Source organism: Microchirus variegatus (assembly GCF_963457635.1).
Source record: "Microchirus variegatus genome assembly, chromosome: 5".
NCBI lineage: Eukaryota > Metazoa > Chordata > Actinopteri > Pleuronectiformes > Soleidae > Microchirus > Microchirus variegatus.
Genome location: NC_139806.1, coordinates 11,564,535 through 11,683,936, shown reverse-complemented (window position 1 = coordinate 11,683,936; position 119,402 = coordinate 11,564,535). Strand labels below are relative to the sequence as shown.

At 40.8% G+C, this 119,402-nt stretch overlaps 9 protein-coding genes across 11 annotated transcripts; 2 read left to right on the top strand and 7 right to left on the bottom strand.

The window, feature by feature from the left end:
- Window positions 1-3,617: 3,617 nt before the first annotated feature.
- LOC310926791 (alpha-2-HS-glycoprotein-like) lies at window positions 3,618-5,408 on the bottom strand (the record flags this gene model as incomplete). The annotated part of the gene is made up of 7 exons (XM_083888978.1): window positions 3,618-4,037; window positions 4,143-4,217; window positions 4,335-4,430; window positions 4,523-4,677; window positions 4,766-4,847; window positions 4,930-5,040; window positions 5,208-5,408. The coding sequence occupies 7 exons, from the start codon at window positions 5,406-5,408 to the stop codon at window positions 3,618-3,620; spliced, it is 1,140 nt and encodes a 379-aa protein (XP_083745104.1).
- Window positions 5,409-8,444: 3,036 nt separating this feature from the next.
- LOC310927739 (protein crumbs homolog 1-like) lies at window positions 8,445-18,233 on the bottom strand (the record flags this gene model as incomplete). The annotated part of the gene is made up of 8 exons (XM_083890119.1): window positions 8,445-8,697; window positions 9,567-9,686; window positions 9,765-9,806; window positions 9,894-10,815; window positions 12,209-12,374; window positions 12,455-13,005; window positions 16,964-17,914; window positions 18,185-18,233. 8 exons carry the CDS (start codon window positions 18,231-18,233, stop codon window positions 8,445-8,447), a joined length of 3,054 nt encoding a protein of 1,017 aa, XP_083746245.1.
- Window positions 18,234-19,390: 1,157 nt separating this feature from the next.
- Window positions 19,391-27,634, top strand: zbtb41 (zinc finger and BTB domain containing 41; the record flags this gene model as incomplete). The annotated part of the gene is made up of 11 exons (XM_083888791.1): window positions 19,391-19,477; window positions 20,684-21,919; window positions 22,144-22,354; window positions 23,629-23,698; window positions 23,839-23,986; window positions 24,463-24,592; window positions 24,831-24,926; window positions 25,051-25,157; window positions 25,250-25,355; window positions 25,441-25,529; window positions 27,000-27,634. The coding sequence occupies exons 2-11, from the start codon at window positions 20,716-20,718 to the stop codon at window positions 27,632-27,634; spliced, it is 2,796 nt and encodes a 931-aa protein (XP_083744917.1). The 5' UTR covers window positions 19,391-19,477; window positions 20,684-20,715.
- A 26,809-nt stretch (window positions 27,635-54,443) lies between these two features.
- Window positions 54,444-72,701, bottom strand: cdc73 (cell division cycle 73, Paf1/RNA polymerase II complex component, homolog). Of its 3 annotated transcripts, none has more exons than XM_083890025.1 (17): window positions 72,566-72,701; window positions 71,310-71,415; window positions 67,527-67,596; window positions 67,260-67,322; window positions 67,017-67,069; window positions 66,572-66,660; window positions 66,183-66,396; window positions 65,541-65,639; window positions 64,925-65,003; window positions 63,604-63,668; window positions 58,436-58,493; window positions 58,053-58,088; window positions 57,837-57,924; window positions 56,995-57,156; window positions 55,763-55,863; window positions 55,374-55,515; window positions 54,444-55,268 (listed from the first exon to the last, which is right to left on the bottom strand). In XM_083890025.1, the coding sequence occupies exons 1-17, from the start codon at window positions 72,694-72,696 to the stop codon at window positions 55,232-55,234; spliced, it is 1,593 nt and encodes a 530-aa protein (XP_083746151.1). In that variant the 5' UTR covers window positions 72,697-72,701; the 3' UTR covers window positions 54,444-55,231. The 3 variants fall into 3 exon arrangements, 2 of the variants coding, with proteins under 2 accessions (XP_083746151.1, XP_083746152.1); XM_083890026.1 differs by having other exon boundaries at window positions 65,544-65,639; XR_014592828.1 differs by lacking the exons at window positions 54,444-55,268; window positions 55,374-55,515 and adding an exon at window positions 58,231-58,262.
- On the top strand, window positions 61,439-62,701 carry LOC310926661 (beta-1,3-galactosyltransferase 2; the record flags this gene model as incomplete). Its single annotated transcript, XM_083888845.1, has 1 exon — window positions 61,439-62,701. The coding sequence occupies one exon, from the start codon at window positions 61,439-61,441 to the stop codon at window positions 62,699-62,701; it is 1,263 nt and encodes a 420-aa protein (XP_083744971.1).
- A 1,774-nt stretch (window positions 72,702-74,475) lies between the features above and the next one.
- Window positions 74,476-82,382, bottom strand: ro60 (Ro60, Y RNA binding protein; the record flags this gene model as incomplete). The annotated part of the gene is made up of 8 exons (XM_083889024.1): window positions 74,476-75,130; window positions 79,591-79,737; window positions 80,051-80,167; window positions 80,540-80,656; window positions 80,765-80,902; window positions 80,995-81,141; window positions 81,395-81,615; window positions 81,794-82,382. 8 exons carry the CDS (start codon window positions 82,380-82,382, stop codon window positions 74,978-74,980), a joined length of 1,629 nt encoding a protein of 542 aa, XP_083745150.1. The 3' UTR covers window positions 74,476-74,977.
- Window positions 82,383-88,866: 6,484 nt separating this feature from the next.
- Window positions 88,867-89,844, bottom strand: rgs13a (regulator of G protein signaling 13a; the record flags this gene model as incomplete). Its single annotated transcript, XM_083889090.1, has 5 exons — window positions 89,734-89,844; window positions 89,554-89,613; window positions 89,399-89,460; window positions 89,145-89,311; window positions 88,867-89,052 (listed from the first exon to the last, which is right to left on the bottom strand). The coding sequence occupies exons 1-5, from the start codon at window positions 89,814-89,816 to the stop codon at window positions 88,867-88,869; spliced, it is 558 nt and encodes a 185-aa protein (XP_083745216.1). The 5' UTR covers window positions 89,817-89,844.
- Window positions 89,845-95,288: 5,444 nt separating this feature from the next.
- rgs1 (regulator of G protein signaling 1) lies at window positions 95,289-96,029 on the bottom strand (the record flags this gene model as incomplete). Its single annotated transcript, XM_083888977.1, has 3 exons — window positions 95,289-95,465; window positions 95,630-95,796; window positions 95,888-96,029. The coding sequence occupies 3 exons, from the start codon at window positions 96,027-96,029 to the stop codon at window positions 95,289-95,291; spliced, it is 486 nt and encodes a 161-aa protein (XP_083745103.1).
- A 6,746-nt stretch (window positions 96,030-102,775) lies between these two features.
- rgs18 (regulator of G protein signaling 18) lies at window positions 102,776-106,983 on the bottom strand. Its single transcript, XM_083889891.1, has 5 exons — window positions 106,823-106,983; window positions 106,207-106,311; window positions 105,939-106,000; window positions 105,254-105,420; window positions 102,776-103,656 (listed from the first exon to the last, which is right to left on the bottom strand). Exons 1-5 carry the CDS (start codon window positions 106,942-106,944, stop codon window positions 103,402-103,404), a joined length of 711 nt encoding a protein of 236 aa, XP_083746017.1. The 5' UTR covers window positions 106,945-106,983; the 3' UTR covers window positions 102,776-103,401.
- Between the last annotated feature and the right edge of the window lie 12,419 nt (window positions 106,984-119,402).

Below are 119,402 nucleotides of genomic sequence, written 5' to 3'. Positions count from 1 at the left end.
TACTACCAGTTACCGTTATACCCCTCACCAGAGCCTGAAAATGGACCAGCTCAGAAGCCAGTGGATAAACCCTCATATCCACAATCATCCGAAACTCCCACTGAAAAGCCAGCTCCAAGTGAACAACCTCACGTCAAACCTCCAAATGGCCGGTTTTATCCTCCTCACATTTACTACCCACTGCTGCCCCAACTCCCTCAGCCTGTAACACTGCCTCCTGCTTCATTCACTCAGCCACCAAAACAGATCACCACTGCTCAACCAAAAAATTATGACATAGTCTCACAAAGCCCACAATCAGGCTACCCATATATGCCACCAATGCTCTGCCCTCAAGTTTGTCCATCAGAGTTTTCAAACTGTTGTCCACAAATTGCATTTCACCAACACCTGCATCATTATGTTCCATCCGGATTTAGCAATTATTTGACTGCTCTCCCCCCTCAAGAGCCAAGTGAGGCAGCAACATCCACACAACCTCCCACTTCACCTCAGTCCCTTATTAAGAATGAAAAGAACCCATATCTCTTGCCACTAGATGGCACTCATGCTGCACCAAGAGATGTTCCCAGGGAGCCTTCAAATACTAAACCAATTTACCCCTATTTTATACCCAAGAAGCACTATTCATATGAACCACAAACTGCAAATCAGCACAATATTCCTCAGCCATCAAGTGATGGCCCAGGAAACCCAGTGATGCAATATGAGCCATATTACATCCAGCGAACAGGACAGCAAATGAGCCAACCGTTACCTGTGGACCTGAAGCCTCCCTCTTGGCATGATTTCATGTCTGTTGCCCAGTATCAACAACAGCCTTTAGCAAATGATCAAAGTGAACCCTCAGCTAAGAAACCGCAGCGTTCTAATGAGAGATCAATTGAGCAGACTGGCACAGTTCACAGTCTCGTTGATCGCCCTCTTGTCCCTTACTCTATGCTGCAAGATGATCAAGCACTCACTAATTCCTCCCAGTCTTCTGAAAGTGGCTCAAAGAAACCCAGTCATGAAAGGACCATCCAAACCAGACCTGAGTCACGGGGTTATGTACTTCTACAACGCGGCCCTCCAGGTAGGGAGTCCGACCTTCTGGATAGTGACTTTCATCACCACAATTTAAACCCCCCTCAGGAAAAACTGCAGCGCCCAGGATGGCTTGAAAAAATGTCCAATCCTTTACCTGTGGAATATATGCCACGACCTGTTGATGAATCTGCTATAGATCTGTCCTCAGAGCGGCCTTTGAGTGCAGCACATTTCAAGCCTGAATTCATTAAATCCTTGAAAGACATGTGGAAGCCCATTACTCAAGGTGCCAACCAAAAGAATCAAGCATATGGTCAAGAAAGGCCTTTCATTGATAGAGCTCTGCAGGTGAGGTGTCTTAAATGCTGCATATTCCTTTTTTTTAACATAACCTCATCTTTTTGACTCATGTGTTTGTTGTCTTGCAGGATTAAACTGAGAGTGGAGTTTGAAATAGGAATCGGTATAGGTATAGATATTTGAAATAAACACATTTAAATGGTACCTGAGCTTGTTTTGTTTTTGTTGTTATTTTCCATAAGCAAGTTTATATACATATGGGATAATTATCTTTCTTGTAAATTGCTACGTTATTCAATATCTTTTGGCACTGATGGTTAAAAAAGGTTTTTCTCTTGATTTTGAAGGTTGATTGTTTACTTGCTTACTATAACCCATACATCCACTTTTCAGACCCAAAAGGTGCATTGAACTTACTTTACCCATGAACTGGTGCTAACTGAACATTGACCAATTCATTCACATACATAAATACACACGTTCTAATTAATCGTCTGTAACCTTGAGTGCAGTCCGTCTAAAATGTAAATTTCAAGAAATATGATTTCAGTCTCGTAATCTCATTTATAGCTGTCAAATCTATAATCTCGCATAATGTCTTTTACTTTTTAAAGCTCCTAATCTCTGAGCTAAAACACTGCCTGGTGTCCTTTTCAAAAACGAATCATAGGCTTTCTCTTTTCATGGACCCAGCCACATATGTCTGGTGTGATGTGGTGGAAGACCAAGAGCTGTGAAGTCAGAGGAGTTTAGAGCAACAAAAACTGATCAGATCACAAACAAATGGGACGGTAACACTTTCTTTTACAGTCCCCTAATTACCTGGTATTTAGCTGGTAAATTCATGGTAACACCAAAGTGTTACTAGGTAATTACCAATGGTAATAAGAAAGTAAATACAGTGAAACTGTTGCCAAAATACTGGGCATTTACCTGGTAACTATATAGTTAATTATAGCGTGTTATTACTGCTGTTAATAAGAAGGTATGTACAGCTAAACTATGGCAAAACTATGGTAAATGTAAGTGTATTATTGGGTTATAAACTGGTAATAAGCAGGTACCTACAGTTCCCTAATTACTAGATATTTACCCAAGGGGTAATCTAACAAACCTAACCCTAAAAATGTGTGTAATTACATGGAAACAAGCTTGGCTTTCTTTTACAGTACAGTTTTACTTTACTTACCGAGTACATTACCGTGCATTACCCAGTATTTTGGCAACGGTTTCACTGTATTTACTGATCTTATTACTCTTGGTAATTACCTAGCAACACTTTAGTGTTACCATGAATTTACCAGCTAAATACCAGGTAATTAGGGGACTGTAAAAGAAAGCGTTACCAATGGGACATTAATGACCATTAGTTCCAGGTAGCTGGGTCAACCTTGTGCAAACAAGGAATTCTAGATCACATTTGGATTTTTAGCAGGGTCCATGGACTGGAGAGCAGTGATAGATGGTTTATAGGTCAGTGTTCTGAGTGGACTGGATAAACAAATGTCTGCTAAAACTGCAATCACACTTTTTCAACTTTCAACTGTAACTTCTTAATATGGCTATAAATCCTAAATCCCATGACTTTTATACATTTGGATTGGATTATTACTTGGATTATTGGTGTAAATTGTTTGGTAATGTGTAAGAAACTAAATAATCTCTTCCTTTTCACTTTTGAGAAATGTTCGAAAGATTTAATTTATTTTGACAGCAAGAGAGGCATAAGTGTAGGGCTGAACAATTAATCGAGTTTCGTCGAAATCGCAATACAGCGAGTGTAATATTTTTCTTAAAGGTCTTTATTCAAAATCGTTCAGCCGTACATGAGTGTTACTAATTCTATCAATTTGACTAGTTGTACCTTTTCTGTAACCTGTCAAAATGGCTTCTGTGCAAAGGGCCCATTGCACTTATTTAGATATGTCAGTTGGTTCACTGGTGTAAGTCAACATGATCAGCAAACACTGTTTTGCAATCACCAAACCTGTGTGATCATGAATGATCCAATGCATTCTGAGCCCGTTTATTCATTGAAAGTTCTAAAGGTCATTGTGTCCTTGGCAGAGGCCTCTTGTCTTTCACTGACTGTCCGATTCAATTTAAAGAGTACAATGACGAAAAAGCAGTGGACTTGAAAGATTTATTAAGCATGAAATGCACAACTCTCTTCCTCCACTTTCTCTCGAATTAGTCATACATCCTGTTTGTGTCATTAAAACATGTTCCTGGATCAATTCAACTTAAAGTAGCATCAAGGAAGCAAATATAGAGTCTGTGGGGCCCGTTCAGTCGAAGTATCTGATCATTCCCGGGCACCTGGGCCTGAAGAGAGCAGGGCCAGTTTGACTTATTATAAAGTGAGTTAATGTGATGTTTGGAGTCGCGGGTGCATCTCTCTTAAACCTGCGGTCCTCTTTACTGCCGGAAGAGTCTGAGGCAGAGTCGGCGGCAACATCGGCAGCAACGTCATCCTCATCACCACCACCAACAGCTAGGGCAAAATCAGCAGCCACTGCGGGGGCAACGGGTACAACTTCTGCTGACTCTGCTGACTCTGCGGACAGATGACCGCTTAGATGAGGGTTGTGGAGCGAGGTGAGTTTGTGGTGTCTTAGACCGTGCTTGCGTGACATGCTGCTCGTGTGTACGTGGACAGACGGTGGTGGGACCGCAGCCACCGTGCTGTTGGCATCCACAACAGGCACCTGGAAGATAGATATGCATCAATGGGCACAATGTCAGATGGTTTAAGTTCAGGACTCATTTTTTGGCCATTGAAAAAAGTATGTGGAGACGCAGGATATTATTACCATGGGAATGTGGAACATCTTGCATTGCAAAGTGTGAGAACCTTTGAAACCTCTAGCAGTACAAATGCCACGTTCCTGGTAGAAAGAAGGGGGAAAACATGATTTACCCTGAACTGTGAATGGATATGAAATATTTAATTACTCCACTGTATTTTTTTGTGGAAATCTTAACTGATCTTTGTGTGTACTCACAGCCGAGGGGTCACTCGTGGCCACGCAGACGTCGCCAGTGCAGTTGGCCTCAATGACCACATACTCTGCTAAATACTGGTGTCCTCCAGACACAACCTGAAACAAAGGCATTGTGGAGAATTGAAATACTGTCTAATCGTTAACAAACAGTACATCGGAACAGGTTAACACATTATGCAGACGCCAACCTGTGACGACATCCTTCCAACCTCCAGAATAGCATAAGATACATTCCCAGTATTGTTATTAAAGGTCGCCAGAGAGGTCTGCACGAAGTCCAGCGCTGCTGTGTCATTGAGTGGGAGGAGGGTGAAACAGCCCACGCACAAGTCCTCGGTCGATTCTGTGTGCAGAGAAAGACACGTGCAGGAGTGAGCGTGTAGAATGTCACTGGCATGCTCTGTATGTGTGTACAGATCAGATCGTTATACCCTCCGTTTTACACTTGAATGCGGTGACAGTGAGCACTCCGGCGACTTTCTTCAGCACCACATCGCAGTCTCCTTCCACTGCCTGGTGAAAGAAAGAATAAGTCAGTCTCAGTTGGGCGAACGTGTACGTGTATGACAGTGTATAGTGTATGCATTAGTCTCACCGTCAGCAGTTTGGGTCTGACTGTGCAGTTTGCGACAGGTGTGGGGTCCAACACGTGACAGTCCGTCTCCAGCAGGTCAACTTCCAGAACATAGACGTCGTCTCCATTGAGCTACGGATGGAGAAAACAAAAAAAAACACTGACAAGTGTGACATTTCGATTCCTTACTTTTCCTGATCAAACTCATCAACTGTGTAGGAATACTGAGATTTATGTGCAACGATACCTTTCATGACAGTATTTCTCTGTTGGGACACATCTGAAAGAAGAAGACTTACCCCAGGGAAGATCTTGATATCCTCGATCCTGTTCAGCTCGTACTTGTAGCCGTGAGTGTGCTGGCCGTTGAGGTAATCCCTGGCCAACAGAGCGGCCTCCTCTGCCTCGGGTGAGTCGCACACGGGATGCACGACGTTGACCTGAGCCCGTGCCACCGCCAGCAGCAGTACCAGAACCGCAGTGATGCTCAGGGTCTTCATGTCTGCGATAGATGCGGAGTCTCGGAAAAGTGGCGCTTTTAAAGGGCAAAGAGGGGAAGAAAAAACCTGCAGCTCGTGGTGTATATATCCTGTACTTTAAACAGGAAAACAGAGCCAAGTTAAACAAAGTGATCAACCCTCCCGACTCATGTGGGTTGTACTCTGTTTTCGGACCGCTGCCAAAACAAATTTAAGTACGATAAAGTCTAGCATGGGACATTAAATCAGAGATAATTCACTGTTTTACTTCACAGAAGGACACAAACATCTGATCTCTTCTCTGACACACCTTTGAATGAAATATCATACTAAAAACATGTGTCACGTCCAAGCACCCTTACATTGTGTAAGCAGCTGTTTGTTGTGTCCTCTGAGGTCAATCAGAGCCACACAGCAGGGCCTCACTGTCTGCGGGGGGATTCAGTGAGACTTGCTCAATGACAAGTCCGCAGAGAGGATGTTTGCCATGGTGGGGGGTGATTGGGGTCAGAGTTAAGGGACAAGGATGCACATTGCTTTCCTCTTAATATTTGCTCCCTGTTGCACCATCTGGACGAGACTTTCCAGGTCAGGATGAGGACACAACCAGAGATCTTCTGGATCTGGTGTTAGTAGTAAAGCACTGACATGAGACCTCCATGTTTGTTTTGTTTTTATCTCTTTTTTTAAGTTTACATACATATACAAACGTTGCTTTACAAAACCTATAGAGAAACCAATCCAATCCATCCAGTCCATTGTTATTTGTAAAGCACTTGTGGACCAAAGTGCTGGACAAAACAATAAATAAAAGACGGAATAAAGTAAAGACATACAAGCTCACACACACAAAAGCGATACAATACATCTAAAACAACTAATATGCATTAAAAAATAAGACATAAAACATGGATAACAGCCATTAAAACAGATGAAATAAAATTAAAATAATGTAAAAAATGGTCATCAAAACTCTTGCCACCTCTTAAATCCACATTTGGATCCTGTTTAGTTTAGTTTTGTTACTTTTATGTCATTCTTCATAATTTTTTACTATTTTTGTTGTTGTCGTCTCATTTCTATGAAGTTCCTACTATCATTGAGCATTTGTGTTAGTATTTGCATTGTAGGAAATCATTCTGATTGGTTGGCGGTGCCATGGGGATATTCCTAATCCCATGAAAACTGAAATCCCAGGTGATTTATAGTCACAAAATGTGTCTCGAGGGAGATCATATGACAACACAGCAGGAAAAAGCTGCAGCAGACTTTCTCCTGCTTTTGTGAACTTGTCTGACCCAAACAGTTTTCCTCATACCTGATAGTATACTGTGAACTGCTGTGTCATAACGGTGATGCAACACAAAGCCTGGTTGAGATTCAGAAACATTCAGATTTATGTGCAGCAGTTTAACAACACGTGCATTCTTTGTTGCAGCCGGTGTCTGGATTGTGCGTGAATCTGTGCAACACCAGACGGAAGCGGAGTCAACAAAAAGGAGGAAAAAATCAAACTTAAAATTGTCTTCGAGTCGAGTCAGTGGACCACAGGAGACAAGTGCATTAAAAAAAAGAAGACGACAGCATTATATCCACAGTCAGTGCTGCAGCATATGGGACGTGATCTTCCCAAGATGCATCAAACACAGCCACCACTCGTGAGGAGGAAGAGGTCAAAGTGTCTCATCTGTCCCGCTGAGCCAAGAGACGCTCGGTTTTGTTTTGTAAATGACAGCTGTGGATGTGGAGAGAGAAGTCGTGTTTTGGGCATTAAAAGAAAGAAATACATTTATCTCCTGGTGTCTGTAGGTTCAGGAATAATGAATGACTTGGTTTGTTCCAAGTAGAGTTGGTGATGATTCTTATCGCCCTGTTTTTGCCAAATGAAAATCTGTCTGTGCTCTGATTGTTTCCAGCTCTTTGCTGAAACCTCATCGCCTCAAAAAAGGAAAAGAAAAGAAAAGAGAGAGACACCTACAGACAGTTTAGTGACACTGCAGAGACTTTAAAGTGCTGTCACGCTGCCAAAGCTCTGCTGAGGTGCCCATCAGGACATTGCACTGTTGTCAACTCCAGGTCAGGACACGGCTTCGAACACATACACAGATGAGAGATTATTTTTTTATTATTTTTTTGCATTTTATTTAGTTTGCATTTTTGATTTGCACTCTGAGACATAGTTTACCTGTTGGTATTAGATGACTTGAATAGAAACCTCTGTTTGTTTCAATTCTCAGGAGAAAATGCACATTTTTGTTCAGAAGCAAAATATGTACAAGAGGTTTTAAATAAAAGCAGACATAGACTTTAATTATGTGTCTTTTTTAAAATTCTGCATATCACGTCTTGTATGAGTAACACGCAGAATATACTGTATTAATTTATTTTATTCTAGGTCACATACATGTACCACCATTCTCAACTATAGGTAATCTGTTCGTCATCCTTGAACAATTAAATAAAATAGACACTAATTAAAATCTATTTCTCCCGAAAGAAATATTTTGCAAAAATAAATAATAATAAAAATGAAGGCACAAGGAAGAAAAACAAACAGACTCCCAGAGCTCCGCTTTGTCCGTAAAACACGCGAGAGTGCAGACGAGGGCAACGGCATCCGAAAACCGGAAGTTCGCAAAAAAGTATTCTTGGTTCCACAGTGCAGCACAGAGTTCTACACAAACTTCCAGCCTCATAAGATTAATCTGTCCAGTGGATACATGTTATATATGACGGCAATGTGCCTGCTAGAGCCTGCAAATGATCACTTTTCCAAATGCTAACTGCTGTTAGCTCCCAGTAGCCTCTGTGACTGATGTCATTTCCTGTGTCTTAAGTTTGGTTTTACTTTTTTTTAAGGTGGACCTAAAGAGACACTACTAAACAGAGCATTCTGTACAGGGCTGTTTTGGCAGGGTGATTGAACTGCTGTGGTGCTTCTTCCTTAAGGTATTTTGACAAAAGCATGTCACAGACATGTTCATTAGGACACCAAGGAATTAGGTTAACTTGGAGAAAAAGGGTATAATATGTCCCCTTTAATAGACAAGGCGGGGCCTAATCATTAATGTAGAATCCCCAATCAACTTCCGGCTCGTCGTCCAAGCGAATGATGAGGTAGGACACCAGCTGGAAGAGGTTCTGCCACAGGCCTAAGAAGAGGTACAGGTAGAAGTCGCTGACGTCTATTTGGCAATGATCCCCCGAATAGTTCATGTCGCACACGCATTCAAAGCTGTTCACGTAGTTGACACAGAAGCCGCCGTTCATACACGGCTCTGAGGCACATTCGTCAACATCCTTCTCACACCTGGGAAGGACAAGAACACAAATGTCAATCACATGTGCAAAAACAGATTTTAGATATTCAATAAGAAGTGTGCAATATCTTAAGCATGTTAGCCACTTTATCTCACTGTTAGACAGTCTTTTCCACCTGGAAATGAAAGTTTGTGTTGCTGCACCAAAGTCAAAAGGTTCATAGGTTATGATGATATTATTTGACTGGTACAGCCCACTTGAGATTAAATTAAAATGAGTTTGACAGCCAGGGCCGGCCCAAGCCTCCATGGGCAAAATTTGATTTTGGGGCCCACTGTTACTGCCAATAATAATGATTATTTAGTATTCACACACCTACTAAACTAAAGGTATTCTACTTGTTTTACTCTGTCATGAATATGAATACACTTGTAAAACTAAATCTGAGAACTTTTTGTTGCATGAACACCAGATTTGCAAACTTACAGAAAAATCTTTAAATTTATATTTGGCAAAATCATCAAATCCCCCTACTGGCGACAGAGAATCAATAAATAAAATATTAAGATATTAAGGTCTGAAAATCTAAAAATGTGAACAATCTTTGGGAGGGATTCAAAAATACACTTTTATATGTAAACAAACACAGCATTAATTAAAATAAACAAACAAATACTTCAATAATAATGTTAATCAACAGAGGCACCCGGAGCAAGGTAATAAAAATGGTTTGTAAATAAAATATAAAGTTAAATAATCACATCTGACAACTATGTAAAAATGGTGAAAAAGCTTGGGGAGAAAAATTCTAAATAAACTACAGCAATCCAAACTTTTATTTTTTTTTAGTTAATTGTTCTTGGGGGCCCTCTAGTGGTCACGGGGCCCTAAGCAGTGAGTGAGTATAAGCTGTCCTACCACTGTCCTGTGAAGCCTGGCAGGCAGTGGCAGGTGTTGAATTGTGAGCAGCTCCCTCCGTTATAGCAGCTGTATTTCCATCTTGTACCCATACATGTAGACACAGGCAGCTGAGGAAGTCTTTAACAGACAGAAGAACAAAGAACGTTATTATGTACTTGTTTTATTTATTTATTTTTTTAATGCACCGGCACTTACGGATTTGTCTCAATGTACCACGGGATCTCAGGGACTTTGACGCTGAAAGAAACCAAACCGTCAGAGCTTGTTAGTTACAACGGTGAGTGTGATGTCAGAGACGTGTACACGAAGTGTTAATGAACTCACTTGCAGTATTGGCCTGTCATGTTTGGAAGGCAGAGGCATGAGTAGGTCTGGACGCCTTTGAGGCAAGTAGCACCGCTGCTGCAGTTGCTGTTCTCACACGTGTCAACTTCGACCTCGCACTGTTCACCGCCGTAGCCCGGCTCACACACACACCTGAATCCGCCCGCGACACTGGTGCAGTTGCCGAAGATGCAGGGACTTGAGACGCAGGCGTCCGTCGGATGTCGACACATCGGCCCCGTCCACTCGGAGGGACACGTGCAGCGATGCAGGTCAAAGAGATCCTCACACACGCCCTGGTTGTCACAGGGGTTGGGCGCGCACACACTGGATCCCGAGCAGCTGTGCTGCAGGGCGTCGTTGCCATCATTCATCCTCACAAACTGCTCCTCCTGAGGTCTGGGGAGGTTCAACCTTCTGTCCAAGTGGAAAGGAAGAAGAAGGCCTCCGATCGCCACAGAACCCAGACAACCAGACAGGTTCATCGCAGTGTGCAGGCTGTGTCCTCCTACAAAAATGTCCGCTCCCTCCCTGAGGAAATCCAGGTTTCCTGTAGCTGTTCTGGACACGCTTTGCTCCCTCTGCCTCCCGTCCACATCCATGATCCACCTGGAGGCTGGTAGTGTCTTGCTCTCCATGCTGAGCTCCACCGTGTGCCACACTCCATCACTGATGGCACCTTGGCTCTGAACTGTCACCTTGGAGGAGTCCTTTCCCTCCCCAGCCCTGATCTCCGTGACCAAATGAGAGTTGTGGAGGAACACGGTGAGGTAGGCCGAGCCCTGCTGTCCGTGCAGTAGCGTGGCAGTGGACTGTCTCGTGCGGACGCTCAGGGACAGGCCGGTGAGGTTGCGGCTAATCTTCCCGTTGCTCCGGTAGTGCAGGACACCGCTTTGCTCCCGAAATGTCACATTAGACAAACCTGAGGTCAGAGAGATAGACTGAACATTATGAAGTGCAACGGTATTTGAGCATGTGGGTTTTAATTACTATCTATGGGGAACATTAAATGTGGTTTCAGATTATAACAGAAGCACTGTAAAGCAGTTATTAACCCGTTAAGCCCTGACCATGCATGTTCATAATGTGAATAAGCATGTTCTTGGTGTATAAGGACATCTATGGACCTCAGCAAACGTATAACCAGTGATAGAAATATTGTGTCTGTGACTATGCCCGAGTACATTTGAGTAAACCAAAGTGACATTTCTATCCTAGCCCCGTGCCAACAATGATTCCATGCACTCAGATGCCATTCTGCCCCTTCAGCAACTCCTTGAATACAAATATACAAAATGTGATGATAATTCAGAGGCTTATAAACATAGATTTTTGCACTTATGCACCTTCGGACTTGATTTGTGAGTACTTAACTTTGAGCAACAGTTAAAAAAATAACACCTTTCTTTTGTTTTACTATGTTTTTAAGCAGATGAATACCATAGTAGCCCCGCTCCACTATCCTTTGTGAACATGCGACATCTGTGGGATCATTATCGTCCACAGACATGTGGCATTCGGACTTAATCTGAGCAGAGATTACCTCGTCTTAGGGGAATCCCACAGGATCCCTGCCTCAACTCTTTTCCCCTGCTGTAATCGGCCACCCTGTAATTAAACAGCACCTGCACCAGTGAGTGCTGTGAGAGGACGCCCCCTACTGTGGATGCAAAGTAAGATCAGAAACACTGATGGTGAATCTTCTTTTCACACAAAAAGAAGAAGTAGTGCCACAGCCTGGTGGCAACTGGTAGTGAAATCACAGAATCTGAACTCCTGTTTTGAGGCTTTGAGATTGGAACAACGGAAACAATTAATCGATGAAACGATAATTAATCGTTTACGAAATTAATCGTCAACTATTTTGATCATTGATTTATCGGTTTGAAGCTTTTTTTTTCATGATTACAACAAGATTTCTGATTGTTTTAGCTTTCAGCTTAAATGTGAATATTGTCTTCGTTTCTTTGCTCCACGTAACAAAGAAATCATTAAAACTGAATCATTTTTGTTTGTGGACAAAACAAGACATCATAATTTCCAGGTTTGACAAACACTGATCGCTTTCTGACATTTTATAGCCCAAACGATTCATCGAGAAAATAATCGACAGATTAGTTGCAGATCTACCACACATCACCATCATGTTCTATTCAGACCATTGATTCCTCCCATAGACATCCATTCAAATTGTCTCTGCAGCAAAGCCTGGTGGCGATTCACTATAATGTTATTTCTAAATTGGATTTATTCAGCATACTGTAAGACTATGCTCATTTTTCTTGTATATGGTTTATTGATCCAAGGATACTTACACTCAAAGCCCTGAAAGCGGGGCTGACAAACGGCACTGGAGGGGCAGGGAGACAGCTCGCACCATTTCACTTTCTCACAGCGCTGCCCTGCAGTGTTGGGGGGGCAATTACAGATGAAATCGTCCCACATGGAGTAACACACTCCCCCATTCAGACAGGGATTGACCTGGTAAAGGATATCAAAACAGTACACGTGAATCCACTGTAAGTTCTACACGTGTGCAGGTAAATGTCTGACTAACTCACAGCGCAGGCGTTGTCGCTGCTGCATCCTTTTGCGACACCGATGAGTTTCCCCAGGTCGTGAGATTCCACTGCAGTTTCTATGGGATAGAACTGCAGCCGTTTGCTGTTAATCCTCAGGTCCTGCACACATCCCTTAAAGTGGCCACCAAACGTAGCCGAGGCCCTTGAATCTGGCAGCCCACCAATGAAAACCAGATCCCCAGAGTGGGCTTGGGTGTGCCTGATGGACATGGAGCCCTGGTCTTGGGCCGACAGGAACAAGTTGGCTGTTTTTCCTTCTATCTTCACAGTCAATAAATGGAAGTGTCCGTCGCTGATAGGCGCCTGAGCAACAAGGCTCTCAAAGTTATTGACCTGGACGTTGACCCTGCCCTCCTCTAACCACAAGCGGAGGTACTGGCTGGTGCTGTTGGCCAGGATGAGGAGAAGGCCACTGGACTGTCTGGTGCGAACGAACACGGATATGATGATGGTATGGCCTGGGTCCTCATTCAAGGAGAAGACAGCGTAACTCTCCAGGTCTTTGTTTCCAAACCTTGCAGTGATATACTCTGTGTGGGTACAGGTGTTGGAGAGAGAAAGTCAAACAAAAAAATATATGCTTTTCACTTTCCTCACATCCAATAACTATGATGTTACAATCAGCATCTTTTTTTTTTGCTTTGTATAAAATGTACATAGGGAACAGCGAGCCTGGGTCTGTCCAGAGATAAATGGAATGTACCCGACACCATCTCTTAAGATAACTGAAATGAGTTTATGGGTTTATTGCCAGGTAAAGCTTACTCAATACACTCTTAGAAATAAGGGTTCCAAAAGGGTTCTTCTACAAGGGCTGATTGGAACCATTTGCTTCCGAAAAACCCTTTCCCGAAGAAAGGGTTCAAGGGTTCTTGGTAACACTAATGGTTCCAGGAAGAACCCTTTTGATCCAGAGAACCCTTTAAAACCCCTTTCCTGAATAAGCCATAAATGGTTCTACTTAGCACTGTTATTTCTAAGAGTGTACAAGGAATGTGTTATGGGAGTTGGTGCAAAACAAGAGCTAAAATACATCAAATAAATAATATTAGAGTAAAATAAAAATAAAATAGAAGAAATAAGAAAATAAAGAGTACAATTATTTGCAATGGAGGGACATTAATATAAATATGTATATTAATATCCCTATTATAAGCAAAACTCGGTGCATTTTAAAGGATGTGCAAGATGTCAGAGCAATAGATAAGACACTGTAATGTATGCACTTTTACTTTTTGCACCATTTCCTCTCTATAGGAGTGGCAACAACCAGGTCTGTGGTGAGTGCTTACCAATAGATCAACATCATGCTTGTAAGTTATATTTGACACAGTGGCCCAGCATAACCAAGTAAATACAGATATTCCCGTGTTGCAAAAAATGGATTGCTGCTGACAGAAAATGATTGAATTTCTTATTTAATGGTTAGATTTTTTACAAATGTATGGGCACCATCCATTGCCATTTACATGCAAAATGTTAAGGAAATGGCCAGAGCAACCAACAACAGTCAAAGTCAGTGTTTCACTTGCTAAAACTTGAAAATGCAACTCCTCTGCCTCATGACTAAACTATTATTTGTCACAGTGAAGGCCTTCCAGCTCCACTCCTGACACCCAGATTTTTTTTTTTTAATCCTTGGCCCAGGTGTTCCTGTGAGTACCTCCTAATTGCATGATTGAGTGGCTGAGCACGGTGCTATTTCTACTGGCTCAGTAAGCTCCTTTAAAGTTCACAAACTAACTCCATTATCTCGAAACCAGTCAGATTCCTGCAGTGAGGCCACTGAGGATGAACTTGGCGGTGACTCGTCCTTGTGCTCAGGGTTCTGTCTCGCTATAACTCTGTCGACGGAAGAGTCACATGTCAAGGAAGAACACGCTTAAATCCAGTGACGGACGAGCGCTATCTATTTCTAACTATCTGTTTCACAGCATTTTTGTGTTTCGAGGTTCGTGTGGTTTAGCGTTTTTTCTTCAGGGAACATGGGATGAAAAAGAAATCTATAGTATATATAAAAAGTCTAGTGAAGAACACTTAGGAGGGTTTAATGGCAGATGTTTAATAAAGTACTAGTGTGCTTATATAAATGTATAACCTCTTAAAAATAAATTAGTTTGGCTTTCTAGATTAACCCTTTAAGGCAGGGGTGTCAAACTCAAATACAGAGTGGGCCAAAATTTAAAACTGAACAAAGCCGCGGGCCAAGGTTGAACAAATTAACCTTTTAATAGGGACCCAAACAAGTTTTGCATTGAATATTGAACAAGCAAGGGTTATATAACTTTATAGTGACATGCAAAATCGAGTTTCAAATACTAATAATAATAATTAAAAAATATCAATGGCATATCAAATAAAATTTAAATAAAAATTGAATGCACCCTAAATACAGGATAAGCGGTAGATATTGGATGGATAAAAATGTAATGCCTCTTTTCTATTTGCAGCCTTCTGAGGTAAATATCAAAATAAACTTTTTCCACAGGCTAATAATAAATTTGAAAATAAAATAACAATAATGAATGAATCAAACATTCAAGCCTTGAAGTAGCAAGAGAAAGTGCATGAATAAAACGTTAATTATTAGATTAAGATTAAGAACCCTTTAAGTCCCGCAAGGGGAAATTTAATTCTGCAGTGAGTTAGTGAACACACACAGCACACAGTGAGGTGGAGAACATGCTAACCCAGCGCAGTGAGTTGCCATGCCAGTGAGCGGCGCTCGGGGAGCAGTGAGGGGGTTAGGTGCCTTGCTCAACAGCACTTCAGCTGCTGTTGAGCAAGTCCTTTATTCGTCCCACAGTGGGGAAATTTACAGAAGGTATGCGTTGGCCGGGAATCGAACCCAGATCAACTGCTTGGAAGGCAGCTATGCTAACCATTATACCACCAACACATTGCTCAGTTTGCTACACTGATTTGCTTTAACACTGAATATGGAACAAGCAACGCTTATATAACTTAATAGTGCAAAATCAACTTTCAAAAAACGAAAAAACATCAAAGGCATATTAAATAAAATTTAAATAAAAAATTGAATGCCTCTTTTCTATTTGCAGCCTTCTGAGGTAAATATCAACATTAACTTTTTCCACAAGCTAATACATTTGAAAATAAAATAACAATGAATACAAAACAACAGCAGAGCATTATGGGATTTGTAGTATTAGCGGTGAATGCGGTGTTACAACAGCGGTGCCGCTGTATAATACCGGCGGGCCAGCTCTAATGTTAATTTGATATTGCCTCAAGGGCCAAATGAAATTACACGGCGGGCCAAATTTGGCCCGCGGGCCAGAGTTTGACACCCATGCTTTAAGGTACTACTCAACCATTTGGTCGACCACACTTTAAGTCACTATGTCTCATTGAAAAATGCATCAAGCTGAACTCACTAACACTAAATTGATGTGACTTGTTCTGAATGTTGTACTTTATGAATTATGCAAACCAGGTTTATTATGAACAGACGTCTCAACCGTTTGGTAGAGGCCTGTATCTGAAATACTGTGGGGCCTAATTTTAATAAATAAATAAATATTGACTGTCGTTATTGACATCATAAGTAAACATAAATAAATAATTTTTCCTTTGCTTTTTTTCTTGGTGTGTACCTTAAAGGGTTAAGAAAAGACTTTGATTTACTTGCTTTGCACAGGCTGCCGTCTTGTGCCGTAAAAGGACAAACCAGACAGAAGTGGAACTTCACATTTTTTAAACTTACTACACACACACACACACACACACGCACACGCACACGCACACGCACACACACACGCACACACACACGCACACACACACACACAAAAGAACAACATCCTGTTCAACACAAACTGTACTTCTCGAATATTTCAACAATTTTTCTTCAATATTTTCTCTTATTTGGTGTATATTTATTGTTAATTATTTTTACTGGTTGGTTTTTGCCTCATACTTTCACTACATTCCCCTTTCTATTTAAAGGCGCCATATGTAAGAATGTGGCCAGAAACAGTTACATTAAAATTAAAAATACCAACATCTTTTAGGTTTTCTGACGTAACTGGCAACCCGTGGTTGCGCGGCAGCTGAGACTCTACTGACTGCAATGATTGGTAGACGGCGGTAGGTGGCGCCACATGCCAAAACATGATTTCAAAACAAACATGATTTGCAGTCTGCAAAAGATTTTTTTTAACGCAAATATTTTGGCTGTAATGTTGTTGTTGGTGCGTTCAGTTTGTTATATGAACATTATTCCTGAGTCTCTGTATATTATATTAGGAGGATTTTATGGCCAGCTGCTTTAGATTTATTACATAATGCACCTTTAAACATTTTAACTGTGTGTGTGGTGTTTGCAGAGTCTGGATGTGTGCAACGCTGCAAATGGATTTGCCCATTTGGCATCGATAAAGTCGTCTGAATCACCAGCAGATGCCACTGTTTCTGACACACTGGACCCTTTAAATTTGCATTCTGTGCGTGTGCGAGAGTGGGACTTACCCTCTGCACAGTCGTGCCCCTCATACGGTCTGTGGCACTCACACGTGTAGCTCCTCCAGCCCTGGCTGACACAACGTCCACGGTTCTGACAGGGGCTGCTTTCACACTTGTCTTTGTCACTGCATCCTAGGGTAATGTTTGTCTGAGTGACTGAATTTTCTGGTAACACCAGATGTGAATCGACAAACACATCTCTGAAGCAGCCAAGAAAAGCAGATGGGTTCACTGCTTCGTCCACTGCTCGGTCCAAAGCCCTCGCCGCTCCTATGAGGAGACTTTGACCAACTACTCCTGGCTCGGTGAGCGCAGAGGTTCTGTCCAGCAGCTGGACTCCATCGCTGGAGTCTGTGGGACAGTCTCCTTCAGTGCAGAGCAGCCTGATGTGACTGACCACGCTGCTCAGTGATGCTTCTACTGTGTGCCACTTCTGGTCTGACAAGTACTCTGGGAGTTCTTGAACCAGTGTGCTTGTGGCTTGACCTTTCAGGCGACGGAGGCGGAGATGCCCATCCTTCAGCTCGATGCTGAGGAGCAGGTCATCCACTCGCCGCTGCATGAGCGTACCATCTGCTCCCTCTGTCTTGAAGCTGAATTTGACCCGAAGAGGAGCGTCTGGGTGTAGAAGCTGTGTCTCTAAGTAAATGTAGCCTTTGGACTCAAATGAAAAGACCGTGGGGGTTTCGCATTTTGGCCTTGTGAAGCCAGCAAGGCAGACGCATGCGTAAGTGTGCCGACCGTTTACAAGTAACGGAGAACAAACTCCTCCGTTCTCACACTGGTCGTCATCACAGCCTGAAAGTGCAACTGTGCAATTCTCACCCCCATACAGGCGTCCATTTTGTCTCTGCTGGGAGCAAAGGCATCTGAATCCCCCACTGTGGCTCTCACACATGCCACCATTTTGGCACGGCTGCAGTTCACATCCACTGATGTCCTCGCTCGACAAAGTGCCTGTCAAGACAATAACCATTCACTATGAGTTTGTACACATAACATTCCACTTGGTCTGAGATATTTGACCCTGCTATGTGTTATTAAAATGAGTAACAAACTATTTAGAGATATCTAGACTCTCTAGTATATCATAGTCCACTCCCACTATTTCCACATATAATGAGTATTACTATTATGTGAAAAGACAATACAAGGAAATTCAAGACTCTACACAGATATTTCTGGCCTAGAAATATGATAATCCTTCATCATGTGTCCAAATATTACCTGCATAAAGCAGCAATAACATCCACACATGAACGCTGTACTGCAGCATTGTTCACAAAGGTCGTCCAAATGTCTAGATGTTTGGCAGTATCTTCATTTCAGGTCAGTGACAGGTGTCGAGCACATAATATTACGTCTGCTGCGGCTCCATCTTCAGCTCTGCTCCTCCACACATGTGCCTGCTTACTGAAACGCATGGAGTGCTGCTTTCCCAGACAGAAGGGATTAAGCTAATGTACTTACAATGCCTTACAATTCACATGTTGGTGAAGGGAGAGGCGTTCATCCAGGAGCCTCATTTTGGCATTTTAAATTTTCCCTGACCGAAATGTGATAAACTTTAAAATTTTACAAATGAGGCTCAACCAATGAAAATGGGTGAACTACAATTTAGTTCTTTTTTTTTGCAATCTTAAATGTTTTGTTTTCATGTCCAACACATTAATGTGCATATCCCGTTGGATATGGAGATGTGTATATGTGCAAGCACACATGTACTACATGGTGTTACGGTTAGAGTCAGTGAAGACATGATTAAAGAATTACAATGTCATTTATACAAGCAGCAGCGGACATTGTCGATAAAAAAAAAATTATGCCAATACTGACTTTTAATTATAGTAAAATAATAATAATGGTGATGATATGATAATAATAATAACAGTAGCCTTGAAACTGGATCTGGATCCTGCAACCAGATATATATGCAACCATATATACACATATAAATGTATATATGTGTGTACATATACATATATGTACATATATATATGTGCGTATATATATATATATATATATGTGTGTGCGTTTATATACACACATATATATGTATATATAATATATATACACATATTATTATACACATACTATGTGTGTATATATATATACATATATATACATACATATATACACACACACATATATATACATACATATATACACATATATATACACACACACACATACATAAACATATATACACACACACACACGTGTGTATATTAACCTATACATATGAAAAAAAACATAGTAATTGTAAGTGAGTTGTAACTATCAGATACATGTAGTGAAATTAAAGCATACAGTTATTTTGTTAAGTAATCTAAGCTGAACAGGTGGTTAGTAGCTAATCACAGAATGCTACTTACTTAGAGACTACATTACCCATGATCCCCTTGCGCCGAGCCCTCTCTCGTAGAGCCCTTTCGTAAACCGTGTGGAACTGCGCGTAAACGCGTCCTCTTCGCTCGATTCGTGTGTCAGCTTTAATGATTTTGCACAGACTGAAGACATGTGAGTACCGCCGCTCGTTATTCTCCCCCGTGTGTTGTTGTTTTTCTTCCTATTTTTCCTCCAAGCACAGCGCGAGAGAGCGGACAAAAGCGAAAACAACCAATGGGCGAACACTTTGTTGCCGGGTCCGACATTTTCGTGCAATGGCGACTTTCACATCGTGAGCAGGAAACCACTATTCGTTTGTTTGTTTTCCACTTTACGTTTGTTGGCCCGAGTCTATGGTGTTTATTTAGACCTGGTCCACGTCTCTCAGGTAAAATGTGTCCCTGGGGTTTCGTGTACAAGTGAATTCAAGTGTAGCAGCGAGGGTCGTTTGTCCGCGCTCTCCTCAAAGGGGGGTCTGCTCGTCACAGTCTTGTATTCACTTTATGTCAGCGGGGTCCTTCAGGTGGAGATGCAAACGTGTTCATGTTGTTCTGCGTTGTTCACTGAGCGCGGCTTCTCCGTGTGCGTTGATAATTAGCGGTAATTACGCATCTTTAACGTCAGTCGCTAATATCCTGCGTCTTTTCAAGCGTGCACAAGTTAGCAGGAGGTTTGACGCAGGCGCAGCTTGTGAACAGGCAAGGCAGGCAACTGGGCCCCCCAGTTGGGGCCCCCACTCGGAGCCTGGGGGCTGTTTTTACTGAAATGTGCAGTGACCAGGCGCATTCCCATCCCCCTTAAAAAACAATGGGCGATTTGCAATGACATCTCACTAGGAAACATCCCTAAAGGGGCCCCACCTCACGTTAACCTGTGTGAAGTTATCGTTCTGCAAGTTGGAAAATGAAGAGGATTATTTACAGTGTAATGTATTTTTTTTAACTAAGTTTATGTCGTTTTTAAAAGCTATTTACAGCCATTTCCATGTTATTTCATTCATTTCGAAAAATATATATATATATATATATTTTGAGCTCATACATTGTTCATTGGTGTCAGATTATTTATAACATAATGGTGATGAACACTGGTTGGAAGGGCCCCCTGGGAATTTTTGCTTAGGGCCCCTACAGACATTTTCTCAATCAACAAATAGACATTTTCCCATTCTGATTGCTGTAGTAGTTGCCAATGGTAGGCAGCTACTCACTACAGGTGAAGTTTTGTTGATATCAGCCATTAATGTGAAACAGTATGGATGCGGTCCGCCAGGCTTATAATACACTGGGGGAAACCCTGAATTGTATTGTAATAACTCGTAATAACTGTGTTTTGCAGGAGTGATTCACGGTAGCCCGTCAAACGCACAGATGAGGAGAAAACCCAGCGCCCGTAGGCCGGTCAGAGGTGGTGATGAATGTGCCACAGAGCTGGACACTGTGCTGGGCTTAAACAGACCGCCACCCCGCTATGAAACTGTTCCTGACTCACAAATCCGGCACCTGACTATGTCTGAGCACAGTCACAGCCTCCTCAAGTTTTTAAATGAAGATCGGAGCAGGCAGAAGTTCTGCGATGTGTCTGTGTCTGTGGGTGGGAGGATCTTCAAAGCCCACAAGGTGGTTTTGGCCCATGGGAGCAGCTACTTCCATGCTGAGCTGTCCAAGAACCCTACTACAACGCACGTGACTCTGGACCATGTCGAGGATTCTGTTTTTCAGCACCTGCTGGGCATTTTGTATGCCTCTGAGAGCGATGTCAGGGAGACGGACCTCCCAGCTCTTACTGAAGCGGCCCGATTCCTGGACATGATGGATGTTCTAAAACTGCTGTGTGAGGAAGAGGAGGTCCATCCTGTAAGTGTGATACAGGATCAGGATGAGATGAGAAAGTCTCCTGAGGTAGAAATGATTTCCAGTGACTCACCAGCAGGTGACACAGACATCCAGAGCCCATTTGAGCCAAGCAGCCCATGCAGTCAACAGTTCAGCTTCGACAAGTTAGTGCAGAACCACTTTACTGAGCCTAACAGAGATTTACCGCTAGTAATGCTAACTGAGGAAGACAAGACGGCAGGTCAGAGGAGCGTTGTCACACGGAGATCAGCTCGAAGGCGGAGTACACCCACAAAGTACAAGAGAGAAGATGTAGAGTACTTCGTCAACAGACTAGTGGAAAAGCAAATTAATTTATCACTGAGCGTGCAACCTGAAGCCAGAGCGGAAGAAGCAGGAGAGGTGGCTGTAGAAAACCAAACGTCCAAAGGGGACACGAATGAAACAGCCAAACCAGCTCACATGGAGCGCATCGTGGAGGATGATGAAGGAGTGGACATGAATGAGAACGTGGTTGCTCAGAAGAGTGCTGCTGAAGTTTGCGCAGCAGACAAGAGTGAAAGCAAACAGAGTTCAGACGAGTGTCAGGCTGCTCAAAAGGAGGTGGCGCCTGGACGAGCAGCAGGTGGAGTCTCCCAGAGTCCAGCTTATCCTGAGGGTCTGGCTCCTGTCATCGTTCAAATCTCCAACAAGAAGACCCTTAAGTGTCCCAAATGTGGCAAGACCTTTGACCGTGCAGGTGAGAAGCATAGAGTAAGGTCTAGTGTGTTTAATAATGTTGTCGTAGCAGTTTTATAAAGAGTGTGTTACTCTTATTCATGAGCTCACCAGGCTGAGATTCTGAACCCAGGCACTGTATCTAGTTCTTATGTGGTTCGTATTATAAAACCCACTAGTCGCAGTGCAGTCATGTTGTTTTGAAAGTGTATTACTATACACTAATGTTTGCCTCCTTTTGTTTAGGGAAGTATGTGACTCACACCAGAGTGCACACCGGAGAGAAACCGTTCAAGTGTGATATCTGTCTGCAGCTCTACTCCACCAAGTCCAACCTGACCGTGCACAAGAAGAAGCAGCACGCCAGCGACACTCCCTTCCAGCTGAAGGAGCACAAATGTCCCTTCTGCAGCAAACTCCACGCCAGCAAAAAAACCCTGGCTAAACACGTTAGGAGGTAAGACACTGGCTTAGCAAAGCACCTCGTCGACTGTCGGTCCAACTTACCATTCATCGCAGCTTACCTTAAAAAATGATCACAATATATTTGCTTATGTTATCCAATTTCGATTTGGTCACAATTTATTTTTAGTTTTAGAGCATCTGTACTGAAAACTGAGTAAACTAGAGATTAGCTCAACATTTTACTAACACGCAAAGCAATGTAGAAACCTATGAACACACACACATCCACTTAATTCACATCCTTCATCCTCCTTAGAGGCAGTTAAATGTAAACATTGTAATATATTAATAGTATAGTAACATATGAAGCAAAATAACATGCCAACTAAATTCAGAACTGTGGGTCCAGCACCCCGTGTGATCGAGTAAATATGCCCAAAACTGATCACCGTAATCCACCTGGATTTCATCACGATCTCTAATACAAACACTTGCTAACACTTCAGATTAGGAACACATATTCACCATGAACAAGGTGCTTACTAACATGCATACAAGTAGCATACTAGCCCTTTATTAGTAAATATAAACAACATGTTAACACCTTATGAAGAAAAATCTTAATTCATTTCGTAATAGAGGTAGAATAAGGTTATGTAGAATAAGGTGTTAATACGTGCTTAATGATTACTAATAAAGGGCTAGTATGCGACTTATATATGTTAGTAAGCACCTAGTTAATGGTGAATATGTGTTCCCTAATCTAAAGTGTTACTAAACACTTTAGATCTCACAAGGCTTAACCGGCATTATGTGAACTTTTGAATATGGTGGTCTGTTTTGCTGCTTTCTGAGCTTGTAAACAAACAACGGATAATGCAACCGTGTTGATTGTTAACAGGTGAAACATAATGGACTGCATTCTATTCATTCAACATTCTAAGTGAAGTGTGCTAGTTAAGCCTTGTTCAGGCTGTTGGGGAGAAGTATTGGAGAAATTAAAACTTTGACCAGATGATGGCACTAGATCGTAAATTAAGTGAACACCAACAGCTGCTATAATCCCCCCAGTGTGTGTTATTCATACAAAGAAGTGGAAATCAAAGAGAAAAAGACCAGGGATTAGCAGCTTTATCCAACATTACTAAAGCTGATGTGGCTGAAAACAACTAGTATTAAATTATTATTATATGTATGTAAACATGGTTATCAGGAGCAGACAACTGTATCATAATGCTCATGCTGACAGTATTGAGGTTTTTTAGAGCACTACTTATGACCACTATGACCACATAAGCTGTATGATCTCCGTCTCTGTTCTGCCAGGTTTCACCCAGACAACATCCAAGAGTTTCTTTCCAAGACGAAGAGGAAGAGTGAAGGCTGGAAATGTGCTGTAAGTTCATAACATATATACGTGATTGCACAAGTATACCGAGGACGTTTATGGTAGGACTCAACTGCCCAATGGATGAATAATTGAAATGCATTGTATGTAAAGAGATATTTTAACAGCCGCTAATCCTTCTTAAACAGATTTGTCTGAAGACCTTCACCCGCAGGCCTCACCTGCAGGAGCACATGATCCTACACACTCAAGACCGGCCTTTTAAATGCCTTTTCTGCGACGAGTACTTCAAGTCGAGGTTTAGCAGGCTGAAGCACCATGAAAAGATCCACTTAGGTGAGAAGTGCACAATGAAAATTCCTATGCTTATGTTTTCTTATGCAAAAGGGAATGCTAACAGTAACATTTTTAAGATAGACACAATTCTAAAGCTGGGGACATTGACATTGGGCAGAGTCTGCACCAGTTGGCACAGAAACTTTAGCGTGTGAGGGAAACAGACTTGACCTCATGTCGCAGTCAATCTGGACACAATCGGGCAGTGTACTGACTCAACAAGTTGCCAACAGCAAATAAAAGAGGAGATGGGACACAGGAAATGGACAAAGAAAACAAAGACGACAGGAAGTAGCAGGAATATCTAAACAACGTTGTTAAATGTGTGATCCCCCAGTCTGACAGTTATGTCGCGTGTCACGGACACACGCACAGCCGGTCCCCCAACACTTACGTGAGCCAACAAACGTGTCACTGTAAATGCAATCGATGCATTTTGACGACAATTTTTTCATTTGTTTTGAATCATTTCTCAGGTCCTTTTCCCTGCGAGATCTGCGGCCGACAGTTTAACGACACAGGAAACAGGAAGCGACACATGGAGTGCACTCACGGAGGCAAAAGGAAGTGGACTTGCTTTGTGTGTGGGAAATCTGTTAGAGAAAGGTACGTCTCATTTCTCTGAGACATAATCTGTACTTTTAAAGGCGTAACCCCTTTTTTTTATGTGTTCTCAGTTGCTTTAGTACATTTCTTAAATCAGGGTCACAATTCTCAGAACTACTTGTTAAACCTCCTTATTAGTCACTTATAAATGTCTGCTCTTTCCTCCATTATCAGTTGTTTATGTCATGTTGATAAACATGTACTATACAGAATGTAAAATAATGATTTCTACCTGCAGGACGACCTTGAGGGAGCACATGAGGATCCACAGTGGGGAGAAGCCTCACCTCTGCAGTATCTGTGGTCAAAGTTTCCGTCATAGCAGCTCCTACAGGTCGGTGACGTGAGGCTGAGAGAAGAAGTTGGATGTGGTTAACTTGTGAATGATTCAAGCTCTTGAGGTTTAAATGGTTGATAATTGAAGTTACCTGTACTGAAATAAAGTGTCCCATGAACAGGCTTCACCTGAGAGTCCACCATGACGACAAGCGCTACGAGTGCGACGAATGTGGGAAAGCCTTCATACGCCACGATCACCTCACCAAACATAAGAAAATACACTCTGGTACGGTTGAAAACTGCTTTGTTTCACTCACACACTCGTTGCAGTCAGTACAGAGGAACATGCCGTTAATCCTTCTCACATATTTGTTGCAGGGGAGAAAGCACACCAGTGTGAAGAGTGTGGCAAGTGCTTCAGGCGCCACGATCATCTGACTGTCCACTACAAAAGTGTTCACCTGGGAATAAAAGTTTGGCAGAAGTACGTTATCAAACGTCACGTATTTGTTCATGTAATAGCGGTATACGATTGTTTCGGTCTCTGTTAATGAGGACTCTTTTCACAGGTATAAAACTGCCGTGCATCAGTGTGAGGTGTGCAAGAAAGAATTTAAAGGAAAGTCCAGTCTCGAGATGCACTTCAGGACCCACTCTGGTAAGAAAACGAAGACGTCAGTTACTGAACATGCATGAAGAGTTTCCTTAATCCCCATGTTTCAATCTTTGTGTTTGCATGACACGTGTACGATTGTTCATGATTTTCAAGTACAAAAAACACATAACAGACATCATTTTTACTAGTAGAAAAGGAGAACCAGTAATGCTTTCCGTAGAACCAACAGTGTGATTAAGTTTACGTTTAAAGGTGCCATACGTAAGAATGTGGCCAAAAAATGGTTACTTTATTCCAAATTCAAAATACAGAGGTCTTTTAGGTTTCGTTTTCTGACGTAACTGGCAACCCGTGGTTGCTCGGCAGCTGAGACTCTACTGGCTGCAATGATTGGTAGATGGCGGTAGGTGGCGCCACATGCCAAAACATGATTTCAAAACATAAAAATCATTTGCAGTCTGCAAAATATTTTTTTTTAATGCAAATATTTTGTCTGTACTGTTGTTGTTGGTGAGTTCAGTTTGTTATATGAACATTATTCCTGAGTCTCTGTGACATATTAGGAGGATTTTATGGCCAGTTGCTTTAGATTTATTACATAAACATACGCTCAACACTTCCGGTTGAGCGTACGCTGGCGCGGTTGGCTGCCGCTGCTCTCCGGCCCCCCCTTCCTGATCTTAACTGTTATCTGAACTTTTATCGTCCTGACTCAGACAAAAATGTTGGTTTTATAGTGTACACTGGTTCTTCTGCAAACGACTTGCTGTTAGCACCGAGTGTGTTTATCTTTATGGACGTCTTTTACCTGTTCGTGGCGCTCTTACTCCTCCCGACCGTTATCTCCTGGTGCCTCTCACTCGCTCATCATGCGGATCTACCTGCCTGAGGCTTGTTCTCCTCTGGACTATTATGTCCATCTTATTAAATCCTTCTTCAGCCCTACTCCAATACACAGCTGCTGAGCTCCTCCAGGAACTCCCTCCCCCCCGGCATCAGGAACATCGTTTCATTTGCCATCTTCAAATCCCACCTGAAAACCCACCTTTTTAAACAGGCCTACTCCCTCTGACTCTTTAACTCTCTACCCGTTGCTCTTACCTTTTGTTATTTTTATTTTGTTGTTGTACGGCGACCTTGAGTGTCTTGAAAGGCGCCTTAAATATAATGCATTATTATTATTATTATTGTAATGCACGTTTAACGATATATTATTAAACATAACTTACCGTTACTTTATCTGTAATCACTGGAGTGCAAAATCTCTCAGATAACACGTGTAGCAGGCAGCACAAAGCTGGTATCTCTACTCTTGGCTCCCACCTAGTGGGTGATCTGTCCCTGAAATGCGTCTCTCATTTACAGCCATTGACAGAACAGATAAAACATACGGGTTTCATTTATTTCACTTTTGTCCTTTGAGAATATGCGTTGCTGTCCTGGGTTGGACTTAATCAAAGCATCTTTGATAACTTTGACACTGATGTGTCTCCACTTGTGTTTGTGTGACAGGTGAGAAGCCCCACCGATGTCCCGAATGCCACCAAACATTTCGGATCAAGAAGACCTTGACCAAGCACATGGTGATTCACTCGGACGCTCGTCCTTTTAACTGCCCCCACTGCAGTGCCACCTTCAAAAGGAAGGACAAACTGAAGTACCACGTTGACCACGTGCACAGCAACCGCTTCGCTGAGCAGCCCATCGGCACTGTCAGTGAGGACAAAATGGTCTCCATCCCTTTTCCAGAAACCTCAAAGGCGTACCGAGCTGAACCCAAGTCAACTCTCCAAAGCTCGCCTTCTCCTCGGAATGTCTGCGTGCCGGTCACTTCAGTTCCTGCCCGGATGGCAGGAGGCACACAAGGAGATCTGAGCACTCAAGGGGGCTCGTCTCTCTCCTCCCAAGCTCACAGTGTTGCGAGCATGCAGGCACAAGGGCAGCAGCAGAACTCTGGCTACCAGGCGTCCACAGAGCTGGCGTACTTAGAGAAGTACAGCCTCACTCCCCAGCCCTCCAACATCGCCCACTCTGTGAGGTCCAATCAGATGCTGAACCCCAGAGAGCAGTCCTACCTGGGCACGTTACTGGGACTGAACTCGGGTTCCTCTGTACAGAACATGACCAACCCTGATCACGCACACTGACACTCCCCCAGTCCAAAACATGGTCTTAGCGGTACAGTTTTAACAGTCTGGAAAAAGCTAATTAGTTAATTAGAATCAGAAGAAGAAGAAGAGAGGCTACACTATTCACCACTAAAAAAAAAGAAGAAAGACTGTGTTGTGATTGGCCAGCCATCGTGGAGCCTTCCCAACTGTCTTGTGATTGGCCAATACCCGGAAGTGACATAATCAGCACAGAATCGCAGCTCCCCTCTCTGGAACGGTGGATGCACTGCTACTCATTATCAAAACATTGTTTTAACAATGTTTAAAAATAGTTTCGTCACGACTCCCCGCCACAGTCCCTTTTATGACTTTGACCCAGAGTCAGAAGACACTGTCGCTCGTGAAACACCTCCACAACGGACGTTATTCTTCTTCTGCGGTTCAATGTACGCAACTGGATGTTCCCGGACTAGTGTCCGGAGCAGGAGGATGAGCCTGAGATTACAATAAAACACAGCATTCTCAGCAATGGCTAAACTGTTTGTTTCGAAACTTCAGGGCTTCATAAACAAGGTAATGACGCAGATACACACTAAAAACAGCGTTAATTGGAACTTCCGGTCTCGGCCCGCTTTAAATAATGCATTATTGTGTTGGTCTCTTTCATAAAAACCCATTAATATACATTGAAATTCGCGTTTGTGACGTGACAAAATGTGGATGTATACATTGTGATTGGTGGTACTGTCTCTCCAACCTGATGATGCAGCATGAACACAGACGAGATGTGTTTTTTTTTCTTCTTAAGCAGAGCATTAGTGAGCACAAGCGTTTAACGTTGATGTACTAGTTAAAACATTAACTCTTATCTTTAAAAAAATAAAATAAAACCCCAGCTGTTTTTAAATGGTGGTGGATTTGAATGATCTGAACATAATGTTTGACAGACGGACAGCCTGACCAGTGAAGTGAGTGAACTATCACATGATCACAACCCTGAACAGGTGGACCCAGGTAAATAATGGATGATTGGTTATTTCTGTTGAATGATTCATACATGAAAATTTCAAAAGATCAGTGGTGCAGCGTTTATTCAGGCCAATCCAGCAGTCGTTTTTGTGTGGCTTCAAACTCACACACCATTTACTACCATGTTATGTAGAGATCAACACATGGTTATCATGTATTGCCTGTACACATTTACAAAAGGCAGAACGTCATAATCACAACTTTAAAGTTTCCAGTCTGGCGTCTGTTTTCAGTCAGTGGTGAAAAGACGAGACAAGGCGGCGTCTTCCTTTTCAGCATCAGCAGGAAAGCTGTACAAGAGAGTTCACAGAAAGTAAACAATGAAAATAAAATCATACAAACTGCTGGAAATGGTATTAATGTGTAATTGCTTCATGATGGAGGAACCCTTACTTTATTGAGCCAGCTGCAACCTGAAAAATATCACATGTTAGTGCAGGGTTAGAAGTTAGAGGTGGAAAAATAATATTATATTATAATATTTTTAACATTTCTGTGTTAAGTGCACTGAAATAGGCAGTCGGGGGTGAAAAAGTGAAAGGATAATAAAGCACAATTTGATGATGTAATTAAAAAATGCCAATAACTGTTTATGGTATATATCGTTTCCCTGATGCTTCAATTCACATGTTGTGGCTTCCACACATTGAAAAGACAAAACAGTGCAAAATTAATGAAAGAGCCCAAAGGGATACTTACATTTGCCTTTTGTAACTCGTCCATTATTGCATTGGACCTCAGAGAAATGATCTGATATCCAGTAACTCTTTTGCTCACATTTGAAAATCACATTCTCACCATCCTTTATGAAATGAACTCCCACAGATTGTAAATCGGAGTATTGCTCAGTGTCCACGGAGCAGTAAGTGGCTGCACACAGGAAACAACAACAGAGGTTTATTCACTTTGTTCTGTACGGAAGAGTATTAGGGCCACACAGATTAAAGTCAGAATTCTGAGATAAAAGTCAGATGAATATAATGTAAATGTTGTGCTTACATCTGCAGGTGGGCGCTTCTGACCATGTGCCGTCGGAGAAACACATCACTTCCTCTGAACCCACTTCTGTGTAAAAGTCGTTGCACTGGTATCTCAAAAACGTGTCACCAGATTCAACAACATCAGCATGTTCGACTATGGGGCGATCCCCACATGTGCTGACTGAAATAATGAGGGGAAGTATACGTAAATATCCTTGAAACAGATACTTAAGATGTCACATGTTAGACCACATTTGAGGTTATTATTCAGATTCTTCTGGCTGCTTCACTGATGGACCTGATCAACCTCTCATTCACTTCATTCACTCGTGTTAGTGTTAGTTCAGTGTGTGTGTGAGCGTGTGTGTGAATACCTAAAAGACCATTTTCTTTCATATCGTGAATCATATCGCGTTCGGTAAAAATAAACTCAATTAGACATGTATTCAAAATCTGGTGCATATCGTGTAAAAGGAGAAATGAATGATATTGGTGCAGTGTGAAGTCCTCCACCAGAGGATCCAGAGGTTGCTGTAAGGGAGAGTTGAGTTTAGCGCTGCAGCTATCGAATATGTTTATAATGGAGTAATTATACCTCGATTAATCGAGTAATCGGATTTTAAAAAATACATAAAAAAAAAAAAAGAAAATAATTCTGCGCTTTGCGTCTATGAAAAATAATTGGATGAATGCTCGATTACAAAAATATTGGAAAGCTGCAGCCCGTATTCGGTAAAAATAATAGTTTTGTCTCAGAGCTAGAGCCTTTCCTAACACAACATACCAGGTCCTTTTGTGCATTCAAATTAGGATGTCTAGACTCAACTTGCACCTAACTGCAACATCCACAGGATACCTCTGCGGGGATTTGGCCCCGATACCTGCAATAGACAAAGGGGGTGTGAAAGCACGGCCGGGAGGGGCAGACCCCCTCAACAGACAAAGGGATCTGAAAGGGGTGTTCCTCAGGTATAAATGTTTAGGTCTCGACATGCTCTGGGTCTTTCTTCATCTCAACCACTTATGTGTAGATTGACCTTTTCCTTGCATCCTGGAAGAAAATTTTTTGAGAAAAACTCAAAATACTCAAAAGACGATTGACCGCAAACACCCCGGATCGTCGCCGCTGGGATTTCCACGAATGCAATTCAGCAGCTGAGAGAATCTCAACATTTAAAAACATTTATTCAAAATATGGTGCATATCATGTAAAAGGAGAAATGAATGATATTTACTCAGTGCAGTGTGAAGGCCTCCACCAGAGGATCCAGATGTTGCTGTAAGGGAGAGTTGAGTTAGTTTTTAGTTATATTCTTTAATGTAGACACATGTACTGATGGAGAGTGTGATGGACTGGTCATAGTGTACGTGTAAATAGTCGTGGGGGGTAATTATTGGGTGTTCCAGTTGTAGTCGGCAGTTAAAATTTCCAGAGATCCTAGATAGAGGTTTTTTTAAACTGGAATACCCCCCTCAGGTCGGATTTCGGAAAGTCAGAGCAACGTCACAAACCCCAACATATGATTCCAATATTACAATATTCTTTCTCTCCTCCACCTAGTCTTGTATAAAGTACCTTAAATGGATACTTGAGTAAAAGTACAAGTATCTTGCACGCTCAGCACTTACTGCAGTCTGGACCTTGACTCCAGATTCCACCCAGGCAAATGACAGATTTGTTGGTGTGTGTTCCACCTATAGAGTATCCATGTTCACACTCGTACAGCACTTGTGAATCCACCTCAAACAGCTCCTGGTATTCCTGGTTCACGATGACAGCGTGGGGGACCTGAGCAGGCACGCCGCACGCATCTTCACTTTCTGTGGAGAAGAACACACAAAACATTCAGTTGATCGTTAAACACTGACTTTGCTTTAAGACTATTTTTTTTTTTAACTTACCCTCACAGACGGGCAAAGATGACCATGTCCCATTTACGCATGTTGACGTTGCGGCGTAGCCTTTGTGTTTGTATCCTTTGTCACACTTGACCCTTATTACGTCATTGTTAGTGTGCCAACCACTGGAGGTCGCTGTGTATTCTCCATGAGGAATCTCTGGTGGAATGCAGGCGTTATTATCTGTGGAGCAAAAAAGACAAAGAAAAGGAAAATAACTTTTTATGACTTAACCAGTGTTGTAATGCTTTGTTACTCGTTACTACCAAACAAAGTCGTTTATATAGAGCTTTTCTCGTCTTGATGAGCTTTCATACCCATTCACACACTGCAACATGGGGTTAAGTGTCTTGCTCAAGGACACACATAGACTAGCAGAGCCAGGAATTGAACCCACAACCTTCCAGTCGAAAGACAACTCGCCCTATACCACTGAGAGACCATGGCTTAATTCGAACTTTTACTTCTACAGCTTAAGTCTATTCCATTTCACAATGTATATTAATGCATTATATTGATATATTATTTATTGATACTTAAATACAGTAAACATACTTTAAGACTTTTACTGAAGTAATATTATTTAAAAAAGTGACTTCAACTTCTACAAAATTCATTTTCTGGTAACATACTTGTACTTTTACTCGTATGCCTTTAATGTACTTTATACAAGACTGTACCGAAAACAATGATAAATGTACACTGGGTTTTTTTTTTAACACAGCCACAAATGACTCAGGTTATGAAGGATGAGTTGCAGTTTCTTATAAAAATGTGTAATAATTCATATTTCAGATATAAAGTGCATGTTTTCATATTTGAACAGTGTGCCGTTGCATCCAAAAAGAGCAGCGTCCCCACAGTTAAGCGTCTGCCGTCATTGTTCACAGTGAAAACCCACGTTTACTTTATACTCATTCAAAATGACTGACAACATCATTAATGACACACTCACCTATGCATTGTGGCAAATGGGACCACACGCCGTTTTGACACGTGCTGGTCGCCCACCAACCCTTCACGGCTGGTTTGCGTCCATTATCACAGGAGTAAGTGATCTCGAATCCATGAGAATAAAGTTCTTGTTCGGGAACCAAAAAACCTTTCACTAGTCTGGGAGCTTGACAAGGCTGAGCTGCAGTTTGAGCTGAAATACAAAGATGAGTAAAAAAAAAAATACATATCAAAGATGTTTGTTCAAGTGACTTGAATGTGAATAGAAGGATCTTACCATGCAGCTCTGCAGGAAACAAAACCAGAAGAACAAATCCAAAATACCCTCCGCTCATTTTGTCAGGAACTAAATCAGTGTAGGACAAAGCTGAGGGAGGAGAGCCTTATTCAGGTCTGCGACCATTAATAATTGATCTGGGCTTTTCCCCAAAGAGCTACAGAGTAAACATGAAGCCGAGTCGTGATGTTGTTTAGAGGCCAATGCAAATAAACTAGGCTTCATGTACTGGAACTCAGCTCAGTCACACTTTGCAAAAATGTCTTGCTCCAACAAGTTTGTGACCAAAGTACACAGACGAGTCTTGTGTACAGATGTTACTTCAGTTGTTGTTTTGGATTATTCTGTTTAAAACGTGACCGACATCGAGAAAGAAAACTCTGTTCTGTTTTTGTTTCACTTCTCTTCACATGTAAAATCCTAACTGTAATTAAGTCAGCCCTAATTTCTCCGACAATGCTTTTCTACTGAAATTGATAAGACTGTTTACTTTGCAGATTTCAAAACTGATTTCCCGGACTGTTGTGTTCAGAGTTCAATATTAGGAAACATCAACACATGGTCACATCAATGGAAGGAGGATCTGAACTGCAGCTCAGCCTCAGATGTGATGTGCAGCATTTATTCAGTGTTTAAATCTTTTTATTTATTTTGTTAAAGATGTTTTCGGTGCTTCCGTTTCAGGATTCCATGTTGTTCAAGCTTAGATCACTGTCACATTTACTCGTCACAAGTAAATAGAAGAAGGACACTTTTGGAATCCTTAAAATAATGTATTTGTTATCAATAAGTAATAACTTAAAGCTGCAGTGCATCATTTTGGTTATTTTATCACCGTTTAGTGTTTTTTTTTCTTCTTAAGCAGAGCATTAGTGAGCACAAGCGTTTAACGTTGATGTACTAGTTAAAATATTAACTCTTATCTTTAAAAAAATAAAATAAAACCCCAGCTGTTTTTAAATGGTGGTGGATTTGAATGATCTGAACATAATGTTTGACAGACGGACAGCCTGACCAGTGAAGTGAGTGAACTATCACATGATCACAACCCTGAACAGGTGGACCCAGGTAAATAATGGATGATTGGTTATTTCTGTTGAATGATTCATACATGAAAATTTCAAAAGATCAGTGGTGCAGCGTTTATTCAGGCCAATCCAGCAGTCGTTTTTGTGTGGCTTCAAACTCACACACCATTTACTACCATGTTATGTAGAGATCAACACATGGTTATCATGTATTGCCTGTACACATTTACAAAAGGCAGAACGTCATAATCACAACTTTAAAGTTTCCAGTCTGGCGTCTGTTTTCAGTCAGTGGTGAAAAGACGAGACAAGGCGGCGTCTTCCTTTTCAGCATCAGCAGGAAAGCTGTACAAGAGAGTTCACAGAAAGTAAACAATGAAAATAAAATCATACAAACTGCTGGAAATGGTATTAATGTGTAATTGCTTCATGATGGAGGAACCCTTACTTTATTGAGCCAGCTGCAACCTGAAAAATATCACATGTTAGTGCAGGGTTAGAAGTTAGAGGTGGAAAAATAATATTATATTATAATATTTTTAACATTTCTGTGTTAAGTGCACTGAAATAGGCAGTCGGTGGTGAAAAAGTGAAAGGATAATAAAGCACAATTTGATGATGTAATTAAAAAATGCCAATAACTGTTTATGGTATATATCGTTTCCCTGATGCTTCAATTCACATGTTGTGGCTTCCACACATTGAAAAGACAAAACAGTGCAAAATTAATGAAAGAGCCCAAAGGGATACTTACATTTGCCTTTTGTAACTCGTCCATTATTGCATTGGACCTCAGAGAAATGATCTGATATCCAGTAACTCTTTTGCTCACATTTGAAAATCACATTCTCACCATCCTTTATGAAATGAACTCCCACAGATTGTAAATCGGAGTATTGCTCAGTGTCCACGGAGCAGTAAGTGGCTGCACACAGGAAACAACAACAGAGGTTTATTCACTTTGTTCTGTACGGAAGAGTATTAGGGCCACACAGATTAAAGTCAGAATTCTGAGATAAAAGTCAGATGAATATAATGTAAATGTTGTGCTTACATCTGCAGGTGGGCGCTTCTGACCATGTGCCGTCGGAGAAACACATCACTTCCTCTGAACCCACTTCTGTGTAAAAGTCGTTGCACTGGTATCTCAAAAACGTGTCACCAGATTCAACAACATCAGCATGTTCGACTATGGGGCGATCCCCACATGTGCTGACTGAAATAATGAGGGGAAGTATACGTAAATATCCTTGAAACAGATACTTAAGATGTCACATGTTAGACCACATTTGAGGTTATTATTCAGATTCTTCTGGCTGCTTCACTGATGGACCTGATCAACCTCTCATTCACTTCATTCACTCGTGTTAGTGTTAGTTCAGTGTGTGTGTGAGCGTGTGTGTGAATACCTAAAAGACCATTTTCTTTCATATCGTGAATCATATCGCGTTCGGTAAAAATAAACTCAATTAGACATGTATTCAAAATCTGGTGCATATCGTGTAAAAGGAGAAATGAATGATATTGGTGCAGTGTGAAGTCCTCCACCAGAGGATCCAGAGGTTGCTGTAAGGGAGAGTTGAGTTTAGCGCTGCAGCTATCGAATATGTTTATAATGGAGTAATTATACCTCGATTAATCGAGTAATCGGATTTTAAAAAATACATAAAAAAAAAAAAAGAAAATAATTCTGCGCTTTGCGTCTATGAAAAATAATTGGATGAATGCTCGATTACAAAAATATTGGAAAGCTGCAGCCCGTATTCGGTAAAAATAATAGTTTTGTCTCAGAGCTAGAGCCTTTCCTAACACAACATACCAGGTCCTTTTGTGCATTCAAATTAGGATGTCTAGACTCAACTTGCACCTAACTGCAACATCCACAGGATACCTCTGCGGGGATTTGGCCCCGATACCTGCAATAGACAAAGGGGGTGTGAAAGCACGGCCGGGAGGGGCAGACCCCCTCAACAGACAAAGGGATCTGAAAGGGGTGTTCCTCAGGTATAAATGTTTAGGTCTCGACATGCTCTGGGTCTTTCTTCATCTCAACCACTTATGTGTAGATTGACCTTTTCCTTGCATCCTGGAAGAAAATTTTTTGAGAAAAACTCAAAATACTCAAAAGACGATTGACCGCAAACACCCCGGATCGTCGCCGCTGGGATTTCCACGAATGCAATTCAGCAGCTGAGAGAATCTCAACATTTAAAAACATTTATTCAAAATATGGTGCATATCATGTAAAAGGAGAAATGAATGATATTTACTCAGTGCAGTGTGAAGGCCTCCACCAGAGGATCCAGATGTTGCTGTAAGGGAGAGTTGAGTTAGTTTTTAGTTATATTCTTTAATGTAGACACATGTACTGATGGAGAGTGTGATGGACTGGTCATAGTGTACGTGTAAATAGTCGTGGGGGGTAATTATTGGGTGTTCCAGTTGTAGTCGGCAGTTAAAATTTCCAGAGATCCTAGATAGAGGTTTTTTTAAACTGGAATACCCCCCTCAGGTCGGATTTCGGAAAGTCAGAGCAACGTCACAAACCCCAACATATGATTCCAATATTACAATATTCTTTCTCTCCTCCACCTAGTCTTGTATAAAGTACCTTAAATGGATACTTGAGTAAAAGTACAAGTATCTTGCACGCTCAGCACTTACTGCAGTCTGGACCTTGACTCCAGATTCCACCCAGGCAAATGACAGATTTGTTGGTGTGTGTTCCACCTATAGAGTATCCATGTTCACACTCGTACAGCACTTGTGAATCCACCTCAAACAGCTCCTGGTATTCCTGGTTCACGATGACAGCGTGGGGGACCTGAGCAGGCACGCCGCACGCATCTTCACTTTCTGTGGAGAAGAACACACAAAACATTCAGTTGATAGTTAAACACTGACTTTGCTTTAAGACTATTTTTTTTTTTAACTTACCCTCACAGACGGGCAAAGATGACCATGTCCCATTTACGCATGTTGACGTTGCGGCGTAGCCTTTGTGTTTGTATCCTTTGTCACACTTGACCCTTATTACGTCATTGTTAGTGTGCCAACCACTGGAGGTCGCTGTGTATTCTCCATGAGGAATCTCTGGTGGAATGCAGGCGTTATTATCTGTGGAGCAAAAAAGACAAAGAAAAGGAAAATAACTTTTTATGACTTAACCAGTGTTGTAATGCTTTGTTACTCGTTACTACCAAACAAAGTCGTTTATATAGAGCTTTTCTCGTCTTGATGAGCTTTCATACCCATTCACACACTGCAACATGGGGTTAAGTGTCTTGCTCAAGGACACACATAGACTAGCAGAGCCAGGAATTGAACCCACAACCTTCCAGTCGAAAGACAACTCGCCCTATACCACTGAGAGACCATGGCTTAATTCGAACTTTTACTTCTACAGCTTAAGTCTATTCCATTTCACAATGTATATTAATGCATTATATTGATATATTATTTATTGATACTTAAATACAGTAAACATACTTTAAGACTTTTACTGAAGTAATATTATTTAAAAAAGTGACTTCAACTTCTACAAAATTCATTTTCTGGTAACATACTTGTACTTTTACTCGTATGCCTTTAATGTACTTTATACAAGACTGTACCGAAAACAATGATAAATGTACACTGGGTTTTTTTTTTAACACAGCCACAAATGACTCAGGTTATGAAGGATGAGTTGCAGTTTCTTATAAAAATGTGTAATAATTCATATTTCAGATATAAAGTGCATGTTTTCATATTTGAACAGTGTGCCGTTGCATCCAAAAAGAGCAGCGTCCCCACAGTTAAGCGTCTGCCGTCATTGTTCACAGTGAAAACCCACGTTTACTTTATACTCATTCAAAATGACTGACAACATCATTAATGACACACTCACCTATGCATTGTGGCAAATGGGACCACACGCCGTTTTGACACGTGCTGGTCGCCCACCAACCCTTCACGGCTGGTTTGCGTCCATTATCACAGGAGTAAGTGATCTCGAATCCATGAGAATAAAGTTCTTGTTCGGGAACCAAAAAACCTTTCACTAGTCTGGGAGCTTGACAAGGCTGAGCTGCAGTTTGAGCTGAAATACAAAGATGAGTAAAAAAAAAAATACATATCAAAGATGTTTGTTCAAGTGACTTGAATGTGAATAGAAGGATCTTACCATGCAGCTCTGCAGGAAACAAAACCAGAAGAACAAATCCAAAATACCCTCCGCTCATTTTGTCAGGAACTAAATCAGTGTAGGACAAAGCTGAGGGAGGAGAGCCTTATTCAGGTCTGCGACCATTAATAATTGATCTGGGCTTTTCCCCAAAGAGCTACAGAGTAAACATGAAGCCGAGTCGTGATGTTGTTTAGAGGCCAATGCAAATAAACTAGGCTTCATGTACTGGAACTCAGCTCAGTCACACTTTGCAAAAATGTCTTGCTCCAACAAGTTTGTGACCAAAGTACACAGACGAGTCTTGTGTACAGATGTTACTTCAGTTGTTGTTTTGGATTATTCTGTTTAAAACGTGACCGACATCGAGAAAGAAAACTCTGTTCTGTTTTTGTTTCACTTCTCTTCACATGTAAAATCCTAACTGTAATTAAGTCAGCCCTAATTTCTCCGACAATGCTTTTCTACTGAAATTGATAAGACTGTTTACTTTGCAGATTTCAAAACTGATTTCCCGGACTGTTGTGTTCAGAGTTCAATATTAGGAAACATCAACACATGGTCACATCAATGGAAGGAGGATCTGAACTGCAGCTCAGCCTCAGATGTGATGTGCAGCATTTATTCAGTGTTTAAATCTTTTTATTTATTTTGTTAAAGATGTTTTCGGTGCTTCCGTTTCAGGATTCCATGTTGTTCAAGCTTAGATCACTGTCACATTTACTCGTCACAAGTAAATAGAAGAAGGACACTTTTGGAATCCTTAAAATAATGTATTTGTTATCAATAAGTAATAACTTAAAGCTGCAGTGCATCATTTTGGTTATTTTATCACCGTTTAGTGTTTTTTTTTCTTCTTAAGCAGAGCATTAGTGAGCACAAGCGTTTAACGTTGATGTACTAGTTAAAATATTAACTCTTATCTTTAAAAAAATAAAATAAAACCCCAGCTGTTTTTAAATGGTGGTGGATTTGAATGATCTGAACATAATGTTTGACAGACGGACAGCCTGACCAGTGAAGTGAGTGAACTATCACATGATCACAACCCTGAACAGGTGGACCCAGGTAAATAATGGATGATTGGTTATTTCTGTTGAATGATTCATACATGAAAATTTCAAAAGATCAGTGGTGCAGCGTTTATTCAGGCCAATCCAGCAGTCGTTTTTGTGTGGCTTCAAACTCACACACCATTTACTACCATGTTATGTAGAGATCAACACATGGTTATCATGTATTGCCTGTACACATTTACAAAAGGCAGAACGTCATAATCACAACTTTAAAGTTTCCAGTCTGGCGTCTGTTTTCAGTCAGTGGTGAAAAGACGAGACAAGGCGGCGTCTTCCTTTTCAGCATCAGCAGGAAAGCTGTACAAGAGAGTTCACAGAAAGTAAACAATGAAAATAAAATCATACAAACTGCTGGAAATGGTATTAATGTGTAATTGCTTCATGATGGAGGAACCCTTACTTTATTGAGCCAGCTGCAACCTGAAAAATATCACATGTTAGTGCAGGGTTAGAAGTTAGAGGTGGAAAATAATATTATATTATAATATTTTTAACATTTCTGTGTTAAGTGCACTGAAATAGGCAGTCGGTGGTGAAAAAGTGAAAGGATAATAAAGCACAATTTGATGATGTAATTAAAAAATGCCAATAACTGTTTATGGTATATATCGTTTCCCTGATGCTTCAATTCACATGTTGTGGCTTCCACACATTGAAAAGACAAAACAGTGCAAAATTAATGAAAGAGCCCAAAGGGATACTTACATTTGCCTTTTGTAACTCGTCCATCATTGCATTGGACCTCAGAGAAATGTTCTGATAACCAGTAACTCTTTCGCTCACATTTGAACTTCACAATCTCACCATACTTTATGAAATGAACTCCCACAGATTCTAAATCGGAGTATCGCTCAGTGTCCACGGAGCAGTAAGTGGCTGCACACAGGAAACAACAACAGAGGTTTATTCACTTTGTTCTGTACGGAAGAGTATTAGGGCCACACAGATTAAAGTCAGAATTCTGAGATAAAAGTCAGATGAATATAATGTAAATGTTGTGCTTACATCTGCAGGTGGGCGCTTCTGACCATGTGCCGTCAGAGAAACACATCACTTCCTCTGAACCCACTTCTGTGTAAAAGTCGTTGCACTGGTATCTCAAAAACGTGTCACCAGATTCAACAACATCAGCATGTTCGACTATGGGGCGATCCCCACATGTGCTGACTGAAATAATGAGGGGAAGTATACGTAAATATCCTTGAAACAGATACTTAAGATGTCACATGTTAGACCACATTTGAGGTTATTATTCAGATTCTTCTGGCTGCTTCACTGATGGACCTGATCAACCTCTCATTCACTTCATTCACTCGTGTTAGTGTTAGTTCAGTGTGTGTGTGAGCGTGTGTGTGAATACCTAAAAGACCATTTTCTTTCATATCGTGAATCATATCGCGTTCGGTAAAAATAAACACAATTAGACATGTATTCAAAATCTGGTGCATATCGTGTAAAAGGAGAAATGAATGATATTTACTCAGTGCAGTGTGAAGTCCTCCACCAGAGGATCCAGATGTTGCTGTAAGGGAGAGTTGAGTTAGTTTTTAGTTATATTCTTTAATGTGGACACGTACTGATGGAGAGTGTGATGGACTGGTCATAGTGTACGTGTAAATAGTCGTGGGGGGTAATTATTGGGTGTTCCAGTTGTAGTCGGCAGTTAAAATTTCCAGAGATCCTAGATAGAGGTTTTTTTAAACTGGAATACCCCCCTCAGGTCGGATTTCGGAAAGTCAGAGCAACGTCACAAACCCCAACATATGATTCCAATATTACAATATTCTTTCTCTCCTCCACCTAGTCTTGTATAAAGTACCTTAAATGGATACTTGAGTAAAAGTACAAGTATCTTGCACGCTCAGCACTTACTGCAGTCTGGACCTTGACTCCAGATTCCACCCATGCAAATGACAGATTTGTTGGTGTGTGTTCCACCTATAGAGTATCCATGTTCACACTCGTACAGCACTTGTGAATCCACCTCAAACAGCTCCTGGTATTCCTGGTTCACGATGACAGCGTGGGGGACCTGAGCAGGCACGCCGCACGCATCTTCACTTTCTGTGGAGAAGAACACACAAAACATTCAGTTGATAGTTAAACACTGACTTTGCTTTAAGACTATTTTTTTTTTTAACTTACCCTCACAGACGGGCAAAGATGACCATGTCCCATTTACGCATGTTGACGTTGCGGCGTAGCCTTTGTGTTTGTATCCTTTGTCACACTTGACCCTTATTACGTCATTGTTAGTGTGCCAACCACTGGAGGTCGCTGTGTATTCTCCATGAGGAATCTCTGGTGGAATGCAGGCGTTATTATCTGTGGAGCAAAAAAGACAAAGAAAAGGAAAATAACTTTTTATGACTTAACCAGTGTTGTAATGCTTTGTTACTCGTTACTACCAAACAAAGTCGTTTATATAGAGCTTTTCTCATCTTGATGAGCTTTCATACCCATTCACACACTGCAACATGGGGTTAAGTGTCTTGCTCAAGGACACACATAGACTAGCAGAGCCAGGAATTGAACCCACAACCTTCCAGTCGAAAGACAACTCGCCCTATACCACTGAGAGACCATGGCTTAATTCGAACTTTTACTTCTACAGCTTAAGTCTATTCCATTTCACAATGTATATTAATGCATTATATTGATATATTATTTATTGATACTTAAATACAGTAAACATACTTTAAGACTTTTACTGAAGTAATATTATTTAAAAAAGTGACTTCAACTTCTACAAAATTCATTTTCTGGTAACATACTTGTACTTTTACTCAAGTATGTCTTTCAGGTACTTTATACAAGACTGTACCGAACACAATGATAAATGTAAAACAATGAGAGAATAGAATTACATTACCGTTCAAAAGTTTGGGGTCACTTAGAAATGTCCTTATTTTTGAACGAAAAGCTCCTTTTTTCCAATGAATATAACAATAAATGAATCATAAACACATTGTTAATGTGGTAAACGACTATTCTAGCTGCAAACGTCTGGTTTTTAATGGAATATGTACATAGGTGTATAGAGGCCCATTTCTAGTGTTCTAATGTTCTAACATTGTGTTTGCTAATCGTGTTATTTGATGCTATTGGATGATTAGAAAACCCTTGTGCAATGATGTTAGCACAGCTGAAAACAGTTTTGCTGGTTCTTTGACGAAAGGGCAAACTTATTATTTTTAATAAAAATCATTATTTCTAATCTTGTCAAAGTCTTGACTATATTTTCTATTCATTTTGCAACTCTTTTGATGAATGAAAGTGTTGAGTTCTAATGGAAAACAAGAATGAATGTACACTGGGTTTTTTTTTTAACACAGCCACAAATTACTCAGGTTATGAAGGATGAGTTGCAGTTTCTTATAAAAATGTGTAATAATTAATATTTCAGATATAAAGTGCATGTTTTCATATTTGAACAGTGTGCCGTTGCATCCAAAAAGAGCAGCGTCCCCACAGTTAAGCGTCTGCCGTCATTGTTCACAGTGAAAACCCACGTTTACTTTATACTCATTCAAAATGACTGACAACATCATTAATGACACACTCACCTATGCATTGTGGCAAATGGGACCACACGCCGTTTTGACACGTGCTGGTCGCCCACCAACCCTCCACGGCTGGTTTACGTCCATTATCACAGGAGTAAGTGATCTCGAATCCATGAGAATAAAGTTCTTGTTCGGGAACCAAAAAACCTTTCACTAGTCTGGGAGCTTGACAAGGCTGAGCTGCAGTTTGAGCTGAAATACAAAGATGAGTAAAAAAAAAAAAAGTACATATCAAAGATGTTTGTTCAAGTGACTTGAATGTGAATAGAAGGATCTTACCATGCAGCTCTGCAGGAAACAAAACCAGAAGAACAAATCCAAAATACCTCCCGCTCATTTTGTCAGGAACTAAATCAGTGTAAGACAAAGCTGAGGGAGGAGAGCCTTATTCAGGTCTGCGACCATTAATAATTGATCTGGGCTTTTCCCCAAAGAGCTACAGAGTAAACATGAAGCTGAGTCGTGATGTTGTTTAGAGGCCAATGCAAATAAACTAGGCTTCATGTACTGGAACTCAGCTCAGTCACACTTTGCAAAAATGTCTTGCTCAAACGAGTTTGTGACCAAAGTACACAGACGAGTCTTGTGTACAGATGTTACTTCAGTTGTTGTTTTGGATTATTCTGTTTAAAACGTGACCGACATCGCGAAAGAAAACTCTGTTCTGTTTTTGTTTCACTTCTCTTCACATGTAAAATCCTAACTGTAATTAAGTCAGCCCTAATTTCTCCGACAATGCTTTTCTACCGAAATCGATGAGACTGTTTACTTTGCAGATTTCAAAACTGATTTCCCGGACTGTTGTGTTCAGAGTTCAATATTAGGAAACATCAACACATGGTCACATCAATGGAAGGAGGATCTGAACTGCAGCTCAGCCTCAGATGTGATGTGCAGCATTTATTCAGTGTTTAAATCTTTTTATTTATTTTGTTAAAGATGTTTTCGGTGCTTCCGTTTCAGGATTCCATGTTGTTCAAGCTGAGATCACTGTCACATTTATTTGTCACAAGTAAATAGATGAGGACACTTTTGGAATCCTTAAAATAATGTATTTGTGATCAATAAGTAATAACTTAAAGCTGCAGTGCATCATTTTGGTTATTTTATCACCCTTTAGTCTCTTAGTACAAAGTCCCTAAAGGGAGATGGGGAAAAAAAATAAAATAAAATAAGAACGCAAAGTTATTGCGATAGAATGCAAAATATTGCAATAGAACGCAAAAGTTATCGCGATAGAACGCAAAGTTATTGCGATAGATCGCAAAAATTATCGCGATTGAATGCAATGTTATCTCGATAGAACGCAACATTATTGCGATAGAACGCAAAAGTATTGCGATAGAACGCAAAAGTATTGCGATAGAACGAACAGTTATTGCGACATAATGCACAGTTATTGCGATAGAACACAAAAGTATTGCGATATAAATAAAAGTTATTGCGATAGAACGCAAAAGTATTGCGATAAAACGCAAAAGTATTGCGATAGAATGCAACGTTATCTCGATAGAACGCAACGTTATTGCGATAGAACGCAACGTTATTGCGATAGAACGCAAAAGTATTGCGATAGAATGCGAAATATTGCAATAGAACGCAAAAGTTATCGAGATAGAACGCAAAGTTATCGAGATAGACCGCAAAAGTTAGCGCGATTGAATGCAATGTTATCTCGATAGAACGCAACGTTATTGCGATAGAACGCAAAAGTATTGCGATAGAAATAAAAGTTATTGCGATAGAACGCAAAAGTATTGCGATAGAACGCAAAAGTATTGCGATAGAAATAAAAGTTATTGCGATAGAATGCACAGTTATTGCGATAGAACGCAAAAGTATTGCGATATAAATAAAAGTTATTGCGATAGAACACAAAAGTATTGCGATAAAACGCAAAAGTATTGCGATAGAATGCAGTTATTGCGATAGAACGCAAAGTTATTGCGATAGAACGCACAGTAATTGTGATAGAACGCACAGTTATTGCGATAGAACGCAACGTTATTGCGACAGAACGCACAGTAATTACGATAGAACGCACAGTTATTGCGACATAATGCACAGTTATTGCGATAGAACACAAAAATATTGCGATAGAACGGAAAGTTATTCTACACATTTCCCAGGCTGCCCCTAGGGGAGCTCCGTCTATACGTCCACGTGTCTATACAATGTAAGGGTCGTTACACATGCAGACAATAGAATACAAAAGATTCCCTTTGAATTTATAGCAAACATTTATTCAGGCAACTTTAGCCATACAAGCTTTAGTTTTGTATTGATGGGAATAGTGCACTTCCAGTTAAACTAACTTCTACAATGTAATGAAAATATCTTTTCTTGTGTTTTCATGTTTCCAACTTGGCTTTTGCTGTCAGTCAGTGGTGAGTTCTTCTTTTTCTTCTTCTTCGGTGCTTTACAACAGTTTGGAAATGTTGCCTCTGTCACTGGTTAGTGGTCCAACAGGCAGGAGTAGTTTCTAACTGATTATGGGGCAAACTCCCTGGTTACAACACAGACAATCAGCAAAAATGTTAGTGGCCAATTACTGTAAAACAGCAGAGGGAAAACTGTTAAAAGTGTCAAGTGAAATTATGTAAAAAATATTGAAACATTAATCCAAAAAAACGTACCCTCCAATGGTCATAATTCGAACAACCTAAAATAGTAACGACAGCAATTAATGTTTCAGTTACAATTTAAATGTACTAAAATGTTTGAATTTGAGGTCTGATTCAGAAAAAAAAATAGGAAACAATCTTAAAAGAGTCAATGTACAGTAAACCAGTAAAAAGCTGTAAAGTTAAACTTGTGCTATTTCAACATCCCATAAAGTGTCTTCTGCAGTCTATAAAGTGCATTTCAAAGAGGTCATTTAGGAGCATTAAGGAGCCTAATAGTGGCAGGACAAGTTCTATTATTATTATTATTATTACAAAAACGGGATGTTCTACCCCTGAGTTGGAAGAGGTACCTGGCAGGGCTACAGATGGGATGGTATATCCCAGGGGTCACCAACGTGGTGCCCGTGGGCACCTGGTAGCCCACAGGCAGCCAATATGGTGCTCGCGGACTCACTTCACCTCACCTCACTTGCATGTATCCATATGATCACTCAGTAAAATATCATTGATATTGTTTATAAAAACTGATAATCGTTAGGAGTAAGCACTGGAATTAATGTGTATGCAATTGAATGCATAATATTAATCATTTAAATGGTTAAAAAAAAAAAAAAATGGTGCATAAAATGTTTATTTGGTAGCCCTGCATATTATTCTTTACCCTTCAGGTAGCTTTTGGTCTCAAAAAGGTTGGCGACCCCACTATATCCTATAATTTAGTATGCGGGATGCCCCATCTTCTCCAAGTGCTTCCTCTCTGAAGAGGTGGAGTTACCGTACCAGACAGTGATTGAGAAGGCTAGCACACTTTCCACTGTAGCTCTGTAAAGTTGGAGCATTGCATCCCTAGCAACACCAAACTTCCCGAGCTGGCGCAGAACGTGAAGCCTCTGGTGGGCGTTGCTCATAATGAGGTGAGGTGTTGACCTCCCACTTTAGAGAGTGACATAAGGTGGTGCCAAGGAATTTAAAACTGGACACTCTCTCCACACATTGATGATCAGAGGGGGAGTGAATGAACCTATTTTTCCAAAAATCAATGATCAGTTCCTTTGCCTTGTTGACATTTAAAAAATAGGTTGTTCCCCTTACACCGTTGGTTCTCAAAGTGCGGCCCGGGGACCAATGGCGGCCCGCAGAAACATTTCTGGCGGCCCGTAGTGAATTACAGTTGATAGTTTTAATCCAGGAGCGACTAAGCTTGTTAAATGTTTATTGGACAACACTGGATACAGACCAATAAGTGTAAACAAAAATACTGGGTATTTACTTGGTTTCTATATGGTGAATTTTAGTGTATTATTGTGTTATAAGCTGGTAATAAGCAGGTAGCTACAGCACCCAATTACTAGCTATTTACCCAGTAAATATATGGTAACAGAAATGTGTTACTTGGTATTAACATGTAATTAGAAGGTAAGAACAATGGCCAAAATACTGGGTAATTACCCAATAAATTATAAAGCGTTATTATATTAACGCTTAAATTACATTATATTAACGCTTATATTACTTAACGCTAAACTGTAGAACTGCAATCTGGTCATTAAAATGATTACAAATGGGATTTATTTCAGTTTTTTTACTGTTTTTTTCCTTTGGCGGCTCTCAGTCCAATGTTGGGTTCCTAAATTGGCCCTCAGGTATCAAAACTTTGAGAACCCCTGCCTTATTCTTACTGATCAGTCCTTCTACTGTTGTGTCATCAGCATATTTGAAGATTTTAACATAGTCAGAATGGGACATACAGTCATTGGTGTAGAGAGCATAGAGCAGAGGAGAGAGGACACACCCAGTGTTGAGAGTACTAGAATTGGAGAATTGGAGAACAGGTTGCCCATTTTCACCACCTGCCTCCTGTCCTGTCCTACCTCTTTATATTGTGTTATGTTAACATTTAATGTGTTCATTTTAAAACAAATCCCAGTTAAGTTAAGCTGACACTTTTAGTGTTATATTCATTTTGAAAAAATACAGAGCAACAGAGAGGATGCTTTGGTATTTGACAGTCCTGACAAAACCACTAGCCCCACCCTGGTCCCAGTAAATCTGGTCTGGCATCCTGCCATTCCCTCTTACAACCTAAACGTGTTTACACATCATGACAAAAAGCACGTCTTTATGAATCATTAGAGTTTAAGTATTACTTTGACACAGTGGTTTTGCATATACTCACATCGGGTGTAGGAGAGCACTTTGAATTCACTGCAGTGAACAGCGACTGAAACATCACGCCACCACGGACATGGAACAAATGTCGATTTGCCTTCTTCTACATAGAGATCTCCAGTTGTTGTTAAACCATCAGTGTAATGACCAGGTTTCATGACACAAAAAGCTTCTACAGAAAATAAACAGAAAAAACAAAAACAAACGTATGAATAATCATTTAGGTTAAATACGTGACTTTAGGAATGACTTTTGCTTCTTTATACCTCTGCAGCTGGGCAGCGGTGACCAAGTGCCATCGTTGGAACACACCACAGTGGCTTCACCGACAAGTGCGTAAAAAGAAATGCACGTGTATTTCAAATGAAAATCATCCTTTTGCACCACTTCACCATTTGGGATGATTGGTTGTGACCCACAGTTATTGACTGAAATGGGGAAAAAAAAGATAGATATTATACAAAGCGTTTCTCAGTTTAATCTCAGCAGTGACAAAAAAAATGTTTGCTCATGAAATGAACATTGTGCAATAAAGCTATTGTTTTGTACGGCAGAGGATCTCAAAACGCTGTTTACGTTTATTTATTTTTTTTTTTTAAATGTTCCAAGAATGAACTCTGAATTGGATAAAACCACTTTCTCCTTCTACACACCACGGATGTGGAATGATGTTTGACATAACCTTTTTGAGGGTTCCGGATTAAGGATCTTGTTGGTATGGCCTGTAAACTTCTGCACTTTGGTTTATTATATCTCTCTTTTTCTTACTCTCCTCCTTAATTTTTTTATCCTGTTGTGAGTTGTATATCTGAAATGATCTTGTTTCTATTAACTATTTGTACTATCTACTGGATGTTACGTTGTTATCTTTGACCAGGACTCCCTGGAAGAAGAGATGGCTAAATAAATCCCTGGCTAAATAAAGGATAAATAGAAATAAACATTCTCTTTCTAGTGTGGAGCTTTGTCTTGGAGCAGTGAACATTTTTAACCAGATTGTTTAAAACAATCTTGGAGAGTGAGAGAATGCCTATATAAAGTATATCATTCACTTGTTGTTGTTGGAGGTCTCACACTAGATGTGGTAGATGATCCTGAAAAGAAATAGTGAGATAAACATCACCAGGTAAGCAACGACCCCCCTATACACCATGTGTCCCATGACCAGTAGATGTGGTCCCCTCACCCTCCCCAAACCCAGACAGTACATATTAGGGATCATGTTGATGATATCAAAATACAACAATACTTTGCTAATAACTCAACTATACAATATTTATGGTAATTGTGCGATAGTAGTAATTTAACTCTGAGAGGCTTTACAAGGCTTGAGGCTCTGAGTAACTTGAGCTTTTGTCTCTTTGCTGTAATAGTGCTTGGTTAAAGCAGACCTAGACCGGAAGTTCCAAATAAACGGTGTTTTTTAGTGTGTATCTGCATCATTACCTTGTTTACGAAGCCCTGAAGTTTCTAAACAAACAGTTCAGCCACTGCTGAGAACGCTGTGTTTTATTGTAATCTCGGGCTCAGCGAGATCTCTGAAAAAACCCGGTCTGGTTACGTAAACACCGGTTCTCCTGAACAGCAGATCGTCCTGCTCCGGGCACATCCGGTTGCGTACATTGAACCGCAGAAGAAGAATAACGTCCGTTGTGGAGGTGCTTCACGAGCGTCAGTGTCTTCTGACTCTGGGTCAAAGTCATTAAAGGGACTGTGGCGGGGAGTCGTGAAGAAGCTAATTTTTAAACATTGTTAAAACAATGTTTTGATAATGAGTAGCAGTGCATCCACTGTTCCAGAGGGGGGAGCTGCGCTTCTGAGAGTGGGTGTGCTGAATATGTCACTTCCGGGTATTGGCCAATCACAACACAGTCTGTCTTCTCAGGGCGAGATTTCAGTCTGAAACAGCGCGGCTGACAAGAGCTTCAATAAGGAGAGATTTCTATCGGTTCGTTTACAGCAACTAGGAGGTTTTTGACCATAAAAACAAGTTAATGTTAGTAAGTAGACCTCCATAACTCACATATATGTGCGATAGGACCACTCTATGTGAGCTTTAAAGTACAGTATGTCTGTTTATGAACTGTCTAAATCACTTGTTGTCGACTAGAAAATAAGGTTGTTGTTCTTTGGCTTCATATGAATTGAACAATCGATGTTGTTATAAGGAAATGGGTTTATGGGGTTGTCCGTCACCTTTTCTCCTTTCTCATGGGAATAAAAAAAAAAAAAAACAAGCCTCTGAAGCACCCACAAATTCTAAATTCTAAATCGTAACTCCCTTTTCTTTTTGCAATACACTGACATACAGACCAATAACCTACCTCTACCTACTCCACCCCCAAGTTGTGTCCCGCCACCAGCAGATGTGGTGTCCCCTCCTGCTCTTCCCACATCAACAGATCCACCTTGTCCAGTACCTGGTCTGCTGCCTGGTTTTAAATAAAGGAAAATCATCAGATGTTTATGTACATTCATATTCTTTGCTTTTTGTGTGTGATGTAATGGCAAATTCAATTTCTTTGTCTCAGAGCTAGAGCCTTTCCCTAACACAGAATACCAGGTCCATTTGTGTATTGTATATTGTGTAATTAGGATGTCTAGACTGAACTAGCACTTTCCTACAACTTCCGCAGGGAGTCGGCTCCCCGATACCTACAGTAAACAAAGAGTTGTTAGAACATGGCCGGGAAAGGCAGACTCCTTTGTCTATACGAGGAATGCAAAAGGGGAGTTGCTCAGGTATAAATGTAGAGGGCTCACTTTGCTCTGGGACTTTTCTCCAGCTAGGATCACTCCTGTCAAGATTGACCTTTTCTTTGCAAAGAAAATGAAACCTTGTCAGCCGGCAGAAGTTCCCTATTTCATTCTTCACCAGCAGCAGATAATTTCAACAACAATGATTGAATAAATGCATGTTAGGATTCTTAATTTTTCACAGATAAATAACTTACCTCGAACCACAAATTGTGACCCACCACCAGCAGATGTGGCGTCCCCTCCTCCTCTTCCCACATCAACAGATCCACCTTGTCCTGTACCTGGTCTGCTGCCTGGTTTTAAGAAAGGAAAAACATCAGATGACCACATATGTTGATATTCTTTGCTTTTTGTGTGTGATTAAATAAATGCATGTTAGGATTCTAAATTGTGTCCCACCACCAGCAGATGTGGTGTCCCCTCCATCTGTTCCCACCTCAGCAGAACCACCTTGTCCAGTAACCGGTTTGCTTTCTGATTTTGAAGGGGAAAGACATCAGATACAGACGTATGCACATAAAATAAGGTTTTTAATAACGTGGATGAAATTCTGGCTTTAAAGACCTCAGGTTACATCATTGACCCCCAAGTTGCCTCTCACTTGGATTTTACATTTTGCACCAACTGCTTATTTTAGCATTCTAATTTATTGATTTATCGTTTTTGACACTGGGTTAAACAAATAGTCATCTTACTGCAGTTTGGGCCGTCGGTCCAGTTCCCGTTCATGCAAATGATTGGAGTTCTTGGTTCTACCTCCATAGTGTATCCCTTCTCGCATTCATAATGAACTCTTGAATCAACAGCAAAGATCTCCTGGTATTGACGAATGACAACTGCATGTGGGATTTTAGGGGGCTCACTGCATGCGACGCTACTTTCTGTGAAAAACACAAAAAAGCATCGTCACACAACATTATGAGCTTCTCTTACAGTGTTTCTGCTCACTGTTAGATTCAGAGAATTCACTGCAAACTATGACTTACTCTCACAGATGGGTAAAGAGGACCATGTCCCATTTATACATTGTGCAGTTGCAGCATTGTTTTTTTCTTCATATCCATCGTCACATTTTATCCATACCCTGCGTTCGTTCTTATACCAACCGTCCGGAGGAGCCTTGTAATTTCCATTGACAATAGTTGGTGGAATGCAGGCATTTTCATCTGGGAATGAAGAAAAGAACGTCATTTCTGTACATAACCCGACATCTACAAATAAACTGATAACTACCCCAAACTATTGAATACTATAACTAACCCTAAATAAACTGATAACTACACCCAAACTACTGAGAACTACACCAAATCAAGTGACTACCCCCAAACTGCTGATAATTAACCCCAAATTACTGATAACTACCCTAAAATCACTGATAACTATCCCAACTGTATTATACAGCCGTATCGATGACAAAGGCAAAAGCCACTGATAACAAACCCAAACCACCCTAAACTTGAATAAATCGGTGTTAAATATAAAATAAAAATGTACAGTTTAGACATGCTCTGCTGTTCATATGCGAAACTATTCACTTTAATAAAATCGTGTATATTTATGACCTGGTTAAAGATAGTTAAAGTGCTATCAATGAGTGAATAGCTTTAGACACTTACCTATACATTGCGGTTTATGAGACCATACGCCACTCTGACATGTGATTGTTGCCCACCAACCCTCCACAGCAGGTTTAAGTCTGCTGTTACAGGCATACTGGAGTTTGGTCCCATGAGAATATGTCTCTTGTTCAGGAACTAAATAACCACCATCCAGTTTGGGAGCAAGACAAGGATCAGCGTCGCTTTGAGCTGAAACAGAGACAAGTGAGAACACAAGTGTTTTTGCTTTGGAAACAAATCAAAATGACTTTTTAAATTTCTTTGTTCTTACCGTGTAGCCCTCCTGGAAACCAGATCAGAAGAATAAATCCAAAATATTTCATCCTCATTATGGCAGCGATGAAATTATTGCAGGATGAAACAGAGCGAGGATCCACAGCTTAAATCCAAACAAGTTAATTATTAACGGCAATGAGTCAACACGTCTGTAGCTCTGACTCGGTCTTATCATACAAAATGGAAAACATTGTATCTTATATACATGATAAGATGTAGATGATACACAAAATTCAGTTTCTCTTTTTTTTTTGATGTTTTCAAACATTTAACTGTTTTTCAATGTCTGCCTATATTTTTGATGTTGTATCTATTTACCTCTGCATGCCTTTAACCAAACCTTAAACACACACTCCCTAATATATACTGTATATATAGTCCTTTAGATGTCACCTTTATTAGTTTTGACGCTATTACGCATCTCATATAAACGTATAAATACAAATTTGTCATAACAGCAGACATAGCATTTTACATTATTAATACTGCGCTCACTACATTGTGAACCAAAAACATTTTACTAAACCATCTCCATACTCAAGATTTGGCGCCTGCAGTTTTATGGATCAACTAGTATTAGTGGAATTCATTCACAGCATTTAGCAGTGTTTTCCCTGAAGAAACGCAACAAAGAACATCGACCACTGTGTGTTGGTGTAAACACCAGATTTCAAAATGATTTACCGAAATACTGTGACAGGAGGTCAGTGTTGCAAAATGCCAAACACAATCATGACAAAGGTCAGACTTTAGAAACAGAAGTGAATGTCAGTAAAACAGTCTCGCTATTCTGTATTATTCTTTATTTTAAAACATATATTAATGTAATATATTTATTTATTCCTCATTCTAATTGATTAGGATCAGGGAAACAAACAAACAACAGATGATTGGTTGTTTTAAATAGTCCGTGCTTATAAGAAGCTCCACTGACAGGCATACTCTTTAATTCTCACTACGTATTGTTTTGCATTATCATATTAACAGTTAATAACATTGTTGTTGTATACTCTGATGCGTTCAAGTGTCTTTTTAAAAAACAGTTATGCTTGAGGCTATTTTACTGAAATGAGTCAGCTGGTTGTCAGGTTTCAGTTTATGTCATCACTGATACTTTTATTGGGTTCCTCCTGCTCCCGTGTGCATTCACTCAACATTCTATCACAACAGTTGACATTTCATGTGCCCATTACTGTCAGTTTGAGCTCCACGGTCACAAGGACTCACTGAACGACATCATCGAATCTCAGCACAACCCAATAACTGGGCTACAGTGAGCACGGCGACCTCAGAGAACACCATCATCTCTATCCTTGATAAAGTCGTCTATTTTCTCCTGGGTTTACTTCCTTTCATCATCCTTGATGATCTATCCTTTTTCCAGTCTGTGAACTGAACAAAAAGGCACAAGCGTGCCACTGTGTGGAGAATAAAGGGTCTGCTGACATAACAAAAATTATTTGCCTGGTTTAGCTGAAGAAACCATGAATCATAAACGTCCTCAGACCATCTTTTTTTTCTCCTTTCATTTTAATTTATTGCCTCGGACTCCTCATGTCTACGTTTGCCTTTGAAGTTAATCAGCCGCTGTGCAAACAGTGCTGCGGATGATGAAATGCTCATAAATTTTAATTTAGGAGAAAAAAAAAAATCCCCCTCCAGACATCATCTGCCAACAAGGACGCAGAATTACATCCAGTGAGGTTATGGAGACACGCTCTCAAAGACTGGAGGAAACGTGATGCAGTTTACTCGCTGCTGTTTTTATGAGCCGACATCAACAAACACCAGCCTGAGTTTACTAAGATGTTTTAATTATTCTCAGAGCAGCAGCAAAATAGGAAAATAATTTAGCTATGGAGGATCACAATACATTCCACATCTCTTCAAGTGATGCACTTAAACCTATTTTTCTCATGTATCCCTAATCTCGTTAGCTTGTTTTGATATTTGTAATACGTTAACATATGTTGTGCAGTTGATTTAATAGGTACAGCTGTTCTTCAACGCAAATATCCTGGAACAGAAGGCTACTGCTGCACGAGAATGACACTCCTACCGATTTAATAAATGCACTGTGTAACTAATAAAAGTGGAAAGAGATTGTATTTGTGTACCTGTAGACATCCAGACGAAACGCGTCGCATCAATAAAGAAGATATGACTTGACCCTTTAGTTTGCAGGAGGTATTTTGTCATCCATGTGTACAGGTGGATTTCCACTGCAGGTTAAGGAGCTGGTTTAAACTTCAGGAACCTTAAATACCAGACACAGGCCGTTGTTAGGAGAAAAGAGAAGCAAAGATTATTTAAACATCCATTTCTGCAGACACTGTCAATATTATATAAAACCAAAACCAAGCTCCTGAGAAACAGTTTACAACAGGCAGCAGGGAAGCATTCGTTTCTCTGAGGCTTTATTGTTTTTTTTCCCACATGATGACTTAAAGCAGTATGTGCATCATGACTCTCCTGACAGCACAACACCAACAAAGAAGAAATTAATGAGGCCATTGCATGACCAGGAACTGTGCTGATCTGTCCGATAAACAAAAAAACAAACAAAAAGCGAGGAACTGGCTGCATGACTGGGGTCAATTCTTGGAACCAGATCAGAGCAGTTTTCCAACTTAAAGCTCTCATCTGCCTCCTCCCCCGTTCTCCTAAAAGACTTTTGGCTCCGACATGTTTTTGTTATTTATGTACATTTCAAATCACAAACACCCTAAATGGAAAACATGAAAGCACGAAGTCTCTTTCACCAAACTCGGTGTCTGAGGGTCACGTTTAAGTTGCCCTCAGTCTAAATTGTTTTCCGAGTTGAATTCGCAATATTCTCCATCACCACGTTTATTTAACGTCTCTTTTAATTGTTTCCACAGTTACTTTGCCTTTTTATATAAAACATTTTGGTATTTTTGTTTGACTACATGATAACATTAGAAAACAATTACAACCGAAACACAAAACAAAATTCCAGAAATCTCTTCTCCAGTGTCCAGGGCAACAAATCCAGCGAATTGCATTAGGAGTCCGAGGAAATGTCAGGAAGACCACAAGGTAATCTGTCCTTAAAACAGGGAGCGTGGTGGAAGATGGGATGGCAACTTGGGTGAGAGTGGATACAGCTGTAAGAGGCCATCAGTGGAGAGTTGGGAGTTTGGAGAAATCATGGGTGGGACTTTGATAGATGGACACTGATCTGGATTCAGAACCTGAGGTGAGCCTTGTGTTTCACCATGTATCTGGAGAACGATAAAGATTAGACTGGTTAGTTGGCACCAGAACGTCTTCATCAATGACAACATTTCAAAAGAAATAAAAATGATTGTGTGTACAAAAATAAACACCTGTCAAGGGTTTCCCAAAAACGCAAGAAAACAGGCCGGTCCAGATGGCGCCTGTGGTGACTTAACTCCAGGACGGTCACATCCCACTTCTGCACATTGGGGTCCGTCTTCGCCTCATCATACTTTAAATGAAAGGCTCGAACTGGAGGGAAACAGCAGCACATTTAGAGAAGCTAAAATCAGCCATGTGACTAAAGATGAACTTAAACTGGCATGCTCACATTAAGCCAGCCACTGCACTCTGTAGGCTAAATGTAATTAATATAATCTTTGCAAATTCAGAAAATAATTTAGCAGCTGAACAGAGAAAGCCAACATTACAAAAACCACAAGCTGATATCTTGTTATGAGAGGAATAACTAAATGTATAATGCGAGTATATTGCTCACTTTTGGCGAATATGTCGACAGGAGATCCATCGGGCAGCAGCCACGGCCAGCCTTTAAACTGCCAGGCAGGTCCCTGCACACACACAGCCACCACTCGATCCCTGCAAAGAAAACATGCACAGGTTGTTGCATAAAACCAAGTTACCACTGCATCATACTTGAATGAACAATGCTACATGTATGTAAACTGCAGATATGATTCACTTTGTAATGTATGCTTCTTTATGCAAGTGGCACCAAAGTCAACAGATAAACAAAGGTGTGTGACTATTCTGGTACAACACACCCAACAGCAGGAAAGAAGGATTTGCAACAGGGCACACAACCACATCCTCTCCTAACATCGACAAAGAGACTTGCATTTAACCACTGCTCATAGTAAAACTCATTATAGAACACCTTATACCAACACTCATTCACACTAAGCCATATTAGTCAGACCGTAATAACAGAATTTCACAGACGCCAACAGTCCAGACATCTGGAGTGTGGCCGTTTCACAAAATGACTCAGAAGAAAACCAGTTGAAACTAAAGACTGCTCATCTTTGGAGAGAATTTTAAATCAGCGCTGGGCACGTTAACGGCCGTTAACGGTGGCAACATCAATGCATGTAAATATGAGTCTCTAAAGTAACGCTAAAGTTTAAAAAAACAGAGGCACACATACACAGTACACAAGTACGCTGGTTATTTGTAGCGATGCTCTTTTCGTTTAATCAACAGACCGCTCCAGTTTGACTGTAGGCGAGCTAACGACGCTAAACGAGCTGATGCAGCTAACAGAGCTAACTGGTAAACGGTGCCTGGACTCCGGTGTTGCGGCACGTAAACATGACGCCACATGCGTCTTTTTCCAGTCAGTCGTCATGGAAACGTGTCGTGCGTTAATCTAGTGCTGAGCACTCATTTTAATTTTACTCCATGCTAATTACAGACGGATCCTCCATCCTTTAGTGGACATAATATAAAATGTAGCTGTCAGGCCGAACCCATCTACTGGTCCAATATTAAGTGCTATTCACTTGCACACCCACATTTATAAACATAGATCCCAGAAAAATCCCAGAATTCCCATTTAAATGCTTCACCATTGGAAAAGACAAGACGGGGATTATTTATTCATTAAAGAATTAGAAAATTAATGTTAACATGATACTACAGGAGTGGAGACCTTCCAGGTTTTCTGCACCAAAGAGGGAAAATGTTAATGAACATAAAGTGAAGGCTCACCAGTCCTGTGGTGCCAGTTTGAGAGGCTGATCGATGACACGATACGGCACAGTGACACTCAGTGTGGCTCCACCAGGCTGGATCTGGTCTTTGCGCCTCTGAAGCAGAACCTCATTGTCACGCTGGATGCCACCTTTCTTTTTCTCTTCTGAAGTAATAAACCTGGCGCGGCACCGAGACAAAATTTGTATTTTATTTTAAAGGGGAAAAAAGTGTAAGGAAGTGATGAAATGCAGTGCGTTTTCTGCTTTAAAATAAGCTGCAAACATTAGCCTGTCAGGCTAAATAGCTTTCATTTGACAGGTGAAACAGGACGACTTGAAAAGGTCTGTGGCATTTCATACATTCTCGTGTTGAGTTACAGTGAATGAATGAAGCTCAGTTCAGCACTGGCACATTCACCGTGGAGTGGTCGCACACTGAGTGGAACCTGAACCTTGATGCTACTGTACATGGCAGCAGCTATTTAGCTGTTAGATTAGGAAAAGTTTGGATCAAGCTGAGCAACAAGAGTTCATTTGCAAATCCACTTCTTAATCGGATGCTACAACCTATTCTCTTATGACAGTAAAAAAAGGAAAATTGCAGTTGGAACATATAAACAGGCTCAATTACACTTTTGTTATGTTGACATTTACTCAGAATGTCCCCGTTACTCCTGGGTAACATTTGAAAACAGACTTTTGGAAATGAAGACGCTATTTAGCTGAATTTAATGAATAAACAAAATGAACAAACTGGGAACACTGTTGGGACCTGTGCTGTGTGGCATATTTAAGATTTTTTTCCCCCTATTGTTTTGATATATATATTTTTTTTGATAAAAAAAATTGACTTCATACTTAAGATCCTGCAGAAGATCCTTAGCATTGAGCATTGTGATGAGTGAGGTGGTGGCAGCAGGGATGATAATGATGGGCGTCCGTGAACCTGTTGAGAAACGTCAAAGTAAAACATGAAAATAGATACAAAGACTTGGACCATAAACAATAATATAATAATGAGCAGATGTGTTTTTTCTTTTATGTAAAAGAAAAAGAAAAAAAAGATGAATATACCTTTCTTTTGATTAGGTGGAGGTCTGGCTTGTGAAACTACAGGGAAAAACAGACGTGTAAATGTATAAACGCATACAAACATGTCTTTACACAGACTGTCACAGGTTAATCCTGTAATGAGTATTGTATATTATTGTTATTGTATTTATTATTATTACACATCGACTTGCCTGCTTACTTGTAGAATAATGAAGAGCTTCCTCACTGTTCCTACAGAACATTTAACCCAACACAAATGGACACCTATGCCCCAAACCCACTGACACACTGGAAACTCACATTTGGTGAAAGTCACAGGCTCTAAACATTCAGTCATTTAAACAAAAATGCTAACAATTTGCATATGTATGAGTGTATGCTGATATTTTGAGGTGAACACTAACCTGGACGAGGAATCGGCTGCAGCGCTGGTGTCTGGGCTTTCCGGGCAGAAGCTCCTTCCTGGGGAAAAAAAACAACACCCCAAATTAAGTAAACTAGGGCTGAATGATTTGGGCAAAATATATTGTGATTTTTGTATGATATAATGTGATTGCACAATTAGTCATTGTGCCGAGTACAGAGACATGAAATGCAAAACCTGGAAACCTGCAGTAAGCGGTAATAATGCAATGTCTCAAAGCAAACTATCAGTAATATCCACTTGTATCATTTGAGCGAACGTGCATCAATTTACTGGCCACATAAAGAACACAATTCCCAGCACATACCATAATATCCAGCTTAAAGTTAGTATAGCATCTTTAAAGCACGGTCGTTACTTTCCATCCAAAATTTGGATAGTCATTCAAACGTAGGGGGAAAGGTCAAACACCTTTGAGCTCAAAATATAAAGCCGAGCAGCACACGAGACTGTTACATGTATTTGCTGCTTGGTCCAGCAGAGGGCACTGCAAGCGTAGCTTGGCCACAGATCCACTAATGTCCTCTCTTGGCCATTGTGATGTTATATTTTGCTGTGAAAATGATGAACACAAGCAAGCAATGTGTCATCTTGAGCAGACATTCACTGAATATCTTCGAAAGGAACAGTGCGTCATGTAGTATTTGTTCCCTGCCTTATTCAGGGTAAACAAAGAAAATACTGCTCCCAGCCATTAATTGGTACAATTAAAATGACAATGCATGAATGAGAGAATTGAGGCAACAGACTCAAATGGTTGAATGAGCAGAGTAGAAAGAATGTTTTAATTAAGCATCCTTATCATTGTCCTGCACAAGAGACTGGCAGGCGAGGAAAAGACAGGAACAGGGGCATTGAGCTGCACTGTCAATGTTTGCACAGGTTAAGATGATGGATGATTTTTTCCTCAGCATGCCAAACTGTGATAACGCCTTATTGCTCTCTCAGAGGAGTGGGCATGAATACATATAGGTCAGAAGCCCAACCCCCCTCCCACCTCAACAGAGTAGGCAGCAACAGCAGCAGCAGTGATGGCGTAACGTGGTGGGAGAATGTACTGCCATCAAGCCTGAAGCTGCTTTACAGAAGAAAAAAAAAACTGACACAATTGACAGCACTGCTTCCTGTTCATCGTTCTCCTCCCAGGCTGCTCTCACCCTTCTAGCCCTCACACAGACAAGACGCTGCGCTGAAGGACGAAAACAAGGAAAGGATAATGGAAGAAAAAAAGAGAGGAGATGTTCATGGGGGGAGGGAAGATGACATGCAAGCATGTGAATCAAGAGGAAGAAAGCAGCAGCGCAGGACCAAAAGCACTGGCGTGTAATTTAGAAGAAAAGCTTAGCCCGACAGTGATGCACAGCTTGTGGAACATCCAGGGATTCACTCCTTGGATCCACTGCTGCTTTGATATTTGCACTATGATATAAAAGGACTGAAAGGAATCAGGCTAACTGCCAGCTACAGACCTCCCTCTGGCCAAAGGTGGCGGTGGACGCAACAGCAGCAACATTTGCATCAAGCCTCTGGAGACAATGCGCCAAAAACAGAGACTGCAACACAGACGCTCCGACATATGATCTGCTGATGCACAGACACGCTGCTTTTTCATGCAGCTCCTGGAGGAGATTTGATTTGATTTCATAGTGACTAATATACTAACAACATTAACATTACTTTCTAATGAACTAAGGAAGCAACTGTGCCACGTCAATGTGAATACACGAGGATCCAGGCTGGATGTTATTGTGGTTTGACTGGGAGAGCAGAGCAAAGACCAAGAAGCTACAGAGTCTGCAATTGCTTTTCATCATATGCAGCATTGGATATCAAGAAAAGGCTTGGATTAAAACATGTAAGTGTTTTGTAGTACAAGCTACAATGCAAATGCACAAAATTACAAAATAATGTGCCACGCTGCAAAAACCAATGACGAGGTGTTTTATGCAACATGCAGTTTAAAGGGTGTTGTCTGTTTTAACAAGAATCACTCTTTTTTTCTGTTGATGCATGCAAAAGATCACATGAGTCTTCCTGTGCTTCTGCAAGCTCTCACAAACCAGTCTTTGTGTTGTTGGGGTCCTTTAAAAGGGCAGCATGTAATTCAGTCAAAACTGAGAGAACACACAAACTTGGGCTAATCTTAAGCATTTCTTACATGCTCTGAAAAACAGTTAAACATTATCTTTAGCAAATTACTGACGATTATGAGACATAAAGCAATGCTGAGCATGTAAGCAGTCTGATGCTTGAGTTAATCAAGTCTAAAGTAATATACTTTAATGGTAAACAAGTCCACATTTATGGGTTTTCCTGCACATACATTTTTGAATAAAAAGGAACTGCCACTGACCGCAATCTAAAATACACCACTCAAATGTTTCTGCAACTTTTCTGGGCCACCGCAGATGGGCAAGACCGAAAAGTGAAAGGCAAAGACAGCAGCATGAATAAACACACAAAAAGATACAGACAAAGATAAGGAGTTAAAGGTAAGATCTGTGCTTACCCTTAGGAGAGTCATGTGTGAGAACAGAGATGAAAGAGATGTCTTGTGACTCATCATCTCAAAGAAAATCGATGGTTGCTTTATTCAAACTACATATTGACTAAGGCTAACCAACTTGGGGAAAATATGTAACAGTAATTTTTTGGTAAGTAAGTTTTCACTGAGCATTCTTGTTACACAGACAAAACACCTTAAATATTTAGATCGTCTTGCTCTTGTTCCAATTGGAGCTGCTTTAATGCGACATGGTGTGTGTATTTGATGTTCTTTTTATCCCCATCTTCTAATTTCTAGGGAACCACTGGACATCAACGAATGGGTTTAACGAAATGGGATGTCAACACAGGGTCAAAGTCCCTTAACTGACTCACCAGATAGACTTTAGTTTTTCTTCAGGGATCGATACCTGGCCAAATGCTGCTGAGGAGCGGCCTTCTGAGTGTAACAACGGAGTGAAGCACAGCCAGCAGAACCATGCAGTGGAGACGGCGCCACTGCTGTACACACACAGCTAAATTCCTCTCACTGTTGGGTGTATTGGTCTTTCTAGTCCACCAGGTGTGGCTGCCCAGGCTAACAGGTATGCCATGGTGGAGAGGCCATCCTGTGGTGTATGGAGGAGGTGGACTTCAAAATACCAAAGCCAAAGTGAACATGAGCTCCCAACATTCAATGTGGAGATTTGTTATTGTTCCACAGTCAGCTACCAAGGCTGAAGCCAATGCAAGTTCCCATGAGAAGGAGGACTTCTCTCCTCAAGGAGCCCCAGGTTTTGAGAATGCTCTGGCAGGCAACACAAGCCAAAGTGAAGAGGGAGAAATGAGTAACATAAGTCATGGGCCTTTCCATTATATAATCAATGAGCCAGACAAATGTGTAAAAATGAGCCCCGCACCATTTCTGGTGTTGCTGATAGCTAGTGAAGCTCGGAAGGTGGAAGCAAGGAATGCCATTCGTCAGACATGGGGGAATGAGAGTGTTGCTCCAGCTCTGGGATTCATCCGACTTTTCATGCTGGGGAAAAGTGAGGGGGAGCTCGGACTTTTACAACAAAGGATGCTCGAAGCAGAGAGCCAGAGGCATCATGACATAATTCAGCAGGATTTTCTGGATTCTTACAAAAATTTGACTATTAAGACATTGATGGGTATGAACTGGGTGGCAATGCACTGCCCACAAGCCAGCTATGTCATGAAGACAGACAGTGACATGTTCGTCAACACAGAGTACCTAATTTATAAACTTCTCAGGCCAGAGCTGAATCCCAAAAAGAACTACTTTACAGGAAATAACATGAGAGGCTTTGCACCCAACCGAAATAGAAACAGCAAATGGTACATGCCCCCAGAACTGTACCCAAATGAAAAGTATCCCACCTTCTGTTCTGGGACTGGTTATGTCTTCTCTGGAGACTTGGCGATTAAAATCTACGAGACATCTCTACGCATTCGCCACCTGCACCTCGAGGATGTTTACGTGGGAATTTGTCTGGCCAAGCTCGGCATTGAGCCCACACCACCACCCAATGAGTTCCTATTTAACCACTGGCGAGTATCTTACTCAAGCTGCAAGTATAGCCACCTGATAACATCGCATGGGTTTCACCACAATGAACTACTTAAATATTGGCATCACTTGCAAAACAATAAGCACAATGCCTGCATCAATTCATTTAAAGAGCGAGCGGGCAAGACTCACTCAGTCAGAATGAATGCAACAGACAGGCTCAATCACTGATACTTTTGTACTTACAAGCTCTGTACCAATGGGAAATTGTACAATCTATATCAATTTCAAGGTCAAATGACTCTTAAGTAGTCACTGGATATTTACTGGCTCCAGTTCAAAACAGTGTAGTAACAGAGAAGTCATGATCATGGTTTTCGCTGCAATGGGAGAACACAGTGTAATTACCGTAATGAAAACACGCTGTATCATTGGTAACCTGTGCCATTTCAGTCAAATTTTCACCCATCTAAATTGAAGCAGCATAGCTAAACGCAGAAAGACATGCATGTTTACCAACAATGGGAAAGAAGTCAATCACCCTTTGAAATGATTTACCTTTCAACATGCTTTAAATTAAAACGTGTGTAAAAGTGGTTTGTCCAACTCGTGAAAAACTGGTGATTTGGTACACTATTATCATTGTTTGTAGAAAAGATTAAAAAAAAAAAGTGAGCCAAAGGTGATTTTTTTGTATTGTTCTCTCATATCGTGTACATGCTGATACAAACTCAAAACTGATGATTGATGTAGTGCTAATAAACATTTCAACAAACATATCAAAGTGTCATGGAGGTCTTTAAAAAAACGAACACTTTTCAACAATGTGACCATACATTTTACATGCATCAAATGATCTAAACAGGGGTGGAAATTACAACCGTAATGTGCATTTCAGAAGTTGATTTAGTGCAACATTTCCTCTTGTTCACCGAGTAACAATATGGCTGGTTAAGATAACACCTCTCTACTAATGTTTCTTTCCGGTCTGTGGAACAGTCGAACTTGTTTTAGCAGATCAAATATCAAGCATCAGAGACAGTACTTTTTTTGGATTGGTGCAAATTAAAATTCACATGTACTGTGTCGCCCTTTTTCGTAAATCTACAGCAAACAAAAAGCTTTGTTCTTACCGTCACTGACTTCAGCGTCATGCCGTGGTAGGTGCCCATGGTGTCAATCTTGAAACCCTCAGTTTCTACAAAAAAATGTAAATGTAGGGAGTTGAGGATGTTGAAATGTTTATATACATTTCGTCAAACTGGCCAGCACATTTTTAGCAATATAGAAAACATCAGACAAGAGATCTTTAAAAAATAAAAATATTCAGAGCAGACATTGTGCTACCAAAAGCCTTAAGAAATTATTTATATCATTCCTTGAGGTCCTTCTTCATCCAACTCCAACTGCAATACTGTATTGTAACTTAATATTATGGAAATTAAACCAACATCACATTTGGGCTTTATAAAATCATGTATCGGCAAAGGGCATGGGGTGTTTACAGTTATCAATAAAAACGTGATTTTTCTCTTAACGGGTACTTCCTGTGATAATTACCAGAAATACATCACACAAAGAAACTGGGATAATACAAATTTTTTTCCTCGCAATCGATCCATTATTTTTATCACTTGTCCTTTAAGGGTCAATCCCGGCTGACACTGTGCCAGAACTGGGCAGGTTCCAGTCCACCACAGAGCAGGCTTTTAGCTAGGATTTTTTTAGAGGGTGTCCCCCCTTGCCCTCCGGAACTCTGCTCTTCACTCTCCTGCATTGTACGCCGCTGTACGCGGATCAGTCACATCCAACGCAGAATGGATGGATGAATTTTTTTATGGGCAGTTTTATCCACACATCCATATAATATGACACATACATAATGATCTTTATGACGAGGATAGAGTACAGTCGTGAGGGAAATACAGCGGATCCAAGTAGATCTTAGAAAATGTGTTGACAAGTTCTGAAGAGCGCACTTTTTATTGTTTTCACGCCGTGGTCTCATTCTTTCTTTAGAAGACGCTTTAGCGCTGTAATAAAGGGAATAACAGATGCATCAGATGAGCTGATCTCTTTAGTTAACTGCTCAAAGGACGAGGGAGAGAAGAGAGTGCTGTCGCAGGGAGTTCATAATCCGCGCCAGCCAAGTTTCGCTTTTACGCAAAGAGACTCCAGCATTTAATAGGTGCCGTTCCACCGTGTACTCACATCTTGAGGTATACGCGCAGGTATACAGGCGCGTGCAGGCCGTAGTTTTTGCGACCAGCACGCGCCTGTCTATACCTGCGCGTCATCATAACATAACGTTTCGGTGGTTATCGGGGGAAAAACAGGGCGTCTTTAGGGTGTCCTGCCAAAAAGTAGGGCGTCTAATTTCTTATCATTTTCAGTACAGGCTAAAATCCTGCCACAGAGCCAACATACAGAGATAAACAAAAGAATAAAACTCACCCTCTTTTCCTTTGAATCGCTCCTGATCGTATCTGTTGTAAGCAGCAGGGACAGGCTGCTTGTTCCTTAAGGATGGGTCCTGGAAAACAGAGGATACACAAACAGTAACAGTAAATATCAATCGTCGGTACAGTCCAACTCTCAAACTCCAGGATGAAGAGGTGCTGACAGCTAAAAAACAAGTTGTGTATGCACAGGAATAGAAGACGACGGCCTTTTGTGAAGTAGAATATAGTAATGAGTGGTGTCATGATTCTCCAATTCCATTTTAAGGTCGACTCTGATACCTCACCAGTTAGTCCACCCTTTGTCATGTTCAGCAGGTCTCCGTGATGAAACTTGAGTTGAAGAAACTGCACAATGTATTGTTGTCAAGGAAAATGTGTACCATGGCATGGAGAGTGGGTCCGAGGAATAATTATAGATTTGAATGCATCAGAGATGCAGGACGTGTACCTAGCAACATGCCTTTAATCGCCATTTTGTAGTAGTAGCACATAAGAAAAACAAGAGGGTGCAGCTCTCATTAACTGGTTTAGAAAATAACATGGTAATGAATGATAACAACTACTGTAAAACATCAAAAAGAAGTATATAAAAAAGAAGACATTCTTACCACCTGAGTAGTGTTCTGTGCTGGTCTCTGTTCTGGTGCTCGCCCTTCTTCTCTGGCTTTCACTGACTGAAGAATGGCAAATATATTCTTGGAGAAATTCTGGAAGGGTAAAAGATAGATATATTTGCAATATATACAAAATGTTTTGTTTTTATGATTTGGTAATGATGTTACAGGATATATAATCAAAGGCTTTGGTGGAAAAGGGGTAGAAAGTGACTTCTCATCTTTCTTAGGGTAACAGAACTGGGTAGTGTGGGAGTGGGAGTGCATGTGAGCTGCTGCTAAAACCCTGTAGAAGATGATGATGAGCAACTGAAAATTAACCACTGTGAGCCAACACTGCCCCCTTCAGGAAATATATCACAATTTACACCATGATACTTTATGTAATGCTTAAAAAAAATAGTAAGTAATTACTGAGCTTAAAGCCAACTAACACTATCGCAAGTTTGACCAAGTCTGTAATGATGTAATGTAATGTTGACATATTGCTTAACACTTTGAGCAACATGTAGATTGTTTCACCAGATAAAGTGCAGCTGCTTTCTACTGCACACAGTAAGCAGGGTTCCCACGAACTTTGTAAACGTGTTTGCAGTGAAAGAACAGTGGGACTATTTTATTTTCTTAAACGCTGACCTTTCCAGTGCTCTGGAGAATGGTTGTCCTGGTTCTCCACACCCTCTCTCTGCTGACAATATCTCTGGTGACATCCACCTCTGCATCCACAAAGCTTCTCTGCTTCAGGGTTATGTCATCATCCAGATCCGTTTTGATGGTCGAACGTTTCTTGGCCATAATCTTGGCTTTGATGGCAGCAATTTTCTCCACCGACATGGCTTCTGAAAGCGATCTGGTCAAGGAGAAAGAGGAGAAAGGTAAACGATCATTTAAATCGCTCAGGAGGTGCAGGTGCTACCATAAAGTGACAACACGTTATCAATATTCGTCATCCCAGAATACAGTAAAAATCACAATATAAACATCACGTTTTAACTATAAATGGTGCAGATAAAGACCCATTTTACCTGATCTGGTCAGTCTGTACAATGCCCTCTTTGTGGCCTTCCAGACGGGCAGCGAGACGCTCCTTGTCCAACCGCACTCGTTCTTCATCCTTTAGACGAAAGCCATAACAACTATGTTAGCAAACTGCATTATTATATATTACAATCATTTTGTTAATTAATTAAAATTCAGCAGCCATTTCCAGAAAATCCTACAATTGTACAGCCAACTGAACTGTACCACTTTGTGGAAAAAGGCCTGTTGCAGGTATCAAAATTGTTACAAGCAAAAAGAATAACTAAATAAATAATAATAAAATAAATAATCAGAACATGTCTAGTAGAGAGACTGGAATTATGTGCACATCAGAGAATATCATTGAGAAGACCAATGCCATTTAAGGTTACCACTGTTTTGTATTTGTATGTATAGGCATTCAGTCTTGATATGGTTCCGTCAGCTTACCTCAATTCTTGGCTTTTTAGCTTCAGAAGATGCCTCATCTGCTGCTCTTTTGACTGAGAAGTGAAACAAAACATGCATATTACTTTAGTATATCTTTGTATCCAACACCCCATGACCAAAAGCTAATATTTAATAGAAAGCTTCTGTTAAAAGGGAAGTTGAAGCTTGCAGCAAAGGGTGTATTATTTAATAAATAAAATGTCATTGTTTCAGTTAATGGTAATGATAAAGCTGTAAACTTACCTTGTGTTGGCCGTTGCAATCCTATTTCTATAGGTGCACTTCTGTCAATACTTGATGATGTTGCTGCAATTGGAAAAACATTAGGTCACATATGATTATAGCTTCTTATTAGATCAAATGTACAAAGAATCATACACAAGAGGGCTTCAAATAACGATGAGAAACCAGGACAATACAGTGTGTGTGTACTGGAAACAAGTTGTAAACACCATAGACATGACAGATAGACACATTATAATCAATATAAATCTTATTTGTGCTACTTACAACTCTCGCCATTGAGATATAAGAGCAAGCCCTTTCGGTCAGGTCGTCTGACGACTGGGATGTTCTCTGTCTAAAAACAAAAACACTGCCAGGTTAGCTGTGAGCAATTCTGAAACATGTTGCATTAAATAATAATAATAATAATAATGCATTATATTTAAGGCGCCTTTCAAGACACTCAAGGTCGCCGTACAAAAAAAAAAAAAAAAAAAAAAAAAAAAAAAAAAAAAAAAAAAATACAAGGTAATAGCAACGGGTAGAGGGTTAAAGAGTCAGACGGAGTAGGCCTGTTTAAAAAGGTGGGTTTTCAGGTGGGATTTGAAGATGGCAAATGAAACAATGTTCCTGATGCCGGGGGGGAGGGAGTTCCAGAGGCGGGGGGCAGATCGGCTGAACGCTCTGGCCCCCATGGTGGTCAGACGGGCAGGAGGCACAATGAGGCTGATAGATGAGCCAGATCTTAGTGACCGAGAAGGGGTGTTGGTCTGAAGGAGGTCAGAGAGGTATGGGGGAGAGAGGTTGTGGATGGCCTTGAAGGTGAGAAGCAGAATTTTGAAATCGATGCGGAATTTAACTGGAAGCCAGTGAAGCTGTTGCAGAACAGGAGTGATGTGATTGATAGAAGGGATCCTGGTGATGATCCGGGCAGCAGAGTTCTGAGCCAATTGGAGTTTATAAATGGACTTGTGGGGAAGACCAATAAGAAGGGAGTTACAATAGTCCAGGCGGGATGTTACCAGGGAGTGGACCAGGATAGCAGTAGAGTTGGGAGTAAGGGATGGGCGGAGACGGTTGATGCTGCGTAGGTGGTAATAGGCAGACCGTGTGGTGTTATTGATGTGGGTCTGGAATGAGAGAGTGCCGTCAAGGACGACACCCAGACTCTTAACCTGTAGGGAGGGGGAAACAAAGGAGTTATCGATGGGGATTGTGAAACTTTGAGTGTTGGCGAGAGTGGATTTGGAACCTATGAGGAGAACCTCGGTTTTATCACTGTTGAGTTTCAGGAAATTGGAAGAGAACCAGGTTTTGATTTCTTGTAGACAGTTACATAGGGAGGAGGGCGGGAAGGTGGAGGTGGGTTTGGAAGAAAGGTAAAGCTGGGTGTCGTCAGCATAACAGTGGAAGTGGATATTGAATTTCCGGAAGATCTGACCAAGGGGGAGGAGATAGATAGTGAACAGGATGGGGCCAAGTACAGAGCCTTGGGGAACACCAGAGGAGAGGGGAAACGGTTGGGATGTGAAGGTTTTCAACTGGATAAACTGGGTGCGGCCAGAGAGATAAGATTTAAACCACTCCAAGGGCGTGTCGGAGATGCCAATAGATTGTAGTCTGTCGAGGAGGGTGGTATGAGAGATTGTGTCGAAGGCCGCACTGATAAGGATAGATAATAGGCCGGAGTCAGCTGCCAACAGTAGGTCATTAGTAATTTTAAGGAGGGCTGTTTCTGTGCTGTGACGTGGGCGGAATCCAGACTGAAACTGTTCGTAAAGGTTATTGCTATGGAGATAAGCATGTATCTGTGAAGCCACTGCTTTCTCCAGAATCTTGGAGAGAAAAGGTAGGTTGGAGATTGGTCGCAGGTTATTAAAGTCACTGGGGTCTAAACTGGGTTTCTTAAGTATAGGTGTAACAGCAGCAGATTTAAGAGTGGGCGGTACAGAACCAGAGGTGAGGGAGGAGTGAATGATAGCAGTTATCAGAGGTAACAAGGAGGGTAGACAGGAAATGACTAAGGAGGTAGGGAGGGGATCAAGTTGACAGGTCGATGTTTTAGATTTCAGGATAAGATCCGAAATGTCAGCAGCAGAGGGCAGTTGGAAGCTAGAGAATGCTTGGGATTCTCTAGCTTCCGGAGGAGAGGGAATGCAGGGGATTTGAGGGGTCAGCTGCTGATGGATCCTGTGTATTTTTTCATTGAAGAATAACATTAGGGAGTTACAGTGTTCTGAGGAGTAGAACTGTGCAGGAAGTGAGGTCGGAGGGCGTAGTGTGTTGTTAAGGACTGAGAACAGGGCTCGAGTATTCCCATTACCAGCACTGATTAAACCTGCATAGTATTGAGATTTGACTGAGGATATTGTGTCTTTGTAGAGAAGGATGTGGGTGTGATACATTTCTTTGTGAACGGAGAGTCCGGTTTTCTTGAAGAGCCTCTCTAGTTGCCGTCCCTTGACTTTAAGTTGTCGTAGATGCGGTGTGAACCAGGGAGCAGCATTGGTAAACGACACAGTCCTAGTTTTAACAGGAGCAAGTGAATTCAGCAGGGAATGGAGGCCATGATTATAGTGGGTAACCAGTTGATCAAGAGTAGATGAAGAACTGAGGCTGGGGAGGTTGTTAATGCCTGTGGTGAGATCAGCTAAATTAATATTTTTGATGTTTCGAAAAGAAATAAGCCTAGACTGCTTAACTTTCGTTAATCTTAAGGTAGCGTTAAAAGATATTAACAAGTGATCAGAGATGGTAAGGTCATTGGCAGAACAGTTAAAGGGAGTGATGCCAGAGCAGCATACGAGATCTAGGATATGGCCTTTAGAGTGGGTGGGGAAATCAACATACTGTTTAAAATCAAAACCATCCAGGCAGGATGTAAAATCCTTGGAGATGGTTTCGTTGGGTTTGTCCATATGGATGTTAAAATCACCAAGCAGAATTATATTGGGACATAGTGAGGTAAGGTGGGTGAAAAGAGCAGAGAAGTCATCAATAAAATCCTTATTTGGCTTAGGTGGACGATAGACAGTGACTAAAATAGTGGGAGTTGGACCATTCAGTTGAATAGCCATGGCTTCAAAAGATGAGTATGTCGTCAGTTTGAGAGACGAGATCTTCCAGGTCTCGCGATAAATTATCGCGAGACCTCCTCCTCTTCCGGTGAGACGGGGCAGACTGGAGTAAACAAACCCAGGTGGTGTAGCTTCATTGAGCTGAGAGAAATCATTAAGTTGTTGCCACGTCTCGGTTAGACATAAAAAGTCATACTTGCGGTCGAGGAGCAGGTCATGCAGCAGACGTCCTTTGCTTGTGAGGGATCGGATGTTAATTAAACCTACTTTGATGTCGCAACGGTCGTTGGATAAGCTAGCGTTAGCCGCCGCTCTGGGTATGCGAGCTAACACACTGTGGTCCACTTTACGGGTAGAGATTCTCGGTCGACGGCGTTTCGTGGACCAAATGGAGTTTATGGCAGTGGAGTCATCAATGTGGAAGTTTCGTCGGGAACCACGGTGGATGTATTTCCGATATGGCAGGCGAACGATGTCCGGATAGAAGCGCAGCGTCGGCGGGGAAGCAGTTGGATGAAACCGAACCTGGAGGAGCTCAGCAGCAGTGTATTGGAGTAGGGCTGAAGAAGGATTTAATAAGATGGACATAATAGTCCAGAGGAGAACAAGCCTCACAGGCAGGTAGATCCGCATGATGAGCGAGTGAGAGGCACCAGGAGATAACGGTCGGGAGGAGTAAGAGCACCACGAACAGGTAAAAGACGTCCATAAAGATAAACACACTCGGTGCTAACAGCAAGTCGTTTGCAGAAGAACCAGTGTGCACTATAAAACCAACATTTTTGTCTGAGTCAGGACGATAAAAGTTCAGATAACAGTTAAGATCAGGAAGGGGGGGCCGGAGAGCAGCGGCAGCCAACCGCGCCAGCGTACGCTCAACCGGAAAATGTTGAGTATAAAAAATACATGGAGTATAAAACACAAGTTTGTCCTGAAGTGATGAAACACTGACACAGATGTGATATAGAATATACAAAGAGGCCTTACTTACTGCAGCTCTTCGCACATAGGATGGATGGGGGAGATGCACATTATTGAGCAGGAACAAAATTGAGTCCAATGTGTAGTACTCTTTGGGCTGGCCCTCTTTACCAGTACTGGAAGTATAAAAAAAACCACACACACATAAATCAATAAAGATCACCGAGAACAACAACAAATTTAGTTAAATCTAGTACTGCTCTTGAAGTGCATCATAGGTTTCAATATTTTGGTTATCAACAGACCGTGTCACAAAATGTACACTCAACCTTAATACACCATAAATTTAAACTTAAATTTCTGTAAACTACACCGACTGCAAATTTTACTCCTAGTAAATACTGCATGGAGACTTTAAGTGCCTTATATTGATGACAGCATGACGTATTTGCCTGCAAGGATGGTGTGATGCTTGTCAAATGTCTGTAAGTGCAGGTGTGTGTATGATATAACAAGTAAAAAAGTTTTGTTGAGATCTTTAATCCACCCAGATTTTGTCTAGGTCAGGTTTTCATTCAAATGTAAATAATAGCATATATGTAGCCTACACTTTTTAGATAGTTGACTTACAAATATTAATCATGATCATAATCCATTTTGATATGGTCTATTCTTTAACATTGTGTTATGGACTTTCCTCTGTAAAAACACGACTAACTGCAGACAGGCAGCTGCAAGTCCAATGTACTGTAAATGATCAAATGTACAGAACATGACTTTCGTGCAATTCGCTTCAAAAGATCAAATCAACACTTGTTACAATAGCAACAATCTCCAAAACTTGGGTCCTGGACTAGCTAATAATTAGTTACTCTTGGAGAGCTAATCCTAACACGACTTGCAATTGCTACCCTACAGCACAGACGTTTGCAATGTTGACAAGGACGCTAATGTAATCATTACTAAAGAGCCATTACATCCTGCGAAGCAAGTGTTGACTACTCGGCAGCATTAGCAAGCGTCCCATTAGGAAAAGGTCACCATCTCAGCACATATTATGCATACCTTCACAAAAACAAAGTGTTAAAGAATAAAATTGACACACGCAGAGACTAACAAAGAAGTTATGTGAATTACACTGCTACGACTGAGCAAAAATGCGGAGTAGCCGAAGAGAGTGTCAAGTTATCACAACAGCGAGGAGTTGAGTTAAGTTAGCATCTTGCAGCTAGCGAGCTTTTCGCCGCTGCCAGGAGCACAAGGCATCGATTAGCTTCAGCTGTCGGCCTACAAACGCTACGTATATACATGTAAGCACTGACATACCCCCAGATTATGTAGTTGGTCTTGACATTCTTCGGCCAGGAGAACTCTCCAAATATAACTTCATCTCCTTTAGCGACGATTTCTTTTTTCTGGATGTTATACTGACGGAGAACACTCAACACATCCGCCATCTTCAGTTGTCTTGTAGTGGAGTGGTGTTTGCGAGGCCCCCAGTTATCAACAGCGCGTGGCCTCACAGAACGCCTGATCCGAAACGCAGCATAATGTGTATTTCCCAGAAAATTCAGTGGGGAACATTAGTCTAAATGTGTCTTTTTATTGTGTATTAATTTATTTTAGTGTGCATGCGTGTATTCTCACATTTTGCCTTTGATCCGAGCATGGACTGCCATGCCGGTCTCGAAAAAGTTACTTTAAAATTTGACTAAAATAGAAAAACAGTTGGACATTCTGTCTCACTATTCCAGACTATTATTTTCCACCCATCAAATTTCCTATTCAGACCATGATGCAACTTTGTTGATTTAACTGATGATTAAGGGCAATTCTGACTGTATGGTGTCTTACTCAAGCACATCATCCAACAGCAGCATTTTCCTGTTTTTATATAGGGGCCCACATTTTAAAGATTACAAAGCTATTGTGATCCAAATCACTATGTGCATAATATTATACTTCAGGCTACTTATTTCACTGCTAATCTCTTTTAATTCAATGCCGTCTGCCTGTCAGTGGTCAAAGTCATCAAAGGCAAGAGTACATTGGCAAGAGTTGTGCAGCCAAGAATACAACACGTGATAAGCAGCAAAGTGTTTATTAGTAGTTTACAGTGCTACTACAGACAAATACGTTTATATGGTGGTGGGGGAAAAAAAAAATCAGGGTGAAACACGTGAACTAACAAATAACTATCTCTTGTGCCAGACATTCAATGGCAAAATCATTAGTATTACACAAATATTTCAGCTTTACAGAATCTTGACTTTTGGTCACAAAGACAGTGGACATTATCAGCATTGTGTGGACAAAATCCTTCACAGTTACATGGTCAGGAGTTCATTTTTCCTTCATAAACTACACTAGAGAATACACTCTGAAAGTGCAAACCTCTCACTTTCCAACAGTGACAGTAGACTCCCCCATCTCACACAAGATCCCTATTGTTTAAATACAAGTGCCTGGAGTGTGCGTCAGCACCACCATAAATATCAGATTATTTCTTCCTTGGACCATAATCTCCATCCCAAGAAAATGTAATCAAAATGTTTCATTTACTTGTCGAGTGATGTCGCTCACAGATGTGGCCACAAACATAACCTTGACAGAGGCAATAAGTGTCTTTTTTATAAATGCTGTTAGTATTTGCAACATATACTGCTAATAAATCACGAAGCACCATTGTCGTCTCCTGCTTCTATGTACCTTAAATGAATTGGCCCCATATGTAAAACACTGTAAGTGGTGTGCATGTCATTTCTGAATAAAAAATATAAAGCATTATGCTTGAAATCTCAACTATTAATTCTTACAAAAGTACATTCAGTTCCAGAAAGCAATGGTAGGTTAGTTTTTGCATAATATGCACACATACATATATGAAAAATACAGAATTGTGACTGTGCTTGCAGATTTAATCTCAGTAAACATTTTATATCGCTATGGTTTGACCTGCTTGGAAATAATACAGCAAAATCAACCAATGATAATTACATTACCTTTCGGTTTTTCTTTCTGATTGAGTAATGGAAATAACTCTGAACATACCAGAATAGCTACATAAACTGCAAGGTAATCTGTTGACTTTTGGTGTTTTGTGTCATCTTTTTTATATCCGTTAATTTACAATGCTACACACGCACGAGTGGCAGGTTTTCAAATAAAAAACTAAACTCTAACAGTAAACCTGTAACATTATTTCACAGCTATGTACTAGAAACTATAGCCCACCCCCTTATTCTGACTTCCCTTTCTATTTGTTCTGTCAACGTGTTGCTATAAATGAGTGAATGTACAGGATTATTGAATGGGTTCAGGCCCATTCATATTTTCGCCGTACACAAGTTTGCTATGGTCGACTGTGGTCCGCGTGACCTGGACACATCCATCATCTACTCAGCTGTGGAAGCTGAATGCTCAAAGAATGGAGAGACCTTTTCTGTCTCAGGAACACATGTCTAACACTCAGTGCTGCTGACACCTCAACTCAGCATGATGTGCAATGACATGCCATAGCCCATCACCTCCTTTTTTTAAATTTCAGAAACAAATATATGCATGCATTTCCAGCTTTTTCGTCCAGCCTGCTGGACACCGTCGGTTGACTTTTCAGTGACAGTACAAAAACAGTTGGAAATGTAAATGTCAATTTTTTTGGGGATTAGTGCTGATTTTTTTGTAACTTCTTTTTCTACACTAACCCTGTGAATCCAAGACAAAAACTCAGCACTTTTTTCAGATCAGACCCCGGGCTAGGTTACGAATGACACTAAAAGATCCAAGGTCAAAGCCGCACATGCTCAGTAAACCCCTGTCCTCAGTGTCTGCTATGGCGTGTCCAGTGGAAGTCAGCCCACACATCACCAACTTGGAATTGGCTCCAAATTTCTGTTGAGAAAAAACTTTTTTATTTTGTCATTTGCAAAAAAAAACAACATACGCATGTTACAGTCACGTAAAGGCGCCATATGTAAGAATGTGGCCAAAAGCGGTTACTACAGACTCAAAATACAGAGGTCTTTTGGGTTTGGTTTTCTCCGCCATTGTAGCTCAGACAGGGAACTGGCAACCCGTGGTTGCTTGGCAGCTGAGACTCTACTGACTGCAATGATTGGTAGACGGCGGTAGGTGGTGCCACATGCCAAAACATGATTTCAAAACATAAACATGATTTTCAGTCTGCAAAAGATGTTTTTTAATGCAAATATTTTGTCTGTACTGTTGTTGTTGGTGAGTTCAGTTTGTTATATGAACATTATTCCTGAGTCTCTGTGACATATTAGGAGGATTTTATGGCCAGTGTTTTTAGATTTATTACATAATGCACCTTTAATAATTGGCCCTCAATTCTTGAGACTGGATGAGACAGTATTGTTCACATGTATTCAGATACTATCATGTCATTAATCCACATGGACTTCCGGTTGAGCGTACGCTGGCGCGGTTGGCTGCCGCTGCTCTCCGGCCCCCCCTTCCTGATCTTAACTGTTATCTGAACTTTTATCGTCCTGACTCAGACAAAAATGTTGGTTTTATAGTGCACACTGGTTCTTCTGCAAACGACTTGCTGTTAGCACCGAGTGTGTTTATCTTTATGGACGTCTTTTACCTGTTCGTGGTGCTTACTCCTTACTCCTCCCGACCGTTATCTCCTGGTGCCTCTCACTCGCTCATCATGCGGATCTACCTGCCTGTGAGGCTTGTTCTCCTCTGGACTATTATGTCCATCTTATTAAATCCTTCTTCAGCCCTACTCCAATACACTGCTGCTGAGCTCCTCCAGGTTCGGTTTCATCCAACTGCTTCCCCGCCGACGCTGCGCTTCTATCCGGACATCGTTCGCCTGCCATATCGGAAATACATCCACCGTGGTTCCCGACGAAACTTCCACATTGATGACTCCACTGCCATAAACTCCATTTGGTCCACGAAACGCCGTCGACCGAGAATCTCTACCCGTAAAGTGGACCACAGTGTGTTAGCTCGCATACCCAGAGCGGCGGCTAACGCTAGCTTATCCAACGACCGTTGCGACATCAAAGTAGGTTTCATTAACATCCGATCCCTCACAAGCAAAGGACGTCTGCTGCAATGACCTGCTCCTCGACCGCAAGTATGACTTTTTATGTCTAACCGAGACGTGGCAACAACTTAATGATTTCTCTCAGCTCAATGAAGCTACACCACCTGGGTTTGTTTACTCCAGTCTGCCCCGTCTCACCGGAAGAGGAGGAGGTCTCGCGATAATTTATCGCGAGACCTGGAAGATCTCGTCTCTCAAACTGACGACATACTCATCTTTTGAAGCCATGGCTATTCAACTGAATGGTCCAACTCCCACTATTTTAGTCACTGTCTATCGTCCACCTAAGCCAAATAAGGATTTTATTGATGACTTCTCTGCTCTTTTCACCCACCTTACCTCACTATGTCCCAATATAATTCTGCTTGGTGATTTTAACATCCATATGGACAAACCCAACGAAACCATCTCCAAGGATTTTACATCCTGCCTGGATGGTTTTGATTTTAAACAGTATGTTGATTTCCCCGCCCACTCTAAAGGCCATATCCTAGATCTCGTATGCTGCTCTGGCATCACTCCCTTTAACTGTTCTGCCAATGACCTTACCATCTCTGATCACTTGTTAATATCTTTTAACGCTACCTTAAGATTAACGAAAGTTAAGCAGTCTAGGCTTATTTCTTTTCGAAACATCAAAAATATTAATTTAGCTGATCTCACCACAGGCATTAACAACCTCCCCAGCCTCAGTTCTTCATCTACTCTTGATCAACTGGTTACCCACTATAATCATGGCCTCCATTCCCTGCTGAATTCACTTGCTCCTGTTAAAACTAGGACTGTGTCGTTTACCAATGCTGCTCCCTGGTTCACACCGCATCTACGACAACTTAAAGTCAAGGGACGGCAACTAGAGAGGCTCTTCAAGAAAACCGGACTCTCCGTTCACAAAGAAATGTATCACACCCACATCCTTCTCTACAAAGACACAATATCCTCAGTCAAATCTCAATACTATGCAGGTTTAATCAGTGCTGGTAATGGGAATACTCGAGCCCTGTTCTCAGTCCTTAACAACACACTACGCCCTCCGACCTCACTTCCTGCACAGTTCTACTCCTCAGAACACTGTAACTCCCTAATGTTATTCTTCAATGAAAAAATACACAGGATCCATCAGCAGCTGACCCCTCAAATCCCCTGCATTCCCTCTCCTCCGGAAGCTAGAGAATCCCAAGCATTCTCTAGCTTCCAACTGCCCTCTGCTGCTGACATTTCGGATCTTATCCTGAAATCTAAAACATCGACCTGTCAACTTGATCCCCTCCCTACCTCCTTAGTCATTTCCTGTCTACCCTCCTTGTTACCTCTGATAACTGCTATCATTCACTCCTCCCTCACCTCTGGTTCTGTACCGCCCACTCTTAAATCTGCTGCTGTTACACCTATACTTAAGAAACCCAGTTTAGACCCCAGTGACTTTAATAACCTGCGACCAATCTCCAACCTACCTTTTCTCTCCAAGATTCTGGAGAAAGCAGTGGCTTCACAGATACATGCTTATCTCCATAGCAATAACCTTTACGAACAGTTTCAGTCTGGATTCCGCCCACGTCACAGCACAGAAACAGCCCTCCTTAAAATTACTAATGACCTACTGTTGGCAGCTGACTCCGGCCTATTATCTATCCTTATCAGTGCGGCCTTCGACACAATCTCTCATACCACCCTCCTCGACAGACTACAATCTATTGGCATCTCCGACACGCCCTTGGAGTGGTTTAAATCTTATCTCTCTGGCCGCACCCAGTTTATCCAGTTGAAAACCTTCACATCCCAACCGTTTCCCCTCTCCTCTGGTGTTCCCCAAGGCTCTGTACTTGGCCCCATCCTGTTCACTATCTATCTCCTCCCCCTTGGTCAGATCTTCCGGAAATTCAATATCCACTTCCACTGTTATGCTGACGACACCCAGCTTTACCTTTCTTCCAAACCCACCTCCACCTTCCCGCCCTCCTCCCTATGTAACTGTCTACAAGAAATCAAAACCTGGTTCTCTTCCAATTTCCTGAAACTCAACAGTGATAAAACCGAGGTTCTCCTCATAGGTTCCAAATCCACTCTCGCCAACACTCAAAGTTTCACAATCCCCATCGATAACTCCTTTGTTTCCCCCTCCCTACAGGTTAAGAGTCTGGGTGTCGTCCTTGACGGCACTCTCTCATTCCAGACCCACATCAATAACACCACACGGTCTGCCTATTACCACCTACGCAGCATCAACCGTCTCCGCCCATCCCTTACTCCCAACTCTACTGCTATCCTGGTCCACTCCCTGGTAACATCCCGCCTGGACTATTGTAACTCCCTTCTTATTGGTCTTCCCCACAAGTCCATTTATAAACTCCAATTGGCTCAGAACTCTGCTGCCCGGATCATCACCAGGATCCCTTCTATCAATCACATCACTCCTGTTCTGCAACAGCTTCACTGGCTTCCAGTTAAATTCCGCATCGACTTCAAAATTCTGCTTCTCACCTTCAAGGCCATCCACAACCTCTCTCCCCCATACCTCTCTGACCTCCTTCAGACCAACACCCCTTCTCGGTCACTAAGATCTGGCTCATCTATCAGCCTCATTGTGCCTCCTGCCCGTCTGACCACCATGGGGGCCAGAGCGTTCAGCCGATCTGCCCCCCGCCTCTGGAACTCCCTCCCCCCCGGCATCAGGAACATTGTTTCATTTGCCATCTTCAAATCCCACCTGAAAACCCACCTTTTTAAACAGGCCTACTCCGTCTGACTCTTTAACCCCCTACCCGTTGCTATTACCTTGTATTTTTTTTTTTTTTTTTTTGTACGGCGACCTTGAGTGTCTTGAAAGGCGCCTTAAATATAATGCATTATTATTATTATTATTATTATTATTACAGAGATTGAATTGTCTATCATAAACAAACTGTAAACAAGCATACCCCATGGAACAGCTTTATTCATTGTGAATACGTTTGAAATAAATGTTAATGTCTCTGATTAAGTTACCAATCAAACTAATTTCACCCATTTTGAGTAATTCTTTTAAGGATGTTATTTTTCTTTAAGGCTAATCGATCAATCTGTCAATAACTTTCTTCACTATTCCATTATTTCCATAAAATGTGTCCCAAATCTCAGAATGATGATGTTCTTAAATGTCTTGTTTTGTCAACAAACCAAAATGATCCAGTTTTATCATTGCAGCCCTAAATTCTATTCTCAAAAACATTCATTTTCATAGAGGAGACAATTAAATTCCCATGAAGATGCAAATGAATAATTGTACTTCTCTGTGCTTTCGTAGAAACTCCAGAGGGCTGGCAGTAAATGTCCAGACTGGATTGTTGGTCAGAATGATGAACACATCTACAGCTTTCCCATTCTCTGTGGCCCATATGATTGGAAGAGTACAGTCTGTGCTTCCACCCGGGATCTGGACATGGAGGTCAGAGAAAAAGCACATTATCAATAAAACCAATATGAACACGAAACCTAATCTGCTACTGGAATTTGAATACATGGTCATGTCTTAAAGCTTGTTGGTGTCAGTGAAACACCTTGCTTAATACATGGGTTATTTAGCTCTACAGTACATTCAGTTATAATGGTCTTGACTGGGTCTCTATGGGTCTGAGAAGTGGTTCTCTCAGACTCAGGAACGAGAACTCCACAAAGAGACGGTCTTCTCTGCATTCTCGACACTCTCAATACTGATTAGTAATGGACTCATTGCTCACATGCCTCACCTTAACCAGTTCAGTTGTTGCTTGTGCAAGTGTCACGTTAGCAGACACGGTGCATGGAACCAAAGCTCCTTCTGAATAGGCCAGCACCTGTGTGTCCGCCTCTGTCCTTGCAAAAATCTGCGTGAGACAGAAAGTCCAAAAGAAAAGCATGATGACATGACACTGTTACAAAAATCCACCTCTTATGCAATAATAAAATACACAAAATAAATGTTAAAAAAGTATGAACTCGTATTACCATTCAATCAACAATCTGACAGAAGTGCAGAATATAATTATAGAATTAGGGCCTAGGGAAACTATCATAGTCATACTGCAGTAAGAATTTGAAAGGAAAGGAATTTGCAGTATGTGTCAACAGACCAATTCCTTGACCCAGACTCCCTACATAAATTGGGCAGTCTGAGCCTTGCTCACAGATGCAGCTGTTCCAACTGCACAACAATCACTCATACTCTACACAGTTGTCCATCTCTAGCTCTGTCTTACCAGGGTTATTGCAGCAGCAGCAATGGCAGTGTTGACTGATGTCCCGGGGACAATACTGCTCAGTGATGTGCTCACATCTACTGCCACGAGAAAGCGTTTGCCCACAGGCTCCACATTCTGAGGACAGAATTTCAACGGAATATTATTTCATTTGTTTTATCTAATGCTGTCGATTGCTGTTTGCTTTAGTGGTATGTGAGAAGCTGTGACTATACAAGAACCAACCATAGAACTCTTGTAGAAGGCAGAGTCCATTGCTTTGAGGATGCTGCTGTTTGGCTCCCATTTCGGTTTACCCTGATAACCTTGGCCTCGTTTGTAATTCTCTAAAGCCAATAGTATGCTGAAGGGGTGGATCTTTGCCTGGCAAATTCACAAGACACAGAAAACACAGAAAACAATCAGTTTCTCACATTGTTGTTGATTTTGATCAAACACAGATTTATAGGTCCTACCTTCTCCAGAGCCGCCTCGCTCTGGATTCTTTCACACAGAGCCTGAGTTGCTGAGCCTCCTGGTTCAAGAATTTTGTTTGATGTCATTTTACCCAAGGTCCAGAGCACTGGGTGGAGAGGCATTTCCTTCAACAGAGCTCTCCATACCTAAGTAGAACAAACAGACAACATATCAGCTTATTTCCTCAACAGATTTATTCCAGATGATACACTTCCAATCAGTCTATCTCAAATCTAAAAATGTATTTGGGCAGCTCATGGATCCCCACCCATATGTATAATTTTTGAACAGTCTGCTGGGAAAGGCAGAGCTCACTTTCCACACAAAAAATACGCTGAAAATTAATGTAGTTTTGATGTGATAAACAAAAATGATATAAACCACATGCTCTTTTCTCACCTGTTTGGACTTCAGATGGTCTGTCAGTAGCTGTTCCCTCTCCAGTTTGTGTTCCTCTATTAAATTGATGACCTCCGTTTCATCGCAACTGTGCTTAACCTTCTCCACCACTTCAAGATATGAAAGCACTTTGATGACCTCTTCTGAACGCTCTTTGTCTGCATACGCTGCCTGGACTTCTTTCCATCCTTTTGTTAGATATTTGCAAATCAAAGCAATTGCTGAAAACACAAAAAGGTATGACAAGTCCAGCTTACACAATGTTACAATTACAAACTAACTGACCTAGAAACCTCTGAAATTAATTAGATCAATGCTACTTTAGATTATTTTCTGCAAAGGAGGGATGTGATACTGTGACATGGCTGATACTGTGTCCTTCTGCATGTGTAAACTCACATTCATTAGCTGGTTTGGTGTGAGAGAGCCTCAGCAGATCCTGATGCGACCAGCCCTCTCTTTGTTTAAATTTGGTCACAACTGCAGCTAGGTTCATGGGATCTTGCTCATTGTACCAGTCAGACACTGCTTTCCTCAGTGCACGTCCCCAAATCCCACACTTCATACCCTCTTTCAGCTCCTTCTTATACTGAATGAAAGCAAACAAATGGGCAGGGTTCCGACAAACTTCTTTTACAGCTTTGAATGCTGCCTGCCTCGTCTTTAGCTCAGAATATTGAGAGCACAACGCTAAGGCAAAGAGTGAGGGTTGGAGTCTGACAGCTTGAGCGTCGCGGGTGAACCTTTTTATCTCATCCACCACCTCAGTGCCCCGTCCTTCCTGCAGCAGAGAGAGGAGGGCTCCAGCGCTCTCCATGCTGACATGACCCTCCTCTCTGGCAGTGTATATGTCTCCCTCTGAGCCATAGCAGAGGAACCGACACAGTTTAGCCTTATCGCTGACCTCCCATGGACAACTGCCACCACCTGTTGAGTTGTGGTGGTGGTTGCTAGATGTGACTACTGTGGTACTTCCCGATGGTTCCATTGTAATAGAAGATCTGAAAAGTAAGTAGCAAAAGGGAAAATTTACACACTTCTGTTTTCTATATTCACTGACGTTGCCGCACAAAATCACTTGTGACTTATTATCATCAGTACAGTCTAACTGACTTTGATCGAGGTATGTGTATATTTCCGTGCAGGCATGTTTCTGCACCTTTCTATGCACATTATGTAAATATAAAAACTGCACACAGTACATGCGTTTCATCTATTTCTTAATGGTGGAAGTAATACTCTGATGCAACTGCTGTCGCCTTCTGAACTGATAAGTATAGGGTTAGGGTCATTGTCTATACATTGTGGAATTATAGGGTAGATATGGTGACACTTTGCAGTATACAGGCTGTAGCAGAAAAAGTAACTACTCACAGAATATTTCTACTGCTGCTACTTCAAAAGATGTCTGTCTGTGTTGTCTGTGTGTGTCTTGGGTTTATTGGCAGGTGTCTAAAGTCATCAAAGGACTTTTATAGTTCTTCTGTTGGGGTTTATTGGCAGTTGGTAACCAGTGTATAGGTGTATTACCGCCACCTACTGGACTGGAGTGGGGACAGAGGATTTGCCAGGGGGGAAAAACACACTTATAATCCAACCATTATCAACCACTTTATCATATAATCTTAATGAATACAGTAATTCTAAGGTATTTCATCAAATACTGTACTTCCTCTGATGTCTTTCCTAGAATATTTGCAAAGTGAGCTATTAGATCATTAGATTTTTCTTTGAATTTCTTACATACAATTAGTACACATTTTAAAGTGTTGGGGTCTACTACAGAGGGCACATTTTTCAATGTGGTACTTTCCTATAAAGTGCTGTGTATGATTGAGCCCTGTGTGTCCTATTATTAGCCGGGTGGGCACCATCTCTTCCTTTGGGTTCCACCCCTTAAAGCATTCCTACCTACATACCTTTGATTTCTGTGTCAGTTATGTTCCAATAATGTTTTTATTTTTTTAAAGTGTGATCTCTCATAATTGTTTTCACTTCTGTTTTAAAGAAAATGATTTATATTGTACCAACATTTCAAACTTTTCATTCCTCTCTATGCCAACATAGACAGGGACCAAATGAAAGGAGGCTTAAGTCAGCGCCATCCTCAGCCGTTATCGCGCTAATAGACCTCAAGTTAGCTAATACTGCTCGTTTATTAGGCTAGCAAATAAGGTTCAGTTATTCAAATGTTAGTAAATTGGTTAGACAGAGTTTAATGATGTAATGTCACTCATTTGTTAAATAGTTACATAACTACTTGTGCAGTGCAAATACGAACACAACGACTAGCAGTGTTAGCCGTCTCGTCTCCTCCAACCACAGACTACTTAGCCCCACATAGGCGTTACCTAACCGGGTTTGATGCAGCTCAGCTGGGGATGGGCAGCTTGCTCCCCATCAATGCTCACGCTAAACGTTAACGTCACGTTTTACTTCAATTATTCAGTGCTGCCATTCAAAACATTCCGGTGTCCAGTGACATACAGGCAAACATGTGGACTTACCGCGACCAGTGCCCAAGTTTGAGATCTGGCTAAATGCAGACAGGCCTCTCCTTGACCGACTACTAAGCTAAACCAGGGGCAGTGCCGCAAAGGATGCTGGGAGAAAGAGTTCTATCAAAAAATGAGCCTTCTTTTCTGTTTATTCGGGCTTTCATGCTCATGGAAATTCAAAGTTTTTAAGAGAACAAATTAACAATGTTATGATTAATTTAAAGTGTGGTTTGTAATATCCACATTCCTGAGTGGCTTCCGGATTCGTCAAATCCCATGTGTTTCAAAAACGACGTGGATGTTGGGTTGTCTTTCATATTGTTTTCATTTATGCATACAAAACTTTTCATATAAAGGACATTTAAGAAGGAAATAATAACTGTTCACTTCCCTATTGTAAAAAAAAGTGTCTTTTTTTTCAAAATTAATCTTAATCCCACACCAGAAGGGAAGATAATATCAGATAACTATGGCAACATACTCTGTTTGACTGTTTTCATATTCTCTTTGGAATACATTTCTTTTAGGCTCAACACAGACTGAATAATTAATTTAGACACATTTCAAGTTTATATTAATGATTTGAACAGATGTACTGAATATGAAATAATTTAAATGCAAACTCTCTGTAAGTGATTGCTTCTGTCTAAACATATAAATGATCCCATTTAAAATAATGAAAATGTTTGTGTGATGAAGTGAGGACGTACTGCAGTGCGATGTGCACCTATTATAAAAGAGACAGAGACGAGAGCTTGTAGGTACTCAACGTCACCACGGGGTGGCAGTAGTGCACTGACTGTGGTGACACATGATACTATTTTATGAGTTCTGTTCAAAATGACTTGCTCAGTGAACTGAGCCATTTTCATTCATCAATGATTCCATTTAAAACAGAAGAAAACACAGTATTGTAGCACATGTTGACACACGTACACACATGTTAATATGATTCTGAAGGAGGGAGGAGCGTCTGCTCTGTCTCTGGCCTCTCTAGTCTGTATTGTCCATCAGGTTGTACAATTTTTTTTGTGTGCCACAACAAAAAGAAGGGGGATTTGGATGCTGGAGACTCTGACTGATTATCTCCCTTGTGAAAGCAATTGCTGGAAACTTGAAATCTAGGTTCACCTATGATGACAGAAGACAATTAAAGTGTCTGGACATGCAACTCCAATTTAGACATTTGTGTGGGGGCACATATTTCACAATGTGTGCAGTAACCTGCTTCATCAAGAGAGTCCATTTACATGACTTGGCCCTGATGAACTTCTCATAAATCATCGTTAACTTCTCTGGATTTTCTCAGTTATTGAACCAGAACTTCAGGTTTTCCTCACAGAACTCTGACACGAGAAGTCCTGAAAAGCTCTTTGTCTGCCTGCAACACATAAGAACACAACTACATGATAAAGAAAACTAACAACTGTATTAACTTTATAAACTTTAATTGCTCATGAAAATTACATTTCTGTGAAAGGAGTGAGAACTCAACAATATGTAAGAATGCATGATAATGGGTTACATTTTTTTTTGCACTCAATCAATCAAACAAACATTTAAAGGCGCCATATGTAAGAATGTGGCCAAAAACGGTAACTACACTCAAATTCAAAATACCGAGGTCTTTTAGGTTTCGTTTTCAGACGTAACTGGCAACCTGTGGTTGCTCGGCAGCTGAAACTCTACTGACTGCAATGATCGGTAGACGGCTGTAGGTGGCGCCACATGCCAAAGTGTGGTTTCCAACAGAAACATGATGCAAAATATTTTTTTTAATGTGAATATTTTGGCTGTACTGCTGTTGGTGAGTTCAGTTTGTTATATGAACATTATTCCTGAGTCTCTGTGACATATTAGGAGGATTTTATGGCCAGTTGCTTTAGATTTATTACATAATGCACCTTTAACATAAGCTATCACTGGACAAGTCAGATGTATTTACATTCTCTTTTAGTCCTGCAAGTCCAGAGATGTCCTCGAGAGCCCAGTCATTATTGAATTTGAATGACACTCGCTGTTCTTCGTGAATTTTAATTTGATGGTATCTCAGTCTGCATGATGCCACTAAAATCCTCAGAGATTTTTCCTCACATATTAGTCATAGTTCTGACCTGTCAGCCCCTCTTACCAGCGAGGGCCATTCGTCAGAGTGAAATCCAAGTTTCCGGAATTAACTGTGATATAAATGCAAACACTTTTGCTCCCTGGTCATCACCCCCCCATACCCCCCACCCCCCGTGACTTGCTCTCTTCGCCCTCGGTAAAACTGTAATTAGACATAACCACATGAATACCTTAAGTCCGTCAAACCTTGTGCTCCTCCTGAATGTTTAAATACAGAACATATCATTGCTGTGTCAAACAGATTCTACACAGTTAAAGCATTACATCACATACTCTGTCGTCCAGTTAATTATTCATTTAGCTCAGGTTCAAGTCTGTTTTTTCAGTCACAGGTCAAGCCATCACGAGTGTCTTAAGGCAGTTTTGCATCTTATTTGCAATAAGATGAAAACGCCGACAGCCCACATCCATTCTGAAGTCACATTAAATCTTGTGAGCTGTTTTTAAAGTGCTTTATAAATAAAGTTGGATTGGATTGGATTGGATTGGTGGTTGGTGTAGAGGTTAGCGCTCTTGCCTTTGCAGCAAGAAGACCCAGGGTTCGAGCCCCGGTTGGAACAAGGGCCTTTCTGCAAGGAGTTTGCGTGCTCCGGCTTCCTCCCACAGTCCAAAAACATGCAGATTTGGGGATTAGGTGAATTGGTCACTCTAAATTGACCGTAGGGAGTTTGAGAGTGTGAGTGAATGGTTGCTTGTCTCTATGTGGTCTATATGTGTACCCTGCCTATCGCCCTATGTAAGCTGAGATAGGCATAGCACCCCTCCGCGACCCTTTCAGTGGAGAATAAAGTGGTAATATTAATAAGCGATAATGAATGGATTGGAGTTTCTGTGAGATACAAAATCCCTGGAATCGTTTGATTAAACTCCAAGTGTGTGGTCCTACGTCTTGACTGGATCGTCAAGTCTGGCCCTTGAGTTTGACACAAATGGCCCCCCACATCATTTTATGTGGCCCATGATGCCTATGCTGCTTTAATGCACTTGTTGACCACAAGCTACATTTCCCACAATGCATGGCGATTTTGTTACTGTGAAGTCACGGCATCCCGCCACTAGATTGCAGTGTATCATTGTATATGCATCATGCGACGAATGAAATTGAGATTGAAATATCCACAAATGATCCCAAAATATCCAGGAAGAGAAAGATTGATGCAGATGGAAGGCAGTTTCAAGAAAGATGGGAAGGCAAATACATGTTTGTGCTTCAAGGAGAAAAACCGGTATGTCTTTTGTTATGAGAGTACGATCTATGTCGGCATTTTGACACCAAACAAGGAGCCAAGTATGGCAAAGTTAGCCTTCAAGAAAAACAACAAATTGTCAAACCATGCGGCTGTGAAAGCTCTCTTTATTGTGGCTGAAGAAATCACCCGTGCTTCAAAGTCTTTTTCTGAGGGTGTGTTTACATTTAGTTCCATTTATTCTGTCTTACAGTTACATCTGGCCCTTTGAGGGTAACCATTATGCTGATGTGGCCCTCAGTGAAAATGAGTTTGACACCCCTGCTCTAGGCTTTAGTTAGCTGCAGACTACTGGTTTCAGACCCTGACAATCCAGTGGCGTTTCAACAAGGTAAAGAAGGCAACTGCTTGGGCCCATTGAGTAACAGCTGATAATGTAAGTGCACAGCAAAACTAATTTGTGCAAACCTCCCTTCAGTTCTATGATCATCCGTGTTCAGCAATTAAACCACGGTGGGAAATCCCACATATGTCCATAGGCCTTCAGGCCCTGCTTTTGCCTGGGGCTCTCAAAGCCTCTTGAAACATGCCTGCATCAGGTGTTCTTATTTTTCTTCCTCTAAACTGTTCAGTAAAACCAGTTTTAATTATTATTATTTTTTTAATTCTTATTTATCTCATCATTAATTTCCTCAATAGAATGTTTTGTCACCTGGGTCCCACACAGTAATCCAGTGACATTTACAGCCCATGTGGTTCCAGATGCATGAACATGTGTCTCATGACTGCTTGTGCATGCGGAGAAGCAGTTGAGTTTTGTCATAATCATTTCTGTGACCTTTAGCAGAGCGACACCATCCGGGTTCCCGCAGACAAACTTCCTCTTTTTTTTGTGTGACAAAAATTCCAGTTTCACTTTTCATTATCTCTGATCCACATGCATACTTATGTAGGAGTATGACATGGTGATGTAGACATTTCTAAACACAGATCACTAAATATATGAAAAAGAAAATTAATGAATGAAGTCCAGTTTATTTTTTATGTGTGCCTAGAGAGAGTTTTACAGTATCCAGACCTAGTTTGTAGCTATCACACCACTTTTCAATTTAAAACAATTCCCTTTATAAGATAAAATGTACATTTACGGGATTTTCCAAAAATTATTAAATAGACACAAACCAGTCTTAACGGTCACAGTTTGTACACACGGTGGGGATACAGCTTATAACAGTTTATGCTTGTAACATCATGGCATCATGGTAAAATAAATAAATAATCCACATCTAAATGACATCTATTGCTTTTATAAGGTAACAATAACGTTCTAACACGATACCAGCTCTCCAGTCTGTGAATGGACGGTGATGTAAACCACTTATACTTCCTGGCATCGCTCACAGAAAGTCCCTAACATTTTATCACGCTGTGTAATCGCGGCATCGCCCATGAAATCATTTCTTGTGCTCTACAGGCGCTATATATAACGACATAGTGCAACCAACTGCAAAGGAAAATGCGAAGGTGCTGAAAAATGGAATGCGTTCGGTCCCAGAACAAGCAAACATACACACCAAAGTTTTTTTTTTCTCATGTAGTCCAGGCGTTGGTCTCAGCTTCAATGTCCAGCTTCTACAGATTCAATGGCCCCATTATCTGTTTACATCTTCTCCAGGTCTGATGTGGAGTCCATCAGAGCCTGGTAAATGTCAGACCTGAGGAAACGTGGGTAAGAGTCCCTCTCCATTAACCCGTAGACGATCCTCTGTGCATCACTGAAGCACTCCGTGGTGGCTGCGCTAATGTTCCGCCTGATCAGCTCCCTGGTCTTGTGATCAATGTTGATCTGGAAGTATGAGGCGACATGATACTTAAGCACTGGTAGAAGCGCAGAAGCGTACATCTGTCAGCATTCCAAAAACCTCAGCGGTTACTTACCTCTCTCGGAGCCTCTGCTTGGATGTAGTGTTTGAAGATCTTTTTGGCCCTGGAGGACATCCTGAAGGAAGACTTGATCTTCTTATAATCCTCACACACAAGCCAAAACTCGATGTTTTCGTCACTGAACTCTGACTTCAGGAAGGCCTGGAATATCTTGATGCCATCTAAATAGTTAGGGAAAACGATCAGTGAGCAAAGGTCGAGCAAACAGGCCGACAGTGAAACCTAAAATCATGTGATTATTCACTTACATTTGGATGATAGAAGTCTCTCCAGTGAGTGTGACCACTGGGACATTTCTTCAAAACAAAGCCTGTAAAAGTACAACACTGTTACCAACACATCCAAAAACTAGTTTGGATTATAATCAGTTCAGATGAAGTAATTTTTTTTAGTTTTTACTAACCCATCAGTGTTTGCAGCTTGAGACGATCTACAATGCAGCCGAAACTTCAAGTTTCCTCCTCTGGTGAAGCAAACAAACACTAGTTTCACTCACACATTTGTGTTATAATTCGTGATTGGTCAGAATTGACACGGCCTGCTGTTCGAGGCATTATTTACAAAGTGAATATAAGATATTTACCGTTCTTTCAAACGCCTCTTATTCTCCATGTTGTTGTTGAAGTGCTGCAGCTCCGTTGGTGGTGGCGGGACTCGACTTGGCATGGCAACAACACTTACATGTACATGTGTGATCGTTTCCTGAGCAGCACTCACTGCAGAGAAGAACCTCTCCAGGTGCTGGTTGGCTACAATTTTGAGGAAGCTGCTCTGCGTCGACGACTTATATGAGTACAGCAAAAAAAAACAAAAACGTCTGACATGAATTCGGCGAGTATCGTCACACAACAGCTAACCACAGAAAGAGGAAACAGGGTGTGACGCAAATGCACAAACTGCTATTGCTGTAAGTCTGCACTCGCTGTGCTTAATGTGCATCGCAGCTTGTTTGGTGTTAAGTCCGACGATGCAAATGAAGCAGTGGAACATGTAACTGCAGATAAGCAAATGTTCTAGCCTCAGCCAGTAATCATTTTCGAGAACACGTGCTAAAAACCAGTTTTGATACACTGGACAATGGAGCTGTTTTCCGTCCTCACATGAAAAACAAACCCGTGAACGTCAGCCTCATGCAGTATTCTCACTTCAAAACTTTTTTTTGGCGTCAAAGAAAATATAACTAATGACAATTATATCTATTTCTCTTATGACAGTCTTTGAAGTGAGAACTTATTACTTTGGAAAGAAGAAAGTTCCTGTCCCACTGAACTCATAAGTTAAAACTGCATCCTCCATCAGTTCAAGGCATCTTTGCGATAGCTTAACTAAGATGAAAAGACTGATATCACTTTCATGTCTGTGTGCTGCTTATGCTGCTGAAAGCACTTTGTGGAACACACGCTCTTGACAAGGGCCACATCAACTTCTCGACTTAGCCTCAAATGTTGAGTGCTGCTCCACACACCACAGAGTCAGTGTTAACTGTCCTTCTCTGTGAATGGTTTCTTTAATAAACGTGATAAGGTCTTGGCTTTGTACGAACAATTGGACGTCAATACAGCAATTAAAATCATAGGGAAACCATGATGCAGGTACACTACTGTTTGGGGTCACTTAGAAATGTCCTTATTTTTGAAGGAAAAGCACTTTTTTTTTCAATGAATATAACATTAAATGAACCATAAACACACTCTATACCAGGGGTCTCAAACTCAAATGACCTGGGGACCAATGCACATCTATTGTGGCTAAGGGGGGGCCCGCCTAGAGAACAAAAAGTCACACTAACACACATATACTTAATAATACTATTTATGATGCAAAATTAATATATTAATATAAAAAAACAGACATTTATTTTAAATCACATAAATAACAGTGTGGACAACTGTAATTAAAATTCGTACTAGGAGCCGTTTCGGCCACTGCCATTCGTTGCTCGGGCCCTAACAAGTGTATTTCTATATGTCATTGATATATGATGCATTTAATAATGACCAAATGTCTTATTATTACTGTTATAAAAACATTGCCAGCAAACAAATATTATATTCTAACACCTCGCTGGTAGCTGTGCCTCAGCTACACACTGTGTTTAAAAGATGGTGAGGTATGTAACGCATGTAATCGGTTGGGGGGCCGCATGTGGACCCCGGGCCGCCAGTTTGAGACCCCTGTTCTATACATTGTTAATGTGGTAAACGACTATTCTAGCTGCAAGCGTCTGGTTTTTAATGGAATATGTACATAGGTGTATAGAGGCCCATTTCCAGCAACCATCTCTCCAGTGTTTGCTAATCGTGTTAGAAGGCTATTGGATGATTAGAAAACCCTTGTGCAATGATGTTAGCACAGCTGAAAACAGTTTTGCTGACTCTTTGACGAAAGAAAAATCATTATTTCTAATCTTGTCAATGTCTTCACTATATTTTCTATTCATTTTGCAACTCTTTTGATGAATAAAAGTGTGACTTTTAATGGAAAACACAACAAAAAATTGTATAGACCCCAAACTTTTGAACAGTAGTGTATGGGAGGAGCTTTATGCTGGATATCAAAAAGAAAGCTCTTGATATTATAGGTGATCTGTCATCTCATCCATTGCACTCACAAATGTGTTCTGGACTCCCACGAACAAAAAATATGTGCAAGGAATCTTTAGTAACGGGTGCAATTACATTGTCGAAGGTGTAGTGTGTTGTTGATGCTATTATTCTGCCTCTGTTTGTTCTTCATGAACAGAAACAGGGTAACAGTATTTGTATGCAGTGTCCTTCCTGTTTGCTTTGTATACACCAGCTGCTACGCCGCTGCCTAATGATTAGTCAAAATTCACGTCGGAAGCTTTTTGTGGACACTTCTCTGTGTTTTTCAGTCACACGCCAACTTGTTTGAAGCCGTCAAGCTTTTACTGAGGCAACGATGCTGTCGCCTCCATCTGTCTTGACATTCCAAAAAAATAAAAGAAAGAAAGAAAGAAAGAAAAGAAAATCACCGTCTTTGTGCAGCACGGGAACGTCACCGGGCGACACGACCAGATCTAAACGCCTCGACAATGGGTAACAGATGTGGAGCTGAAAGGTTTAATCACGATTGTGTGAACTGACAGACTTCAATTCAATTGTTAAACTGAATTTATTTGCCTATAAGTTACCGCCTTTCTTTTTAAATAGTTGTTTGTCTTGTTTATGTATTTGAAGCCAACGACAATTTTTCACATTGTTAAAGGAGCCACATGTAAGAATGTGGCCAAAAACGGTTACTACATTCAAATTCAAAATACCGAGGTCTTTTAGGTTTCGTTTTCTGACGTAACTGGCAACCCGTGGTTGCTCGGCAGCTGAGACTCTACTGACTGCAATGATTGGTAGACGGTGGTAGGTGGCGCCACATGCCAAAACATGATTTCAAAACATAAACATGATTTGCAGTCTGCAAAATATTTTTTTTAATGCAAATATTTGTCTTTACTGTTGTTGTTGGTGAGTTCAGTTTGTTATATGAACATTATTCCTGAGTCTCTGTGACATATTAGGAGGATTTTATGGCCAGTTGCTTTAGATTTATTACATAATGCACCTTTAACAATAATTAGTCAGGAAAGTGGAGACAGAGGGTAAGTGCATTTAGCAAAGTTCACACAAAAGGATAAAGGAACTGTGATCTGCGACCCTCATGTGGAGGATAAACGATAGAAGATGAATGGATCGTTGTGCACACTTACACTTCCAAGCAGAGGTGGAAAAAATATTGTACTCAAGTAAAAGTACCAATACTTTGATGAAATATTACTCAAGTAGAAGTAAAAGTAGTCATCTGAAAATGTACTCAAGTAGAAGTAAAACGTAGTTCATTTGAAATGTACTTTAAGTTAAAGTTACTTAGTGTTGGGTGTGAGGGTAGTAGAAATATGACAAGGGGTCAGAAATCCTAAACTATTTTGGAGCTCACGTGCCCGGCGCGACACAGGATATTACGTCCCTTTTATGCGCACGCCCTCTATGTTCACGTGCTCCGAACTTGGCAGGTGACTTACTCAGGGCACCAATGTGTGCCGTGTGGTTCACATGCAACAGATGTGTTGCTAAATGAGCCGCCACTGTACGCCTAAAGAAGGTTGTGCCAACGTGTGATGCTGAGTCAGAATAAAGTGTGTCAGTAAAGTTAAGGAGTCGCTCTCTTGCACATACTGTTACTCTGTCTTATCTACTGTTTTGTGACAGTGCTCAGCTTTATCTCAGACATTTTATTTATCCCCCCCCCCGTCTACTGTTGTCACTCTGACTCTGACTTTGCTCAGTTTCAGTCATTTTTCTATCTCACTTCCTTCATGCGGTATTTTGTGGAGCTGCAGCCTGAGCTACATGTTGCCATCGCAACAAATGCAGATTAAACATGGTTTTGTCAACACTTTTCTTTTTCTTCTTCATGTGAAGTAGAACCATATAAGGTTCTTCGGCTTGTTCTCATAGGGGAACCCTTTTTGGTTCCAGGTAGAATCTTTTTTTTATAAAGGTTCCACCTGGAACCCTTAAATCCTTTATTCAGGAAAGGGGTTTTAAAGGGTTCTCTGGATCAAAATGGTTCTTACTGGAACCATTAGTGTTACCAAGAACCTTTGAAAAACCCTTTTTTTGGGAAAGGGTTTTTCAGAAGCAAATGTTTCCAGGTAGAACCGCAGCCCTTGTTGAAGGACCCTTTTGGAAGCCTTATTTCTAAGATGTGTATAAGTTGAGGGGAACTTTCAGATCAGCGTTGACCAAAACATGTGAAACGCAGATTAAAATAAATCCCCATTATTTTAACACCATCTATATAAAGAGAATAAACTGTTTGTCCAACACCCCCCAGCAGTCACATGAAAAAAAACCACACACACATACACACTGTGCCTACTTCCTCTTTCCAAACACGAAAAACACCCCAGACAATGAATATGCAGCGTTTGTTTGTGCAAAAGGGAACAACATTCTAAAACTTCCATGAGTTATATCAATTTAAATCCAATACCGTCTTAACATAATATCTAAAAGTAATTCACCCGCTTTATTGTGCTTTTTATTCAATGTAATGCTTTTTTTTTACATTCCATCTAATGCTGCCTCAAACTCTGCATGACACTAATCTTATTTTGAAGGGAGATTTACATAAATCCAAATGAGCTGCTGCTTTGGAGAGGAGTTTTTTCCCCCTCTCATCAGATTCTAAGACGTGACTAAAATCCTCACAGATACTTTTTTCTGCGACGGATGAACCTCACCTTCCAACATGAAACCGACCACACGTGCCGACCAAAGCAACAACCCTGCACGTGTGCGCTGTGTTTGACAGAAGGCAAATTCTCTCTGTTCCTGTTGTGCTTCGTATACAAATGGCTCCGACGCGTACAGTCGGGACGTTGCAGAAACACACAGATGAAGGCCAGAGGAAGTTTCCACAGGAGTGATTTGACTGTGAAGCAGGTTAAGTTGTGTATTCTCTCACTCTGCAGGCTGCTGTTCGAAGGATTCTGTTGCCATCTGGTGTCTAGTTGGACGATGACCATATTTCAGTATACAGACACGTCTTCGCACACAACACCAAAGGTGATTTGCATTTAATTCAAAAAGACTATATTACACCCAGATGTCTCTCAGTAGAATAAATGTAGGCTTTTTTTTTTACAATTTCAAATCGAAAAGCACACACTCGACTAAATCCCAAGTTTAACAACACACACCAACATTTATTATGGAAACACTATAATCACACATTTTTATGTTAGACGTCTAAAGAGCATACATGACCTACATTTGAATAATCAGTTAAATAAAGTGTTCATAATACTTAACAATTATCATTTTTTTTAAAATATATATATATTGTTTTATTTCAAACTCTATGGTAGTGGATAGGAAAAAAAAAGCATAATAAACATCCTTAAAGAGATACAGTATAATACAAACCTTGTGTTCCCTTGAGCTGCACCTGTCTACTCTACTGAATCACACAGATTGGGGGAGAAAAAAAGGGTATTTGTGCTACATTTAGGACCTGGATGGTACGATAAACCTGTTATCCACACTGAAATGAAAGAGCGCTACAGCAGATCAGAGTTGGGGAGAAGATGTCGCTGTCAGCCTGTCAGCTTTAAAACAGTCACGTTGAATCATTTCTCCTCAGGAGTCCCTGATAGATATCTGATTTAAGGAAGCGTGGGTAGCAGTCCCTGGCCATCAGACTGTAGATGAGCTTCTGTGCCGTGTCAAACGAACTCAGTGTCGGCTTGGAGATGTTCTTGGTTATGTTTTCCCTGGTAGTGCAGTCTATGTTGATCTGGAATTCAACAACATAGCCCAGGGGGCCTATTACAGCGTCTATTCTGAAGCATCTTGAGCGCATTTTGATCAAATTTCTCCAGCTTTACCACTTTAAAGACACAAACGTACCGCTCTGTGCAGCTCAGATTACACATTTGAGTTGCTTTTGCAGTGTTTTACCTGTCTGGGTGCTTCTGTTTGGACGAACTCTGAGTAAATTCTGTTGGCAGATGATATCATCTCTGGGATCGTCTTGATTTTTTTGTACTCCTCGCAGGCAAGCCAAAACAGGATGTTCTCCTCACTGTACTCGGACTTCAGGAACTCCCGGAAAGCTATCTGTCCGGCTGGAAAATCCAAAAAAACCCGACTGTAAGCACATAAAAACTTGCACATGCACAACGTAATAATGTGTGAAATGAAAAAAGAGACTCTCACCTTTACAACCAAGGAGCTTGTCCACTGACTCACTCCAAGTCTCAACATCCTCCAGCGGATCCTTGGGAAAGCAACACAATCTACCCTTGAAAAGACCATCAAGATCAATCACTAGCCCACTTATCTGTGAAGTCAACAGCATGCAGCACACCTCTAAACCTGACTGGCAGGCCAATTCATTAATCATTAAAAGCGCACGGAGACGTGTAAACATTCCGTTTACATTGATCATCCTCCAGTCACTACAAGCATCTTCGTAAATAATGACACAATGCAAAGTGTGACTTACAGTGAGTGAAAAACTCCTTGGTGTTTTCCACATGGCTGCTGTTTGAAAACGGAAAAGGCCCAATAATCAAATATGCAGTAACTCACTTTATCGCCATCTCCTCGTCCTCTACGAAGGGAGACAGAGATAAGATCCTGCCAGACTGAAGATGGGCTTGTGATTGTTTGGAAATGAGGGCGTCAAGTGACTGAACAAATCTGAATGACCTCCTCCACCCAACATGAATGGAATATATGGAAATGTGTATGCAAAGCGCTGGTGTTGTTGTTGTTGTTGTGTGGAACGACAGGACACATCGCTCCACATCTGTCTCACACTGAGGAACAGAGGGTTCACCTGTGAGTAAAGCTGACCCAACTAATCTAATCCAGAGCATCCAAAACCAATAAAAATGAACTTAATTTCTTGGTTATAACACGTTGCGATGTGGAATTGGAGTTCTAAGGAGTGTGGTGACAGAATGTGCTTCTGTGGGGGGAGAAGTATACGTGTCAAAGTCAGGAAATATCCTGACCATAAACAAATAGCTGCAAACAAATTCACTATTAAGAAAAAAGGGCTTGCTCTCCTGCTATTTGCATAATCAGAAATGTTTCCTTCTTCATCATGGTGACAAAACCATAAACAAGCAGTGATTTATTAATGCGCCTCAAACACTATATACCCCTGCTGATTCAGGTCACTGCTGACACTTTGAACAGACGTTTTGTGGATGAAATGTGCACTGACAGAAAAATAAGAGCCTTAAAACACTATAGCTCATTTAAACGGGGCTAAAACCCCATTTAGCCTGGATTTATTTCCAAAGCGGAGTCATACGACTTGATTTTAATCCCGTTCTGAGCATGTATCTGGGTGATTTTTCACCACCTTAGACTTACAGCTGCAAAAGCCTATTTCTCTGAACTGGCTAGTTCTAATAGTTATTTCATCCTTTTGTCCCTTTTTTTATCCTCAGGGGCCCATTAATGTTCAGTAGTTTTAAAAGTCTCACAAAAATCCATCTGATCATTGAGACATTTCCATCTGGACCAAAGTGGCGGCGTGACAGACGACGCTGCTAAAAGCGATGATGGTTTGATGCAAATTCCGCACATGCACACATTTAGTCAACCTTGAAGGTAATTTTCGCCACAGCGTCTTGATTGCAGGAAAATAAAGTAATAATAATAATTAAAAAAAAAAGAAGAAAATCACAAAAATGACCATCCCTCATGCGAGGAAACAGATGTTGGGCGAAGACTGAAATTAATTTTCACCTCGCACATTCGCAGAGGTGTGATTAAATACGGCGTCCACAGCAGTATTTACATACAGTCTACAGGGCACTTTTCACTCTCCACCAGTGAACGTTCACTTTGATTACAGATTCACAATGCTACTGTTTAAACGTAAACATTTTTGCCTAATGCCTACGAGCATTTACCTACTCTTTGATTGCACATTCCTGTGATTTCAATCATACCGAACACAACAAAGCCTTTATCTAACTTGAATTATATACCATCACAGAGTTACAACTCTCCTCCGCTCCTTTATATTATGATGAGTGATATTTCATTATTAACATGCTCGGTGCATTCTGACTTTTCCTGACCTTTCTGACCACTGCTGCCAAACAAAACCAAGAATGTAAATCACAGCAGGTGATGGAAAACACCCAGGCTGCTGTATTTGCATGTGAGTAGGCGCAGCCAAGTGGAGGAATTTGTTTTTCAAACAAGGCACAAAGTAAGGATTACACTGAGCATCTTTGAACAGTCACCGCAGAGGATTGCAGTGAGGTTTTTTGTCTTGTTATGGTTTTTTTTGCCTCTCTTTGCTTGTTCCTAAATTCCAGAGTGCGATGATTTGTGACCGTCACAAGGACACGAGGGACTTCATTCAACCTACGTACAAGGATTCCAGTTTTTAAAAAGTGCTGTGATTGATTTTCAGGCCTTCACAATGACACCTCGCTTGTAAGGCAGCAGTTTACTGATGCTTAATACTAATTTGCAGTTTTCCCATGTAACACAAGGTGGCACTCCAGACACCCCCCCACCCCATCCCACCTCACTCCCACACACACACCTTTCTTTCTTTACTTTCCTTTCCCTAATATGTCCACCTTTCTCTGAAATTGGGGACAGCATTGCATTCCAGTGTGTCTCTTCACTCTGGCTCCCGCTTGCTTTATTTATTTGAAAGTGAATTGGACTTTGACTTCTTCTGCTGAAGCTGCTGAAGTCCCACGCTGGAGAGGAGAGTCTGTTGTCGAGTGGAAATGTGACCAAAAAACCTGTTTAAATTAGATTTCAAGCCTGGGAAAACAATTCCGTAAGCATGCATTTGATTCGATTCAGGTGGCCCATCTCTTTCTTTGACTTTTCAATGGATACCCTGCTTTCTGCTGCCAGCCTTGCAGCAGGCGATTCAGCGGTTATATAAATGTGAAAAATACAGATAAGTCTTTTTATGACTATAAAGCACAGCACATCATTTAAATTCACATATTACCCTGTCTGTCTGTCTGTCTGTCTGTCTGTCTGTCTGTCTGTCTGTCTGTCCTGCGTTTTGCTGCAGTGTTTCCTTCTTGGCTGAATGTATTTTGGATTGTTCTTTCGTGCTGACAGGAAAGAAATGTGAAAAGAATATATCTAAATATCATCGTGTTCATATATGGAAATGTTAAATACATTTGGCATGAACTGACAATGGCACACATCTGTGACAATTTTGCTGCGGCAACAATTTTTGGACTTATTGTCTGGACCGTTGCTGCTCCTTCAATTAGATCTGTGCTCTACTTTATAATTCATTTTCCTCTGGGAACAAAATTTACCAAATTTACATCAAATGCTATTGAAGAAGACCTGATTTAGACATGCACTCTTCAGGACAATTTGTATCAGCATTTGTAAAAGAGTTTCACACCTTGTAAATTAGTTTTGTCATTTTGTCGAAAGGCCAGGATTGCATTGTCAAACTAAGGCCCGGACAAAGTTCCAGCTGCAGCTGCATACAGAGCCTCTTCCTTTAAGAGAAAGGTTTTGTAATCTTTTTTGTTTTGGTCTTTTTATCCACATGGAAACAGTGATGGAGCCACAGCCAGAAGACCTGGGTTTGTGACCCGGTCGGAACAAGGGCCTTTTCTCCACGGTCCAAAAACATGCAATATGGGGATTAGGCAAATTGGATGGCTGTTTGTCTCTATGTGTCCCTGTGAAGGACGAGGGATCTGTCCAGGTTGTGACCTCGCCTTTCACCACTATGTCAGCTGAGATTGGCACAGCTCCCACCGTGAACCTCATGTGGAGGATAAAGTGGTGGAAGATGGACGGAACCAGCGATATGGTCCCTGATTGAAAAAAAATCTCAAAATGCCACCCTTGCACTTTGGGAAGACGATGATGTTATAGCATAACTATTGCATTATAAAGACAAAACTATCTTGTTATCATGGGAAACGGCTCCAGTATATATATACATATATATATATATATGTATATATATATATATACATATATATATACATATATATATATATACATATATATATATATATGTATATATATATATATATTTCTGCCCCGTGGCAGTTCTACACTTCCATATACTGAATCAAGTACACAGTGTGTCAACAAAAAAACACTATCCAGCGACTGACATTCGCTTGTGCAGGCATTGTTGTATTGTGCTCTATCAGAGTGCTTGCTGTAAAACAACTAGCAATGGCAACACTTACTGAACAAAGAGCCTATATGGTACAATGGAAACACAAGAGGGAAGTTACACAATGAATGAATACCAACAAGCAGTATCAGATCTACTGGAGGGACGTTTGTATCACTGTAGCTGATCGCTATTTTTAGGATAAATAAGCCCAACAAATAATGACTGAATAAAACTCAGAGACACAATGAGCTGTCTGTGATCTCTAAATATCTTCACACACAATGCTTTGAACAGTTAGCGATTGTTTGCAGCAGACATTTGAGGCAGATCATTTGTGTTTGCAGGTCCACAGGTTTCCTTGTAAACATGTGTTTTTGTGCAGGATGACTAACAAGCAGCTGCTTTCAGAGGTTTCTTTTCCTTCCTTATACACGAGTTTCCATGCCGCAACGCACTTCAGTTTGAGTATAGTGTGAAATACTGAAGGTAAAAACTGTCACCTTGAGACATTCAAACTGAACGCACCGTTCTGTTTGCCGTTGCATTGGAAGTTATTTGTCAGTATTGTTGAACGGCAACAACATCAGGTGCGAACAGGTTTGGGAGGAGGGAAAAAAAAAATATATAGAACACTTAGGGTGCCTTCAAAGACGATCATCATGCTTACTGTGTTTACCAGACGGGTGCAAGTCCTGTCAAGTGGGAAGCTTCTGAAAGCTGAGTTCACGAGCTGCTACGTCTTAGTTGATGTTTTCAAAAAGAGTTCACGGAAGTTCATTTTAAACTTATAGAGTTTGTAATGTTCACTGTTCAAGCAATACAACTTGACAGGTCATAAACAAAAGTACACTTGACTGCATAATGTATACACTGAGCCTGGGATATAGACACTACATGCTCTATGGTAAATGATCTGTAGCTATTTTAAACACTTGAGGTTATTCAACTACCTGTCTCTCTAATACAGAGATGGGCAACACTATTTTTTTCCCAGACGGCCACACTGACATGAATCAAGGGCTACAACTGCAAGTTTTAAAATAAATAATAATCATTAAGTCCATATTGATGTGCAACATGCGTAAAATGTATTTAAAAAGTGAAAATGCTGTAAAAATAAATATAAAAGGAGGAGGACAGGTGAAAAAATGACGAGGACAGGTAAACAATGAGGACAGGTGAAAGAACAATGAGGACAGGTGAATGATGATGAGGACAGGTGAATGATGAGGACAGGTGAGTGATGAGGACAGGTGAGTGACAAGGACAGGTGAATGATGAGGAGTGGTGAAGGAACGATGAGGACAGGTGAATGATGAGAAGAGATGAATGATGAGGACAGGTGAGTGATGTGAGTGATGAGGACAGGTGAATGAACGATGAGGACAAGGTGAATGATGATGAGGACAGGTGAGTGATGAGGACAGGTAAACAATGAAGACAGGTGAAAGATGAGGACAGGTGAATGATGATGAGGTCAGGTGAATTATGAGGAGAGGTGAGTGATGTGGACAGGTGAATGATGGGGACAGGTGAATGATGATGAGGACAGGTGAAAGAAAGATGAGGACAGGTGAAAGAACAATGAGGATAGGTAAACGAAGAGGACAGGTGAATGATGAGGACAGGTGAATGATGATGAGGTCAGGTGAATTATGAGGAGAGGTGAGTGATGTGGACAGGTGAATGATGGGGACAGGTGAATTATGAGGACAGGTGAATGATGTGGACAGGTGAATGATGATGAGGACAGGTGAAAGAAAGATGAGGACAGGTGAAAGAACAATGAGGATAGGTAAACGATGAAGAGGACAGGTGAATGATGAGGACAGGCGAGTGATGAATTGAGACATTTTTAGACCAGTACTTTTACTTGTACTGAAGTCAAATTTTATAAAAAATAATGGTACTGCATACTGTATATATACTATATACATGAGCCTGTGATATAGACAGTGTATACCCTGTGAACTATATACTATATTTGAGAGTGAGGGCTACTCTCTCTTGGGTTAGATCAAACTGGTTGTGAACCTGTGGAAAACAAGACAAGTGTCCATGGATGTAAAACCACTGACAGATGTTTTGCCTGAAAAGAAGATTCTTTTGAAAGCAAATCTTTTTGTTTGAGACAGACTTCAACTCTAATAGAGAAACATGTCATTGCTTTGAAGTTGCCTTATCCTGTTTTTACAAACCGTGATGTCTTCAGGCCAGCTGTTTTCTTCGTCTTTTATTTCCCTTCAAAGTTATTCCATTACATCTTTTTTCAGAGGCATAAATTTGAATGCCAATGGGAAAGGGGAAAAAAAAAGAAATCTGCCAACATTTTTTTGTTTTTTAGTGGGCAGTTAAGAGTTTAAGCTGTGATGAATTTGGCTCACCAGCTGAGTTGCTCCCATTGTTAACACATCATTATGTTCTGCCAATCCTTCTCTGATTATTCGTGTAAGAAGACAGCAGGAAGTGTCTCACATGTATGCCACTGTATTCTTTTTTTGTAAAAATAACTTAACACTGAAGGTTACCAGAAACCTGACATGTGTGTTAATGAGCTAAACCAATGTCTTGGGATAACTTTTATTTTCTACATACATATGTAGGAGTTTGGGGGCGACCACTGACAGCTGGGAATTAATATACATTTGTCTTGGTATGAAGTATAGTTTGTGCATATATATATACAGTGACATGAATAATTCTGTGCTAGAGTGGTTAGAGTTGATAAGGTCCATTAATTTTTCAGTGGTTTGGAATGGGGAGCTACACACAATCACAATTTTCCCTCCCACACATTACACGCGTCGTGACTCAATTTGTCACCTTTACAAGCGCTCACTCAAACTAAAGGCCTCATTAAAGCTACTTTTGTAAGACGGTGTTTATTTGAATTACGTCACATATTACAATATCTACATTAACAACAGTAAGACAATGCAAATGATCACAAAGGTACATAAATTACTTGCGACGACGGCAGCCGACTGAAAAACAGAAATCGCAATTAATGTCACGCAATATCGGTATTCACATAAGATATTATGCATTTTCTGTGAGGGAAAATATTAACAGAAATTCAAGAGTTGCAGGCATTGGTATAGTGCACAGGATCACATCCATTTGAATGAGATATACGCACTTTAGGTTCTATATAAAATCAAATTGCTACCGTTGGACTGGAAGACAAAGAAGTGTAACGTAACGGGAGTCACTTAAATACAGCTATGGGTTCAGTAATGATCAGCTTGTTCATTAGTTTAGATAGTGACTTTTAGAGGTGATTATTTATTTATTTATTAGTCTACATTTTTGTGTGACAGAGCCCTGACATTTCCTGTCCTCAGACACTGTATAACTTTACATCTAGATTTACATTTACATATACACACATGGAAAAATAACAAATATATTAAAAATTGCCATAATTTGCTTGTATGGGCAATGCTTCATCCTCTATGATCCACTGTGAGGGCGACCTGTGGGTAACGCAACTGTGCTGCAAACCATGGATTCTCTCTCTGATAAATATTGTGTTTCACAGAGCAAACTTGCGTCTGCGATGTTACAGCTACCAGGCCGAGGACTGAGTGGTGGCCTCGCCCCTCTCATTGAACACACAGGAGCGCGACCTTCTGCGAAACATGGTGGCCCCGGGGCCTTTCTGCCGGGTGAGGCGCAGGTAAATGTCAGAGTGCAGGAAGCGAGGGTAAGAGTCCTTTTTCATCAGGCTGTAGACTTTTATCTGCGCAGCTTCAAAACAGCTCTTTGAGGGCTTCACCATCTCCTTCTGGATGGCCATCTTTGTGTTGTAGTCGATGTTGACCTGAGAGAGAGAATATTAGTAAAAAAAGTTTGCCTAAAGTAGCAAATCAACTTCATGCACGAAGAAGACATATTATACCCTATTTCTACACTCTTAGAAATAAAAGTGCTAAGTAGCACCATATAAGGTTCTTTGGCTTGTCCTCATAGGAGAAACCTTTTTGGCTCAAGGTAGAACATTTCATAAAGGTTCCACCTGGAACCCTTTTGGAGGGCGGAGCTCCGCGAGACAGTTGCCTACTCACAGGGCCTCCAGAGTCCCAAATATCAGTATTAAAAATGATTGAAAAAGTTGATTTTGCATAAAATGTCCCATTTAACTGAGAAGTAACATTAGCAAAGAAGCATTTTATGCTACTTTGAAGTAGTAGAAGTAGCATTTTATAATGAGGCACAGTTCGGTATCAATCTAAAGAAATAATGGCGTGTCTTGTCGTCTTTGTTAGACTGACACTCTGAATGAACTGGTGCACTGACTGTATCAACGAGTTATGAAAATGGAGGGGAAACCCCGACATCCTGAGTGAACGAGAAGAGTAAATTTGATTCTCTTAAAAGAGATGGAGGAAAATAAACAACTATACATAACATAAAAACAGTTAAGATGCCCTCAATGTTCGTAATATTGTATTATTACTTACGTGTCACTGTGTTTTTAAATCATGTTTTATTGTAATTGTCGTAGTTATTGCACTTCTTTTAGTACAATTTGTTTTTCTGGGTTTTATTCTGTCTGCCTTTTATATGTGGTAAGTGCCTATGGTTGAAAAACAGCTACATAAATAAAACTATTATTATTAATAAAATGATTACTATAATTTCTGTGAAGTAAAGCTAAAGGTCCAATGTTTTGTTGAGGCACTGCTACAAGATTAGTTTGCAGTTTTCTTGGCATCAAGTGAGGCAGAGTTCAAGCTTTCTTGGTATCATTACACATGATAAATGGTATAAGTACTTTTTTTTTATAGTATTGACTGGAAGAAAATCCTGATTATGATGTGCAAGTAAATACTAATGCAACTTTCAAAGCACACAACTGCATCAAATAACTGAAGGTCATTTTGATTTAAAACTTATGGACTTGTGTGCACTCTCATGCCACTGCAGCATGCTCCAAAAAAACCCAAAAACATTCAAATTTGCACGCACATTCATCTTAGACTGAAAGTGTGTGGGTGCCTCTCAGAGCGATGTCAAAACCTCCTGACAACCTCGTGACCCGACACCAGACTAAACGCTCAGATCTGCTGCAGACGCCCTGAGAGCACACCGCACGGCCGCCCCGTCGTCTCGCACAGAAGTTGGTCGCACTTTTGCAGCGCCGCGTGCGTCACACATGACCTTGGATCGTCTCCTGCGACTAACAATCATTCACAAAAGTGAACCTGCAGCAGAATCCTAATTGTAAATTGAGCGTTTACAACTCGCTCCACTGTTATTATCATAAAAAGAGGCGTCGATATTTGAAACCTCCAAAAGTCCTTGTGTGACAAATAAAGCAAACAAATATGTAAACTGTCAGAGTTATTTAAGCCGTCGTGGCTCTGCTTTATAGCCTATTCATGCAGTATATAATAAATACACAGGCTGTCTCATACCTCTTTAGGGGCCTCTGACTCAATGAATACTGTAAAAATATATTTGGCTTTGGACAGCAGCTTCGTCTCAGAATCAATGGTCTTGTATTCTTCACAGGCCTGCCAGAACTCCATGTTTTCCTCACTGAACTCGGTCCTGAGGAAGTGAGAGAAGGCGTCCACCCCGTCTGATGTAGAAAAACAAAAATCAGAGACAGTTAGAGAAATACGGTAAACCGTTTTATGCATTTGGGGAAATTGATTTGATTGTATCAATCTGTTTAGGGAGTCATGACATCCTCATCTTATCCTCTGTACAAACAAATGAATAATACTCTATTGTATATTAGGTCAGTTTTAATATACAGCTTCTTCTTCTTCTTTTTTTTATCTTTTATTTTTTTTTTATCACATCAGTGAATACCAAAAGAGCAAATACAGTGTCCTGTAGTGTTTTACTGTGGCACTAAAATGCAACTTCTGGGATTATGAGGAAGTGTGACAGTTTCTGTATCACTCCGTGTGCTAACAAATATTAAAAGACGTAGTGAAACTCTCTCCATTAACTTACTTATCGCCTCAGACACAGTTTACAATTCAGATGGAGCAAACTCTGACAAGCAGGTGAAGCCGTTTTTTTTTTTTTTTTTTTCTTTTGTTCTACAACAACAACGTCTTTTGAAAAGTCGGCACACATTAATCTGACCTGAGTGCTTTAGCAGCTCTTCAAAGGAGTCGCTCCATTGCAAAGCCGCCTCCGGTGACACGCTGGAGAAAAGAGAATCAGAGATGCAGTCAGCTCTTCCCTAATGATGCAGCCAAAATGTTTAGGATTCTCATGAGATGTCTCGTGGTCATGTTTCTATAAGTGGGCAATGAGTCATGGAGAGAGCTGAAAAGTGAGGTCACAAAATGAATAATACTTGTCCCCAAACGACATCGGCTGCATGTGAAATTAATGGACTTTGCCTCACTTGCTGGGTGTAGTATTCGTCTTTTTATGGGGACTGACGTTTTCATGAGAGCCCGACTTGGTGAGAAAAAGGCTTAGTCGACTCTTCCTCTCCTTGTCTTTTTGTCTGCAAACAACAGGGAAAAATACATCAAGTTCCACAAACTGTCGGCTTGTGCAGCTGCGGCGGAATTCACCACAATCAGCAACTTATCGGAGGATTACTCCTCTCAGACACATTTCTACAGTGGCAGCACACACACACACACACACACACACACACACACACACACACACACACACACACACACACACACACACACACACACACACACACACACACACACACACACACACACACACACACACACAAACATAAATCAGTCAACATCTTTGTGCCAAAGCTGCGAGACAGGTCGCGTCTGCATGTGTCTCAACAAAAAAGGCAGCAGAATCAACTGTAAATTGAGTCTTTCAGTCACATTACGACAAAGTTGAATGGAAATATCACAACAAATGTTGACAAACTGCCTCACTCTCTTGACGTCTACTGTTAACTGTAACACTTACTGAAGTAAAACACAATATTTAATACAATGTACTGTATTTTATACAATAACTGAGCTTCAGACACGAACCTGTTAGACTCGTCCTTCATCTTCGCTGCTTGCAAGTCCCCTGGTCCGAGCATTTTGAAATATGCTTCCTCCTTTGAGGCCATGTAGTTGAATTGAGGAAATAGAAAAACAAGTGTCTCCATGCTGTTCTGCCTCTGTCTGGTGTGTTAAGCGACAGGCCACAAATAGCTCGCTCGAGATGTTTAACCCCCATCTATCGTGCGACCACGCTGTCTTTTATAAACCTCACTGGCATTTCGTTTCCCATACCTTTCGATCTACTTCCTGTAACGGTGTAATCACTTTACAGCTTTCTGAGACGCCGCGGCTTCAACATCCTGTCAACTGTTTTAGTCAGAAATCTGAAAACGGCAGATTGTCTTGATTGGGGGTATTTCCTGACAGTGTCAAATATTATGTTTTTTATTTTTTGCATAGTGTTTATACAATACAGCCTCTCACACTAAAAGGTACAGGTAAAACTAGTATTTGGGTTTTTTCCCAATGTCCAACTGTGATGTCACATATCACAGAACAACAACCACACAGTGAAGCTCAGTAACAATGTTACGGTTGTTAGAATTGCTGGTATCATTTTACTTTGGTCCCTCATCCAAACTCAAGGGCAATGAACTACTTTAAGGCTCTAATTAAATGAGGTAATGTGAAAATACATTCATGGCTAATGGCCAGAACTCAAATGTGCATCTTAAGACTGGGATTTGCAGCACTGCGAAAAATGAAGGATGATGATTGCAGAGTCATTTTTATTTTATTTTATTTTTACCTTTATTTAACCAGGCACAGTATGTCAGTTGAGAACCAATTCTCATTTACAATGACAACCTGGTGCTAACAGTCAAGTGTTGAATAAAAATGGTCAAAAGCAGGTGCAAACGTCGTAAATTGGTGCCCTCACTGAATTTTGTAACAGAAGAAAGTGGTATGAATGAATTGATCAATAGCACGACTGGTGTTATGAATATGGAGTAATGAGCAAAGATTAGACTATTAGAGTTTTACCAATTTAAGTTTTGTAAATAGAATAGAATAGAATAGAAATACTTTATTCATCCCCAGAATGAAGAGAGAGCACCAGTCGACCAGAGAATATAGACTGCAGTGGAGTAAAAAAGCGAATGGTGGCGTGGTACATGATATTCCGTTTATGGAGGAGGGTTTTAGGAGCAGATCTGTACATTACATCACCATAATCTACACTACCGTTCAAAAGTTTAGGTTCACTTAGAAATGTCCTTATTTTTTTTCAATGAATATAACATTAAATGAATCAGAAATACTCTCTATACATTGTTAATGTGGTAAACGACTATTCTAGCTGCAAACGTCTGGTTTTAAATGGAATATGTACATGTGTACAGGTGTATAGAGGCCCATCTCCAGTGTTCTAATGGTACACTGTGTTTGCTAATCGTGTTAGAAGACTATTGGATGATTAGAAAACCCTTGAAAACCCTTGTGCAATGATGTGAGCACAGCTGAAAACAGTTTGGCTGGTTCTTTGACGAAAACAAAGTTATTATTTTGAATAAAAATCATTATTTCTAATCTTGTCAATGTCTTGACTATATTTTCTATTTATTTTGCAACTCTTTTGATGAATAAAAGTGTGAATAGAATAGTATAAGTGACCCCAAACTTTTGAATGGTAGTGTATGATTTTGACTTGGGATTGAATGCTGATTACATTTGTCAAAAAACAAAAGTATAACCAGTAGGGACGGGGTACAACTGGTGCAATGTGCTTATGTGGTACAAATCATCATATATGAAGTGTGAGATATTGTGCATTATAAGAGAGGTGGAGCTGATTCCACTTGCACTACAAGCAAGGCCGGGTTGTGCATGAAATGAAAAAAAACCTAAATGTGATAAATAATAGAATGTGTCTGCGCAGAGTCTGGGCTTAGCTCTTTCCAGAACATCAGAGCCTTAATGGAGAAAGACAAACTCGGTGTGACACCGTGAAAAACAACAGGGGAGAGATGCTTTCTAGTGTTGATGGAGACGCATGTGATGTCTCTGTTAGAGAGAGATTTCCTTTTAAAAAAGATACCAGCGGAAAATCCTGACAGTGTTTTCCTTAGTTCTGACATGGCAGAGAGAGAGTGAAAAACGTGACCCTCACTGTGCAGAATGTTCCTTTATTTTTTGCTCACCATAAATCTGGCGATAAAGTGAGTGAAATTTTTCGACTTCACGACTGGTTTGGAAAACAATCCTGGTCCAAAAGGCAACTTAAGCAGCGCATTGGCATTCCCTGGGTAAGCCAAAGATAATGCATAGGCTACCCTCACTTTTTGGTGATCTGAAGGGCTACGGGATTGTGAAAAGTCCTAGTGAATGGCAACACCTGAAAACGTCTGTGAGAACTGGTTGAGAAGACAGACAGATGATTATAGAAAAAAATGTTTTCAGTTGAGTAAAACATTTGCATGTCTCAAAATAATTTGCATGTGTAAATTGTAAAGAGGAAAGGAGCTCCTGCTCGGGCTGTGCAAGGAGCGAGTGAGTGAGATGCTGGTTATAGTAGCTGGGAAAATAGTTTAAAGGTCCCATATCAAAATCAACGTTTTAATAATTTAAATCCTTATATTTGGGACTCTGGAGGCCCTATCAGTAAGCAATGTGTGAAAAAAGATGACTCACTCATGTTTTTGTGGTCCTCCTCAGTCTAAGTACAGGAGATGAAACACACAGTGTTGACTTTCACGCTCACTGGGACGTCACAAGACGCTAAATTCCTGGAATTTGTTCCCCCTCGGAGCTCAGCTTTGTCCGTAAAACACACTAGAGTGCTGGCGAGGGCAACGGTATCCGAAAACCAGAGGTCTGCAAAGTCTGCAAAGTGTTCTATTCTTGGCTCCACAGTGCAGCACAGAGTTCTACACAAACTTCCAGCCTCAGAGGATTTATCTGTCCATTGGATACCTGTTATATATGACGGCAATGTGCCTGCTAGAGCCTGCAAATGATCAATTTTCTAAATGCTAACTACTGTTAGCTCCCAGTAGCCTCTGTAACTGTGATTTTTTAAAGAGATACTACTAAACCGAGCGTTCTGAACAGGGCTGTTTTAGCAGGGTAATTGAACTGCTGTGGTGCTTCATTCTAATGGTATTTTGACCAAAGCATTGTCACAGACATGTTCATTAGGACACCAGGGAACTAGGTTAACGTAGAAAAATAGAGTATAATATGGGTCCTTTAAATGTCAAAGTCACAGAATTACTGCAGTTGTCAAATTCCTGTGCAGCTCCAACTAACACCAACACCCATACTTGTATTAAATTACATCATCCTTCCAACTGTAAATGGATGAATCTTTGTCTATATTACGGTTTCCTTGACAACCGCTCATTGACCAAATCTTGCAGGTTCAGCTGAAAGCGCAGTGTTGAGTGTAAAGTTGTTTGACGCTCCCGAGAAAGCTGCAAATTGCATTAACACGGAGGCCGAGTAATCAGGCCGTACCGACAGGCACACTTTAAACGAACACTGCACGAGTTGATTAAAAGAGACAAATGCTGTATTGCAAATGCATGTGTGCAGCTACAGCCCAGTGGTCTGGTAAACCGAAGCTGCAGCATCCCCCTTCCCTCAGGTAAACAACAGACCGCTGAATCACTGAAACCAAATTAAATCGCAGCCATTTAGCTCCGGTGTATGTATTTGCCTCTTGTCAACATACAAGATGAGAGAACCAACCAAATCGATACGCGCTGAGCCCAAGAAGGTTCTCCCAGCAGCTGAGCACAAAAGATTAGCACGGTTTTATTGAGTCACTTTGAAACGTTTCTTGTGACATATTTTTCGTGTTTAGTCACTGTTTTCGCCAGCACCAGGCGTTGTGGTCAGCTGTCCATAAAATGAGACAAAGAGCAAAGAGTGAAGGAAAAACTGCAAAACTCAGTGTGTAGCTTAGCCACTTCAGTTCAGCCGTTCTTTTTCACACTGATATGAAATCACATGACTTCTGTTTGACATACTATTTTATGTTTACCCACCACCGCTGTGTGTTTCCTGTAAGCGCATCAGTGAACTCAGCTGTGCATAGAGATCCGAGTAGAAGAGTTAGTTTAGCGAAAGGGGAAGTGATGGCGTTAAAATGGCAAAGTGCTGACACGGTGGAGGGGGGAAGGACGGTTGTTCTCTACTTCCTGTCTGCAAGCATCTGTTCCCCCGATTTGTCCACACGTTTTTACCCCTCGGTAAAAACTGTGAAATAAAGAAATAAATGGCACAAATGCAAGAACTTTAAATTTCATGAAATTGCTTTTACATTTGCATAATTCCCCTTATTCCCTTTATGTCCGTGTATTCAACTGCCAGATGAACAATGTGCCTCCGCAGCAGCAAAGCTTTCATCTAAGAAAAGGGAACAGGGAAGAGAGAGCGCGAGAGAGCTGTTCGGGATGCTCAGCACAGAGGCCGAACATCGATAAGGCCTTGATTTTTCCCCAAGATGGTACATTATGTCAAATGAGAGCAGATGCCTGGAGAAGGTCTTCTATTTCTTTTTATCATCTGCCATATTAGACAGTCTATTTAATGGGAAAAGCTTAGAATTATAATAAGCTTCTATCCTATTACTGATATAAAAAATGTGTTATCCACTTATTCATTCACTGAATGATTTAAAAAAAAAAAGGGGGTTTATCCATGTCATCTTGGGAGTAGAAATTCACAATTCATGCATAGTTGAGTTACTGCACCAGATGCACGGGTGTTCTGATTAAAAATAGCTGTCGTATTTATGTTAAAGATGATGTGGTAAAAGTTTGGTGTGTGCACCTCCATCTTTGTTCAGAATTAGAAACCAGAGTTTGTGTCCTGGGTTTGCATAATTTTAACTATATAACAAAAACTTCTGTTTCCTATTGTTTTTTATTCATCCATATAGCAATGGCAGAATAAAACAGGTTAAACAGAATCATCCTATGTTAATGTCTCTGTGTGGTAATGGAGATGTGGATGGACATACAGGTGTGTGTCCACTTTCCATGTAAACAGCTGCACGGTGCATTTTGGTCAGGAACAGCAGAGGAAAGAGAGTACTGAAATATTATACTCAAGTAAAAGAACCAGTATTTTGATAAAAAAAATGTTTTTGACTTAAGTACAAGTAAAAGTACTGGTCTAAACTCAAAGTAAAGTTAAAAAAAAGTAGCTTGTTTAATAGTTACTCAGGGTAAAACTTATATAGTTACTTTTTTAAAAGGGTTTGAGGTTCTTTCTTGTGTCGTGCAAAAAAGGGGACAGAAATCTCAAATGAATTGTTATTAATTAAAACTTTTACAAATTGACAAAATAAAATCTGTAAACACATAATACATCAGTCAAAATAGGTCAAAGGTCACAAATGCTTAAACTTTCTCACTCACTCAGGGACCTTATTTAGCGCCAATTCACCTGTCTTTATCATTCACCTGTCCACATCGTTCACCTGTCCTCATAGTTTACTTGTCCTCATCGTTTACCTGTCTTTATCATTCACCTGTCCTCATCGTTCACCTCTACTCATCACTCACGTCTTTATCATTCACCTGTCCTCATGGTTCACCTGTCTTTATCACTCACCTGTCCTCATCATTCACGTGTCCTCATGGTTCCCCTGTCCTCATCATTCACCTGTCCTCATCATTCACTTGTCCTCATGGTTCACCTTTCTTTATCACTCACCTGTCCTCATCATTCACCTGTCCTCATCATTCACTTGTCCTCATGGTTCACCTGTCTTTATCACTAACCTGTCCTCATCGTTCACCTGTCCTCATCATTCACCTCTCCTCATCATTCACCCGTCCTCATCATTCACCTGTCCCCATGGTTCACCTGTCTTTATCACTCACCTGTCCTCATCGTTCACCCGTCCTCATCATTCACCTGTCCTCATGGTTCACCCGTCCTCATCATTCACCTGTCCTCATGGTTCACCTGTCTTTATCATTCACCTGTCTTTATCACTCAACTGTCCTCATCGTTCACCTGTCCTCATCATTCACCTGTCCTCACCACTCACCTGTCCTCAAGTTTCTGGTGCATTATTTATATATTTCTTTAATACAGGCCAACATTTTTTTTTAAACTCAGTAACAGATGTGATTGATACTGTTGTGAAGTACAGTACTTCCAAAAAAACATACTTAAGTAAAAGTACAAGTACACAAAAAACCTACTCAATCACAGTAATGCAAGTAAATGTAATTCATTATTTTCCACCTCTGGGGAAGCGTTAGCATTGGAGATAAAGGCTGTGGTGTTGGCCACTGCTCATTTGTGTTTGTCCAGTTAGGTGCAGCATGTGTTTTGGCAGATGTAGAGCTGTAGGCTGAATACTAGAGAGTGCTTCTCAGCTGTCTATTGGACACAACCCCGGTGGACACGCACCATAACACTCACTGAGCGTGAGTGTGGTTTAGTTCCGACCATCAGCTCGAGACCCCTGATTGATTCACGGTCAACATCCACCTGTGGGTTCTGCATCTATCAGCCTATTATATTTGGTTCATGCTGAATATTAGACATCAGACACCTCTGAAAACAACAAAAGAAAGATGTAGGTGCAGGTGTAACAGGAGTAGCAGAACATCTGTGTTTAGATGGACTGGTGAATATAATAGTGAATGTGCCTGTGTGCTGCTGCAGTTTCCATGTGGGGGTGGTCATGAAGCAAAGCAGATGCGGCCCCTGTGGTAAAATTAAACTCGAAGTGAGACTTTGTCTCAGTGTTCATGGTGATCAGTCTGTTAAAGCTGCAGTGTGTAGTATAAGTAGTCCCACCAGAGAAATAATTGATTGTTGTCATTAAGGGACATTTTGGAATGGGACTGAGCTCCTGTTTATTTATTTTTTATTTAACCTTTATTTAACCAAGTAAAAGACGCAGTAACTCAATGGATTTCTGTCGTCCGTCATTTAAGATGGAGGGAAAAGCTTCAAATGAAATTAGTTTTGTCATTTTTAATGAGAATAGATAGAAAACTGAACCCTCTCTCCTCCTGGGAACATGTGTAACGGTCAAATGAAATATGTCACTGCAGCGTAAGGCAAAGCAGCTTCTTGTAGTTCCTTGCAGAAAGATACATAAATAGAAGGGAACTAAAACCAAGAAGAGCCTTAGAAATCAGAGTCAGACAGTGTGTGTATATCTGTGTACACTCAGCGAAGGCCAGACAGATCTAAGATATAGTTCACAGTGGTGTGTGAGGCGACTACAATCAGCTACGAAAAACAAGGCACGGTGACAGACAGAGAATCTCTGTATTAGGCACATCTGTAGTAATTTCACATTTAAACACATATATTATATTGTGATACTGTTATTACAGATAGAGCCAGTGAAATGACAATAATGTAATTTCTTGCATAAAAAGTAAGTACAGTACAGTTAAAGTCTGTAGAATCCGTTCACCACTTTTTAATATGAACTGCTTGTACAGCTGAAAGCCATCTTACTTATGTTAATATCAGGTGTAGCAGGTGCGTTTTGTGATGCAAGAGAATATTTGCCCAGCTCTGCAGCAAAACCTGGAATCAATATCCACTTGTGGTGCTTTTCAGCTTCAGGCACATGCAGTAGTACAGATGGTGTCGCTAGACTAATGACTCCTCTGGGTGGTTTGTGTTGCTTGTGCAGTGAATGCAAAGCAAAAAAAAAAAAAAAGGTAACACATTACAGTAAATGTAACTGGGGCCATCTTGTCTCTAACATGAGTTCAATTAAATGAACACAAACGCTGTCCATGGGAGGCCTTGGGTGTTTTTATGTGAGCTTCAATTGAAGCTCCATACAGATGGAGTAAGTATGCTAATCACAGACACGTTGGCTTGTTATTCAGAGGACATTGCATTGACATACATTCATGGAGACTTTGACATCAACCATATTTACTACTGTCCTTATCCTGACCCTAACCTCAGCCTAACTTTAAAAACATGTCTTGACCTTAACCCTTAGTGTTCAACAGTAAATTGCAGAGGGAATAAAACATGACGCCTTATATGGACATCCTGGGGGTGTGTGTTTATAGGTCAAATATTGAGGCTTTAAAAAATTTTTTTTTTTTTGTCTTCTTATGTGTTGTTGATTCAAAGTTATGGTTCATTTTATATCGCATTTTTGGGTAGTGATATAAAGTAGCAATAATTGTACAACTTTGAACTGGGACGTATTGTCAAATTTCACAAATTCAATCCGATTTTAAAAGTACTTTTTGCTTACGTGTGTTTATATCAGATTGTCTAGATTGTGCTGAAATAAGGATATAAGACACTGCACATTTGTATTAGCCTCTGTATATACTGTATGTTTTAACATAGTGATGGAAAAAGGCAGCCTCAATGCTCTGTGTTCTAAGGGTTAACATGTAGTAATATACATTAAGGAGACTTTTGTTAGTCCCCATAACTTGACAGATTTAGGTCCCTGCAACATAAGTAAAACAACGCGTACACACATGCACACAGTGGTAGTGTGGAGTGTGAATTGTGTTGCTAATGTCTCATACAATGTGTACAAACTGATTCTATTGAACTTTTTCACAGTGATAAACACTTTTATTTGGTATTTTACGAGATGGATTTCACAGATTCACATCTTTGCGATATTAGCGTGGGATCTCCCTCGTATCACTTTTTACAAGAAGCCTGCAAGCTTACAGGAAATACACTCGGCGCTCAGCTGGTGTATCTGAGAAGCAGAGGGTGACACGGCTGCGTGTTGGTGGTGACATCATTTCCCTGTCAGTGGATCACACAGGTGCTCCCTGCTTCACATGAAAAGCTCACAGCAGCGTGTGCATGGGGATGTACAGGAGAGGCTTTTTGATTTGATATGAAATGGTGGTGATCTCGGAAATGACTCTACGCACAGTCACAATGTCTCGAGTCTCGCACTGAAACAACAATATTTGCGTCAGTCAGAGAGAATAAACAACATCATACGTTATCCTGAAATTCTGGAAGTCGTCAGAGCCATTCTGTACTACTTTAAGCGATTTCATTGCCCGAATAACGAGGCGATTGATCAAGGACAGCTTAATCAATAACGGGCATAATGAACCAAATTAGTTGCAGCCCTAATTTTAATACAATTAGAGAAGTGTGCTATCTATAAGTGGCCATCTGTTTCCAAAGAACAATGCTGCCAGCAATGACCCACACTAATGCACAGAGGCCAGCATCTATTTTGTTTACTCATTAGCCTTGCACATGAAAGAAGACTCAATGCTGCCATCCTATGACATGTTGAGGAATCATTTTATAATGAGCAGGTCAGCGTCATCAAAACACATATATGAATATCTTGGATTAAGCTTTTATGACTTTCATTTGCAACTTTGCAAAAAAAAAAAAACATTTCCCTCAGCTGAAATGGATGAAGCCTTTGAGCGTCTGTTAACATTTGGGATGGGAGGACAAATACAAACTTGTTGTGTTGGACCACAAGGACGAATATGTATGACAACCCCACGCTTCATGTGAAGGATAAAGCGGTAGAAGATGGATGGATGGACAAAACTGGCACTTATCTACCAGGTGGTGTCTCAGCTGGTCGCAAAAAGAACTCATTTTGAAAATAAGCCCACTTCCAACTTGTAATATATGTATTACAAATGTATAACATCAGTAAACATTTTCCTGAAGTGCTTATGCACTAAGTGCTAATGAGTCCATGATGTTCTTGTTTAACCCCCCCTCGTGCCTCATGTGGAGGATGAAGTGGTAGAAAATGGATGGATGGATCTATGAAATTCCAGAAAAGTCTGTGAAAGTCCTGTGGCAAAAACTATCGTGACTCTGGCTCAAATGTCAAATTTTGGAACGTTAATTTTTATATAAATTTACTACTATTTCCAAAAAAATGAATCAAAATCAAATACAGATCAGATCACACTCTGCATCCGTAAAAATGACTGCATCGGTTACATTTGAATACAATTTTAAAGAGATTTATTTTTATAATGTGATTTTCAAACGATAATAAACTATAATATGAAAAATGATTGCGTGTGTGGTGATAGGTGACCACAGTGAGCCTTGATTTCAATATTTTTTGGCCACCGGAAATATGGTGGGTGACGTCAAGGCAGTCGTAGAGCGAGTCTTTCAACTGGAAGGCTGTGGGTTCGATTCCCGGATTCACTAGTTTGCGTCTGTGTCTTGGGGCGATGGGTTAGGTTTGAACAATAGGTATGGAGGATACTGTAGAAACAGTACGCTCTTATGAATAAAAGTGCTAAGTAGAACCACATCAGGTTCTTTGGCTTGTCCTCATAAGAGAACCCTTTTTGGTTCCAGGTGGTCCCCTGGAACCCTTTTGGAGGGTTCCACCAACAACCCTTTTGAAACCCTTTATTCGGGAAAGTGGTTTTAAAGGGTATTCTGGATCAACATGGTTCTTACTGGAACCATTAGTGTTACCAAGAACCCTTGAAAAAACCTTTCTTCAGGAAATGTTTTTTTCAGAAGCAAATGGTTCCAGGTAGAACCTCAGCCCTTGTAGAAGGTATATTTCTAAGAGTGTAGTGTGAAGCAGCTTTGAAAGGTCATCAAGAGTAGAAAATACATTCATGGTTGTTGCAAAAAATAAAAAATAACGCGATCCATAGCACAAAAGAAATGCACTACTATCATGTCCCATTGTCCTCATAAATCAAAATCCATCTTTTAGAATTTAAACTTACACATGAGTTTATATAAAACTCTTTTAACCCTTTTACAGCAAAGCCCTGAGTTTGTGTTCAAAAAGTTAAGTAGATTGTTCTGCTTAGACAAGTTCTACAACAGTTTTCTTCTTCTTTCTTTCTTTTTTTGGCAGTGTACTGTTGCTGTGTACTGTGTGCAGACACACTGAGTGATGTGGTTGTAAAGGGCTTTAGACAGAGTTCTTTGTCATAGGTCTATATGAGACTTTCAGAGTCTCTCCAGTAATCAGGTCCACATGTCAATAGTGATGGATTCCACTCTGCAGCTTCTTGGTGCCAGACAACACACAGAAAACTGAATTAACATGGCCAAGTCTTTCTTGATCAATAAACATTTACTCCCGAGGAGACGCTGCAACGGCAAGTAATCATAATCAAAAACTTTTCTCTTAATACTGAAGAAAATCTACCAAAGGAATGACCTTGGTTGGCTTTTCTTGTGCATAAACAATATTTTGAGTTTTTTCCACATTAGCATGTCTTGATTTTAGTTACTGGTCCATGTAGACGCTGTATCGACTGCTGCCCACCAGTGTTAGTCTTTAATTTGTTCACATTTGACACATTTAAATACATGACCATATAGTTTTGTTTGTGTTTATTTCATGGTCGCTATTCATTACTAATTTGTGTTCACAATTTTCAGTTCAAAATAACTTGTTTAGCTGATGTGATGATCTTTTGAGTTATGCGTTGTTTAGTTTATTGTAATTTTATTACATCAAAATGTCTAAAATGTTACACCTTTGTCCTTTTGCTTTTTTTTTTGTTGCTCACTTCCTCACAGATGAGGGGACAACCAACACTGACCATAGACACACAGCATCTGCAGCTGCTGAAATTAAATGGAGGCTAAAGATAATGTTGTAAAATACGAGGATGATGCTTTTGTTTCTAGTGCATGAGGTCATACTCAGTGGCATTTCTGATGTCTATAGATAACTGGATATGTCATTATGATGGATTGATAGACATACATATCCCAAAACGGAGTTTTTTTTATTGTTACAAGTATTTCCATAAAACCTATAAGTTGCATGCATCGTTTATTGTAATTGTATTATATCAAGATGTCTTAATTTTACGCCTTTGTCCTTTTTTTTTTGCTCACCCCTAACAGATTAGGGGACAACCAACACTGACCATAGACACACAGCATCTGCAGCTGCTGAAATTAAATGGAGGCTAATGATAATGCTGTAAAATACAGGGATGAATTAAATCAATTAGCTAAAAGCATTAGTATCCGTGATTAAGCTGGAGAGAGGGATGCAACAATGGAATAGATGCAGAAGGACGGTGTTCCGTTACACCAGTGACGGCTGTCGGAGCATGTCTGGATGCAGGTACGCTGGGAAAAAAACCCCCCCCAAAAAAACTTAGCTGACAGATGCTTCATATTTCACACGGGAGTGACTCATCACAAGAAATGTAATTCAAGTTTGCCTGCTGGAGTATGCGCCAGGACAAACTCACAGTGTGACACAGAGTGGAGAGGCGAATGTGAGAAGCTCACCTACAGGAAAATCAGTTTCTTCAATCATTTGTGCTGGATCAGAGTCATATCTGTGTTTTTTTTGTTTGTTTTTAAGTTAGAAGATGAATTCATTCTCATGCTCTTTACCAAAACGATATTTCTTCATGTCGTCATTAATTAAATGGGACATATTATACCCTTTTTCTCCAAGTGAACCTAGTTCCCTGGTGTCCTAATGAACATGTCTGTGACATGCTTTGGTCAAAATACCATGAGGATGAAGCACCACAGCAGTTCAATCACCCTGCCAAAACAGCCCTGTTCAGAACGCTGGGTTTAGTAGCATCTATTTAGGTCCACCTTAAAAGAAAGTAAAACGAGACTTAAGGGACAG

Excerpts from the sequence above, each read along its gene's own strand:
- rgs18 (XM_083889891.1), bottom strand. The coding sequence starts at position 106,944 with ATGGAGACACTTGTTTTTCTATTTCCTCAATTCAACTACATGGCCTCA. Across the intron at positions 106,312-106,822 it reads ATGAAGGACGAGTCTAACAG|ACAAAAAGACAAGGAGAGGA; the intron begins GTTCGTGTCTGA and ends TGTTGTTTGCAG. Across the intron at positions 105,421-105,938 it reads AGAGCTGCTAAAGCACTCAG|ACGGGGTGGACGCCTTCTCT; the intron begins GTCAGATTAATG and ends TTTCTACATCAG.
- cdc73 (XM_083890025.1), bottom strand. The coding sequence starts at position 72,696 with ATGGCGGATGTGTTGAGTGTTCTCCGTCAGTATAACATCCAGAAAAAA. Across the intron at positions 66,397-66,571 it reads GTACAGACTGACCAGATCAG|ATCGCTTTCAGAAGCCATGT; the intron begins GTAAAATGGGTC and ends CTCCTTGACCAG. Across the intron at positions 57,157-57,836 it reads GATCTTCTGCAGGATCTTAA|GTTTATTACTTCAGAAGAGA; the intron begins GTATGAAGTCAA and ends GTGCCGCGCCAG.